Genomic DNA, 144,179 nt, shown 5'->3' on the forward strand with positions numbered 1-144,179 from the left:
TACGGTTACTATTTGCACGGTAATTAAGGAATTTTGGTGAACATGTGATGGTGGGGGTAACAAATGGAAAATGAGTGGCTATAAATTGTCCAACAATGTGAGTGGGTGGAAACTAATATTAAAGTATTGTGAGTGGGTAAGTTATGGTGGGCCAAATAGGAGTAAAAATGGAATAAAGTAGGAGTGTAAAGAACTTTCAGGAACGGACTAAAACGGAAAGCGTAAAGAACTTTTAGGAACGGAGGTAGTATTATTTATATTAAATTTAAAGATAAAAGAATTTTTTTTTAATATAAGCGGTATTAATTCTAAGTAATGGTCATTTACATTATAATCATAGCAGAAAGGTCCACATATATGATATATGTAGGCTATAAGACTAGTATCATCTAAAAATGAGCGGAGTGGGAACTAAAATCATTGTAACAAATGATGCAAGAATCGAGACTACCTCAAACCCAAGTGTACTGTACTACTGTACAATCTTGTTTGCCCTTTCATTTCATGTTTCCTAAACAGCCCACAACTTTTCAACAAAATACCTGTTAATAACTTAATAATATGTCCTTTTTTTCTTTTTTTTCCACTTTCCATCATATTTTCTTCTCGTTTGCTATTCACTCCCCCAAATCCACTCCTTTCTTTTTCAAATTTCCAATCTCTAAACATCATTTCTATCTTTACCCACATCATAATTTCAACCAAAATCAAACTTAACAATTTGATTACCTCACTTTTCATTTCAATGATGGGAATCTGTTGTTAGTTGAGGTCTGTTGTTTGATTGTCAATTTATTTGTACTCCGTATTTTTTTTTTGGATCAATGCATAATATGAACTAATTAAGCATATCTTTTTAGTGAGTTCAATCTTCTTAATCTCTGCATGTTTTATAGTTGTGTATTTGTGTGTGTTTATGTTGTAGAATTCATTTTTCGAGTTATCTGATTATATATTATTTACTCAATCACACTTCTGACTTCTGACTGAAGGATGTAGATTCTTAAATGAAAGTATGATTTTGTATAATATTTGCATAAAATTAATGATGACCACCCTTTTATTATTTTTTTGTTAAGTTTGATTTTAGGTTTAAAGCATTAATTTTATGACGAATTTATAGTTACAAAAAAAATGTTTGTTTTTCTGATAACCCCGTTTCTGCTTGGTCAAGAAGGATGAGGATTACAACAAAGGTTTCAATGAGTTTAAGTTTGTTACTGTTAATTTTTTGTTGATTATAGCTTGGTAGCACAATCTGTAAATGTTAAGAGGACTTATTAGAATTTGTGTCCTGCTCTGTGGTTGAAGACTGAGTTTGAATTCTGCTGATCATGGATTTGACAGCAGGACATGATTCGTTATCGACTTGTCAATTGTGATGTCATTACTTTAGAAGTTGTAATAGGCCATATAAACTTGCTAGTTCTTGTTTGCAGGTTCCTTGATACATTGTGTTGAGGTTTGTTTTATCTGGATTTGTTTATTATGGGTAGAGTTAAAGGAAAAGGCAAGAAGCAGACCGTGTTTACAGCTAAAGATGATGTAGAGAACGCGAAAGGGGAGAACATTGAGGCATCTAAGAGAAGGGGAAGGCCACAGAAATCATTGAAGGAAGAGGTTGGAGATGAAGAGTTTGAGAAAATAGTGAATTTTGATGAAAATGCTAATAGTTCAATAACAAGTAGAAGCTCAAAAGGTGAAATTACTGCTATGAATGGAACAAAAAGGAAGAGGCCGTCACAAGTGAAGGAGAATTCAGATACTGCCGAGGTGGAAAATGGTTCAGAAGCCAATTCTAGTACTGAGGGCTTTGTGAAATCTGTAGGGTTTAGACAAAATGGAAGCAGGAGAAAAAGCAAGCCTCACCGAGCTGCTGAAGTTGGAGTAAAATGCAAATGAAATTGAAGCATCTGCTATGACTTTCACTCTTTCAGTACCCTGGTTTTGTCTTGGCAGATGGTTTGATGTCCTTTGAACTGAGGGTCAGTCTTTTATTGGCTCATTTTTTGTGTTCAGTATTTTAATACTACATGTTTCGGTTTCTTATCAAGTGTTGAAGCTCAATCTTTCCCTCCATTGAGATTGTGGTTTTTCTATGAGGAACATAACTTGCTAATTTAGAATTTTGAACAAGTTATAAGCTATGTATATTTTCTTTAGCTATTTTGCTGATTATCTATATTATGTCTGTTTATTTCCATTCTATGTTTTCTAAACTATTTTACATCTACTTTTTTTTGTCTTTTGGAGTTTATGAGAGTTTTTGGTTGGACTCATGTAGATATTTACAATTGAGTGCTTCCTCTTGTTATGGAACATAGGCAGGAGTTGCTTCAAACAGCTTTAATTGGTTACTTGAACAAGCACAGAATATTGTTTGTTACAAGTTACAAGGTTTGGTTAGAATTTGTCCGACGCCTTTAAGTTGAAGATTTAGCCAAAGGTAACGAGAAAAGGTGTGCTGGAAGTAAGTTACTCCTCCCCCTCCCAAATTCTATATTATCTGATCACTCAAGTTATCTTTAAATTCTGTACCTTATAGTGTAAACCCGTCCCTTGCCGAATAAATTGTCACTTGGCATCTTAATTCTGATCTGTGCTTCTGTTAAGCTCTTAGGTTTCCGACCTTGTTTAGGCAAGTCGAGCACACTGACTCTTGAGTTTTTGAACTTCTGTCTCCTAAGAGTTGCCTCTCTGGATGAATGGTGTACAAAATCATTCATATATAAACCCTGCAAGAAGCTAAACCTTCATTTACATGTTTTGACGATGACATAAGTTCATGGTTCCAGACTTCCTAACAAACATTATCGTCTATTTGCATTTCTAGTTATTCTTAAGGTTTTGAATGTAAACGTGGAATCATTGGAATGGGGTAACGATCCATAGAGGGGCTGTTTTTTTTTTTTCCCTTCTGTGATGAATATTATATTATGCAGCATGTGAAAATAGTGTCTCGTATTTCTTGTTGCTTCACTTTTCAGGTCAAGTCGTCCGGAATTCTAAAATCCTTTTCAAGGAAGTATATTTTCTCAACCAAGAAACTATGCAAGGTATGAAGCCTACGATGTACGATTATATTTTATATTTGATGCCACAACATCCATGGTTCTTTTTCTAAAGCTTACAACCGAGACTTGTGTGTGCGCGGGTGCTGGAACAAAAATCTAAGTAAGCTTTAGAAAAGAAACGTAGATGCTCCCTCACGCATTAATATTCCTGCTATATGATTAAAATGTTATATTAGCACAATGATGATGATTCATGAGCTCCCTTGTTTATCTTCATCTCTCTATTGTCTGTTATCAATGATATGTAGTTTTCAGCAATCCCCTCAACTCAAGCTTCTTGAAGTCATCTAATTAAGGTTATGCTGTTGCCTTACTTATTTCATTTTCTATTTTCTCATCATTCTTGCGGCCAGTACTTCCATCTGTGCACAGATTAAAGTTTTCAGCAGATTTGGCCAGTGCATCTATGCATGAACATTTCATGATTATTGTGGTGTGTTGTTAAATACTCATTTATGCAGCGTAACTGTGTAATTGGTGCTAGGTATACCACAGTTCTACTTGAACCTGTCTGCAGCAAAGGTCGTAACAGAGTGGAGCATTGCTAAATTGTAGAATTTGAACTGCAATCAAAATTGATCGTTGAGGAGCTATGAAGAGTGGAGTGTTAATTATAAGGTATGGTGGCATGTCTCTTAGCTCTGTATTGTCTGATGTCTTCTCAGTTCTCACCCCCGCACCCACAGTACACAACCGGAAAAGGCTACAAAAACATTTTCTTTCTGTAAGCTAGTAATGCCACACTTTCCGTCCCTACTTGTTAATTCTTATCCTCTGTATAAGTTTTATCTTTTTCTTTTCTTCCCATCCATCCTGTCCTCTGCACCCCTATTTCTTTTTAAGCAAACGAACATATGAAAATTTACATTAACAACTGTGTTTTCCTATGAAAGTTGTTTTCATTGAAAATATTCTCCGTTAAAACAAAGAAAGCTTAAAGGTAAGAAAACTTGAAAGGGTCATATATTTGGGAATTGAAGGTAGTTTGTGAGATGCATGATCCATTATGGAGAGCACGTATATATACTAGTTTAGTTTTTTGACCTAGCTTAATTAACCAAAGAGAATCCATTTTTTTGCATGGTGGAAACTCTAAAATCTTGTGGTATTTGATTTCAATGTCAAAGAAGCTTAGTCTTGAAATGCCTACAAAACGCAAGTGCTAAGAACAAAGGAATATAATGGAGGTATATTGACTGCGATTTTCTTTTCCATTCCATTTGCTTTGAAGTATACACTATTTTTGAATCGAAGATTTCCTGTTTTTGCATATATGCTCAGCAAGAATATAAGTAGCTTTTTAACATTTTCATCTATCCAATAAAATAATGTGATGCAATTAGATATCAGAAATAAAATCAGTAGGGGCGGGAGCCAATGTAGTTGCCAGGAGGATCATAGTTGCAGGTAACGAAAACGCCACCATTTCTGCAAGTAACCCTAGCACAACCGAGGCGTGTAGATCTCCTCCAGACGATCTGTGTGTAATGTCCACAATCCATGCCACCGCGACATGAGTTAGAGTATAAGTCATAGTACCTACGCTCTTCCACCCATGTCTGTGTAGCAAAAGCCGCTGAATAACCACCGCTACCCCAGAATATGTTCTCCCCGTAGGGACCATTCGAGTGTACCAAACGGCAATCATAAATACGTTTATTAGCAAATGATTGAGCAAAGGAAGCTAGCCTGTAATCCCAAGTGAATGGGGGGAGTCCCACGGACGCTCTAGCCGTGTTGTGGACTCGCATGAAGGCGTCTTTGTCCGACCCAGAGACATGGGATACGGTGGATGCTAAGGCCGCCACGAGGAGGAGAGAAAATGCTATGCTTTTGCCCATAGAGAAGGCCTTATTTTTATTTGTTTTGTTAAAACAAGGGTGTTTAGGATTGTATTTTTGGTTAGTATGTTTAGTGGAGAAGATTAATTTATATAAATTATATGATATGGTGATTGAAAGGATCTTAGATTGTCAAATGCATGTTCGATAATGGAGGGCACGATTTTTTGTTTTATATTTCTATAAGCTTAAGATTTTGTCAAGATTATGACCTCACTGTATATTAATTACTAATTTCCTGTTAATTGTCAACCGATTGGCCGGAGAGATTTATTAACGTAGTACCAGTTGCTAAAATTGAAATAAAACTCCTATATATACCAACTGCTATTTTTTATATATTAGAGCAGATTAGTTTTTTTATTTTTTAGATTAAAAATTTTTTTAAGATTTTTTTTTTAATTATTAGAATTTTTTTTTTCTTTTAACTATGAGAGTGTTTGATTTTGGATGGAGTTGTATATGGGTAATATTTGTAATTAATTAATAAAAATATCTACGTGGTACCTAATTTTTTATCTACGTGACAATCGACTTTTTTAATTCAAAAATAATTTTGAATTCTTATTTTCCTATTGGTTTCATGAGCTGAAACCATTAGACTTTCTATGTGGCGTTCTAATATTAGATTAGTGTTTGATTTTTGGTTGAATTTTATTTTATAATAGTGTTTGATTTTGGATGAATTTTATTTTATATTTATTTTTAATTATTAGTGTGTTTGATTTTATTTTAGTGTGTTTGATTCGTGGAAAAGCTAGGTGGCAAGTGAAGATATTTGGGTCGGTGATATGGATTTGGATATAGACTCATTATGGACAAGAATGGAGCACACTTTAAAGGGAGTGGCGAAAGAGGTCCTAGGGCAATCTAAAATAATCATGCCACCAAGTAAGGACACATTTTGGTGGAACGAAGTTGTCCAACAAGCTATAAGGAGCAAACGAGAATGCTATAAAGAGTTGGGAAAATGTAGAAGTGATGAGAACTACGAGAAGTACAAGGAGGCTAAAAGAGAAGCAAAGAAGGTCGTAAGAGAAGCTAGAGCAAAGGTAAATCAGGATCTTTACGCAAGATTAGATACAAAAGAAGGGGAAAAGGACATCTATTGACTTGCTCGAATGAGAGATAGAAAGACGCGAGACATCGGGATGATTAAATGTGTGAAAGATGTCGATCAAAAAGTTTTGGTGGGAGATTAGGAAATCAAGGATAGATGGAGGTTCTACTTTGATAAATTGTTCAACGGGGATCAAGGGCGTGATATTGGGGATACAAATATCCCTCGCGATATGGTTAACCTAGACTTTATGCGAAGAATTCAAAAGAGAGAAGTCGAAATGACACTGACAAAGATGGGACGTAAGAGGGCAGTGGGGCCCGATGTATACCTATCGAAGTCTGGAGATGCTTGGGAGAGAGAGAGAGCTTGTATGGTTAACAACACTTTTCAACAAGATTTGGAGAAGTAACAAGATGCCATTAGAGTAGAGGAAAAGTACTATCATCCCCTTGTACAAGAATAAGGGTGATGTCCAGGATTGTGCCAACTATCGAGGAATCAAACTAATGAGTCATACTGTCAAACTTTGGGAGCGGATTATTGAGCAAAGATTGAGGAGAATTGTGAAAATTTCGGAGAACCAGTTCGGATTTATGCCTGGGAGATCGACTATGGAGGCCATTCATCTTATAAGGGAACTAATGGAGAATTATCGGGATAAGAAGAAGGATTTACATATGGTTTTCATTGATTTGGAGAAGGCGTATGATAAGGTACCAGGGGAAATTCTTTGGTGAGAATTAAGTAGAAAAGGAATTCCGAGTAAGTATATTGATATCATCAAGGACATGTATGAGGGAGTTAGCACGAGTGTGAGAACTAGTGTTGGTGAGACCGAAAAATTTCCCATTACGCTTGCAGTGCATCAAGGTTTTGCACTTAGCCCGTTTCTTTTTGCTATAGTCATGGACGAATTGACGAGGTCAATTTAAGATGGTATACCCTGGTGCATGATATTTGCAGATGATATTGTGTTGATTGATGAAACAAAAGAAAGAGTGGAAAGTAAGTTGGAGTTATGGAGACAAACTTTGGAATCTCGGGGTTTTAGGCTGAGTAGAAACAAGACGGAATAATGTGGAGTCCAAGATAGAGAGATAGGGGCGATTACCTTAGATGGGAAAATTGTCCAAGGCTCTGAAATGTTCCGTTATAATTAAAACAAAAACATATGTCGGTCAAAGGCGAACATACTGATGATCCCTCTCTGATCGATAAATTAAGTACGAAGTATATTTTAGGTTTTGTTCAACTTTAGGATGGTAAACCATGCGTGTACCAATTTACATATTAATTAAAAACACGGTCCTCAATGACTTTTTAGTTTTTTTAGTTGATCAACCTTTCCTTTGGTAATATAATTCATTATTATTTTCCAAAAAAAAATATTTTAATTTTAAAAAACTCAATTTGTCAAATAAGATGTCAAACACAAACTAATACGCACAAATTAGGTGTATATTACTAAATAAAAATTGAAATTTAATGCAGTCACATCTTTTCGATTGTACAATATGGTAATGCAAATAGTTATATTGTACTCCCTCCGTCCCGAAATACTCGCTCCGCTTTCCTTAGAAAGTCGTCTCGGAATACTGCACCATTTCTATAAATGACATATTTTTTTAATTTTATATTGTTTCTCTCACTTATCTAAGATCCAACTTATATTCCTAACATCTAAACAAAACATTAAAAAAATCACCCCATCCCCCACCACCTTCAAAAAGTGACACATTTCCCACTAACTATATTAAAAAAAAAAATCCAATATCAACTACCATTAATTAAATAATAAGTGAATATATAATTGCCTTAAACTATGTATCGGTCAAACAGGTGCGAGTATTCCGAGTCGGGGGAAGTACCATATAGTTCATGTATACTAAACGACCATGATGATTAGTTTCGTAATGTACATAGTAATGTAAATTTATGAATTGAAATTTTGTGTGTGATAAGTTGTAAATATTAAAGCTCAAAACTCTCACATCTATATAAATAATTATTTATAATATGTAATTATATAAGTTTAAATGTATATGAGTTTTCTATCATCACTTATTGAAAATATTTATAATTTTAATAGCTTAGTACTTCCTCTGTTCTTGTTTATTAGTCCCCTTTCTGTATTGGGATGGTTTTTTTTATTTGTCCCTTTTATAATCTTTCCTTATTTGTTTAACAATTATTCCTCTTTTACCCTTATGTTGCAATTGTAATTGATTTTTTGTCCCAAATAAATATGCAAGTGGTCCTTTTATTTTCTAATTTAACAACACTAAACACTCCACCTACCCATATTTTCTTATTTTTTTCTCTCTCCTACCCACATGGGTGAGATTCTTTAAAGATTCACATGCAATGTGTCCTTTTAGGCCCTGTTTAGTTCACCTTATTTCTCCTGATCTGATATGGTCTGGTCTGATCTGATCTGGTTTGGTCTGATCTAATCTGATTTGGTCTGATCTGATCTGAACTTATTGATAAAGGGAAAAACTAGGTCGTTGCTAGTCTTACACCTAAGTCAATTTAAATACCTAAATAAAATTAAGTAGATTGGCAAGCAAAGGGTCGATATCCACAGAGAATTGCGAGTTTCGTAGCTAGAAATGCTAATATAAGCTAGTTCGAAAAGGGGTTGGTTGTTGAAAAAGAAAGTTCAAACTAAACGATTAGAACGATAAACAAGGATTAAAAACACTAGGGAATTGAGGTTCACGAAGGGGTACATGCAATAGGGGATTAAGGATTTGGGGATTAACTAGACTTGCAAAGACAAATTGAAAAGGGGAATCGATCTTTAATACTCTCAAACTATGAATCATGCTTCCGCATCAACCCAAAGGCTAAGAATCAATCAAGATATATCCGATCAAAATCATACAACGCAATGACTCACAATCCCTTGCCAAATCAATGCATCGTATTCCATTGACCAAGCAAAGTTGCGTCTAGGGGTGCTTATGAGCTCCCCGAACTCGCGAGCTACTCGAACCCGACTCGGTCAAAGCTCGCTCAAAACTCGACTCGAATCAGCTCGACTCGAGCTCGAGATCGACTCGAAAATTTAACGAGTCGAGTCGAGCAACTTGATACTCGACTCGAAAAGCTCGAGAAGCTCGAATTATATATACATAATAAAAACTGTTATAAAAATATAAATGTTTTATTTTATCATTTTTATTCATCATTTTATTTAATAAAAATATTTTTTTTCTTCCTAAAATGGATTAATAAGTTATTAAGGACAAAAAAAAAAATCTAATTCGTCCATATGGATTACACTATTTGGCAGTCAAAATGTCTTCTACCGTTACTCCAACGTTGGTACATAAATAAGGGAGGAAAGAAGGAAATAAGTATATTCATTTTGTCCCACATGGGTAAATAAGTGAGGGAGGAAAGAAGAAAATGTTATATTAACTTTGTCCCACATTGGTAAATAAGTGAGGGAGGAAAGGGGAAAAGGGTTATAAGTATTACTCTTTGAGTATGAAAGTGTACAAATCACTTCCATTGGGCTTTCATTTGGGCTAATGGATATATTGATTTGGGGTATAAACTTACTTTTTATAAGATTTAAATTTGATTTAAGTCGAATTTAAGCTCAATTTTGGGTTTTCAAGTCGATTACGAGTTGAGTTTTAGCTGAAGTGATTGCGTTTTCGAGCCGAGTTCGAGTCGAGTTCAAGCCGAGTTCGAGCTTGAGTTTAGTTTTTGAGCTCGGCTTTGAGTTTTCGAGCTGATTTCGAGCCGATTTCGAGTCGAGTTCGAGCTTGGGTTTAGTTTTCGAGTTCGAGTCGAGTTTGAAAATTTTAGGCTCGTGAGTTTTCGAGTCGAGTCGAGTTTGACTATGAGTTTTCGAGTTCGAGTCGAACTTAGACTCGAGCTCGACTCGGCTCATTAGCATCCCTAGTTGCGTCTAACCAAGCAAGCAACAAGGAACCCCCCAACTTATGCATTTAATTGCAAAAACTAATAAATCCTACCTTAAAACCCCATACATGGAAACTCTAGGCTACACCCAAACCCCTAGATGAAGACTACTAGTACTCACTCATGGAATTGACCACAAATTTCAACATGATATATTCAATAGGAGTATGCACTTCCGAATAATCAAGGCAAAAATCTCTAACCAAATAGTTTAAGCTAATTTCATCATGTCAATCAAATCTATAAGCAAAATCATCATCAACAATACAATCAAAATCACCAAATCTTAAAAGATTAACAAAGAAGCTAGTAAGTCTAATCATAAATGATTAAGAAAAGCTAAATAATCAAACAAGTAGGAAGGAAAAATGTAAAAGTGTCTATTTTTGAAGGTTTTTTTATTAATGAGAAAATAAGAGACAAAACTAAGAACAATAAAAAATTAATGACAATAAATGGAAATAAGAGTTGAGAATTTTTACAATGAAGCTTCAAATCCAAGATTAGGGAGAATCCCAAGCAATACAATGAGCAATGAATGAAGTTCTCTTCCTTTCTCTCTCTAAAATAAATTTCAGACTACTTTTGTAAAAAACTAGGTATTCTAAAAGTTCCCAAAATGCTTTAAATAGTCCCGAAAAACGGTTCAGCGCTGGCAGCAGGTTCGGCCGAACAACAAAGAAGTTCGGCCGAACTAAGAGGAAGGTTCGGCCGAACCAGCATCAGGTTCGTCCGAACTTTCGGGGAAACAGGAACTGCTCACAGAGAGGTTCGGCCGAACTTTTTGAGGAAGTTCGGCCGCACTTTTTGAGGAAGTTCGGCCGAACACAAGGAGGTACGGCCGAACCTTCAGAATTGTTCGGCCGAACTCTGGGCTTGTTTGCTTCAGACATTTCTGCTTCGGTTCGGCCGAACACCTCTGAAGTTCGGCCGAACATCTTGAGTCCTTGATTCCTTAATTTCCTTTTTCCACTTCGACCTTTCCTTGAGATTCCGTTGACCTAAATTGACTTTTCCGTCCGTTTTACTTGATTTCCTACACATTAACAAACCCGTGAAAAGCAAAAGCTTAACAAAAGAGAAGAAAAACAAGGCGAAGTGACGGTAATTAGGAAAAACCGAGTCAACTAAGCAAGTAAAAGCAAAGGGGACTAAAATAAGCACAAAAGGGGAAGAAAACGAACAAAAACAAGAATAAAAAGAGGCAAAGTACTATCCTAAGAGTGACATAAATGTCACTCATCACTTATTTTTTCTGATCTGATCTGAGCTGCACTTATTTTTTCTGATCTGATCTGATCTGATCTGATTCTTCATAACTAAGTACAAAAATGTACATTTATTAATATTAAGCGACTTACGTATAAAATAAATGTTACACAAATTTATAATATTGTTATTATTTATTTGACTTTGCTTATGATTTAACTATTCCTTATATTAGATAGATCTAGACATGATCTAGATAGATCGGTTATGATCTAGACATATAAGTTCTGATCTAGATAGATCGGTTATGATCTAGACATATAAGTTCTGATCTAGATAGATCTATGCAGATCGGTTCTGATCTGGACATGATTTGTACAGATCATTTCTGATATGGACATGATTTGTACAGATCAGTTCTGATCTGAACATGATTTGTACAAATCAGTTCTGATCTAAACATGATCAGTTCTGATCTAGACATGATCTGTATAGTTCAGTTCTGATCTAAACATGATCTGTATAGTTCAGTTCTGATTTGTACATGATCTGTACATACCAGTTCTGATCTTGACATGATATGTACAGACCAGTTCTGATCTTGCCATGATATTAATATGTACATGATTTGTACAGATCAGTTCTGATCTGAACATGATCAGTTGTGATCTAGACATGATCTGTATAGTTCAGTTCTGATCTGTACAGTTCAGTTCTGATCTGTACATGATCTGTACAGACCAGTTCTGATCTTGACATGATATGTATAGACCAGTTCTGATCTTGACATGATATTAATATGTACTGATGAATTTGAATGTTTTGTTAATGTTTTTTTATGCCTTAAGTAATAGATTTTAATTGCGCCGACAACAACATTCTTTTTTATTAAAGCAATAATAGTAATAAAATATTAAATAATAATAATAATAATAATAATAATATTAATATTAAAGAACTGGGGAGTGATGCCTTCGAGTTCATGTCTAGGGTCTCACGGGTGGCTCAGAGTAACACGGCTGCTGCTAACATTCGTTCTTTTCTTTTTCATCGTTTGTGTTTTGCTTTGAATAAGGGTGTCGGAGCCAAATTAGTGGCTAGGCTCCCATCCAACTTTGTGTAATCGCTTCTTTATTATAATAATAATAATAAATTAAAATAATAATAATAATAATAATAATAATAATAATAATAAATATAATAATAATAATAATAATTGTACCGCTTCTATAAATGAAATTTTATACTAATATTATATTATTTCTCACACTTACTTACTAACCCCACCTACACCCTACAAAAAATCATTTAAAAATTCATACCCCCCACTCCCCAGTCCCAGTCCCCACATTTCCCACTAACTATATTAAAAAAAATACTCCACTATCAACTAACGCCCATTAAATTAATAAGTCAATTCAAATGTCTTAAACTCCGCACCGGTCAAACCGGTGCGAGTATTAAGGGACGGAGGGAGTACAATTAACAATAACAATACTTATATTACCGTTGACAGTATATAACAAGTTAACAACACTTTTACACATTTATTTAAGGGTGGGCCATCTTTCCAATTTTTTTTAGGGTGGGTATGAGTCGTTATTTCGCTGTCCACCAGCGATGTAGTCAGCCTCATTTTTACCCATAAGCATGTTTACAGTGAGGTAGTCTACATCGCTGGTCACCAGCGACAAACTGACCCCATACCCACCCGAAAGATGGTCCACCCTTATATAAATGTGTACAAGTGTTGCTAACTTGTTATATACTGTCAACGGTAATATAAGTATTGTCATTATTGTATATATATTGTCATTGTTGTATTAAAATACGGTCACAATCACCCAAAAAAAAAGGAAATTATGTATACAAATGTAATGAAATAGAAAAAGTAAAGGGACCATTTAAATGAATGGATAAAAGTGTTGCATATTAAATGAATAGGTAAAAGTATGTATACAAGTGTTATATAAGTATTATCATCGTTTGCATAAATATTGTCATTATTGTATTAAAATATTACTGTCATAATGCCAATACTTAGTAATTTGTTTGACTTTTCAACCCACGAAGCGTAAATACAATTTTGCCCTGGGTATGGGGTCAGTTTGTCGCTGGTGACCAGCGATATTACCTGCCTCGATATTTAGTACTCAATACAAAATTAGTTTCATCTTCTTTCTCCCTGAGACCATGACCCTTTCCATATTAGGGGCGGACCTATGGATACCCCATAGGGTCCATAGGGACCCCCATTATTTTTTTAAAAAAATTAGAAAGTATTTAAAATTTGAATTAAAAAAAAAAATTGTACTTGTGGTCCCCCAATAAAGTCAGCCATAATATGGGAAGGAGAAAAAGATGGAACAAAATAGAGTAAATAGATCTGCAGGTCCCTAAACTTTGCCAAAAGGAGCAGTTAGGTCCCTCAAGTTTCAAAATGAGCATTTAGGTCCCTCAAAATGGATGGAAACCGCTGCTTTTTGACTTCTGTTACTAACGGCCGTTAAAATTCAATTAAATTAAAAGGAAACTAAATAAAAGGCACTAAACGACAAAAAAACAGTTACATTTACCATTTACCAATAATTAAATAAAGGGAAATTCATTTCAGTTAGCTTTTTACAAAAATATAGCCGTTGAGGCTCTCAAAAAACAGAGTATTTAACATTCCATGGCAAATAAAACACTTAAAAATTTTGTAGAACGTGAATTATGAATTTTGTTACAATTTACAATTAGACGTTGCACTTACCGATATGTCCAATATTTCATGCTCCTGAATCTAATTTATTTATCAAGTTTAGATGTGTGTTCAAGCCCGTCTAATTAATTAAATAAATGAACATAAACGAGCTTGTTCACGAGCTTGTAACATGAACGAGCATGTTTGTGTTCAGATCATGTCCAAACTGATTTGTTTAATGAGCCTCATTTTGTGTTCTATCTCGTCTTAAAGCTAAGCTCGCTCATCAGAGTATTATTTAACGAAATTCAATTAATGGTCATACTCGTTAGATAAGAGGACGTAAAAGAGCTTCGTCCGAGTAAGGTAATGAACCTTAATACGGAGTATGTGTTCAAACTAGGCACATATACGGAGTATGTATCCACTGTTCTGGAAATTTAAACATTTGTATTAGATACAAGTTGCATTTCAGACGCACTATATTTAATTTGGTCTTCCTTGGTCTACTAACTACTCCTAAGTATTTAATGAGGAGCATTGAGATGTGAGAAACAGCTTATCTTCCATTGGTCTTCCTTGACTATATAAACACAAGGGGGTTGGCTTAAAGCATTACAACAATATTCATCTCTTATATCTTGGTTTGTATTCAATACTCCATATATATTTCTTCTTCTACTCAACAACCCAGTTTTTTTTCCTTTCAATTCATCACAACACAATGAATATCTTCTTAACCATAGAAGATTTCGTATACAAATATCACCCCCCATATCAGAAAATAAAAATTAGTCATAAAAAAAACACGACCGTAGTTTCTCTGTCTAAGTAGCCTTCCAATGTCATGCTTCCATGACCCCTTGTTGAGTCATTCTCAAAGGGGTTGTGAATGTTGGAGAATCCTGAAAAGCAGATCATCGAATGGTGAGGAAATCATTTTTCCATGAAGCGAAGCTTGGGTTCGACAAAGGCGTGTTGTGAAGGGATCCACCTCGTGGGGCCTCACCTCGAGAGTTCTAGATGATGGCCATCAAACCAAGGCTTCAAGCAGTACATGAAACGAATGGATGGCATGTGAACAGAAGGTACGCGAGGCAGTTGGTCTGTATCCCAGAATGTCTGTATCCCGGGCCGAACAAACGTGAGTCGGATCAAATTGTGCATAAATGGTATCCGTTACTCGGTTGGTCTTATGTTATGGTTCAAGTGTATTACCCTTTTGAGGATTGGGTTGGCAACGGGTATTTACTAGCCTTGTACAGTGGGGAAGGACCATTGTCATGTAACTAGATTATCCTTTATTAATATATGTTGTGATTTTGTGTTTAATAAGTTAAGTGTAAGAACTATTTGTAATCACATCGACACTTGATTTTTAACTACTTAGATATCTCATAGGATTTTGCCTTGGGATATTTGATGTATATTAGACTTCTAGTCATATTAATGAATTAGGACTCGATCATATTGTAATCCCTATATCATTGTTCAATGGAATACACTGCCATCTTCCACCAAATGATCAATCTATTTGTTTGGGGGGATTAGATCTCAGTTTTTTCTTTCTCGGAATTAATCAAGATCAAATATTTTAGCATCTCTTTTAATATATTTTGTTACTTTTTATTGTAGATGTATAGGGTTAAATTGCTCTGTTATGATGAAATGTGTAGGGTGAAAAAGCAAATGAAAAGGCTAAGGAACTTGAAAAAGCTAAATCAAAATCAAAAGAAGCTATTTTAAATCATTTATACACATGTAAATTGATTTCCCTTTATTTAAAATCAGTTTTATTATTATTTAATTGAACTTAACGGAAAATGTAACGGTGTTAATAAAAATAGCTTATTCCATCCATTTTGAGGGACCTAAATGCTCCTTTTGAAACTTGAGGGACTTAACTGCTCATTTTGGCAAAGTTAAGGGACCTCCAGACCTATTTACTCGAACAAAATACCAACTTTGAAAAAAAGTCACGTGAAACCTGCAAAAGGAGAGAAAAAGTTAGGCTTTTTCCTAATTCCCAAAATTGTAATACTTCCAAGACTAATTATTATTGAATAAAAAATTAAAAACCCACCTTTTCTTGTTTTTTACCAATACAACGACTCTTTGTTTTCTGACTTCTGCTTTCTTGTTCATTGCTAATGGGTTTCAATTTTCTCACTCTCTTTCTCATGAATCTCTCATAATCAATTAACATTGGATTTTTATTTTTCAAATTAAAAAAAGTAGGAAGCAAATAGCAGTAACAACCGTTAGCCGGACTGCAGACTGCGGCTGCGAGCTGCGGCTGTGCCGCCGTGCCGGAGTGCGAGCTGCGGCTGCGGCGCTGCGCTTCAAGAAACTGCCGTCTCCGACCTCCGTTACTGCCCCAATCGACGCGGCGGCGCCACCATCTACTCACGGCCTCACGCGGACTGGACGACTGGTATTCAGGTATTGCCTTCTTTAATCTTTACTCTTTCATTTTTTAAATAATCAATTTATAAATTTTTATGGTTCAATTTAATTAGCTTGTGTTTAACTATTTTGTAAATTAGATTTTGGGTGATTTCAAATTTCATTCATAAAATTGAATTTATTGGTACTTTGGTAGTGTTTGGTAGCTTGGATGATTTATGATTGAGTGTTGAATTTAAAGATTTAATTAAATAATTGAATACTTGTTTATTTGAATTATTGAATTAATTGAATACTTGATTTCGAATTTCATTCATAAAATTGAATAAATTGGTAGTGTTTGGTTGTTTTTATGATTGAGTGTTGAATTTAAATATTTATTGAATTATTGAATACTTGATTATTTGAATTATTGAATACTTCATTATTAAATATTATTTGAATTATTGAATATTTGATTATTAAATATTTAATTGAATTATTGAATTACTGAATTTATTTAAAATTGATTGAATTTATTTTTAGTGATTGTGAATTTGTGATTCTCTCTATTTAAATTTGTTAATTATTAGTGCATTTGTTTATTGTTGTTGTTGTTTGGTTGATTTATTAGTGACTTAGTGAGATTGTGAGAAGATGACCAATGATAAGGGTAGCCCTTCAACAAAAAGAAAGAAAGCAACCTTGGATTGGTTTGTTCAAAAATCAAGAAAAGGTGAATCAAGTTCTTCAAGATTGCCTACTACGACACCAACTCAACCTCCATGTCCTCCTACATCTCAAGCCGAACAAGAGTTTACTTCCCCGTCAAATGCCACTCCTCAATCTCAAGAGACGGCGACGGAATCGATACCTACTACTTATGGTAGTACGGGTACCACTTGTGCATCCAAGGAGAGACTAAACCAACTTGATGTAAATTCTCTTCCACATGATCCGGCCAAAAGGAAGAGAATTGTAGAATATCATCCCATGGACCATGAAGTGGTGAGAAAAGAATGCATTCAAAGAGGTCCTTGTCAACCAAAGAAGCACAAATTTCCCAAGACGGAATTTGAAGAAGGTAAAATGCGTCGCTTTAATCCTTCTTGGTTTAAGAAGTATGCTTGGCTTGAGTATAGTGTTTCAAAAGATGCCGCATATTGCTTTTATTGCTATTTGTTTAAGAATGAAACTACTAAAGTAGCGGGAGGAGATGCATTTGTCATAAATGGTTTTCAAGTGGAAAAAGCCATGTAGGTTAAGGAGGCATATTGGTGGTGTTAAAAGTGCTCATAATCAAGCTTTTGAAAAGTTTGAAAATTTGAAGAATCCACAAAATTCCATTCAAGCTTCTTTAAACCAACAATGTGAACAAGTTAAAAGTGAATATGAAATTCGTTTGACGGCTTCACTTCATTGTTTGAGATTTCTTTTGCTCCAAGGTTTGACATTTCGTGGTCATGATGAATGTGAAGAATCAAGTAATAAAGGAAATTATTTAGAACTTTATATTTGGTATGCGGATAAGAATGATGAAATTGGAAATGTTGTTTTGAAAAATGCTCCTAAGAATAATAAATTGATTTCACCTAAAATTCAAAAGGAGATTATCAATTGTTGTGCCAAAGAAACTACCAAGGCAATTGTGGAAGATCTTGGTAAGGATTATTTTGGAATACTAGTGGATGAGTCTAGCGATGTATCTTGTAAAGAACAAATGGCTTTGTGTGTTCGTTATGTTGATAAAAAAAGGAAAGGTAATTGAGCGATTTCTTGGTATTGTCCATGTCGCGGATACTACATCTTTGTCTCTTAAAGAAGCCATCATAGCTTTGCTTAATGAGCATTCTTTGAGTTTGTCTAGTGTACGTGGTCAAGGATATGATGGGGCTAGTAACATGAAAGGTGAGATTAATGGTCTTAAAACTTTGATAATGAATGAAACACCATCTGCATATTACGTTCATTGCTTTGCTCACCAACTTCAATTAACACTTGTTGTCGTTTCAAAGAAAAGTAAAGATTGTGGTTGGCTTTTTGACACACTTGGAGACTTGTTAAATGTTGTTGGAGTATCTTGTAAGAGAAAGGATATGCTTAGAGAGAAACAAGCTGAAACAGTTGTAAAAGCTTTAGAAGATGGTGAAATTGAAAGTGGGAAAAGATTGAACCAAGAGCTTGGTTTGGGTCGTCCGGGTGATACACGTTGGGGATCACATTATAAATTGATTTTGAATGTGATTGCTTTGTATCCGGTAATTCGTGTGGTAGTTGATTCGATTGGGAATGATGCTAGAAGTGATGATGATGCTCGAAAAGCCGATCATGTAAGTTTTGCAATTGAGTCATTTAATTTCATTTTCATGATCCATTTGATGAAAAAGATTTTTGGGATTGTGAATGAGCTAAACAAAGCTTTGCAAAAAAAAGACCAAGATATTGTTAATGCTATGTCACTTGTGAGTTTGACTAAAGAAAGATTACAAGACATGAGGGAAAATGGGTGGGAATCTCTCATTGAAACAACCACTTTATTTTGTGACAAGAATGGTATCCCAATTGTTGACATGGATGATGTTTTTGTTCCCCCGGGAAGAAAGAAACGTGGTCGTTTGGATACTACAAATTACCACCATTTTCGAATTGAAGTGTTTTTGGGAATTATTGATCTTCAACTTCAAGAGATCAACAACCGATTCAATGAGGTGAGCATGGAGTTACTTAATTGTATGAGTTCTTTGAGTCCGCTTAATAATTTCTCCTCTTTTGATAAAAATAAAGTGCTTAAACTTGCTGAATTTTATCCCAATGAGTTCTCAATTGTTGAATTACTAAGTCTTGATGATCAACTTGATAATTATATTGCGGATATGCGGAGGAGTAATGGATTTTGTGGATTGAAAGATTTGGGTGAACTCTCGATGAAGCTAGTTGAGACCGAAAAGCATCAAGTGTACCAACAAGTTTATTTGCTCATAAAGTTAGTGTTGATTCTTCCCGTAGCAACGGCCGGTGTGGAAAGAGCATTCTCTTCCATGATGATTGTGAAGAATCGTCTACGAAATAGTATGGGTGATCAATTATTGAATGATTGTTTGGTCACTTTTATAGAACGAGACGTTTTTATCCAAGTTAGTGATGATGCTATTATGAAGCGGTTTCAAGGAATGCAAAATCGTCGAGGGAAAATGTAATTTTTTTTTAATTTTTTTTTTAATTTTTTCATTAGTTTTATTGTATCTTATGAACGAATTTATTATTTTGAGTTTTCAAATTTTTAGTTGACTTTTAATTTTGACTTTTATAGTTGACTTTTAATTTTTTTTTTTGCAATGAAGTATTTAATTTTGGACCCCCATTTTATAATTCCTGGGTCCGCCCCTGATCCATAACCATCACAAACGTGAATAAGCAAAAATGAAACCACATTGCTTGAACAGGGCTTGCTTCAATCTTCAACGACACATACTTCTGACCAATAGAATCACCGCTATGGAAATCCCTACCTGATATGGAGAGTACCAACTGTTTTGGACAAATTCTACCTAGGGTGAAATCGTCAAAGAGTGGTGTACTAACAATCCGAATAAAAAAAATAACTCAAGAGCAATAAGAACACAAAGAGAGCAAGAATGATGATACTATTAATACTGATAGTTTGTGCATAAGAGAGCATGTACTTTACAAGACTGTTTAGTGCATTATTTATATAAAACAACTAGGTTATATTATGGTTTCAAAACGTCGGTTGATGTCTTGAGCAGTGAATGGGTAATCGAATATGGTAAAAGTAGGTTGTTTCAGGGATTGGTAGTGATTATCAGGCTATTCTTGATTGTCAACTCTATAGTAGGCGCTAAATTATTTTGGATAAATTCTACCTAAGGTTGAATTCGTCAAGGAGTAATACTAACGATTCGAATAAGCAAAAGAATCGGTAACTTTTGTGTAAGACCGCCATACCGGAAAGACCACTTTGATTGTTTAACTAATTGGTTCCATTTCTTAACTAATTAGTTTTAGTTCTTAACTTATTAGTTTCATTGTTTAACTAATTGATTTTAGTGCTTAACTAATTAGTTACAGTGCCTTAACTAATTGATTTTATTCTTTAACTTATATGACACTAAGGTGGTCTTTTGTGTAAGACCGCCCTACATAAAAGTTTGTACAAAAGAATTCAAGAGCAATAAGAACACAGGGAGAGCAAGAATGATGATATTATTAATAACTGATAGCTAGAGCATAAGAGAACATGTATTTTACTAGAATGTTGAGCACATTATTATTTATATAAAATTACGCAAAACTTGTAACACCATCGGGCTTTTTTATATGGGTAGGACAACTAGGTTAAAAGACCGTGTTGTTCGACCGTTAATGTTTCGTTGAGGGAGACGCCTCAATCCCGTGAAAATAGACCACATTCGGTTTCCCATCAACTGCTTGAAGACTTGGTCGTATACACGTTGCTTCATCATTTAAGCAGTCTTGCGACGTCATCATCTTGTTGATTGCCACGTATCATGGCATGTGGTTGCACTTTGCCATGTCATTTGAGGGATATTTCCCCCTAACACCAACCACAGTCCCTAAGAACAACCATGTGAAATCTGAAGTAGATACAGCAAGTAAAATGTCAAGTTTCCACCGTGGTAAAATACATAACCATCACAATTTTCCATGCCCTTTGAAAAATCATTTCCCAAACTCATTAACTAATACTCCCTCCGTCCCGGAATACTTGAACCGATTTGACCAACACAGAGTTTAATACAAAATAATTAACTTATTATTAACACAAATTCTTATTTACAATGGGTGTATAATAAATATTGTACACCGGATTAAATGTTAACTCAAACTACTTAAAAGTTAAGCTTATATATATAAAAGTTATATACTTTTAGTGATATAAAAATTTCATTTTAATAAAACTTATTTCTTCAAATCACTAATAATGTATAAAATTAATCATTTAACCCTTTAAAATGTTTATCTATCAACTTTTTTTTACTAATATAAAAGTTAAATAAAAGTAGATTAAAGTTACAAAAAAATGAATAAAAGTTATCTTGGTGTACAATAAATTTATTGTACACCTTGTGCGCGCAATATCTTTCTCTTCTATGTTTGGAGTTGTTGGATAGTTTAATTACTATATTTATTATTAAATAATTTTTTAGGGAGTTATTTTTTTATATATAGTTTATTAGTTTAGGTACTCAGATTTGGGATTCGGGTTCGACTAATCATTTACCAAGTTAGCCAAACCCGAATCTATTCACCAAGTTATCTTGGAATAGGATTTATGGTTGTAGTCTATTCACCAAGTTATCTTGGAATAGGGGCTGAGTAGTTTGAGGTTAGAATGTGATTTCTATGTACTCTTTGATTTACTTTCTTTAACTTGGAGTCATTGTATTTCATCCGAAAAAATAGGTCGCCCGAAAGGGTGAGCTAGGTAGTCAGCGTAGTTTTATTTCCTAATAAAAAAATATATAATATTTACAATTCTCTATGTTAGATATTGATGATATACATGTAACTATAAATGACAGATTATCTGATAGTGTCCAGAGTTGAAGAACCCGTAAGCAGAAAAGCGAGATATACATTATATTTCTGCTACTGTAGATAAATAAACATATAAAGCCCAAGCTTAACATCAACAACAGCCATTGAACAGAATGCAAATGCAGATGAGCAACGCTTCTACATATGAAATTGAAAAACGAAGAAGACAAATGAGTCGATAAACAATTGCATCATAAAGGGAGATGGAAATATCAAAATGGCCCCTTTAATTACAAAGAACAACATAGCAATTTCTAGGGCTGCAAGTTGTTCAAGGTATTCCTCATTTCAGAACTTGTATTCTAGCAAAGTATTCAATTAAGCAAGAGTGTAATTATAAAAAGAGACCAAACTCCATAATCTAAGTAGTGGGGTAGATTGATTGTCATTTGTCATGAAGAATGATAATTCAAAGCAACATATTCAATTATACCAGGATACTCAGCCTGGTTTAACTGATCGTCATGTCGTTTCTTAACTGATGTCAGATTGTCAGGCCCTCCTATTGATAATACTTATGTGGTATTTCCTTTTTGTTGGGGGGAGGGGAGGGGGTAAGGCGTTGACTGTTACGAGTTATATACTCACACAGTGAATGATAGAATTTTACAGCAGAAGCCCCAGAAATGTAAGCAAAAATACTCCTTACTTTTTGAGTTTCACCTTTTTGGACCATTACCCATATTCGCCACTCGCCAGCAACCCATAATTCAGAAAAAAGGGGAAGAAACGACACCTGGCATCATCTTGAGATTATTCACAAACTATATGTAAAATTTAACAAGTGAGCAGATTTTTTAACCTCTTACAAAGATGATAAAGAGGAGGTAGGCTATTTTCATAGAATAGTGGTATGGTCCTTATGTGTCTGGTGAATAGTTCATTATTTATAAATCACAACCCCAACTAAAATAGGAAAGACCGGTAAACTATTGTTATGAAAAGAGAGGATCATTCAGCCAGCCATAATCGTAAAGAATGTACTCATCTAGAATTAAAGCTTCAAGAAATCAAGAAATGGGGTTCAGATTAACCAATTTCATATTACAAAAGAAAGATGTGATAACTTACATAGTTACATGTTGTGCAGACCAAGCAACTTGTGAAAGCCAAAGCATATACACAGCATTACAATATTTTCAAAAGCTGCACCTCATAAATCAAGGGCTCGTTCACATGAGACAGAAGGCTACGTTGAGTCGTTCAGGGCCAAACTGCAAAGAATAATCACAATGAGATATATGACATTGAATTCAAAGGTCAAAAGGAAGAATGAGATAAGTTACATGTCCAAATACATTTAAGCATGTATAGAGAAAAGCAGAAACAGATAACAAGTGTTCCCCATTCAAAAGAAAAGACAACCTCCTCCAGGATGGGTTTCAAACTTTAATTAACATATCCCGTTGAGAGCAGAATCAAAGCTCTTCTCTTCCCTAGAAGTATTTAATAAATCATACTTCAATCATTTGATTGAGAAAGAGTGCCAAAATAAAAAGCGGAATAATATATAAAGGCAGCAAGACAGAACCAAATCGGATGCAATGAAGAAGCAAAGAGGAGGGAGCCTACAACGTGACATCAAGAAAAGAAACTATCAGGTCCTTTGATAAGGGTACAATACGGAGTACATATTAACACAGAGATAGCAAACAACATATATAGACTCGATTATTCAAAATTGAATCCACATACCAAACTACTAATTAAAACAAATGAAAATTCACACACATCAGTAAAAGTAAGTTGCAGAAACATTTTTACAGTTGCACCAAAAACCCTTGGTATTGTTTATCAAAGTTTGACTCCACTTCTTCAATCACAGTTCCAAACACACACTCTATGTATCCCCATTCTCTCCCACACTCAGCTCCCTTAAAAAGAAATACAATTTTATAATGCCAACCTAAAAGAACAATCTATCAACAACATGCCCACATTATGTAGTTCTGCAATAAACGAAAGACTCTTAAGGTTCAGACTTTTAGCATCAAACTACTTTAATTAACTCATAAAACTAACTTAAAAATCAAAATAAACTACCCAACTAATTAGCATAAAAGAAACGCAATTTAGGCTTTAATATTTAGAGGGAAAGAATAAAAATTGTAGTGTAACTGCTTCTTCGTAATCTTTGTTCTCTGTCCAAACTACAATCACTACTATCATCTTTTGTGCCTCGTCATTAGGCACATCGCATATCAATTGTTATTCAAAATCAAATCCAGTTCAATTGCAACAAAATAAGGGAATCAAATAAACCCATTTGAGAAAATCATTAACAAGCTAGAAATATTCTTTGTTCACTTCCGATGAACATAAACACCACATCCTTTCTCAATAAACATCAATTTAACAAAAAAGACAAGCAATCAATCTATACAGGATAATCCCAAAAAAAATAGATTGAAATCAAAATAATTGGTGGAAATCCTAGAATGCGTTTAGTTGGAAACCCTAGAATGCGTTTAGTTTATCATGAATGGTGAAAAGAAACAACGAGAATTGGAGAGAGATCAGAGGAGCACTTTCGTCAACAACAAGAATGACGGGTTGTGGTGTCAAGAATGGCTAGCAGCCGGATCGAGGGAGGGATACAGAGAGCAGCCAGTCATCAAGAAACAATTGAAGGAGAGAGAAAATGGGAGGCTGGAGGGGGATGTCACCGGGAACAAAGGGAGGGGTGAGTTAGGGGTAGCAACGTAATTGCAAGTTCATAAGGGTGATTTCGTCTACACACTATTCTTAAGAGAATTCTGATTTTATTGAAGAAGGATTATAGCGTTATTGTTGCCATTTATTAGAAATATTAAGATGCAACTTTTGGCTTTTTAAAGGGGTAAAGATTGGTATCATAATCATAATCATTACCCCATTGCCTCAAAGAGGCTCCCGCAAGAAGCGGGGTAAGGGAGGGTCGGGTGTACACAACCTTAGTACCTTACCCCTGCAATTGCAGAGAGGTTATTTCCAATTGACCCAAAAGTGATAACGGGACGACCAAGGGACGACCATCTTCTACTTCATGGAAAGGAATCGAAGAGGTTTTAAGAGCCATTTTGATTTAGTCCATTACATCCCCAGCCAAAAGAACAAATGAATCTTTGTCTCCATCGCAAATGGACACGGGGTAAAGATTGGTATGCAAAGGTAAAATAATCTTTAAAATTTTGAGAAAACATTTCAAAGGGTAACAGAGCACGAATCAAATGAACAATATCAGATAACCAGTACATGTCTTGAGTTGTGCTTACATAATTGCATTTGAAATCCCCAAACAGACGCAAACCCACACAAACAGCAGCGCTGCTTGATGCTTTATGGTATATAGTCCATCATACAACCTGAAAACAGAATATTTGCTCTTCGGTTAGTAAATTCTGAAACAATTTCGGCAAAACATAGAGCGGTAGTTAGAGAATAAATTGAAACTACTAGATTAGACTCAATAATTCCACTAGAATTGATGTTGAGTAGAATATTGGACGCAAATGTATGCATGGACAGAGGAGGTGTTTGTGGAATACAACTCATTATCAGTTTGAAACTTCTTTCATCAAAGCTATGGTTGATTGGTTTCTCAAGCATCTCTGGATAAAGTCCCATTCAAGGGTGTGATAAGCCTTTTCCAGGTCAATTTTGATGGCAAACCACCCATTGCCCTTCCTAATTATTGTTCTGGTTCGGGGAAACAAGGGAATTATGGCCTTAGTCTTTAGCACTAGAAACTTTTTAGATGATTGTGTAAGATGTGGTGGATAAACTTAAACACTGCATTTGACCTTTTCAATGCCACCTTGGGGTAATCTTACCTCTTGAGGAACAAGACGAGGTGACCCACTCTCACCACACATAGAAGTTTTTTCCTCTCCCTAAGATAGCTCGGCATAGATAAATCTCACCTTATGGATGGCAATTGCATCTGTTAATGTCCAATTTGAATCAGGTAACTAAAAGTCCGAATCCGAGTCCAGCAGAAAAAGCCCGAACCCGAATTAGAGGTGGATTGGACTCGGATCACCCGAGTCCGACCCATTAGAACACATATGCATTATTTATTTATTTATAATATAAATATGAAAAGAAAACTCTACCCATTTCCTTGCCCCATGTAAGTCGCGCCCACTACCTTTCCTAATCTTTCATGTTCTCTCTTTAACCTTTTGACCTTTTGCTAGTCATTTGAAATATTAGCCTTCTCATCTCCATCTGAGGTTCAAACGTTGCGAGTATTAAAAAACGGAGGAAGTATATAAGTAAACTCTTGAGCACTTTGGTGTCCACGTAAAATATCGATAATACCCTCAATTAAATTTTAAATTTGTTAAAAAACATTAATAAATGTTGGAAATGAGAAGTTTTGAAAACGTTGGCAAATCGCGTGCACCAACAGCTTATTTAAAGATTTTAGCCCCTCTTACATTTTGGCAAGTCAAAATATTCATTTTAATGCAAAATAATTAAGAGTGAAGTAATACCAAAGCAGCAATAAACTTAAACTCACTGGATCTTGGTCCCTCGAGTCTTGACCAATCAGAATGTGGGTTAAAATATTTATGGATTTTGTAAGAGCACAGGGTCTCTTTTCCCTAAAAAATATCAATGTCTTGAATTATATTCTAGACTATTCTGACATTCAAAGATTCAGCTGCAACTCATGTTAAGAACAAAGCAGAAACATAAACAGGACAAATGGACAATTAGAGTTCTCTAAGTGTTTACCTGTTGTACAGCACACTGTATATGTGTATGACTGCTGAATAGAGTCCAATAGCTTTGAGACTTGAGTAACAATAGCCGAGAAACAGAATCAGTTTTTCAGCATGCAGAAATAGTTAAGGACTGTGCATCTGTGCATTGGAGAACCACAAAAGGAGAGCAGGGATATTATTACTTAGAAAATTTCTTCTTCAACTCCTGCCACACAGCAAAGCCTTCAGGATGTTTACTTACATACTTCTCCACAAAAACTGATTCTGTGCATCTAAACAGGGTGCTTAAAGTCAATGTAGGGCGAACAGCGTTTTGATTGACAAGCCACTTGTACATAGAACATCTAAGCTTTACCCTTCCCATTGTATGCGAAAGGTAAACTGGAAATGGCTTCAAATTTGACACTGGATAGCCTAAATCATTTACAAAATATTTTATCTTTGTTTCAAGAACTTCCTTTGATTGATTGAGAATCTGTGGGGCCGCTTTGGCCATCTGTGCAACATCCTCTTCACTGAGTCCTGCTTTGACAAGACAGTCAAATCTTTCACGGAGTTCCTCTCCTCTACCACGGAATTTCTTTAAAGCCTTTTCCATTTCTTTAGAATCTTCTGTGAAGCCAATACTTGACAAGAACTTAATCCTCCCAATACGAGAATGTATTATAGCAACAGGCTTTTTTGCTCCCAAAACCCAATTCTTTACCACCAACGGATTTTCTATTATAGATTCGCGCAAGAATTTCTTAGTTGTCTTCAAATTAGCCATTAAACTGTTTGCTTGCTTAACTGAGCATGAACCCAGCAATATGAAATGTTTACGCATAATAATTCCAATATACAAAGCATCCACATCTAACTCAGATAGTAACTCAAAAGCACGTCCAAGATTCCAAATAAATTTCTCAACTTTGACTTGTGGAAAGTGCAAAAACAGCAAACATATGTTATTCTTTGTGAATCCAAGTTTAATCAGAAACCCAATTAATGAAAAAGTTGATCGACCTGAACAACCAAATAAAATGTCTGGATGTTGCCTTAACGAATACCCTAAGTCCTTATTTTCACAACCCATATCACTGAGAAAATGTAGCAACTTAAAGATTTGCCTCCAATTGTAGGAAGCATTCTCCAATAGATGTTGCTCAACCCAATCGTATTCACAACCAAAATCCTGCAATCTCGCCAACACCTTAAAAAACTCTTTACCCACACTATCAATCAAAAGACAAGGATTGTAGACAATAGCCTTAATTATAACAGATTTACTGAACCCGAACTCCTCAAAATCTCGAAGCTTCGAAATCAAAACCCCACTTTCATATCGAAATACCTCTCTAGCCCCTCTATATATCCTTCCTATATTATCACGACTAACCCCATATCCACACAAAAAATGGAAGTTATCAAGCAAACCATCCTCATCACTCAAAAACATCGTATCACGAGGAAGGAGGGGAACAAACTCAGAAGGCTCCAACCCAATACTTTCAAAAAAAGGTTCGAACTCGTTAATGGTACGAAATTGCAAGAAGCGAGCCACGGCGCGCCTTATATCAGGCTCATTATTGACTTGATCTACCAACTTCCTCAAAAAACGAGGGGAGTTTTCGCTCACATACTGAGCATCCAAAAAGGGTAAATTTCTAGTGAAATGCAAGTAATCTAACAATGCATCTTGAGCCTCCTTCAGAATTGTTCGCGAAATTAAATTAGAATAATGATGTACATTATTATTATAATTACAATGACATGGAAAATTATATCGAAAATTTGGGTAATTTGGTGACGATTTAAAGGGGTTTGGGGAAAAATTAGAAGAAACCCATCTGAGAATAGGGTATAATCTAAGTTTCTGGAAATGGGTCATTGCTAATTCGTCTGTTCTAGAACATGGCAATTACAAATCTGAAGCTGAAATTAGATAGTAGATATGAATAGCGGATGGTGTTACCTGAAATGTTTGCCAAATATGAAGACTCTGCTGTTGAAGTGTTGGTAAAGGAGGGAGGAGGGGAGGAGGGCACGGCGAAGGAGGTGTGGAAGCATAAGCAAGCGGCCGTCGGTAGCTGCGTAGGGTTTATTTTTTACTACGGAGTGGTTTGTCAGTTATAGTTTCTTTTACGGGTTCGATTTTTTACGACATTCCCGAGTTTCTGAAAAAATTCATCAAACTACTCCTCAGTCTATCTATCTATCTATCTATGTAATTGAGAGTGTTTGGTTCAATCTATCTATCTACTCCCTCCGTATTTATTTAAGAGATACACTTGGCCGGGCACGGGTATTAAGAAAAAAAAAATTGAATGAATTAAAGTAATAAAACAAGTGGAGTTGGATAGATATTTTAATAGTAAAACAAATGGGGACCATGTCATTTTAGGGGGTGGGGATGGGGTGTAGATAGATTATTTAATTAGATGGTGGGGTTGATAAGTTACTAAAAATAGCAAGTGTATCTCTTAAATAAATACGGCCGGAAAAGGCAAGTGTATCTCTTAAATAAATACAGATGGAGTATCTAATTGGGAGTGTTTGGTTAGAAGAGGAATGGAAGAGAATTTTGGGGTGAAAAAGCTAATTAGAGGTTTGAGAAAGTGGATGAAAATGACTATTTTGTCCTACTATTGCCTATAATTACAACCACTATTAACCTTGGTACCCTACATATTTTTCTCCTACAAACATTACCTACAAATTATTTTTCATTTTACCCTATTTACTAGATTCGTTTTTTGTTGTAACTAGTTATTGGACCGTGCGCTAGCGCGCCCGATCCCCCAAGGTATAAAAAAATTGTTTCGTAAAAGGACATTTACAAATTTATGGCGAACTCTAGGAAAACAAAGCTAAAGCTCGATTTGCTCGTAATTGATAATATGTATATAAATACGTTTACAAGAGGTTTCATTGATATTTTAACATTCCACGTGCAATATTAAGCTCTCCGAAATTGTTATTGTACACATGAAACATTAGCAACGTGCTTAGGTTGAAAATGGAAGGGAGAGCATCTCATAGAAAAGCAAAGACAAAAAGAAGGGTGAAAATAGACATTACACTATTGATAAGAATAAGACAAAAGAAAAACAAAGAAGGAAATTAGGGGTGTATAGGTAATTGCACTATTGGGTGAATAGTAATAGAAGTTCAAGGCTTTATAAGTGTTAAGATAATTTTTATATTAGTACTTTAAAACAATTGAAGTATATTGCAATCATGCTTAAAATATTATTAGTAATATTTATCTATTTGAAAAATTTATATTATTAAAAAATTTAAATTAAGAATTTTTTTTTATAAAAATAATTTTTATTTATTTTAGTCAATGTTTATTAGAAAAATATAAAGAGAAAAAAAATTAACACAATAAACTATTTGTCTACTATTAATAAGAAACAAAGTATGTCAATGTCCTTAAGGGTCATTTTACATATTAAACAGCTAACAACTATCCGCTAATTTACCAAACACTTTTACACAAACATCTAATGCAACCAGTTAGTCAAATAAGCTAATGCAAACAGCTAACCGCTAACAGCTAGTCAAACCAGCTATCAGCTAACAGCTAACAGCTCCTAACCAAACAGGGCCTAAAAGAGACACCAGGAATGACACGTGTCAATTCCTGGTGCGATTTTTTTCCCGCCAAAAACCACTTCCCCAAAAAGTGTATCTGTTTTATTTTATTTTTATTCTCTACCTTTTTTTTATAAACTACTCCTTATTTATGTATGGAAACAAATTTTAGCTTATAAATTATGACAATAATAGATACGACGTAGTAATACTTATTCTAAATTGGTAATATTTTAGTCAAAGCGCTATATTAATATTGGGAAATATATCACACAATGTTTTGGTCAAATTGTCATATTAGAATTTTAAATATGCATATTAGATGAATAAATTTAAACGAGTATGTTAAAAATGTTATAACTATGCAGTAGTTTGGGAGATATTCAGTTAAATATTTTGTGAAAAAAATATCAAAATTCGTGCGTGCACGGGATCTAATCTAGTTTTCAATAACTAGTTGTTGGACTGTGCGCTAGAGTCCCCCAAGTTATACAAATTTATTTTGTAAAAATATTATATAAAAGTCGGACATTTACAAATAAATAATAAACGCAAGAATATTATTAAAGTTCGATTCGCATGTTGGTGTCGTTGATAGTCGAAGTCATAATAGCAAGCCAAAAGGTATAAGTATTTCCTAAAAACATGAAACTTCACTTCTCCATATTCCTCGAAATATAAAAAATAAAATCAACCACACTACCTAGAGTTATACGGAGTACTACATTAGAAAAATGCTACCCCAATACTCCCTCCGTATTTATTTAAGGGATACATTTGGTCGGGCATGGATATTAAGAAGAAGAATTGAATGAAATAATAATAATAATAATAATAATAATAATAATAATAATAATAATAATAATAATAATAATAATAATAATAATAAAGCAATTGGGGTTGGGTAGATATTTTAATAAGTAAACAAGTGGGGACCATGTCATTTTGGGGGTGGGAGGTGGGATGGGGTTATGGAATTATTTGTTTAATAGGATGGTGGGTCATAGTGTAAATTAAATGTATTATTTAGTTAGATGGTGGAGTTGATAAGTTACTAAAAATGGCAAAGTGTATATCATAAATAAATACGGCCGGAAAAGACAAGTGTATCCCTTAAATAAATACGGAGGGAATACCTTAGAGTTAATGTACAATATTTCTTACGATTCAAGGATGTAAAACGATTAGAGAAAGCAAATTTGTATAACTTGTATGATAAAAGTCCAAAAGACGCTATATGATATAACAAATATTGAAACAAATAGACGCATATGATATAACAAATAGTGAAACAAGTAGACGCAAATACTTAGGTAGTAGATATTAGATGCACTTGGCAACCAGAATTACGAAGTCTTATAAAAGGAGCAAAGGCATAGAGTAATTGACTAAGAACATGGAGCATTGCCTTGCAAAAGCCCTAAGAACACACATTAAACATAGGGTACGTGAATGGATGATGCAACATTATCTGATTTTTGCACATAATGGGCTAAGAGTGCTTAAGAAATTCAAATGCTTACACACAAAAGGACTAAGAGTGCTAGAGATATTCAAAAGTGCATACGAGCCTTACATATTACATAATATTGCTAGCTAGTGTTCAACTAATTTATACCTATAGCAATTGACATTGATTCTTAGTAAAATAGTGCTGGACATCAACCCTTGACTACAATCATTCACCACCTCTGTCCTCCAAAGGTTCAACTGGATGTGAATGGTGGACTATATTTACTATCTTTTTCCTTCCTTCTCTTTTCTTTCTCTTTCTTCTTGATCATTACTACCTCAGAGCTATTACATAAGAAACAAATCACAATTTTAATGAGACAAAATGACAACATATTATATATTTACATTTCACGGTTAATGTAGTTATTAGATAGATAGACGATCATGTAATTAGTCAGACCACTATTGTTAAGAGTTTGCAAAGACACTGAAATGGAGAAGTTAGAATGCAGTTGTACATGTGTCCATCACTCACATTACAACTACTACTATTTACCTCCGGTTAGAGTTACCTACTAATCTACTATTTAACACTAACATCATTAATCTACTAAAGAGAGGATGTGCGCGCCCTTACTCTTGTTGAACTATCATCAGTTCTTTTGCAAGAACCCTTAGTTCCATAATCCATGCTATACATCAAACATGATGGAAAAAAGTCTTAATTTATCTTCATCCAGGAAGGAAAAAAAATGAATATGAAAGGTTACAATAGACTCAAGCGGTAGAATAGTGACTTAATCATCATGTCCTCCACTCGCAATGAAAAGTAAGAGAGAATGTCGACTAAGACCCTCATCCTCCCTGTAATCTCAATAAACCTTAATATAAAGAAGCAAGAGTAAACAAACTTAGGGTCCTTCAATCAAGATCCAGAAACATGAGTGCTTTGTTCAACGTCACATCGGTCATTTTTCTCCTTGGATTACAATCCTTGTCTGGTAGAAGCATGCTTAATTTGCATTTTCACTACTCCACATTATCAGCAAATTCAGCAGACTAAAACTATAGTAAGTTAACTACAATTATCATTTCCACTACTCCACATTATCAACAAATTTAGCAGATTGAAACTATAGTAAGTCAACTACATATTTTTTGACATCGGTAAATAAACAGGGAATGTAACGCCAAACACAAACCAACATCCAAATTAGTTTCAGTTGCTCTTTACTCCGTAGTACTCCGTATTAATTAGATTGGATATCTGACCCACTATATGTTAGGTTATGAATAATACAATAATATAATTCATGCGGAAAAACCATAAATCCAGAATCCAAATTAATTGCCACATAGTCAATTAGCATAATTTAGGTTACATACAATGTGATGCGTGCCTTCCATAGCTGCTCCCAAACCGAACAAGAACAAGTCTTTAGATCCCCAAACGTTGCTCCTCCGTAGAAAGTCCACATCACGTTCGGATCCGCTTTAGGTTCAACCAACTAGGATTTTACTTAAGGTTTTATGTATTAGGGCTAGGCTATTTTATGTTCTCCCTTGAACAAAAAATAAGTAAAGAATATGATTTTCAATCTTTGATGTGTATATAATTATGAGGGCCTAGCCTCATATTTATAAGGTAGGAAATAAGGAGTTTGAGTCTTACTAGGAAAAGAAATATCAACCCTACTAGGATTGAAATTCTTATCCAATTAGAATTGTAATATTAATTAAACTCTTAATCAAACCAATTCTAATAGGACTAGGAATACTTAATCCCAACGTTACTTGGCAACTAAGTAATCGGACTTTTCTTAGAGCCCAAGACGAAGCAACCAACGCAGCCACGATGGGCCACGTTGGTGAGCGTGTCTGCCTAGGCCCAGCCGCAGCTGGCCAAAGGCCCAACGCGCTGGAGCCTTGCCTTGTCGGGCTTTCTTGCTTGGCGAGCTACATAGCTGACGCTTCCTTGCTTGCTTGCCGGGCTGCTATGATGCTGCTGCCTTGCTTGCTTGGCGGGCTGCTATGCTGCTGCTGCCTTGCTTGCTTGGCGCGGCGCACTGTGCTTCCTGGCCCATCGGCTGGGCGCTGGGCTTCGTGCTCAACGCTATTCGCTCGGCCTTTGCTTGTCGAGCGATGGGCCGACTCGCTTGCCGGCTTGTCGCTCGTCGAGCTTTTGATTCGTTTTCTGATTCCGGAATCCATTTCCGTTTCGAACAAATATTTACGTTTCCGTTAATATTTCCGATTTTGGAAATAATGTCATTTTCCGACAATATTTCCGATTCTGGTAATATTTCCGTTTCCGGCAATATTTCCGATTCCGACAATATTTCTATTTCCGATAATATTTTCCGATACGATCCATGTTTCCGGCAACATCTACGACTTGGATAATATTTATATTTCCGTCATGAACCATATTTCCGTTTCCGACAATATCTTCATTTCCGGAATATTCTTTACTTTGCCTTTTGACGATTTCATCTCCCACTGGAACCGAGATCCGTCATTTCCGAATGATCATAAATGGAGTACTTAATGAATAATATATTCACTTAAATACTTGATCCGTTCACGTACTATTTTTGTGACCCTACGGGTTCAGTCAAGAGTAAGTTGTGGATTAATATTATTAGTTCCACTTGAACTAAAGTAGCCTCTAGCTAGGCATTCAGTTCACTTGATCTCACTGAATTATTAACTTGTTAATTAATATTGAACCGCATTTATTAGACTTAGCATTAAATACATACTTGGACCAAGGGCATTATTTCATTCAGTCTCCCACCTGTCCTTAGGGACAAGTGTGCATTTCCTAATTCTTTTGTCGCTTGATGCCTACTCATGAACATAAGGTAAGAGTAGTCATCCTTATTATGTCCACAGGTATTTCTCGGTTTCAGAGTTCAACTGATCAAATAAATAGATAATCATAGCCTATGATTCATCTGAGCACGGCCATGCATTTTTCAGTTTCTAGTTCTTCGAGTGGCCTATGATTCATCTGAGCACGACCATGCATTTTTTCCGGTTCACCATTGAACCGCTATCTCAGATAGCGGTTTCTTTTTAAACCAAACCGCCATCTCAGATGGCAAAACAAAATCACTATCTCAGATAGCGGTTTGGTTTAAAACAAAACTGTTATCTCAGATAGCGGTTTTGTATGTCTCATGCATCAAGCCATACTGTTTTCATTGTTCAGCCAGAAAATGGGTTGAAATCTTCCTGCCAAATAGTAAACCTGCAAACAACTCCAAGATCTCCAACAACCCCTATAAATGAACTCCAACAACCTTCACAAATCATACCAATCAACCAAACCATAACACTTAGGCAACAAAATAGAAGAGTGCAAACAAAACAACAACAACAACAACAACAACAACAACAACAACAACAACAACAACAACAACAACAACAACAACAACAACAACAACAACAACAACAACAACAAAGCCTTAGTCCCAAAATAATTTGGGGTTGGCTAACATGAATCGTCGTAGGAGATCGTCATAGTCACCAATCAAACCAGAAAGGATCAGGAAGTAAAAAGAAAAACAAGGAAGAGAAAGTGGAATTAATAAAAGTAAGATAAGAGAAAAATGTATATATATATATATATATATATATATATATATTCTAGAAGAAATATTGTAAGAGATAATAAAAAATAAATAAAGTTTAAAATAAATGAATAAGTAAAATAGGTGCATTTCAAAATAGCATGTAAAATTTTTAAAAAAAATTAAAAAAATTAAAAAGAATTTTAAAAATAAAATAAAAAATAAAAATAAAAAATAGAAAGAAACAGAAACGTGGAAGCTGTATAAGTCAAATGAAGTCATCAATGTATATTCTCTACCTCCACTCTGTCCTATCCAACGCCATATTTTCCTCAATCCCAAAAAAGCTCATATCATGCTCAATCACCTTCTTCCAAGTTTTCTTAGGTCTTCCCCTACCCCTTGGAATTCTATCACTTTGCCACCCTTCTATTCTCCTAACCGGGGCATCACTTGATCTTCTGCTTACATGTCCAAACCATCTTAAACGATTTCCCATCATCTTAAACTCAATTGGTGCAACCCCTACTTCCTTCCTAATAATCTCATTCCTCAAACTATCCTTTATTGTATGCTCACACATTCAACGTAACATACGCATCTCCGCCACATTCATCTTGTGCACGTGACAATGTTTCACTGCCTAGCATTCCGTGCCGTATAACAAAGCCGGTCGAATTGCCGTGCGATAAAATTTTCCCTTCAATCTTTGGGGCATGTCTGAATCACACAGGAACCCCGTGGCCCCTTTCCACTTCAACCAACCTACTTTGATTCTATGGGCCACATCGCCATCCAATTCTCCATCCTTTTGGATAATAGATCCTAAATAACGGAACATTTCAGAGCCTTGGACAATTTTCCCATCTAAGGAAATCGCCCTTGTCTCTCTATCTTGGATTTCACTAAACTTACACTCCATATATTCCGTCTTGTTTCTACTCAGCCTAAAACCCCGAGATTCCAAAGTTTGTTTCAATAACTCCAACTTACTTTCCACTCCTTTTGTTTCATCAATCAACACAATATCATCTGCAAACATCATGCACCAGGGTATACCATCTTGGATTGACATCGTCAATTCGTCCATGACTATAGCAAACAAAAAATTTCCAAAATAAAATTTTCAATCGTTCCAAAAGTTCAATCGTTCCAACAACCGTTCCAATAATAACACATGAGTTTCTAAAAGTTCCAAAAGTTCCAATACTAGCAAAAAGAACAAAAGATTACACATAAGTTTCTAGTGTAGCTCAAATCTAAATTCTACGTTGTTTCTTTGCATGCTCGGACGATGAAAATGAGGACTCTCCTCCTCGACAATTGGCTCGGGACGATGACTATCAGAGCAATCCTTTTGTCGCCGGTAAGTGAGAAGCTCCAAAGGAGGAGATGAAATAACTTGTGATGCTGGCGGAGATGCAGTACAAACATGAGGAGGAGTAAGAGGTGGAGGGCGTAGAGGAGGAGTAAGTGGTGGAGGGCGTGGAGAAGGTGGCACTACTAGAAAAAGGGTTTATAACGACAAACTTTTTCGTCGTTATAAGTCTAAAAAGTCGTCGTTAAAACCTTTAACGACGAACTTTGTTCGTCGTGAGTTTTGTCGTAATAGCTTCCGACGTTATTAGTATTAACGTCAATGTTCGTCGTGAATTTTGCACGACAGAATCATTGTTTGTCGTTACTTATTAACGACAAGATTGTTCGTCGTTATTTATTAACGACAAAATGATTGTTTGTCGTTATTATGTATTCAATGACGTCGAACAAACAACAAAAAACGACCAACAAAGTTGACGTAAAAAGAAAATCAAATTGATAAATTATTTTAATTATCGTCCAACAACGACAAAATATTTCGACGTTAATGCAACTATAAAAAATAAATCTATTTTTCGTTAATACGAAATATTTTTATAACCTGCATTTCATTCAAAATGATAAAAAGTATATAGAATAATACACTAAATTTATATTAAACATAATCAATCACAAAAGATTTATAATCAACAATATCAATGCGAGTCAAAACAACCAAACTAATAAGATCAAATAGCTTGGTCTATACTAAGAGTTAAATCCCAATAACTCCTTATTCTTAAACCAAAAATAAGAAAATTTGCACCAAATATCTAAAACTAATGTGTAGCAGCTTCGACCCTTTGCATTTATGATCCAGCTTATGAAGTTGGAATAATAACATTAAGTTGCGAGACCAGTGCATCTTGAAACATTTTCATTCTAGACTCAACCAAGGTAACACGTTCCTTCATTTCATTGTTCTCAGCTTGTACTTCCCCCGTGAAATTTGCAAGAACTTCATTCTGTTTATTGACAACATTTAATTTAGTTTGAAGTTCTATTCAACTGGGTTGTGGTCTCCTTACATCGTTAAGCTTTATTCCTCCTTCAAAACCTTCAACCCGATCTCGAGATTTTGATTTAAAACTTGTTGTACTACCTAGCAGAACAAAAAAAAAACATTAGTAACATCAAAAATACATTTGCAAATGGTTGACTGATCTTTCTTCTATGTATGAGTCAATGAATTAGCCTTCCCTATAAATAATAAAAACTTGCATTTCATGTCAAAGCTTAGCTAGTTTCAGAATTCTCTCACTAGTAAAGATCAAAGCCGTCTGAACAGGAAGAATATCAATAACATTAAATGTATGCACAGTCTGCACAAACTACATGAACTGCAACCTGCTATGAATTTATGAAAAATCTGAAACTAAAATAGGCAAAAAAGAAAAACAACCTTAAGGCCTCACTAGTAGCATACTAGTTGCCACAAACCAAAAATACTCGCAAAAGGTCTAAAAAGTGTAGCAGAAAATTTGAGATGCAAAGAATAGATAGCAGACTATGTAAACATGACTTGTTCCTGATATGACTCATAACATGTATAATGTAAAATATACAATGTCAAACCATAATTGATCAAAGTTTGCAGAAATACTTTCATAAGGCGCATTCATCCCTATTTGTATTAAATATTGTCAAACAAGATAACATCATAGAAAATAACAAAGAGGTAATTAAATAACTTTAGAGATAGTAAAAGACCAATGAGTTCTGACCTGCAGCAGTCCAGAAGGCATGTAGAAGCAAAAACTAAGATTACATGAACCTGAACTCAGGCTTTCAACAGTCCAAGTTCCAACAACACCCAATTCCACAAGCAAAAAAAGAACCTTTACGTACCAGAGAAAAGGATTGCACCTGACCATGCCTAGCAATCACGAGCCTAAAAAAGCTCCCTAGCCAAAGTTAACAAGTCAACTTTGGTCTTAAGCACTTCAAAGCTGCGCCTGAAGATAAAAAAATCCATAAAGCGATCTCCATTGGCATCTTTAATGAAATTATTTGAAAGTCCAACAAGTCACATTTAGATCAAAATGGATATTGATAATTGACAAAGAATCGTGAATGATGATTACTTATTCAAGGAGCTTACTCAGTTTAAACATCAATCACAAAAGATCAAACATTCAAAGTAATACTACACATCACAATAACAATAATATTGCATAGGTGCTGGAGTTTTCATCTTCCTCTAGCTCCTCAAAAACAACTACAATTACCAAAGGGCACACATATATAAGATATGCTGGAGTTTTCCCAACTCAGCCAGAACGTTGGAGTTTTCCCAACTCAGCCAGAACAATGCCTATCCCCTCCCCACCCACGGGAAAGGACTATCAATGCAGAATGACGACGGCTTTTTAGAAAGTGGCAAATAATTCAACAACTAACATTGCAATTAAAAAACGGTGCTTCAAAACAAACAAAAAAATCACAACAAACTCCATGCAGACAGAAATTTCATTGAAAGAACCTATCTACATTAGCTCCTAATCTTCAAGGGGAAAATTCAACATCATATTTCTGTGTTGAGGGAAAGAGAATTTCTATTTACAATAGAGGGAAGGAGAATTGCAGATCGTTTTTTTGATGACAAAGGAGAATTGTGAACATATAAGAATCTGCCAATTTATAAGTAAGCTAATAGATTTCCAATACAGAGTAGTTAAAACTAAGAAAATGTACATTCAAAAAATAAAAAGACAATAAAAATACGAAGTATGAGAAATTGTATATTTGTATGTATAGAGAATAAACTGCAAATAGATTTCAATGAATAAAACAACAATTGCAGAGTGGTATAGTATGAAGTTGAAAACTTCCAATACATGTTACGATTATCCACCATACTAGAGTAGTACAACTAATTGAACTTTTCAACAGAATAATTGGTTAATTATATACATAAAATTTGGAACAATAGAAATAGAACAATTAAAATTGTAAATGAATTAAGCGAGATTCGAATAGGAATTGACTTACAGACCATATTAGACTTGAGAGACAATACAATTGAATTTTACCGCTGTGTTAATTGCAGATGCCGAATCACATGCTCGCTCGCCTGGACAACAACGAGCCAACTGAGTCTACCACCATCTTTTCCGATGTCACCACCTAAATTGTCACAAAAACTTTCCAATGCAACCACCAAAACCACCATACCTATTTCGATTCTATGGAGTATGTCAATTACTATCAAAACCTAACAATTCATTACAAAACAAAGACGCACATAAAAAAGCAATTAAAAACCCAATTATTTTCTAAATTAGTCCTTACCAATCAATGGGGATATGGGTTTTCTTAATTAAAAACCCAATTATTTTCCAACTTTTCGACATGGAAGTGCTTCACCTTCTCTGCTTCTTCCGGGAATTCTTCAATTTTAGGGTATCGGTTTTCTTTTTAGGATATGATTTTCTTTCCCATCTTCTAGAATTGAACAAGAGTGGCAATAAGTGGTGCCGGTACCGGTGCTGGTGCCACATCGATGTAGATAGTCGCCCATCGAGTCAATGATAAATGATTGATTAAGAGGGAGCATAGATTTTTAGTTTGGAGAAGATTACTCTGAAAGCATATGCAAATTCAGAGTATATAGTTTCTAAAATTTGTCTACAGCCATCGTATTAGTGGAATTAGAGAAGAAGGAAAACCGAAAGATTTTAGGGGTTTTAGTGTTTTACATTTGACCTAGGTTTTAGAGAGATGTAACTGGAAGTCTGGAACTTCTTGGAATATTAACGACGAAAAAAATTGAAAATATTCGGCTCAGCTTTTTCATTTAAATTATCAAAATGACCCGCGCTCTTTTGGGCCAAATTTTCATTTTAACTCTTCCAACGACAAATTTAATTGGTTGGTCGTTATTTATTTGTCGTTATAGATGTCATTTCTAGTAGTGTGGTGGTGGAGGGCGTAGAGGAGGAGTAAGTGGTGGAGGGCGTGGAGAAGGTGGTGGTGGAGGGCGTAGAGGAGGAGTAAGTGGTGGAGGGTGTAGAGGGTAAGTGGTGTTGGAGGGCGTAGAGGAGGAGTAAGTGGTGGAGGGTGTGCACGCGGTGGTCGAAAACCACGCCCTCGAGAAACATGTGAGGTGGAGGAGGTGTCGGGTGTCCACTGAGACGAGGCTAAATCATATTGTTGAAGGATATGGTCTTGCCCCACTCTTGATAAGGTGTCAATGCACACTAGAGGAAAAAACATCATAAGTTGCCCTTAAATTAGGCGTATAAGTTGCCCTTCATAAGTGCCACCTATGGGGGGGTCACTTTTGTAAAATTATCATAAGCTTATAAGTTTCCCTTGTTTACAACAAGGGAAACTTATGTGAAACTTATAAGTTTCCCTTGTTGCAAACAAGGGCAACTTATAAGCTTCACATAAGTTGCTCTTGTTTGCAACAAGGGCAACTTATAAGCTTCACATAAGTTGCTCTTGTTGCAAACAAGGGCAACTTTTGAGTTTTTTTTTTTTTTTTTTTTTTTTTTTTTTTTTTTTTTTTTTTTTTTTTTTTTTTTAAAAAAAAGCTGCAATATAATTCCTGATATTTTGCAATATAATTTCTGATTTTACAATATAAAATTCTGCATTATAATTTATAGAATACTGTTTCATCAAACATCAGCTTGACATTCCTCAAAAATGATATAAATTTCAAATTTCCAATAATATTGCCGAATTAATTCAAATGTAATTAATTAAATCGATAAATAACAAAATAATGTAAGAGTCACGGATAACTACAAGCCTGCTCTATTTATTACACTGAGGGTAGTTCACAATCGTTGAAGTAAGTAGCCCACTTGTCTCGAACTTCACCCAACTCCTCTTTGGTAAAGGGCCCCTCCCTTGGAGTTTTGAAAACCTTTAAAAGAACAACGTACATGCAAACCAATAAATTAAATTAAGTTTCATATGCGAAAACAAAAATTATATTGGTCGCGAAAATAACTTTCCGAGTGTACTAAGATTCATTTCAAATTCTTTATGCACATCTAAGGCTCATTTGGCTCGATATAGATCATATTTGGCCAAAAATGTCATTTTCGATCCCAAATATCAACAAATGAACCTAAGGCCACTTTCTAAACCTTTTTCATGATTCATATGATTAGTTCACTAGAGGAAAAAACCTCAAATGCGGGGTCATTTTAAGGGGTTTTGTGCGGGCTTTTACATGTGCAGCACATGGACTGCCCGCACTTGATGTTTCTCAAGTGCTGCCAAAATATTGGCAGCACTTGAAACATCAAGTGCTGCCAATTTGGAAAATGAGCCCGCACTTGACATATTTTGTGCTGCCAATTTTAAAATATGAGCCCGCACTTGACATATTTGGTGCTGCCAATATTGAAAATGAGCCCGCACTTGACATAAAAATGGGCAACACAAGCATAAAAATGAGCCGCACTTGATATATAAATGAGCCGCACTTGGCCTATAAATGAGACGCACTTGATAGATTTGTTGTATAACCGATTTCCTTGCTACATATTACAATTGGACCACGCCACTGATTAACCTCCATACGTCATATAAATAGTATCCAATTATATAGATAATTAAATTAAATGGTATATAATTGTAAATATAAAAGTCGATTACATTACAATCATATGAAAAACTAGCTAGCATCCGTAATTTAAGATTCAGTACAAGAAAATATCAAAGACAATCACTGGTAATGAAATTTGCCAACATTTCTCGAACTTCATCTATCTCCTCAAAGGTGAAAGGCCGCTCCCTCGGATTATTGTATACCTTAAAAAGATGGACCATCAAAAAATATATATACACTTTAATTATATTATAAATATTGAATCGTACAATAAATTAAGACTTAATTTGTTCATAACAAAAAAAATAATGAACGGTAATAATAAAATTGGTTAATTTCGGTCTCAACTTTCATCTAATGAACTTAAATGAGTATTTTAAATTCTTTCCATGTTTAATACACTTATTTTTATGTTTCAAATACTCATTCTCACCATTTTGGTGAACTTATGCACATTTAAGCTTCGTTAGTTCATTATCGGTCACGTTTTGACTAAAATGACTAATTTCGGTCCCAACTTTCAACTAATGAACTTAAATGAGTATTTTAAAGTCTTTCCATATTTAATACACTTAGTTTTACGTTCTAAAGACTCATTCTCACCCATTTTGGTGAAGTTATGCACATTTAAACTTCGTTAGTTCATTATCGGTCACGTTTTGACTAAAATGGCTTATTTCGGTCCCAACTTTCATCTAATGAAATTAAATGAGTATTTTAAAGTCTTTCCATGTTTAATACACTTAGTTTTATGTTTCAAATACTTATTCTCACCATTTTGGTGAACTTATGCACATTTAAGCTTCGTTAGTTCATTATCGGTCACGTTTTGACTAAAATGGCTAATACTTTCAACTAATGAACTTAAATGAGTATTTTAAAGTCTTTCCATGTTTAATACACTTATTTTTATGTTTCAAAGACTCATTCTCACCATTTTGGTGAACTTATGCACATTTAAGTTTAGTTAGTTCATTATCGGTCACGTTTTGACTAAAATGGCTAATTTCGGTCCCAACTTTCAACTAATGAACTTAAATGAGTATTTTAAATTCTTTCCATGTTTAATACACTTAGTTTTATGTTCTAAAGACTCATTCTCACCCATTTTGGTGAATTCATGCACATTTAAGCTTCGTTAGTTCATTATCGGTCACGTTTTGACTAAAATGGCTAATTTCGGTCCCAACTTTCATCTAATGAACTTAAATGAGTATTTTAAAGTCTTTCCATGTTTAATACACTTAGTTTTATGTTTCAAATACTCATTCTCACCATTTTGGTGAACTTATGCACATTTAAGCTTCGTTAGTTCATTATTGGTCACGTTTTGACTAAAATGGCTAATTTCGGTCCCAACTTTCAACTAATGATCTTAAATGAGTATTTTAAAGTCTTTCAAGTGCTTTAATTCTTAGAATTATTTGATACAAATATATGATGAAGATAAAACTAACAGATGCTATACCAATTAGCAGAGTCAATCTCATTATTTCGATCAACGAAAGAATCAGGATTTGTTTTCCTGATCCATCTTGCAACGTCAATTGATTATGTCTTACTTAATCATATCATGTAATCTTGCTGTGTAGAATTAGGTGTCACTAATCGATTTAATTTTATATTAGTAAATCCAATCGTAAATCATTATTTTGTAAGAAAGTTGACATATCTTTCCTGATATCTCAAAGTAGTCTTAATGAGTCTGGATCAAGGGAGTCGTATATTAACAGTGCTGGTATCTCTACACATTGATCTCTTAACAACTAGGATAAAAGATGATGTTGTGAAGAACTATGTATAAGCGTATCTCTCATTTTAAAATAATGTGGTCAAAGTTTTACAATAATGATGAATAATTTGGAATTTGTATAATGATGCAGGACATGGAGGATAATATCAAGATAGTAGAAATGGATCGCGGAGATTTTATATCAAATGTTGACAGCAGGGATAGCTATTCGATATCAAGCCAACAACAGATAGATGATCGAATGGACAATAGAATGTCTACATATTATTCTAGACAAAACCATAATGCATACATAAAGCAACAGGACTATCAGCAATACTCACCAGCTCCTTCAGCCATCATAGAGTTGAGCCCAAGAACTTGCAGTGGCCACTTTCCTATCCCACCTAGTTAAGGTGATAGATTGTACTTCATTTCCTATCCCACCTTGCCACCCATACATAGCAGAAGATTGCAAATGGGTGGCACTTAATGGCCGAAGATTCCAAATGGGTGGCACTTTGGAGAAAAAAATTGAATGACCATCTGTAGAGAAGAAATAATACAGAAGCAACATTATGATAATGAGCACCCAAATACAAGTATATAATTATATAAAACAAACAATAATGCAATCTCACATTGCTCCTCTTTGTAAAAAGGGGTCTGCATCGGAGTCAGCATTGTAACTGTAAATTTCTAATTCAGAGAGTTTGACCACCTGCATTAAGTTAAATAAATATGATCCTTAGTCAAACAAATAAACCCGATTCAATGACTTATCCAAAAAAAATTAAAAGAATTGTGACCTTATTTTGATGACTATAATATCTGTAAGGTCTTTACAAAAGACCCCCTAAAAATTTAAGGTCAATATTGACATAATTGGCAATTGCAATAAACTTACTTTATCCAAGGCCTTGTACAAGTCTTCAAGGAGTGAACTACCACCATTAGCCTCAATCCATTCCCAAACACAAAAAAGGTCAAATAAGCATCAAAAAGCCAACACTAGATCATAAACGGAACACTTCAAGTCTTAATTCCTTTAATCCTTTAGACTATTATAAACTGACAAATTTAAGTAACAATCTACACTATGTGAACTCTGAAAACAGAAGAAATACATGACAAACTGATATAGACTTCTCTACAACTGTAGTGTTTCACACTCGCAATACAAGTTTTCCTTATTACCCCAAAAATAATGAGATTTCCTCTATACAACTGTAGTGTTTCACGTTTTGACTAAAATAACTTATTTCGGTTACAACTTTCAATTAATGAACTTAAATAAGTATTTTAAACCCGTTAGATGTTTAATATACTTAGATTTATTTTTCTAAGACTCATACTCACCTATTTTGGTCAAAGTATGCACTTTTGAGGCTTGTTTGATCATATGAAAGAAATTCCTATCTAACAAGTTCATGTTTCTAGAATTCCTCCAATCATGAAATAATTATAATACAAAAACACTAGTTATTGATCGAGTTAAAACGCCGCTTTTAACACTTCGGAGTTGATCAAAGGTTTAAGTTCTATATATGCAGACTATTTAAGAACAATTTACACATAGAATGTTATTAATAGGTATGTTACAATGGTTCATGCACACTGTTAAGTTATACAAAAGTGATGCCACGTCTTCACGTGCAGAAGAAATAAACATAAGGTAAAAACGAGTAAATTCTCAAATAACTAACCTCATAAATATTCTTAAGCTCCATGTAGAGCAAGATAATCTTTATGAATGCCAACACAATATCTTTCAAAGTGAAGAGTTTGCAGCAATCTGCTTCTAAATCGCACTGCAAGATATAAAATTGCAAGGATTTTAAAGGGTAGAAACATAAAACCCTATAAATAGATCAATAAATTGAATAGATGCACCCAGTAGAAAAGCAGATATGTACACCATAGCAGTGCAGTCGTGCAGATCAAACACAACAGACCAAATAGCAGATCAACAAAAGTCAACCGATGTCAACTCTTACCAAACCTGAACAATTAGCAGCTTTGCGGTTGCAACATCTAGCTTTAAAGACCCTTTGTTTTGATAGCATTGCAAACTTGCAACTGAATTTAAGCAACCAGACATAACCAGGATCCAACAACCTTCTACTGTTGACCAGAACAAAGCACACTTCGGCCCTGAACACGCACACTAACCGCTGCAACACTACATCAGCTCTGTAGACCATCATGAGACTTAGTACCTATATTGGTGACACATAAGTGATGCACAACAGAAACAGAAGTTCAGATTAGAGTGCAGAGCACTATGCAGCAGTAGTAAACAACAGGAGTAGTAAGCAGAGCAGTAAATAGCAGCAACAGTCCAACACTAACTTTGATATTCTTGTATTTCCTCTTCACACCACCTTACTCTAGCCTCAATTTACTTGCTCATTGCTATGAGCCTTGAGTTGACGTAATCTATTTGCATTATCATTATGGTTGTATGAACTTCTTCATGCTTGAAAAGTAGATAATCATTTGATGCTTTAATATCTACGAATATTTCCATTACATATGTACACAGGAATGAAACATAAGACAAAAACAAACAAAATACAAAATCTAGAAATAGCACAGATTAATCAAACTATTGTAAGCCTCTTTTAGTTATCAATGTTCTGCTCACAATGCAATTCAGCTGTTGATATTGATGTTCTGCTCACAATGCAATTCTAACGGCCAAAATCCTACATCATTCCAGCTGAACATATTTTAATCTAAACCTATTATTCCAGAGTATTCTTAGATAGATTCTAATGGTTTATTGGTTTGGCAAACTAGTAGGACTAGACTCAAACTGAATATTGAAGAAGTAAATCTTGGGATCAGGACATCCTTAGTTTGTGGTGCTGTGTGAAGACTGAACAGAGATACTGAACAAAGTTTTAAATGCTTACAGAATTAGCTTTAAAAAGGTAGAAGAGATGCCAGTTTATCGAGTTTTCAGTTTGTGCTTTCCTGGTGTACAGACATGCTACTGCTGTCATTGAATTTGAAATACTCTTGCATCTACAACTTATACAGGCTTCCTATTCTATTTTATCTTACCTAATTTTACTACTATATTTGAAAGTTATACGGAGTATAATCACTTCCCTAGAATATCCACAATCCATCATTCAAATTATAAAAAATAAATAAGAAACAATTATGTGTCTCTAACCAATATGATAGAATACAGAAAAATTAGGTTCAAGGAAACTTCAAAATCTAATAATCACAACAACAAAAAAAACCCCAAAACGATTCATTTTGATACACCACACCCTTCAATCGATAAGAACCCTATAATAATACACAAACAAAGAGAGAAAAATTAAAATCACACGGACATTAATTATAATATTACCTTAGCATTACTGGAACCGAATCTATGAAGAGAATCATTAAGTTTCATAGTGGAAGCAGTATTGTTCCTGAGCTCCTAAGATACAAGGAGGAGCGACGCAACGGTGTGGAACAGCAGGGACGCAACAATGGGGGAACAACAACGGTGAGCGGTGGGGGAACATCTGCGGCGATGCGGCGGTGGGGGACCAACAGTGCGGTGTTTGCAGGAAGTTTGAATTTTGCGCCCAAAGAAGAACCAGACAGGTGAAGGAGAGAAACCAGAGAGGGGAAGAGAGAGAACCGGGAAACTGGAGTTAGGTTGAACCAGAGGAGAGGAAGGAGAGAGAAGGGGAAATGAAATTTTTTTGATATATTTTGTGCGGCTCTTTCGTAAAATAGCCCGCTAGTTCAAGTGCTGCCAATTTTCGAAAATGAGCCCGCACTTGTGAATTTTTTTTTTTTTTTTTTGTGCTCTCAAGTGCTGCCAATTTATCAAATGAGCCGCACTTGAAGGGAAGCACATGACAATTTTTCCTCTAGTGGTTATATATGTTTATAAGACTCATTTCAAGTTCGTTATTCACGCCTATGGGTCATTTGGGTCGATATAGGTCATTTATGGCCAAAAATGGCATTTTGAACCCAACTACAAACAAACGAACCTCTTTCCACATTCTAACCCTTTTTCATGATTTATATGATTAGTCAGATGATTATAAGACTCATTTCAAGTTCGTTATGCACGCCTATTGGTCATTTGGGTCGATATAGGTCATTTATGGCCAAATATGGCATTTACGATCCCAACTACCAACAAACGAACTTATATCCATATTCTAAACCTTTTTCATGATTTAGATGATTAGTTATATGATTATAAGACTCATTTCAAGTTCGTTATGCACGCCTATTGGTCATTTGGGTCGATATAGGTCATTTATGGCCAAATATGGCATTTTCGATCCCAACTACCAACAAACGAACCTATTTCCATATTCTAAACGTTTTACATGATTCATATGATTAGTTATATGATTATAAGACTCATTTCAAGTTCGTTATGCACGCCTATGGTTCATTAGGGTCGATATAGGTCATTTATGGCCAAAAATGTCATTTTCGATCCCAACTACCAACAAACGAACTTATATTCAAATTATAAACCTTTTTAATGATTTATATGATTAGTTATATGTTTATGAAACTCATTTCAAGTTCGTTATGCATGCCTAAGGGTCATTTGGGTCAATATAGGTCATTTATGGCCAAAAATGGCATTTTCGATCCCAACTACCAACAAACGAACCTCTTTCCATATTCTAAACGTTTTTCATGATTCATATGATTAGTTATATGTTTATAAGACTCATTTAAAGTTCGTTATGCACGCCTAAGGGTCATTTGGGTCGATATAGGTCATTTATGACCAAAAATGGCATTTTCGATCCCAACTACCAACAAACGAACCTATTTCCACATTCTAACCCTTTTTTCATGATTCATATGATTAGTTATATGTTTATGAAACTCATTTCAAGTTCGTTATGCAAGCCTAAGGGTCATTTGGGTCGATATAGGCCATTTATGGCCAAAAATGGCATTTTCGATACCAACTACCAACAAACGAACCTATTTCCACATTCTAACCCTTTTTCATGATTCATATGATGAGTTATATGTTTATGAAACTCATTTCAAGTTCGTTATGCAAGCCTAAGGGTCATTTGGGTCGATATAGGCCATTTATGGCCAAAAATGGCATTTTCGATCCCAACTGCCAACAAACGAACTTATTTCCATATTCAAAACGTTTTTCATGATTCATATGATTAGTTATATGTTTATAAGACTCATTTTAAGTTCGTTATGCACGCCTATGGGTCATTTGGGCCGATATAGGTCATTTATGGCCAAAAATGAAATTTTTGATCCCAACTACCAACAAACGAACCTCTTTCCACATTCTAACCCTTTTTCATGATTCATATGATAACTATATGTTAATAAGACTCATTTCAAGTTCGTTATGCACGCCTAACGGTCATTTGGGTCGATATAGGTCATTTATGGCCAAAAATGGCATTTTCGATCCCAAGTACCAACAAACGAACTTATTTCCATATTCTAAACATTGTTCATGATTCATATGATTAGTTATATGTTTATAAGACTCATTTTAAGTTCGTTATGCACGCCTTTGGGTAATTTGGGTCGATATAGGTCATTTACGGCCAAAAATGGCATTTTCGAACCCAACTACCAACAAACAAACCTATTTCCATATTCTAAATGTTTTTTCATGATTTATATGATTAGCCATATGATTATAAGACTCATTTCAAGTTCGTTATGCACGCCTATTGGTCATTTGGGTCGATATAGGTCATTTATGGCCAAAAAAGGCATTTTCGATCCCAACTACCAACAAACGAACTTATTTCCATATTCTAAACGTTTTTCATGATTCATATGATTATTTATATGTTTATAAGACTCATTTCAAGTTTGTTATGCACGCTTAAGGGTCATTTGGGTCGATATAGGTCATTTATGGCCAAAATGGCATTTTCGATCCCAAATATCAACAAATGAACCTAAGGACACTTTCTAAACCTTTTTTATGTTTGATATGCTTAGTTAGAGGTTACTAAGATTCATTTCAAGTTCTTTATGCACATCTAAGACTCATTTGGCTCGATATAGGTACGTATGACCTATAATGACCAAAACGAGCCTTAAATGTGCATAAATTTACCAAAGTAGATGAGAATGAGGATTGGAAACCTAATACTAAGTGAATTAAACATGAAAAGCGTTTAGAATTCCTATTTTGGTTCATTAGTTGAGAGTTGGGAGCGAAAACGACTATTTTAGTCAGAATATGACATATAACGATCAAACGAGCCTTAAATGTGCATAAATTGACCAAAGTAGATGAGAATAAGGATTGACAACCTAATACTAAGTATTTTAAACATGTAAAGGGTTAAGAATTCCTATTTTGGTTCATTAGTTGAGAGTTCGGAGCGAAAACAGCTTTTATAGTCAAAATATGACATGTAAGGATCGAAAGAGCCTTAAATGTGCATAAATTGACCAAAGTAGATGAGAATAAGGAAGGAGTATGATACAAATCTACAATATGTTCTATATACTACGATCGTAGCAATGGTAAAATGAAGTTTTTATTTGATTCAATTGTTATGTATTTGTTAGATTCAAATCTTTATGTAGATGGTGTATGATTTTTTTATCTAATGAATTAATTTGAGTATCCAAAATAAAAATGATACCTGACAAGATAGCAATATCTTGAAGAATAGCCTTTCTCCTCTCCCCAAATTCTGGTGCCTTGATGGCAGCAACATTAATAATTCCCCGCAGCTTGTTTACAAAAAGAGTGGCCAGTGCTTCTCCAGTGATATCCTCAGCAATAATAAGCAGAGGTGCTCTCATTTGAGTAGTCTTCTCCAATAATGGAATTATATCTTTTATCGCAGAGATCTTCTGGTCAGTTACCAAGACTCTTGCATTTTCGAATTCAACAATTGATTTTTCAGGATTGGTAACAAATTGTGGAGATATATACCCTCTATGAATCTGCAAGCCAGGAAAAAAATATTAATAAATAAATATTTGATACAAAAAAACATTGCACTAACATTAAAAGTTTGTATATAAGATCAAACCTCCATTCCTTCTTCAACTTCGACAGTTGTTTCAAAGGAAGATGATGACTCAATGGACAAAACACCATCTGGGCCGACTTTGCCAATAGCATCAGCAATCACAGCCCCAATCAACTCATCATTTCCAGCAGAAATGGTAGCAATAGCTGAAAACAGATGCAAAATCAGATGAAATCTAAATATTATTCACATTCAGGTCTTTTGCAAGTTGCAATCAATGTAAGACACCACAACCGGAAAGGAAACACCATACTATTCAACAGTTTCTAGTAGTACCTTTGATGTCCTCACGACCATTGACGGGCCTGGCTCTCTTTTCAAGTTCCTCGATTAATCCTAGAATAGTTTTATCAATTCCTCTTTTCAAAGATACTGGGTTAGCACCAGAGGTAACACTCAACAGACCTTGTCTAATAATCTCACGAGCAAGAACTGAGGCAGTTGTAATTCCATCGCCAGCAGAGTCATTTGTTTTACTGGCGACCTTTATTTCAAAATACGATTAAATGAGAAATTACTGACAATGGCAGAAAACTTTAGTTTCTTACTCAGTACGAGATGTGTACTGCATCTTAGAAGAATACATGGAAAATGCATACCTCTCTAATCAAAGCAGCACCAGCATTCTCCATTGGATCAGCCAGCTCAATAGCTCGAGCAATAGTAACTCCATCATTAACTACTCTTGGGGTCCCAAACTCATCCAAAACAACATTTCTCCCTGAAAAAAGAATAAAATCATCATGCCATTACGAAGAATTAAAATAGTAATTGGGCAAATACGAACCCTGTACAGAGCACACAGTCAATCATATATTGTCAAGCACTCAGGTGTTAACACACACTTAACATGCTTTAAAGAACAAGAAACCGAACAATACCATCAAAAACAACTAAACCAGAATAATCACAGCAACTCTACCTATTCTCCCTCGAGTTCACACAATAAACAAAGACAAAATCAACTAGACTCAGCATTTCTCCAATCTAAAATTCACAGGAAGGGGTAGTACATAGAAGCATGCCAAGAAACAAAAACAAGAATATCTCATTAAAGTTCCAACTAACTATTGAAACTAGGTAACCAACCGAGTTACCAATGAGCCATGTTTAATCACAAGCTTTTTAGCAAATAATGGTATTCCTAGCCAAACAAGTATCAATCTTAAAGTTCTTTTTTTCCACACAATAAAAAGTACCTCTAGGTCCAAGTGTAAGTCCAACAGCATCAACAAGTTTGTCAATTCCATCTTGAAGAGCTGCCCTCGAATCCTGGTCAAAGGCAATTTGCTTCGCAGACGCTCTAACGACGAACCGCCTGCTTGATTGCTTATATTGCACCTTCTGTGCTCGTTGGGGAGTCGCTTTCCTCAAGTTTCCCTAAACCATAGCATAACCCAGACATATATAGTGAACCATATTAAGCAGCATACGAATAAGACAAAAAAAAAATCACTGATCACAGTATCCTTATCCTCAAACTCAAGATTAACCCAGGAACTGCTATCCTATCATTTTCATCTACAATAACGAATTCAAATTGAACGGATAACGAAATCCATGAATGCACAACAAACGGAAAAACAAAACAGCAGCTAGAACCCATGAACAAGCCAAAAAATAGCAACACACATTCACCTATCTAAAACTTCAATCTAACAACATTACATCAAAATTCTATCCTGAAAATCCCAACCAATTCAAACCCTCATACAATTGCAAGCATCAATAACAATTCAAATAGAAATTTAAAAACAGCATTAGAAAAGAAAAAAAACCAATAACAAAACATCAAAACAAATAAGAATGGGCAATTCATTCGACTATAATTACCACATTTCGCACTGAATACAGAAAAGTGCAAAACCTCACGAGTCACGGTTGTTGTCTTGCTGAATCGGGCTTCCTCAATCCTCGGTGCTCGGCTCCTCCTCTTCCTCGGTGCTCGACGCCTCGACGGCTCGCCGGTGCTCAACTGCTGAATCGGGCTTCGGCGGTGCTCGGCTAGAATTTAAATTGATGAAAACGGTGGCTCCTCCTCTTCCTCGGTGCTCGACGCCTCGACGGCTCGGTGACTACTGACTCGGTTCCTCTTCCTCGCGAATCGTCGGTGACTTGTTTCTCTTCCACGAACTCGACTGCTGCGGCGAAGAGAGAGAGGGAGTAGGGAGATGGGTTGCTGCGTGAGAGAGACGGGTTGCTGGGTGAGAGAGGCGTTGAGGGAGGAGAGGCAGTGTTTTTTTTTTAGTTACTAGGTTAAAAGTTGCGTTTGTTTAGAGGGAAATTTCAGATTTTAATTTATTTTAATTTTTTTAATTTTTTTGTTCTTAAAGGTTGCACTTGTTTAATAAGGGCAACCTTTGTTGAGCAACTTATAAGGTTTTTTCCTCTTGTTTAAAGGTTCACTTGTTTAATAAGGGCAACCTTTGTTGAGGAACTCAAATTGCGTAACGTATCAAGAGTGAGAGGAAGGGCCAAACTGGGAGGTAGCTCTAGCGCAGAATCCACAGCTCGAGTGCATGTGCATATTGAGGCAAGATCAACCAATGCATATGACTAAAAAAAAGAATGTGAAACAATAATTAGAATTCAACATTAGTTATGAATATAAACATTATACAGAAAATGGAACAAGGATTAATTTACCAAAATAATAGCAGAGGAAGACGACTGATAATGAGTGGTGGGGGGGGGGGGGGGGTGATCGTGTAACAGGAGTAATGAGGAGTCTGGTGATGCTACAATACAAATCCATATACTCCTTCATCCTCTCACGATGACCGGCAGAAGGAGTGCCTTGAACAATCTGATTCTCACGATCACGCCACTCCTCCACATATTTGCGATGCATCTCTTCAAATTTCTTGTTTTTATGCCGTCGATCCACATTATGAAGATCAACACTCGTGTCACACGCAACAGGAACTGACTGTTCCAATCCAAACTGACGCATCACTTGTAGGATTCAGAGTGCGCGGAAGCAATAAATTCAACCAAAGATTAAGAGAAATTAATAAAGATGATGAAATTATACTAGCGAAAGATGCAATATTAATTCCACAAATATGAAATGGGAATGTTAATAAATAAGGTGAGAATAATATACAATGTTTGTTGTTGTAGTAAATTTAATTCTAAACAAACACTAAGCTATTTATAATAGCATAACAATGATAAAAACAGCATAGCTAATTAAGGAATGGTTAAGCACACATTCCTCACGCAAAAGTAGATAATTCGATCACATAATGTGAATTGTGATAAATAGTAAACTACTTTACTATGTTTAGTAAATGGTGAGACATTATTTTCCCACAAATCTCCACCTTGGCTCGCCATATTACCGGGTGATTCCAGCTAAGTTAAGGCAATGATCAAACTTAGCTGTGGGAAGTGGTTTGGTAAGCATATCAGCAGGATTATCGCTTGTATGAATCTTTTCGACAACTAATTCTCCTGTGGCAACAATATCTTTCATGAAATGGTGCTTGATATCAATATGCTTGGTCTTTGAATGATGTTTACTAGTCTTAGTCAAGTGGACAACACTTTGACTGTCGCAAAACACGACAAGAATATCTTGCTGTAAACCAAGTTCATACACCAAACCTCGGAGCCATATAACCTCTTTCATACCTTCAGTGGCAACAATATATTATGCATCAGTTGTAGACAAAGCCGCAATAGCTTGAAGTGAAGAATACCAACTAATAGCAGAGCCACAAAGTGTAAAAATATAAGATGAGAGTGATCTTCTCCGATCTAAATCACCACCATAGTCAGCATCCACATAACCAACTACACCACCGGGGTCACTTCTTCCTTTATCAAATATCAAACCAATATCACAAGAACCCTTAAGGTATCGAAGTATCCATTTTACAACTTCCCAATGTTGTTTGCCTGGATTGTGCATGAACCGACTAACAACACTTACTGCATAAGCCAAATCTGGTCGAGTACACACCATGGCGTACATTAAACTTCCAACTGCATTAGAATAAGGAACATGAATCATGCGCCTTTTGTCTTCGTCTGTTTGTGGACATTGTTCAGAGGACAATTTGAAATGAGCAGCAATAGGAGTATTAACAGGTTTACTGTCTTTCAAGTTGAACTTGTCAAGCATCTTCACGATATAATTTTTCTGTGATAAAAAGAGTTTTCCAGCTTGACGATCCCTGCTTTTCTCCATTCCAAGAATTTTCTTGGCAGGACCTAAGTCATTCATATCAAATTCACTACTCAATTGAGTCTTTAACTTGCTGACTAAAGATTTGTCTTGGGCAACAATCAACATAGAGTAATAAATATATAAAAGACTCATTTGACGTCTTTTGAAAATAAACACAGTTATCATAACTACTTCTTGAGTAGCCTTGTCCCATCATAAAGGAATCAAACCTTTTGTTCCATTGTCGCGGGGACTGTTTCAAACCATAAAGAGATTTTTTCAAACGACATACATAATTCTCTTTGTCAGGAACTATGAATCCCTCAGTCTGATGGATATAAATTTCTTCTTCAAGATTACCATGAAGAAAAGCAGTTTTAACATCTAACTGCTCCAACTCCAAATTATGCAAAGCGACTAAAGCAAGTAATACACGAATCGAGGTATGACGAACAATGGGAGAAAATACTTCATTGAAGTCAATACCTTCTTGTTGGTCAAAACCTCTAACAACATACCTTGCTTTGTACCTTGCATTCTCAACGTCGGGGATGCCTTCTTTTCTCTTAAAGAGCCATTTGCAACTAATAGCTCGTTTACCTTCGGGTAACTTAACCGGATCCCAAGTTTCATTTTTATGAAGACTTTCAACTTCTTCTTGCAACACTGCAATCCAATTTGCTGAATCTGCACGAGATATAGCCTCATAATAATTTTTAGGCTCATTGGAGTCATCAATTTCTTGTGTAGCAACCAAAGCATAAGCAATATTAGCACTTTGATTTTGTCTTCTTGGTCTTTGATCGGGCAAATTTTGAGCCATAGACCATGGATCTGGTAAACCTCGTCTTTGTGGTAGACGTTGTGGACTCATATTTTCAGTCGTAACAATATTATCATCGCAATCAGGTTGAGCTAAGAAAGTAGGGACATCTTCCTCTGATTTTGAGGATGGGACCTCAAACTCTACCTTATCTCCGATATTTTCAGAATCTGTAATGGTAGGAGAAGCACAATTTTCTTCTCTAGAAGATAACATTCATTTTCATTAAATTTTATGTTCCTACTATAAAAGGTTTTACGAGACTCAGGGTCATGTAAACGATAACCTTTAACCCCTGAACCATAACCTAAGAATATGCACTTTTTAGCACGAGGTTCCAATTTCCCCTCGCTTACGTGTGAATAAGCAGGACAACCAAATATTCTAAGATTAGAATAATCAACAGGATTACCTGACCAAACTTCTTTTGGAATATTACCATCAAGTGATCTATTTGGGGAGCGGTTTATCAAATAGCTTGCAGTGTTTGCCGCTTCAGCCCAAAATCCCTTTTTCAAGCTAGAATGAGAGAGCATACAACGAACTCTCTCCAAAATAGTTCTGTTAATTCGTCTGCAACTCCATTTTGTTGTGGAGTACCTGGAATGGTATGATGTCTTGCAATACCTTCTTTCTTGCAGAACCTATTAAACTCATTTAAACAGAATTCAAGACCATTGTCTGTTCTCAGCCTTTTAATTTTCTTACCAGTTTGATTTTCAATTAAGGTTTTCCAATCCTTGAAAGTTGAAAATACCTCACTTTTATACTTAAGAAAATAGACCCAAAGTTTTCTTGAGAAATCATCAATAATGGTCAACATATAATGACGTCCTCATGTGGAAGGAACTTGTGAGAGGACCCCAAAGGTCCGAATGAATATAATCTAATGTACCTTTAGTTCGGTGAACGCCATTTGAAAAGCTAACTCTTTTGTGCTTGCCAAAAATACAATGCTCGCAGAAACCAACCTTACCAGTACAATGATTGCCAAGGAATCCTCTTTTGCTAAGGACATGCATTCCTTTTTCACTCATGTGGCCTAATCTCAAATGCCACAACTTTGTATTATCATTATTGGATGAGGCAGTAGCTGCAAATCCTGTAATAGTAAATCCCTGTAGCACATATAAACTACCAGATCGATTTGCTTTTAGTATAACAAGAGCACCTTTGGACACTTTAAGCACTCCACCTTCAGCTGAATACCTACACCCAAGTGATTCAAGGGTGCCTAAAGAAATAAGATTTCGTTTCAAATCAGGAACGTGTCTAACATCGGTCAAAGTTCTAGTAATGCCATCATTTGTCTTAATTTTGATCGTACCTTTACCAACAACCTTGCATTGGGCATCATTGCCCATCAAAACAAGACCACCATCAACTGGTTCATAGGTGGTAAACCAGTCTCTATTCGGTGACATGTGAAATGTACAACCAGAATCAAGAATCCATTCATTTCTAAATCTTTGTTCGGAGTCAGCCGCTAATAATAAATCCCCATCTGACCCGGACTCAACAACACTAGCTTCAGCGTGAGTTTACCCTTTTGTTCTTTTACTTGCTTATTTTTCAATTTATAGCAATCAGATATTTCGTGTCCCTTTTTCTTGCAATAACGGCAAAATTTAGATTTGGTATCTCTAGATTTTGATTTAAACCTGTTTTTACTTGTACTACCTTTTTCAAAACTTCTTCCTCTAACAACCAAGCCTTCACCCGAATGTTCTGTATTTATATCAGTATCAAATTTTTCTTTTGATAATAGGTGAGACTTGACATCTTTAAAGAATAATGTAACATAATTTCCGTATAACATTATTTCCTTAAAGTGTCGATATGAGAGTGGTAATGAAATAATAAGTAAAATGGCTTTATCCTCATCATCAATTTTGACATCCAAGTTCTCCAAATCAACAATAATAGAATTAAACTCATCAAGGTGAGTTTGAATAGGAGTACCTTCTGCCATTTTGAGTGTAAAGAGTCTTTCCTTGAGGCGAAGTTTGTTTGCAAGGCTTTTGGTCATGTAAAGAGATTCTAATTTAGCCCAAATATCGGCAACGGACTTTTCACTCATGACCTCGCGTAACACCTCACGGGACAAACATAACTAAATTACAGACAACGCTTTCTCATCCATATCATCCCATTGTTCATCTGTCAAAGTGGATGACTTTTTGGACTTTCCATCCAAAGCCTTCTTTAAACCATTCTGGGTAAGAATGGCTTGCATTTGAATTCGCCATATGGCAAAATTAATTTTACCATCAAACTTCTCAATATCAAATTTTGTAGACATGATAAAAAAAAAATCTCAGTTGAATATATAAAGCTCTGTTACCAATTTGTAGGATTCAGAGTGCGCGGAAGCAATAAAATCAACCAAAGATTAAGAGAAATTAATAAAGATGATAAAATTATACTAGCGAAAGATGCAATATTAATTCCACAAATATGAAATGGGAATGTTAATAAATAAGGTGAGAATAATATACAATGTTTGTTATTGTAGTAAATTTAATTCTAAACAAACACTAAGCTATTTATAATAGCATAACAATGATAAAAACAGCATAGCTAATTATAGGAATGGTTAAGCACACATTCCTCACGCAAAAGTAGATAGTTCACATAATGTGAATTGTGATAAATAATAAACTACTTTACTATGTTTAGTAAATGGTGAGACATTATTTTCCCACATCACTCGATTTGGGTAGTGGTACTCAACCATGTCAAAGCAAATCAACGGTATACCTGAGCGCCATATATCTCTATCACATCTACAAATCTCGGATAGTAAACCAAGTACCGTCTCTGATTATGGTTGCCAAGTCATCTACAATAAGTAAAAAGTGAGTATTTAGGCTATTTTATGTGAAATTAAGCTATTTTAGGCCTTTTTGGACAATTTTTAGGTGAATTTAAGCCTTTTTAAGCTATATTAGGTGAATTTAAGCCTTTTTAAGCTATATTAGGTGAATTTAAACTATTTTAGGTGAATTTAAGCCTTTTTAGGCTATATTAGGTGAATTTAAGCTATTTTAAGCTATTTTAGGTGAACTTAAGCTATTTTAGGCTATTTTAGGTGAACTTAAGCTATATTATGCTATTTTAGGTGAACTTAAGCTATATTAGGCTATTTTAGGTGAACTAAGCTTTTTTAGGCTATATTAGGTGAATTTAAGCTATTTTAGGCTATTTTAGGTGAACATAAGCTATTTTAGGCTATTTTAGGTGAACTTAAGCTATTTTAGGTGAATTTGGGCTATTTTATGCTATTTTAGGTGAATTTAGGCTATTTTATGCTATTTTAGGTAAATTTAGGAAATTTTATGCTATTTTAGGTAAATTTAGGCTATTTTTGGTGAATTTAGGCAATTTATGGTGAATTTAAGCTATTTAAGGCTATTTTAGGTGAATTGAAACTATTTAAGGCTATTTTAGGTGAATTTAGGCCATTATATGCCATTTTAGGTGAATTTAAGCTATTTTAGCCTATTTTAGGTGGATTTAGGCTACTTTAGGTGAATTTAGGAGGATATATGCTATATTAGGTGCATTTAGGCTATTTTAGGTGGATTTAGGCTATATTTGGTGAATTTAGACTAATTAAGGTGAATGTAGGCTATTTAAGGCCATTTTGGGTGGATTTAGGCTATTTAAGGTGAATTTAAGCTATTTTAGGTGAATTTAAGCTATTTAAGGCCATTTTGGGTGGATTTAGGCTATTTAAGGTGAATTTAAGCTATTTTAGGTGAATTTGAGCTATTTAAGGCTATTTTAGGTGAATTTAAGCCATTATATGCCATTTAAGGTGAATGTAGACTATTTAAGGCTATTTTAGGTGAAGTGAATCTATTTGAGGCTATTTTAGGTGAATTTAGGCCATTATATGCCATTTAAGGTGAATGTAGGCTGTTTAAGGCTATTTAAGGGGAATTTAGGCCATTTAAGGTGAATGTAGGCAATTTAAGGTGAACTTAGCCCATTTAAGGTGAATGTAGGCAATTTAAGGTGAATTTAGCCCATTTCATGTTGTTCTAGTTGAATTTAGACGATTTTAGTTTAATTTAGGCAATTTTTGGTGAATTTAGGCAATTTTTTGTGAATTTAGGCAATTTATGGTAAATTTAGGCTATTAAACTTCACCTAAGTTGGCTTAAGTTGACTTAAGTTGACCAACGTTGACAAAAGTTGACCTAACTTCACCTAAATAGACCAAACTTCACCTAAATAGAATCGAGCGAGCCCAAATTGACGTTAGTTGACTTAATTGACCTAAGTTGACCTAGGTTAACCTATATTGACCTTAGTTGACCAAATTGACCTAACTTCACCTGCGTTGACATATTTAGGTGATTGTGGGTGAATTTAGGCCATTTTAGGCTATATTAGGTGAATTTAGGCCATTTTATGCTATTCTAGTTGTAGGCCAATTTAGACCAAAGTTGACCAAGTTGACTTAAATTGACCTACATTGACCAAAAATGCCAAAAGTTGACCTAACTTGAAACGAACGAGGTCAAATTGACTTAAATTTACCTAAGCTGACCAACGTTGACCACAGTTGACCTAACTTCACCTAACTTCACCTAAATAAACCTAACTTCACCTAAATAGAATCGGGCGAGCTCAATTTGATGTTAGTTGACTTAATTGACCTAAGTTGACCTAGGTTAACCTATATTGACCTTAGTTGACCAAATTGACCTAACTTCACCTACGTTGACATATTTAGGTGAATTTAGGCTATTATAGGCTATATTAGGTGAATTTAGGTCATTTTATGCTATTTTAGGTGAATATAGGTCATTTTATGCTATTTTAGTTGAATTTAGGCCAATTTAGACCAAAGTTGACCAAGTTGACTTAAATTGACCTACATTGACAAAAAATGACCAAAGTTGATCTAACTTGAAACGGACGAGGTCAAATTAACTTAAATTGACCTAAGTTGACCAAACTAAATCGACCGGGCTCAAATTGAGGGTGCTTAATTGACCTAAGTTGACCTAAGTTGACCTATATTGACCTTAGTTGACTAAATTGACCTTAGTTGACAAAATACCTTAGTTGACTATGTTGACCTAGAAAACAAATTAGTTACCTGCATGCTAGACTAATAAAAAAAGAAGCATTTGAGTAATTAGTAAGGTGAGATATTTAATACATGTGTCTCTTTTTGATGGTCAAGTGCATCCCTATAGTAAGGGAGTCCACTAGCTGTATGGCCACATGAAAAATGAACCCTAAGCCAACTAACAAAACAAGTAAAGTGTTAATAAAGCAATCAAATGAAAACAAATTACTTGATTTATCGAAGTAGTAATGAATAGTTAAACAAATTAGTTACCTGCATGCTAAGGGGTCCACTCCACGTTGATGCTGAGTACCAAGAATAGATGGATCGTCGTCATACTCAATAGGATGCTCAGGGTCGGGAGGTGGAGGATCGCGAACTCTTGAAATCCTCGGACGACCAATGTGAATATGCTCTCATGACCATAACTGCAGAAGTATAAGTGGACCACCAATGTCACGGGCTCGTTTACGAGCGGCTCGACACATTTATCGATACAAATAAGCAAGAGTCGCACTCCCCCAGCTGTATGTCCTAGCTCTACCCAAGTCACGAATCAATGGCAAGTAGACGAGCTGCACGGCATCACCGCTCTTATCAGCAAACAAAATGGATCCCATAAGTGCAAGAATATATGCTCGGCTAAACCTCTCATAAACAATATCAGCAGCGTCATCAAGGGGGCCTGACTGAAGTGTCGCCTCAACCAAGTCATCTTCAATGATGAGCCCTGGAGAACAGGTTTTGCAGCATCACCAGGCTCTTGTCGTATCCCTAACAACTCCTTGACTAAATATGCCCACACCCCAGTACCATCTCCTGTGACAGGAGCTCCATGAACTCTGAGCCCCAACAAAACAGCTACATCCTGTAGTGTAATAGTAGCCTTACCAACAGCCAAATGAAAAGTGTGCGTCTCCTGTCTCCATCTCTCAATCAATGCAGTGATCAAAGACCTATCTAAGGCTAATCCATCACCAATCAATCTATGTACACCATAGAACCCTGCTAACCTAACAAATTGCAAGAGTCGATCATGTATCACCCACTCTCCTAAACCAAGCACGTGCTCCCTGACACGTCAAAAGTTTGTCCATACCCCCTCCCCAAACATCCTCACTCCTATGCTCCGCCTGCAACGTCAAAACCGAAGTATCACGTGGGTCGGGATGGATTGTCGGCTCCATGAGACCTGAAAAAGAAGTTTATTAGAATTAGTAAAATCACACGTCAAAAGAAATATATGCACAAAAATTAAACTTAGAACATAACTTAGAACATAAACAGAGTTTATTACCCCGATGATCCAACACTACCCCTAGCTGCACAAGTTTTCTTATTATGCCCTTGTTTTCGACAAATGCTACATGATTTTACATTGACACTGCGTCGAGCACTCGAATCCATCTCATTAGGGTATCGAGATGACTTTGGGTGTCCCACACCACGCCGTTTACTAGCATCAGCAACTATTCTCACCCTAGTATAAGGAGACCAATAGGGAACATCAGGAAGTGGATGAAAGCTCCTCAAATATGTTTGCCTATACTCGACAGTGGTAAAGAAAGGATCAACAAAAGCAGCATAAGATAAGCTGCGAGAACGACAAACTGCAAGCACATGGGAGCATGGCAACTTGTAGATTTTTAATTTCTCACAAGTGCAAGTTCTGGCTATAAGGTTAACAGTGTGTACGTTAGCACCTTTACCCGAAGCCCTGCCTCCTCGTCCAGTTGTAACCTCAAATATCCCCATCTCATGATCAAAGGCTTGGACCTCGTGAGCACCAGATTTTGCCATGTTCATTTCAATTGTTGTTGTGGCCTTCTCAACGAAATCATGGCCTTCTTCAATTCTCCTTTTACCCCAACCTCGCCTTGTAACAAAATAGGAGTTCACTCGGTAAAACGTCATCCTAACAAGGGCGGTTATCGGCAAACAACGAGCATCTTTCATCACCCCATTAAAAGCTTCGGACATGTTTGTGATTTTCACGCCATATCTAAAACCACCATCATGGTGGACCGGCCACCGATGAGAAAAAATATCCATCAAGTACTGACGAGCTTCAACATTCAATTCATCAATTCATCAATTCTTCCCAAGTAGTAATCAAACTTCTTTCTTTGACGAGCATCTGCGGCTTTTCCGAAAAGGTTCTACACATAAGCATTCTTGAACTTAGTGTTGACATTATAGGCAAGGTGACGAGTACAAAATCGATGGTGGGCACGCGGCTCCTCCCACCCACTATTGACCTCATTCATTGTTTGCAAAATCCCTGCATGTCTATCAGAAATGACACACAAACCTTCCCTCTGAGTAACTAAATGCCGAATGCATTTCATGTACCATTTCCAACTCTCACCATTTTCACTTTCAACAATAGCAAAAGCAAGAGGGAACAATTGAAAATTCGCATATGTACCCATGGTTATGAGTAACGTGCCCTTATACTTACCATACAAATGAGTTCCATCTATGATGATTAGGGGTCGACAGTGCTTAAAACCATCGATGGAAGGCTTGAATGCCCAAAACACTCTCAAAAAAATGTGAACGGTTAGAAGCCAAGGTACACCATTCCACGACGGTTCCTGGATTAGACTCCTTCAATGCTTGCATGTACCTAGGTAACTCTTCGTAAGATTTCTCCCAATCACCAAAAACGCTTGCAATAGCCTTTTGTTTCGCTGGCCAAGCTCTCTTGTAAGTGATGGTATACTTAAACTTGTTTTTCACCGCTTGCAAAATAACACGGATTTTCAAAGAAGGACCGGCACGAATAAGATCTTTTATCTCATTGCATACAAAATCAGAGGAGAGAAGAGGATGATCGATTAAGTTTATGTCACCCAAACAATTATTTGCATGGGACCATTATACCTCACATTTCTGAATGACGCAAGACAAGGATCCTTGATTGCACGTAACCTCCATGAGCATTTGCATGAACTCTTTCTTTTACACTCAACTACCTATTTTGTGGGCTCACTCTCCAACACCTTAAATGAATGATTTTTAGCTATGGAATAAGCTTTGACTATGTCTTTCAATTGCGCCAACGAATCAAACTCTTTCCCAATAGCAAATTCACCATCAAAAGAGTCGTTGTTGGACCAAGTCCTCCAAGAATCAAGCAAAATCGGATCCAATTCTGCAACATTGTTGAAAATTTGAGATGGAGCGCTTTCTCTTATAGCTTTGTCATTAGCATCTTGTGTATCTTCATCTTCATCAACATCACTATCCACCCCAACCCCTTCATCTCCAAAAAAATCAACACATATTTGATCTAGAGAATCGAAAACTATCATAGATAGATCACCATTTGTAGCTTCTACATGTGGTGTTTGAGTTGGAGAAGTGAGCTCTGAAATGTGTTCACTAGCATATTGTTCATCAGTAAGCATTCTTGTGAATGAACTCGTTAACCCACTTTGATTTGTCAAGGGCAAGTAGGGAAATTGACTCGCCCATGAATCTATTTCATGAAAGGATTCCAGGTGAGATTGAGTTTCGGGTTGCTTTGGAAGTTGCTCGATGAACAATTGCATTGTGGTTGATTGTGTTTGAGACATAGCAATCAACATTGCTTTTAAAGAATTGTCATCATCCAACGGAATGGCTTCATATGAATCGGACATCATTGGATACCTCATTAGTAGCTTCAACTATACATATCTCGAGTCACATCTCATAAAATCATAAACCTTACTCAAAACCTCATCATAACTCATTTGAGAATTGACAAACCCAAATTTTCGCTCTCCTTTACATGTAACATCACCGCTACTTTGCAAAATTTCCCCTCCCCAATGACAATAAATAGGATAGTCTGGCAACTCCATATTCTAAACAAAAAATAATATGATTAATAATACGAACCCCTAATTTGGGGCATAATCTGATTTCAATTCAAGTGAACTGGAGAAATTGAAGACTAAAATTCCAAATTGGAAAACTCAAGAGCTAAAAAGAATCAAAGATCAGACTTTTAAGAGCACCTTTAAGCGATAAACAATTCAAAAAAATAAAAATCAAAGGATAATCATTTTAAAATAATATAATTAGTAACATCTCTATCTCAATTAGCGGTTAGAAATACATTAACAATAAAAAAAAAATTGCAATTCATGGTAATCATGATCATAAACCCATCAAACAAACCTAAGCATGATCTTCATAATAACATCATTAAACAAACCTAAACATAGGAACGATTTTTACTGAATTAATAATTAGCTTCGAATATATTAATTCAAAAAAAAATAATTAGGGCTTACCTGAGGTAGAAGCACCGACCGCCGGTGGTAGGTGAGGAAGAAGCTCGACGGCTGTGGTGGGTGAGGAGGAAGCTCGACGACCGGTGGTGGTGAGGAAGAAGCTCGACGGCCGGCCGAAGGCTGAGGAACAATCCCCGAAATAGAGGAGCGACGGGGGAAGGGTGAGAAAGAGGCTCGATCAATGTTGTGGGTGAGGAAGAAGCTCTACGGCCGGAGGAAGGGTGAGGAAGAAGCTCAGCGGCCGGCAGAACGGGGAGCCGACCGGTGGTTTGCGGGCCGCAGCAAAGCAGGAACGACGGAGAGAGAAACATAGCGGGTTTTTTTTTTTTTTGATTTTGATATTTTGAATTTGCTCCCTGTAAGTGATGTTATGTGTTGTGGGTAAACTGCCATCTGGGATGGCGGTTCAATAAAGGTCAAACCGCTATTTAGCGGTTAACCCACATAAACCGCCATCTGAGATAGCGGTTAACCCACATAAACCGCTATCTGAGATAGCGGTTTTGCACTGATTATTTTAAAAAAAAAAGACCGGTTTACTATACTGACGTGGACGGTATGGTGGGAATTAAGTTAGAAAGTAACGTATTTTGGGAATTATTGGATCTTTAAGCAATATTGAAGGAAATCGCTCAAAGAAAAAGGGGAGGGTTGGAATAAATTTAAAATTAAATGGAGATAATCCAATTGAAGTGTGACACGTGTCATAATAACATGTCAATCCGGTTACCAACATGCCACATACTGTTTTGGAAAAAAAAAAAACCTAAATTTGGATTATTCTTTAAAAATCTGAAATACTCAAAGATTGATACTTTTTTTAGAATACCGGACAAGGGTGAGGCTTTGTTCTCTTCAACTTTTTCTTATTGGTTATTACTTATTCTTCTTAAAATCATACTATAAAATAAAATTTCAGACAAGACCAGACCACATCAGGAAAAGCAAAAATCACTCACAGAAAACATTCATACAAAATCAGACCGTAAACTAGAAAAATTAGACCAGACCATACCATAAACATAAAAATTAGACCGGACCACATGAAGAGAACAAAGCCTAAGCAATGGTTTTTACAAGTCTGATCTTTTACAAGAACCATAAACTTGCGTCACTGTCAAAACAGGTAAATAAAGCTTCGTGCAAGACTTTATCAACCTACATTTGATTGTTTACACCACGCATCCAGAGAGACAACTCTTAGGAGATAGATTTTCAACAATATAGGTGTTATAACGGATGCAAAGAAAAAAATAAATAACGTAATAAAGAACGCAGAGAATTTAGCGTGGTTCACTAACAATGTGTTAGCTACGTCCACAGGCAGAGGGGAGAAAAGTTTTATTGATCTTGAGGTGTACCGATTACAGAATACAACTAGGTTGCGTCCCCGAACCCCTAAACCAGGGGCCGCCCCTGGACCCCGACTGGCTGACCGGGCAGCGAGATCCCCGTGCTGGGGCGTTGCAGTAAGGGGTTTGACCGATTCAAGGCATTATCTAACATTAGGAGTCATATGCTTGACTTGCCCAAGGAAGGTCGGAAACCTTAGAGCCAAACTAAAGTAATGATCAAAAAAGATGTGAGCTGACAATTTATTCAGCGGGGAAAGCATTTGGCTAGAGGAAGCCCCTATGGAGATTGAGGAAGGATAATTTTACTCCCTCCATTCCCTTATACCAACTACAAGGATAATTTTACTCCCTCCATTCCCTATACTACGTTAGTATTATGCACTATTAACTAACTAGTAATATTTCATTGGTCATTGAGCTGAAAAATTAAAATACATTACTGTTTTAAAACTTCATGAAAATGCTCAACCCTGGTTATATTTACACACTGAAAACTTTTTTTGTAATTGACCAAACAGAAACAGGGTTATCAGAAAAATTTATTGTTATTCTGTATTTGAGATTAGGACCACTTTTTCCCTAAAAAAAATCAGTCTTTTGATCTATTTTCTAGACCGTACTACGGAATATAAAAGAACAAAATTACAAGGTAAACATTCAAAGATTCAGCTGTTGTAAGTTAATAGTGATTACCTGTTGTGCTGCACCTTTGGATCTTTATGATTATGCTGAATAGGGTCCTAGAGTTTGAGACTTGAAACGAATCAGTTTTTCAGCATGCACAAGTAGTTGAAGACTTTGTCTGTGAATAGGAGAACCACAAAAATAGGGAGCCGGGAAACTTATTTGACAGAAAATGTCTTTTTAACCTCCTGCCACACAACAAGGCCTTTAGGATGTTTACTTACATACTTCTCCTCAAAATATGATTCTGTGCATCCAATTATGGTGCTCAAACGCAATGTAGGGCGAACAGCGTTTTGATTGACAAGCCACTTGTACATAGAACATCTAAGCTTTACCCTATCCATCGTATATGCAATGTACCCTGGGAAAGACATCAAACTTGACACTGGATAGCCTAGATCATTAACAAGATATCTTATCTTTGTCTCAATAACTTCCTTTGTTTGATTGAGAATCTTCGGGCACGCTTTGATCATCTGTTCGACATCCTCTTCACCGAGTCCTGCTTTGACAAGACAGTCAAATCTTTCACGGAGTTCTTCTCCTTTTCCACGGAATACCTTTAAAGCCTTCTCCATTTCTTTTGAATCTTCTGTGAAGCCAATACTTGACAAGAACCTAATCCTACCCATGCGAGAATGCAATGTAGTCGTCAGTCTAGTCACATGCAATTGTTCGGATTTTTCTCTCAAAACCCAATTCTTTAGCACCAACGGATTTTTTATTAAGGTTTCGCACAAGCGTTTCTTTCCTATGTTTAAATTTAGCAAAGTTTTTGCTTTCTTCACTGACCGTGAACCCAGTAACATAAAATTTTTGCGAATAATAATTCCAACATTCAAAGCATCCATATGTATCACAAAAAGTAACTCAAAAGCACGTCCAAGATTCCAAACAAATTTCTCAACTTTGACTTGTGGAAAGTGCAAAAACAGCCAACATATATCATTCTTAGTGAATCCAAATTTAATCAGAAACCCAATTAATGAAAAAGTTGATCTACCAGAAGTATTAAATAGAATTTCTGGATGCCGTCTCAACAAATACCCCAATTCCTTATTTTCACAACCTATATCATTAAGCAATTGTAGCAACTCAAAGATTTGTATCCAATTGTAGGAAGCATTCTCCAATAGATGTTGCTCAACCCAATCATATTCGCAACCAATAAACTGCAACCTTGACACCACCTTAAAAAACTCTTTACCCACACCATCAATCAAAAGACTAGGATGGTAGATAATAGCTTTAGCTATAACGGATTTACTTAGCCCGAGCTCCTCAAAATCTCGAAGCTTAGAAACCAAAACCCCACTACCATATCGAAACACCTCTCTGGCCCCCATATATACCCTTCCTATACTACCACGACTAACCCCATAATCATACAAAACATGGCAGTTATCAAGCAAACCATCCTCATCACTCAAAAACATCAAATCACCTGGAAGGAGGGGAACAAACTCACAAGGCTCCAACCCTATACTTTCAAAAAAAGGTTCAAACTCGTTTATGGTACGAAATTGCAAGAAGCGAGCCACGCCGCGCCTTATATCAGGCTCATTATTGACATTATCTACCAACTTCCTCAAAAAACAAGGGGAGTTTTCACTCACATACTGAGCATCCAGAAAGGGTATATTTCTTGTGGAATGCAAGTAGTCTAACAATGCACCTTGAGCCTCCTTCTGAGTGCTCCGAGAAATTCTGGGCATTGCCTCACCATTATTGCAGCTTGAATTATCAATATCTTCAATTTGATTAAAGTTAACATCCATTGGGCTAATTAAATTGGAATAATGCTGCACATTATAATTACAATACAATGGAAAATTATATCGAAAAATTGGGTAATTTGGTGACGATTTAAGGGGGCTTGGGGAAAAATTAGAAGAAACCCATCTGATAATAAGGTGTAATTTAAGTTTATGGAAATGGCCCATTGCTAATTTGTCATGCAGTGTTGTAGAAAATGGTAATTATAAATTTGAAGAAGTGGAGTAGTAGACATCAATTGCGGATGCTGTTACCTGAAGAGGAAGAGTGACGAGCAAAGAATGAACGAGCGGCGCACCAGTGGAGAAGGAATGGACAACGACGGTGATGGAAGAGGAACAAGTGAAGACGACATCGGAGGAGAGATATATGACTATATAAGAGGGTGTTTTTTCCTTTTTTGACAGGAGATATGACAGGTTAACTAGTGTTATTGGCTCGGGCGATTCCCCGGATATAAAGCATCGTATGTAATACATTGTTTAACAACTATTAACGGACTTTTGAGAGTTTTATTTGATTTGTATAAAATTCGTTTTTTGTTCTTTTACTTATACGTAGTAACTTATAAGAAATTTCTTAAATTATAAATTTTACATTGGGTTACAAATTTTGTAGAGGGAATATATTGTTCCAGCTAAAAATTAAGTACAACGTTTTTTTTTTCCTGTTAAATTTTTTAACGTACAATTAATCCATGTAAGGTTTGAATAACTTTGAAAAAAATATACTTATATATAATTTGAGTAGAAAAATTAAATAACTTTTTGTTATCATAAATGGTTACTCAAATATTCGGCATTAACTTATTAACATTTACAACACATATTTTTTTTATTGATTTAAAGTCATAAGTTGATGAATGGAGAGGTGGTTAAAACCTTGTATCAATGAAAGCAAAGATCATAAGTTCCAGCTTTGATACCAACATTTTTTTTGTGAGGTAACAATATGTATAATATGTGCGCATGACTCTTAATCTTTCTCCTACGCCATCTAAGCACTAACTCCAAAAATTATGGAAATGCATTAACTCTTAACACTAGCCCTTATCCTCTCTCACCCTCCTTTTTATTTATTTTATTTTCATGCAAAAATGATGATGCATGTGACACTAAGGCCCTGCTCTTTTGAGTTGAACCGAATTGAACTGCATTGCACTGAATTCTCCTGAACTGAAAATAAGTGAAGTGAACTTAACTGACTGATATTAAATAATAAAATTTATCTTGCCAAAAATAAAAATAAAAAAACTGAGAGTAAACAAAAAGTTTACACTTGTAGAAAAATAGATTCAAGAATTTAAATTGCTTGAGCGAGGGTTTGAAGAGTTCTTCACTGCCATTTAGGGAGGGGAAGCCATGGAGGTGAGCAACAACAGGGGCTTGCCATGGGTGTTGTGGAAGAAAGAAAGGGAATAAATGAAAAACATGAGAAACCCCTAAATTCTACCGTCAATTAAACGACAATATCATGTTGTGAAAAAAAAAATGTTAACATCACAGGTATATAATGAATTATTGAAAACACAGTAGTATATAGTAATTAACGTAAACCTCAAGGATATATAAACCGTCATGTAAAAGATTATAATGGTCATAGTTACTTTTCAAAAGATGACAAACAATAAGATTATAATTGTCTTAGAATTACTTTCAATTTCTGTTAAACTTGGGTGACAACTGAAAAGTAATTTGATTCAATTGTGAATTTGTAACACATACTTCCTCTGTCCCTAAAACATTGCCCCGATTTCTTTTTCAGTTCGCCCCTTAAATTTGCCCCATTCCATTTATAATATGTGGTACTCACATACCTTCTCTCACTTTTTATTATTTAAATTAGCAAAAGACAAAACTATAACCGACTCGCTTTTCTTTCTTTATAAAGTGAAACATATGATTTTGAGCCAATCTTGAGGAAATGCCTCATTTTTTTTATGAAATGGAAATGCCTCATTGAAATGCTCTTTTTACACTCTTTAATATGACCACCACAAATCCACAATCAATATGAAGCATCTTCAAAACTACTCTAAATTGCAAAATCATAAATAAAAAAAAAAATGCTTTAACTCATCTCCTAAAACACCTAACTAGTACAAGATACATTAAGATCTAGGATTCTAGTCTAAAAGGAATGCCACTATAATATCTAATTCGCCATTATTACCAATGCTTCAATTAGCAAAGGCATTTCTACTCGTGATAGAAAAAAAATCGTAACTTACAGTAGAGAACCGACCATACTGCATAAGCCTATAAGAGCAGATGATGGATGAAGAAGTCCTTAAACTGGCTCAAGCATATACCATATGAGCAAAGACAGAGAAGCTGAAAGCTTGGTAACTGTATTTTTATCAGGGTTTCCCCATGTAACTGTAATATGGGTAACCTGACATTCCAACGGGCATAGAATGTGGCATTCCAAATGTGTCTTTCATGGGTGGCGGTGCATAGGAAACCTGGGATGGTTGTGGTCCTTGTGGATATTGTCCTGGTGTCATTGCAGGTAGAGGTGCAGCTGCTGCTGGAGGATTAGTGTAAGTAGATACCGGTGGATATGATGGCATGTGTTGTGGGTAACTGTAGCCAAGCGGTGCCTGTGCTTTCCCAGGCTGTTGGTATCCACTTGCATTAGGAGGAATCATAGGAACTGGTGTTGAGGAAAATTGACTTGGAGTTGTTTTGTTCTTCGTATCAGCAAACTTCACTGTAATGTTTCGGCCCTATAAATAGTAAAACATATTTGATGAGTACCTTGTTATTCTTTTATTAATAAAGAATACAACATTGAATAAACTACAACAGAGGGTTCACTGATGCTCAAGTCAACTACAATACAACTCAAGTCACATACTAGTGTTCTAGAACTCTAATCAACAAAGGTCAATAGTGATCCAATGACAATAATGACAGAATACTCATTTGGAAAGCTAATGCAAGCAATTACAACTTCAAAAGTAAAACCATATTCATGATGAACTGCAATTGTCTAACTCGCCTTTTGAACTTGTTTTAAACGATATTCATAATGGAGAATATTGGCACTATGCTCAAACTAAAACCATACATTATTAAAAAAAAAAAAAAAAGGCTCAATAAAAGAATATCTCAATAGACTTTACTGTAACCCACTAATTCAACTGATTAGCAGCCGAGTTTCAGGAAGGGCTTTCACGGAGATTAGCAGAATCCAGACAGATTTTCGGATGAATTGTACGAGAGAGATTCCATGGAAAGTAAGCACCAAGAATTTGACTGGTTTTCAGCAAGAGCATTTTAGATATTTTACTTGCAATCACACAGAAATATACTGAACTACTGTTAAGCAGTTGCTTAGAGAAGGAAATCTTTTTGCCTAATTTGCATCTTCACACGTGTGTTATTTTTCTTTTCTGACCCTATTAAGCAATCATGTGCTCTTCCATGAGGCTATAAATAAAGATCTTAGGACATCAAGACTAAGTTACAAACAGAAAATAGTGTCACTTGTTTCAATCTGACCTTTTTGAGAGGCAGGATTAGTGTACTTTCTAAGGGAGTGGATAGCACTTAATCTAGCAGGTAGTTTTGTACTGGAGTGATATCAGTAAGGTGCCTCTAGTTCTTAACATAGCTTATTGAGACATATGCTAGTTAACTCCATATCCTTCTTTTCCATTGAGCAATTTAGCAACAAAAAAGAAGTTCCATTTCTGTAAGAAGTTCAGGTTTCATGCAACATGGCTGCACCAATGCACGAAATTAAGGCACTAACGGGATGAGTGGGTCTTGGTTTTCCAACATATATTGGGCTGAAAGCTAAGAAGTAAACCTAACTTGACCATTTCATCCCTGTAAGCTGTAACCTCTCTGATCCCTGTAACCTCACTAGACCAGAAAATCCGCAAGATAAAGGGAATGCCCAAGTAGTTACCAATATTTATCTACAGCTTTCTCCTCTCTACTTGTAAAGGGTGTTAAAGATATCCTTATCAGCAACCGTAATAGGAAGAACATGTCTGGATGTAGAGCAGGTTATTATTTCCCGGCTGCATCACTACATCGTATCCACATTCTAAAGGTTTCTGATCTTACCAAGAGCGTGATATTGGGAAGCAACAAACCATAAACATTGCCTGTGAATGTGGTTCTGCAACTGTTACTGTGATCACGGCCTTGTCCGAGATCTAAAACCCCGGGGGAGAGTCATACACTTCTAAACGCATAAGCTCAGCTCTGAGACTTCAAGAACAGTACTTTATTGATTCACAGGCTATATTAAAAGTTGGTACACCCACAATAATACAATATTAAATATACCACTGGTCACTCTAAACAGCAAGAAAAGGGACCACAAAAAGTCCAAAGACTGAGGAGTTAAAAGAAATGGTCCACATTAGATCCCTCTCCCAAGAATGAAAACTAATATAGAGAAATGAAGCTTCACACTAAGAGAAAAACTTCAGGACACAAGAGATGGTGGGCTTAGCAGTAACCATCTCTCATCAATGATAAAAAACGTTCTCTTTCTTTTTGCAATTTCCGACCGAATAAAAGCCCTAGAATCTCTATTTAGTTGATTTCTTCCTCAATGGGGAAATCTTGGGTTTAACCATTCAAACCCTAAATCTGGTATATGGTTCTTCTCATAGCATGGTCAGAATGATGAGTCAGTACAGGTTCCTGAGTTAGACGAGTTAAGCAGCATTCTGACCCAATTTGATCCAGCATTGATCCCAATCGTCCCACGCTTAGGGACCCCAACCCATTACTCTGTAAGCTGAATAGTCAGCTGACCCGTGACCTCACCGAGCTTGAGAGGTAAGGAAGAAAAGAGAATCAAGTGCGTGCTAGACAGACGACAACCCGGAATGTTGAATCCCAGAAGCTCTCTTACTACACGGTTCACGACAGTTAACCCAAGGATATAACTCAAAGATGACACACAATAGGGTGATGGAAAAATATAATGCTAATGTAAGGAAGCGAAAGCTTTATTAGCCAAACACCAATGGCATATAACAAGTCTAACCCATACACCACTCAACCAGCAAAAAGCAAATATGTGAAATCCGCATCAAGCCATCAATATACACAGTGTAAATTATCTGTTGAATCAAACATGGTTTGGCCCAAACAAGAGAAATTAGTATCTCTAGTTAGTACACTACCTACCCCCCCGGGGTTACAAGGACCTGTTATCACCTACTACCAAGTGCGAACTGATCATGACTCTATTAGTTAACACACTTTTCACTGGAAACAGGTCCTGGTTTACCATATCTTGTCAGTATACTACCTACCTCTCAGGGGGGTTCATGGATCTACAATTTGCTAATTGGTTTATATGTTAAATATGAAGTGTGTATTACACTAGGAGTTTGAGGAGGATTAGTATAATGTTTATACTTGAGTTGGTTCAAAGCAAATAAGTTAAAGGGACAAGATTAAGGAAGTTAAAATGGTGTGTGGTTTGCCAGGACCTCTCAGGCGGAATTGGCCTGGTCGGGCCTTCACACATGGTTTGAAATAAAACTCAATTTATTGAGTTTCGTATGCGCGCCCGATCGGGCAAAAATCGCCCGACAAGGCGAGTCAGCGAGTGGTCCTTTTCGGATATAATCTTGTACCTTGTACTCGCACTCGATTGGGCGAACTCCACCTATCGGGCAGATTTATGAGATTGATAGCTGGTACGCGCGCCCAATCGAGCCGAGTCAAAAACGTCCTTTTAGGACAGTTTTATGACGGTTGCTTTGGACATAACCGTTGGATATTATTTCCAACGATGACTCTTCATAATGGACTCTATATATAGAGATTTCATGACACATTTGATAGATGGTGAATACATCATTCATACTTGCATACTTTGAGAAAACTTCTTGCAAATCTTTCTTCTAAAGTGAGACATTTAAGTCAAAAACACAAACCCTTGTTGTATTGATTCTTGTGAGAACACACAAAATCAATTTCATCTTCATTGCATCTAAATAGTGTTATCGTGAACCCGATTGTTCCTTTGTGGGTCGATAAACTACTATTAGGAAAGTGTGATATCTCGTGCCTTGAAGATTTTATCCGGTCACCCAAATATCAGTGCGAACTGATCATGACTATTAGTTAGCACACTTGTCACGAAAGAGATCCTGGTTTACCATATCTAGTTAGTATACTACCTACCTCTCATGGACCTGCAATCAGCTACTACCAAGTGCAAACTGGTCATGAATGTATCAGTTAGCTCAATTTCCACCGGAAAAGAAGTCCTAGCTTACCTCTTTCAACCTGACTACATTAATTTATAGATCAACTGCCACCCCGATCAAACTAAGATGCGCGACAGTCATGGATACCTTAATGTGTGTGAAACAGATTGACTATCTATGCTCAAAAGAGCTTTTCCAACATAAAATCCTATATCTAAGATTGAAAAGGTAATAAGGGGGCAACCACAGAATAGAGTAAAAGCGCATTAAGCAAAGAAAACAAGTAAATGCTTATGATATGATGCTACTACAGCCCTACATGCTTCAGCCATTACCAAAACGCATCCGGAATCTCGTGCTTTTAGAGCATAAAAGCAAACATAAAAATGACATGAGACTTTCAGAAATCAATTACCCCTAGGGTTCTCTCTGGGTCATCAAGGGCCTTCTTCGCAGAGTCAACTGTCTTGTATGTAACAAACCCAAAACCACTACAGAAAGACAAAAACTGGTTTAAGTATGTAGGAAACTGGAGCCTACAGTATAGTAACTGCTCTGTAAGAAAAAGATATATAAATGAAGAATACCGAGACTTGTTTGTATCTTTGTCATATGCAACAGAACCTTCATCTATCTCACCATGCCTGCTGAAAAAACTAAGCAACATCTCAGTAGTGATTTCTGGTGACAAGCCTCCTATGTAAAGTTTCCGCTGTGCTTGATCAGGTGCAGTGCTTGCACTGCTTAAGCCTTCACATGCTAGGTTGCAGACAGTCAAGCGACCCTAGAGTAATGGCAAGCAGGAGAGAAAAAAGAGAGGTTGAAAAATGTACAACATAAATCCTCTACATGTGTAATAAATTCAAAACTGCAAGCAATAAGTAACAAATTTGTACTATTTGGCAAGTTCATGTTACAAACCAAGTAACACCCTACCCTTGAGGGCCTTCAAAGATTTCTTAATACAGAGTAGCTAATACTCTTTACATGCCAATGGATGATGCATCTGGTAATATCTGAAGTTATGAAGTTTCATTAAAATTTATCAAGGTAAAAGACCCTTGTGGCCCAGGACCTCTATCAGGAAGACTGCTTTGCACGTTAGGCCCTAGCAAATGGAGGGGAAAGGATAAGGGAAATCCAATCTCCAAGAACTGCATCAGGTTGAACTTCTACCACTACCAAGTACCAACTACACTAAGTACTACTAGTATTAGGTAATTTCTTATATCAAGATACGTAAAAACAGCTTGGTAAAACCACTTCCAAGTACCAACTTGAAAATGATGCCCTATATTGTTGGGTCTTCTAGTTCATGTTTTTGTATAAATATTTAAGCCCTCGTTCGGTATCACTAGCAGTTTCCAGTTTTAGGTTTTGGAAGTCATTAGATTTAGATTGAATCATGTACTAAAAATTACTCATACCGATAGTGTTCATGTTGATTTTAGAAACTGACAACAAAAAATGGAAACAACTTTTGTGGTTTTCCTATTTTGGTTTTTATATTATAAAAAACAGAAAAATAGAAACAAAAAAGATACCGAACGAGCCCTAAGCAAATAAATTCCCATCAAAACCATCATATTCAAGTTTGCCAAACCACAACACCAAATAGTTTTGTTCGGAGTGCGGTCTAAACCGCAAACCAAGCTTTTTTTTCGCAGCTTCTTGTGGTTGCAATTTGAAAACTGCGGTAAGGTTTGGAGTTTTGACGATACCGTAGTATGCGGTTTTAGGAAAATTATGAAACAAACTACAGCACAAACCGCAACTTAACGTCGTTTTTATGGTTCAAACCAGAAAGGATATTAAACCATAAGCCATTTTTTTATCATTTTGTTTTATTAAAGAATAATAAAAAAGAACCAACAATAGATCTAGGGTTACAAGTTACTCAAACATCCATTATAAATTTATAATGGCCACCAAATGAAAAGAAATTCTCAAAGACGTTATTTTTTTGCGATTTTTTTCTTCAATGTGGTTAAACCGCAAACACATTGCACAAAACAATATTTTACGGTTTGGTATGGGTTTTTTTTGGTGGTGCAGTTTGGTTTTATATGGATGGATCAAATTCAAATTTCGCGGTTAGTTTGGGTGCCAAATGGCACCAAACCGGGTAGCGAACAGCCCTCCTAGTTCCAAAATAAAAAGTTATCAACCAAAAATAGGAAACCAGAAATGGCATACTCACATCGATTAATTTGCTAGATGCTTTAAGAGCATCCTGAGCCGAATCCATATTTTTATAAGTAATAAAGCCATAACCGCGGGACTTGCCAGTTGCTTTGTCAGTGATCACAGCACCTTCCTCAATTTCTCCATGCCCTATGAAAGCCTGAAAGAGAGAATTTTGAGTTTAGCTAAACTACATGCAGCAGAACTAAATGAAACATGATACCTAAAAGCATGTCATCCAAATGTTTTAATCCACTTCAAACAAATACACAATCACCCAATATGACACACAAAACTGATCAGCAATCAGACAATGCACTCACAGCACACAAGGTTTCTGATGTAGTATTCCATGCCAAGCCACGAACAAATAGCTTTCTGTGAACAGGATCAGCACTTGCAAGACTCATAATTTCTCCTGCAACTGGAGAATATGTGGACCCTCTTCACGCCACACATGCAGGCAAACACACATGCACAGAGTCAATTTATTACACTCAACTATAAGTATAGACGTAAGACTGCCTTTTACTGGCACAGGAAATTAGTCCTGGATTGGCTTGATCAATATTTCTTACCATACACAGGTTACACACCAAAAGAACTGAAGGCATTTAATAAGCATCAATCTACGGTATAATATGATAGTAAAGTGATGCATTGAACAAGGAACCTGTAGGCTATAGCTACCTCAAATTGTACACACACAAAATCTTGTTCCATGCTAGAAAATGAATCTAGGAGGACAAGGTGGAGATTGGCATAGATAGAGTCAATTTTCAAGCAATAAGATCAATACAAACAATTCGAGTTATCAATTATGATAGCACCTAGTAAAGGAATTGAACATTCGAGGTCTGCAAACTTTAACTTCCTTCAGATGTATTTCAATTACTTGATCACACACATTCCATAATAAGTACCAGGTAAAACCAATTTAACTTTCCTTTATTTATCGAATTTAAAGTAGCTTTGCAATACACTTATCTTGTGTCAACCCTTGCATTTAGCTCTCTCCATCTCAATACGCGTCCATTTCTAGTATTTTCATTGTTCATATAAAATATCTATACCAAGTATCGGGACCATTAAACATGACATCCAACTATTAAATCATTTCTGTCCTTAAATCAGCTATCTTCAAGTATCATAACCATTAAAATATAGGAGAATCTGTAGAATTTTCAAGTGAGCTTAATTCATCAGTGTTATTCTGCATACAACCAGGATTGACTATGTACGAAACAAACATCTTGTACCATTTCCTCGAGGTCTGTTTCAATCCCAACAAACTTCCCTGCAATCTACATATAAGAATTTTGTTGCCTCAATCTACTCCATGTAGATCTATTCTTTAAAAACCCATGAAAGTATTGCCTTTAAGTCAAGCTAATGAATATGCAAATTCAAGGTAGCAGCTTAACTAAAGATAACTCAAAGTCAAGATATATTCACCACTGAGTAACGATATTTCCTGCAAAAAGCAATTGCCCTCTCTTTGATTAAAACCTCTATAGCTAACATAAGTATAGATTTATAACAAAGTTAAGGATTACTCCCCTCAATCTTCATCCTATATGAACATAAATTCTTCAAAGCTTTCTAACCATGTGGTAAATCTATTGTTTTGCTTGGCTATGATGGCTTCATACAACTACTTGTGATGCACATCTAACATAACTTCGAAGCCACCTTTGGCTCACACCCTCATGAATAATTTAGCCGTACTACATTATGCTAGCAATGTAATCTTAATTTTACAAATTAATTCCTATTTCCTCTTCTGAAGTCTAGAAAGATCGGATAACGCGAGCAGAAAAAGAACCAAATTATTACCAATTTCGCAGCAAAGATCTAGAAAAGAAAATGACAAAATGGCTTAACCTAAAATTTGGCTCTTGACAGGTAGCCTACTATCCAATATACATCCCACAACTATAGATAACTGACTGAGTTCTAAAATTTGGCTTGCACTTAAAATCTTTAGATAAGGTTAAGATGAGCGCTCAAAATATTCCACAGCATCCAAACACGAAACCGCTCATTAATTTCAGAAAAGAATCCACCATTTTATTACATTAATTCATCATATGACATAATAAGCGTTGTTCCAACTCCAAAGAAGTACCAGAGATTAAACCACTGCCCTATTACCCTAATATGCTATAAGCCTATAACTTAAACGTATTTAATCTTTTCACAACCAAATAAAACCCTGTACATTTGCATACTTAAACTATGGTATTATGTTCCGGATTTCAAATAGCTTAGTCGGTAGTGGCTCAGGGGTGATATCCCAATAAGTGGAATCACATCATTATTCATCAAGCTTAACAAGAACAAGAACAAGAACAAGACGAAACAAAACCCCAAGTAATAAAAATGGAAAGAAAATTAAAATGAGTAAAAAGAGCCATACAGCTTAACAAGGAGATCAACCAACTGGGGTTTAGCAAGCGGTTCAAGCAAAGAACGCAGCCTTTCACCTGAAGCCGGAGAAATTAGACCATTTTCAACTTCATCAAGCTTTCTTTTCTTCATATCCTCCATCTTTTTCGCTAGAGTGTTGGGGGGGGGGGGGTGGCACTGCAGTCGGCGGCAGAGTATGACGTTTGAGGATAGAGAACAATTCAATTCAGTGTTGTTGCTTCCACAGTTTTGGCAGACCGCACTTTTAGAAGGATTCCTGTGACTTGTGTTGTTTTAACCAAATTTATGGGCTTTGTTTAAAACACAACATCCTTTTGGGCTAGGGACGCTATTTACGGCTCGGCTAAACCTGAGCGGCCGAGCCTGACATTTCTGGGCACGAAGCCACGAAGACGTGACTTATTTATGCCTAGGCCAATGGCATGATACAATACGAAGTACAATACTGAGGTTGGCGTAGCGGCATGCTATGATGTACTGTATTTCACAAATGTACACGCATCACAAATAACACGGTTATATATATACTAAATTTCTTATTTATATACTATTTTTCTTTTGTATATACCATGTGGTTTTTTTTTTATACCAATTGTTCTTTATACCATTGTTATTTTTTTATAGTATCATTTCTTTTTAAAAAAAGTACCATTTTTATTTAAAAAAAATACCATCGATTCGGCTTTTTGTACCACAACAAAAAGTTTTTTCTGTTTTCTCTATTTTGTCTTCTCGTTGAGTTATGTTTTTGCACATACATCACAACATGTGACTTTTACTTCCTCTGGCCAGACACGGTTTGTGGTCTTTTATGGTATAAGAAAGAAGGGTTGTCTTAAACAATCTTCAGACCTTGTGCTAATTATGAAGCTAGACCTCTAAAATAAAATAAAATATCATATAACGCTAAGAATTTTTTTAATTGTTATTATGATATGGAAATAAAACTACAGTTAGTCCCTACTATAAGACCAACCTAACTCATGATTTTGGATGATAGAAGCGAATAAATCATACAAGCTATTAACTTATAAAGCATTGAAGGACAATTATGATTAAATCCACTATTTGATTTGCCTCTCAGTTGCAACGGTGGAAGGAAATTGTCTCAAAAAGAAGGAGATCTCTCCCGGCATCCATAATAATGTTGTAAATCGACCAAGGAATCTTTTATTGACGTTTTCTTACATTGATGACGCAAAGGTTATCTCCCTCCCCTATTAAGTGCTTAACACCAATTCCGCTCAAAATACGATTTTCCTCGAAAATTTTGTATATTTGGATAAGAGTATCAATATCAGTGATTTCTAAATTTCAATTTTTTGTAGTACTTTGAAGATTTGATTGATTTTAGAATGCCTTATTGAGGAGATTTGAATTTTTTGAATGTTAAGGTGGTCGGGGTTCGGAATGAGGTTGCCTACGTATCCCGTTAAGGAATCAGGTTGTACGTAGCTCTAGGATACAAAGCTTTTCAATATTAGAAGATGCGCTTTGAATTAGATGTAGAACTTCTTGAGTTGGCCTAAGTTTTTCACAGTGTGAATTGGTCGGGTAAAGATAGACGTACGAAGAGTTAGAAGTTCGTTGAAATCAAACTGCAAGCGCTAAAATATTCTAGCGCCTACCTGGCTAGCGCTTGGAAATAAGTGGCGCTAGCCACGTGGCGCCAAATCTGTTACTTTCTACGTCATACCTGGAATATTCTTGAACTTCTGCGAATGTTGAAACACAAATTGCGGCGTAAGAAAAGACTAGCGATGGGATGCAGCGCGAGAATTTATTGGTGCTAGCCTTCCAGCGCTAACACGCGTTCTAGATTCTTCCCGTTTATTTCGAATTCTATCTATTTCTTATGGTTTTAACTCTTCTAAAAGACTAATTGGAGTGTAATTCTATCTTTTAGTCAATATCTATCTTGTTCGAGTTCTTTATTTAGTAGCTACTTGGTAGGGCGATTTTCGGTCGTTGAACGAATACCACCTACCAAACAAAAAATTTATAGAAACACCTCCAACACACTATATTGATTATAGCGGCACGTTAAGGGATCGTCCCAAGAGAACGAAGCGAATTGAGTTTAAACAACCAAGCTAGTTTAGAAGAGAGATTGAATTGATTTGGATAGAACTAATGAATCTAGACTAATTTGGCAAGCAATTAATGTGAATAAGCTAAGGGAATTGGGGATCAACTTGGCTTCAATGGGGAAAACGAATTGAATTACAAACATGATAATGCAAGGACATGCTTTCAAGGGAGAAACCAACAATTATAGCAATTCACCCCTCTCGGTTAGAATGCAATGCTAATCTAGTTCCAATAGCACGCTCTCACGCCACCTTAGAACTAGAATGGTTCATGAAATCAACTAGATACTCTTATGCAACCACAAACTCTCAATCTCTGGACAAGTTGGTGATAAGCACTCCAATTACAATAACAATAATAGCATTTGCAACTACTAATCAAGTCATACATGGAAATCCTATTCAACACATCAAATTTAATCACATAACCATCAACAATTCAATTCTACATCCCCAAATACTTCCCAAGGATCACCCCTAACCCTAGCATGAAACTACTCACAAGACATGGAAAGAGAAATTAGGCTAAGGATTGGAATTATGCATTTGAACATGATGATTGAATTGAAAACGAAATTGAGAATCAAACAAGCAATTAAACTTGAAATTCTAAGATTCAATGGAAATCACAATTGATAACAAGTGCAAAAATCAAGAATCAAAGCAATATAGGAAAGCAACTAAAGAGTAGAAGAGATTAAGGAGAAGAGAAATTACTAAGAAGCTTGAGAAATCTTGAACAATCTTGAATTTAATTTGGAAGCAAAACTATGAATTAACTTGAGTTTCTCTCTCTAGAATTTGAGAATTACAAAGTGTTTAGAAACTAAACTCTAAAAACTAACTTCCTCAGTTAGGAAAAAGAATCCTATTTATATGCTTCCCCAAAATGGAAATTAAATTACAAAAAAGAGTCATCCCGCGTCGCTGTGCGGGCGCGCAGATTGAAACGTGTGGGCGTACAGAATTTTCATGCGTCCACACAGAGCGAAGAATCAGAAGTTACGCATCGTGCTGGCGCACGAAATTTCTGTACGGGCGCACAGTGGAGTTTCAGGCTTGGCTTTGTTCAGCTCTTGTGTAGGCGCACAAAGTACTCGTGTGGGCGCATGACTAGGCTTGTGCGGGCGCACCTTTGAAAGGTGTGTGGGGCACGAAATTGGCAGAAAATCCTGAAATCCATCACAACAGCTTTGTACCGGCGCACCGTTGATTTGTGTGTGTGCGCACAGATTTGGCAGAATGTTCTGAAATCAGCACTTGGAACTTGTGCGGACGCACAACAATCTTATGCACCCGCACAGACTATGAAAACCTGCATTGTCAACTTTTCTTCATCGTGCGCGCGCACAGCTGGATTGTGCGTGCGCACACCCCTGTTTTCTGCACTTCTTCCTTGAAATTCCCCGTTTATTCCACTTTTACCTATAAAAGAGCAAAGTGGATAGAAGCATATAAATGAACATAAAACTATTCAAAATCATACAAAAAATAAGGAAAAATAACAAGAATTCCTAATCTAAGAGCGACATAAATGCCGCTCATCAAACTCCCCCAAGCTAAGCGTTTGCTAGTCCCTAGCAAACTAAGCACAAAATAGGAAGAGAACTAGCTCATTATTGAGAATTTAAATTTACGAAAACAAGAACTACAAGAATATACAAACTAACTCACTGTCGTAGGAATCACGGTTGCATTTAAGCACATGCAACAAGCTCTTTGAACCCCACAATCGCTCATGAGGGGGAGTGAGATCTCGCAAGGGTTTCCTAAGAGTTTGACCCATAACTCTCCAAAAAGAATCAAGTCAAGACCTAAAAAGGAAAATAGACCAAGAACAAGCAAAGAAAAGAGAAGAAAGGAAAAGAAAAAGAAAACAACAAAAATTCTAGAACCGGGTTTTTATTATGGAACGAGCACAAGAGGATGCAAATATTTCTAGTCGACAAACGAGTGCACGCTAAAAAATGTCCAAAGGTCGAGTGAAAGGTTCAAACGTAAAGCATAGAGAACTAAGGAGTTTACACTCCTCTATCCCCCTACAACCAATCGTACCGCGTCCACTCTCTAGATCAAACACACCCTCAAAGATAGCTTCTCGTGACGCCGCGAAGGCGCCGGAAAAGAAAAGAATTTCAAGAGGGGAAAGAATTCTACTCGACAATATCGGCATGACAATCCCGCTCTATAAGCTTGACAATTTACTCCCTCCACCGACAATGACTCAACTCTCTAGGGTCAAGAGGTCTTTTATGGTGTAATATTAGGCTAGGGTGAAGGGCGTGGATAAATTTGGGATTTGGAGCTCAATCCTAAAGTGAAGCATAAAATTAACTCAACTCAAGAAACAAGATCAAAACCAAATCATACCACTTATTTGGGGCTCCCCCAAGCTTATTCAACAAATAAAATCAAACTAAACTTCTTTTTGAATTTTTCTTGCTTTAATTTTTCTCATTTTTTTGTTGTGTTTCAAGTGAAACTTTTCTATTTGCCTTATTTTGCTATATTTTTGGATTTTTCTATATTTATGCTTTACCTCTTATTCAACATATGCAAAGAACTTTTTCCAAACTTTCAATTCAAATCAACATCCATCATTTCTCACCATTTTTCATATTCAATCACAATCATAGAGCACAATAACACTAAGCTTCACTATCACTTCTAAGGGTGAAAATAAAACAAAGGCTAATGGCTTGTAATGAGCTAATACGAAATGAAGGGATAAGGCTCAAATGGCTAGCAAGGGGAAAAATGCAAACAAAACAAGAAAATAAGAAAAAATGATGTCCTAACTATAAAAAGTAAATAGTCACCGAAAGAAATGCCTCTATCGTCCCCTAAAGTAGCTCGGTAGCGGTCTCGGGAAGGAGAATTGTCAAGTTCTAGATATAAGAGAGTCAATGCCAAGGATCCATGCCACTCATTCAATGTGTTTGAGAAATAGGCTAGAAAGAACAAAATCCTCACACATAGGTAGCAAATACTATCCTCTCTTGTTTCATATCACTAGAGAGAGAGACACCGTCTTACCACAACCAAGAGTTCAAGAATTGTGCTCTCCAAAGTTCTACCGACTACCTTTGCACTCAAATCCTAGACTGTAACAAAGACATTCAAAATCGTGCACACCTCTACCAACTAGGAATAAAAGCATTCTAACCTACAAGTTCCAATTTTATTATGCCCGAATCAAGAACTAAACCTAAAAAGCTAGAAAAACTTGCCTTGACTAAGATCAAAAAGGAAAAAGAAAGAAAAAGGAAAAAGAAAGAAAAAGAAATGAAAAAGAAAATAAGGAAAAGAAAATAAAATAAAAAGAAAAAGAAATAAAGAAAACATTAACGAAAATAAAAGAAAATAAAGAAAATCAATGATACTAATCAAGAAATATGCACAAAATCACGCAATCTATCACATGGAGATCATAGTAGCAACCATACAATAAAATCTTCCCCAAGCTTTAATTAGGCTATGTCCTCAAGGCCTAAAACGAAACAAGGGGAGGCACAACTACCCATCCAACCAATGCCCCAACATAAGGTATGCTCGATCCCAAAGAATGCAAGAGAGTTAGAAGGATATTACCGGAAATGTCGTGGGAGCAAGTCCCGCAAAGAACCGAAATAACGAACAAAATCACCCTAAATATAGCCGGGCATGGAAAAGGTGGATGAAATTATTCCACACCAAGAAAGCTGTAATCCCCCGTAATTTTATTATATTTTATTTATATACTTTAACGTATATTTAATATATTTAAATGTAAATTTACGAATTTTAGAAATGAATATGTAATTAAAATATAATTATGTTATTACATTTTGAATATTTTAAATAATTTATGAAATCAAAATTGATTTTTGAATTTTACGTTGAAACGAATTCGGATTTTGAAATCACGTTCTATTGAAATTAGAAAGCAAATCCTAAATTCTAAATTCTACTCCTAGCCCAATTGGGCAAAGCCCAACCAACAAAACCCCAAAACCATACTCCCTTCTCTTTTCTAATTCATGTAAAACAAAATAAAACCCTCCTTCTCTTCTCCTTCCTCATTCACGTGAAACAACAACAAAAAAAGAAAAAAGAAATGGAGCTTCTTCATCCTCTCGACACAGCAGCCTCAGCAACCACCACCGCGCCGCCGTTCCAACCACCGACCACCGTTCGGTATCTCTCCTCCTCCCCTTGTTCTTTCTTTCTTCTTCGTTCCTTTTCCCCCTCTGTTTTCGTTAGCTTAGCCTTGTCGTTTTCGCAGCATCACCGCGCCCAGCCACCGTCGCCGGTGAACCTCTGCCGCGCCCAGCCACCGTCGCCGGTGAACCTCTGCCGCGAGCCACCGCCGTCCCGCCGTCCAGCCCTTCTCTCTCCTTAATCCTTGGTTATTTCTTAAACCCTAAGTAACTAATTATTTTAAATTAAAGCTTGTTAATTTAGATTATGTTCTTAAATTAAATTTGTAATTTTTATGGTAAATACGATTTTCAGATTTGATGTTGAGATTAAAAACGAATTAATTTTCAGTTTTGATTAATTAAAATTAAGTTAGGGCTTAATCATGATTTATTAACTTGAATTATGTTTTCTTGAATTAAAGTTATGGGTTTTGTGATTTAAATTATAAATTTGAAATTATATGAATTTTATAATAAAGCTATTAATTTTCAGATTATCTAATTACATTGAAATATTGGTTTTTGATTGTTTAAAGTATGAAATTCAAAGTTTTTATGATTATTAATCACGATAGGTTGAGTATGGATCATTGAATTGGTTGTGTTGAGATACTAGGAACGTAGATTGACCATGGTGAAGATTTTAAATGAAATTATATTGCTGAAAATTTAAAGTACGATGTTTGCAAAAAGTTTCCAACGAATTTCAGTCACTAGTTCAATAATTATGATGCTAGGAAATCAAATGTTTAAGTTTTGATATTGGGGAGAGCTCTAAATATGTTTAGGATGCATTTAGAATGCTTTATTATGGTTACCAATGATTAGAAATTGATTGGTATTACTTGTTGGTTGTTTTAGGCGGAGAATTCTCTTTAGGTGACTTTTGAAAGTATTAAGGTGGCCTATCAGTTTGTTTACACAAGGTACGTACATACCTGTGTGCTTGGAATGTGTGCTAATTGTTGAAACCATGTTGAATCTTGTTGTTGAACTTGGTTATGTTGATATTATTGTTGAACTTGGTGGTGTTGATATTATGGACGAACTGGGTTATATTGAATGTGCATGTTTAATACTGTTGGACAAACTTATTGAACTTATTTTGCACTATAAGAACTGTAACATGTTAGTATGGATGTTTGATACAAACATGTTGGTTGGGAACACTAGATTATTCTATATGATTGGGTTGGATCAATTGGTTGTTGTTCCCTTTCTATCTTTTCACTACTTTATAAGGGCGGAGGACCTTGTTTAGTAAGTTGAAACTTTATGCCCATATACAGGGTTGCTCATGGTTAAAGGAAAGGTTGGTTAAGTTGGAATGAGTCTTTATTGATGCTTTTATGATCACTTACTTAATTCCAAGATAAAAACAGTTGTGAACAAATGTGAATTGTCTGTCTTATGTAATGGTTGAGTCATAACGGAATCTCAATTTGTAAATCATGTAAAGTGAAACTGAATAGCAATAGCTTTAGACTGTGCACGTCTGAAGTGACGGACAAACAGGAGTTGGGGTTCATGGTGGTAGCCCATGGCCTTTTCTGGGACCGGATTGATCACCGTGTCCTATTTTTATTTAAACGTTCCTCGATATCGCAGGTCACTGAGGTTACGGAGTCGCGCCCGTACCTCGTCTTCCTTAGTGAAGACTTCTGGATGGTCAACTCGGTCCATTGTCTATTTCAACTAAAATAATATTATGGTTATTAAGCCTAGCTTAGTCTAGTCAAGTATAATCGTCAAATTATTATGTTTTGTCTGTCCTTACTTATATTTATTAGTATCATGTTAGGGTTGTTGGTTTGATAGTATCATGCTAGGATTGTTGTTGTTTTAGTATGTAGTACTCAGCTTTGCTGATTACGTGCTTTGTTTGTGTGTGTTGATCATGGCTATGCCTTATTGATCCTGTGATGACCCATCTTTGGTGAGCAGTCTCTAAGGATCAATAAGCGTTGCCCATCTACAGGTTTGAAGATGATGCATCATTGGGATCGGGATTAGAGAGCTTGTAGTTCTATTCGTTTAATTAAGTGATTTAATTTGTTAACTTGGATTTGAAATTTGTCGTACTATTCGTATTTCCTTAATTCAGTTAATTGGTTTGGACCTAATATGTAATAGATTATTTATGAACCTAAAAGTTAGTTTTATGTTTTCCGCTGCAAAATTCTGAATAAGCCGTAACGTTTTCACACGGGCGATAATACTTTGATAATTCCCTACAGTTATATTTAAAAAGAGGTTATTTTAGAAAATGGGAATTGTTGGGGTGTTACAAAGTGGTATCTAGAAGCTAAGGTTTTACTTTAATAAATTTTTAGGCGCCTAACTATCTAGTTATTTAAAATAAATTTCTTAAAAATCGAGATTCTACGTATTATAGTGTTCAAAAATTGGTACCTTTTTTTTGGGGGGCCGATTTCATTTTACCTTGTTTGAAAGTATACGATATTCCTTATTTACGTTCGAAATCAAATTATTTTTCCAAGTTAAAGTGATACTTTGGACATTTTTATTTTTTTTATTATTTATTATTCAAACAAATAAATAAAAATAATATGAATACATTTTTTTTTAAAAAGGAGTTCAATTTTTTTTTTTAAAGTTGTTTCAAGAGTTAGTATTCGTTAATTAGGAAATATAAATCTTTTCGAATTAATAACTTTATTCTCGAATTTATTCGCTACGCATTTTCTTAACTTATTTCATTTTATTTATGTTATATTTTTATTTATGTTATTACTCTACGTTATAATTTTATTATATTTTCGTTCTTTTATTTCGTTATATAAATGATTCTAATGCTTTAGTTTATGAGAGATGGGTAGTATAAGAAGGGCATATAAGATAGAATTATATGTGCATTAGTAGCTAGTCAATGATAAGAAATTGATTGTTATGTATGTGCATGTGCTAATTGTTTAAGTGTTACATTTACAAGTGCATAAAGAATTGTTTGATTCCACCAAACTTATCGATTACTGAACCTTGTTTATGTTTTGGCTGGAAAATCGTTAGTGAGACCTTGAATTGTTTATTTCAGGGATAAAATGTTTCTTTCCAAGTATACCAATATAGGATCCTTCGAGAAACTTGATATAGAAACCCCAGATATTTATGTGAAGAAAATTGTGTTTGGATGTGAATATTATGCTAAGGTTCAAGGGCAACCTATCTTAATGAGAAAGGATATCATAGCAGCCACTATCATTAATTGCTTACCTAACAAATTTCCATACCTAGAACTCAAGGAAAAGTTTAAAGACATGCATTCTGATAATGGAACTCCAAACTTGGCTAAGTATGGAACTTGGGATGGTAGATGGAAATATGATTCAGAAATTCTGACCACCGTTATTGAAGCGGCAGAAAGTGGGTTTAGAGACGGTAAAATCGTAGGGAGTCATGTTGGGGATTCAGTTACAGAAGAACCTATGGGAATTAGTGTAAATAATGACCTAGAGGAAAATGATGTAGCTGTGGAGAATGAGAATGTAGGTGTTGAGGCAGAGAATCCTAACCCAGCGGCTCATGAGCCAACCATTGAGATCTCTAGTGATTCGGATGCAGAGCTCGAAAGTGAACAGGAGATGGCAAGTGAGCCTAACCAAGATGAAGACATGGGTGAAGATGCAAACCCTGAGGAAGACCCCGATGAAGACCCTGAAGAGGAGTTTGATGATCTTGAGATCTAAATTTCACTCCGCAAGTTTCAGGAGCAATGGATAGGCAAGAGGCCACAAATATTTTGAAGTCATAAATAGTTAATTAGCTCTTTTATGTTTTAAAGAATAAGTAGCAAAGCTACAACAGTTTAAGGTTAAAGTTTATTGAAGTTTGAAATGTTCTTTATTATTTTCAAGGATATAATAAACCTTTATAGAGTCAGCAATAGAAGTTAAAGTATTTTTTCCAATTTGGGAATTCCATAATTCGCCAACAGTAGTTTAAATTTATGTCATAGAACCTTTACTTTATTTTAGGACAAACTCGATGTTACGATTTAGGAAGTGTTATCAACATTTTGTTTCGAGGAATAAAGCTAGATTATAGATAATCCAAATGATCATGAGTTTATTTTGGGCACCCGAATGGGAATATTATTACTTATTTGTTGTGATTGAACTTCCATTCATTGGTTTTCAAATTGTATGTCCTTGATGGGGATATTTTCTTGAATGAGTGACGATGATTGCTCTATTATTGGTGTACATTCTTGAATAAGTGTTTGTTGATGCGATCTCTATGATCAAATCTAAATTTCTTTCGTAGAGGGGAAATATGAGTTATGGATCGTAGAGTAATTAATTTTAGGTCGCACACTAGAATGTCAAGCAATAATGACTTAGTTGTTGCTATTCGCCTCTTGACGGAAAAGATGATCCAAGAGAGAATTGAGCGTCCCGATTCTGCTGGGGACATGTTTAAAAAGACTAGCCAAAGTTAAGTCACCATACTTTAAGGGGGAAACTGATCTTACTTTTTAGAGAACTAGGTTAGAGAGTTCGAGAAACTGTTTGGGGATTTGAACTGTCTTGAGAACATGAGAGTGGGTCAAGTTGTACTGTACTTGGAAGATGAAGCTGATTTATGGTGGAGAGAAAATGGGGTTAGACTTAGCGCTGTTGAGAGATTCAATTGGGATTCGTTTTTTTACTGCCTTAAGGAAACCCCTTTTATGAGAAAGCAAAAGGCACAAGAATTCATAAACCTTAGGATGGAATTGACTAAGTTTGTACAAGTCTAAGATAGACGTACTGTGAAATTCAGAAAGTAAATGTAAGGAACCATATTGGAAGATTGACCTCGTATAGATGTTTTGGGTAGTCCAAGAACCTTTGGTTATTTCTGTAATGCGAGTGAGGAAATTGATGAATAGGGAGCGTGAACTATTTTTCTGTAGGGTGCTAGATGGGAGTAAAGAAGTTGGAGTGAAGATCGAGGATGTTCCCATGGTGAATGAATTCTTTGATGTGTTTCCGAGTGAAATTGCGAGTACGTCACCAGCTAGAGCCCTTGAGTTCACAATAGAGTCGAATCCCGGACCGACACCTATATCCAGAGCACTTGATAGACACCTCTTGGAATGAGTGAATTGAAGACATAGTTTCAAGAATTGTTCGATGAGGGTTATATTAGGCCTAATGCATCACCACGGGGAGCTCTAGTGTTGTTTATTAAGAACAAAGATGAGAGTGTGAGATTGTGTATCGATTTTAGGGAGCTAAGCAATGTAACCATCAAGAACAAGTATCCTTTGCCTGGGATAGATGACATATTGGATCAATTGAATTGGGCGAGTGTTCTCGAAGACTAATTTGTGTTTGAAGTACCACCAATTGAGAATAGCTGATAAGGGCCTAAGACCTCATTAGGATTCGTCATTGTCATTAGGGTTTAGAGTAACGTCCTTCGGGTTAACCAATGCACCTGCATTAATTATGGATTTGATGAATGAGATTTTCTAAGAATTTCGAATTAAGTTCGTTATGATGTTATTGATGATATCCCTATTTATTCAAGGAATGAGAAAGAGCATGACAAACACTTGAGGATTACTTGGAGACGCTTAGGAAGAATCTAGTTTTATTAAATGAAGTATACAAATCTTGAAGTCATATGTGTATAAGTGACACCGACAGAAAAGTGAAGGGCTAAATTGATTGAGAACTATGTTACGTAAGGGAATAAATTTAAGAGAAGATTTGAGTGGTCCAGGATCGTTAGAAATCATTGTTGTCTGGAAAGGATGAAAAGAAATACATGAATTGATGCAAGAGCTAAGAGTTAAGCCCAAAAGTTATACACCCATGAAAAGTGTAATGAGGTTCGGTAACAAGGAAAATTTGAACAGAAGCAGTTTCTGTAGAACATGCTAAGATTCAAGGTGTGAATGAGTGACCTACTCAAATGAACGTGTCCGATACTTGAAGTTTTCTAAGCCTAGATGACCATTATAGGAGGTTGTGAAAGACTTTTCGAAGTAAGCAAAACCAATGACCAACTTGATGAAAAAGGAATCGAATTTCAAGTGAAGTGAGAAATGTGAGGAAGCTTTCTAGATTTAGCTGTTGTCGCGTCAATTGAAACCTTATAAGGCTAATTACCAAACCCATGACCTAGAGTTAACTGATATGGTGTTATCTATGAATATTTGGAGACATTACCTTTATAGGGCAACTTGTAAGATCCTTACCGAGAACAAAAGTCCGAAATTTTGGCAATAAGGTCCAGTTGAATCTTGGGGACAACATTGAAAATGAGTATTTCTTTCCACCCTGCAAACGATAGACAGACTAAGATTACTAACGGAATATATGTTGAGAACGTGTGTTATGGATTTTAAGGGTAATTGGGAAGGCCACCTAGGTTCGATTGAATTTTCGTGCGTCAATAGTCACCATGCAAGCATTACGATGACACATGTTGAGGCATTGTATGGAAAGAATTGTAGAAGTCTTACTTGTTGGAATGAGTTTAGTGAGAATATTGTATTGAGGACATAATTCGTTGAGGAGAAATATCCAAAGTTATTCCCTGAGATGAGTTACGAGGGCGTAACTCGTTTTCTTTAAGAGGGGTAGAATGCGATATAAATTCGCGCTTTTTACCTATTTTTATGGTGTTTTTATGCATTTTTATGCTTATTTTAACAAATTATACGTGTTGATGCAAGTAAATAGATCCTCCGCATAAGAAAATGTGTTCTTGAGTATTGCAAGTAACGCTTAGTTGGCAAAAGAGTGCACAAGAGTGGCACAAAGTACTTCTACAATAAGAATAAGTTGAAAAGTTTGGAAAGATATGTGAATTTCCGTGTCAAGTTTCGGGACGAAACTTCTTTTAAGAGGGGTAGATTGTAATCCCCCGTAATTTTATTATATTTTATTTATATACTTTAACGTATATTTAATATATTTAAATGTAAATTTACGAATTTTAGAAATGAATATGTAATTAAAATATAATTATGTTATTACATTTTGAATATTTTAAATAATTTATGAAATCAAAATTGATTTTTGAATTTTACGTTGAAACGAATTCGGATTTTGAAATCACGTTCTATTGAAATTAGAAAGCAATCCTAAATTCTAAATTCTACTCCTAGCCCAATTGGGCAAAGCCCAAACCAACAAAACCCCAAAAGCATACTCCCTTCTCTTTTCTAATTCATGTAAAACAAAATAAAATCCTCCTTCTCTTCTCCTTCCTCATTCACGTGAAACAACAACAAAAAAAAGAAAAAGAAATAGAGCTTCTTCATCCTCTCGACACAGCAGCCTCAGCAACCACCACCGCGCCGCCGTTCCGACCACCGTTCGGTATCTCTCCTCCTCCCCTTGTTCTTTCTTTCTTCTTCGTTCCTTTTCCCCCTCTGTTTTCGTTAGCTTAGCCTTGTCGTTTTCGCAGCATCACCGCGCCCAGCCACCGTCGCCGGTGAACCTCTGCCGCGCCCAGCCACCGTCGCCGGTGAACCTCTGCCGCGAGCCACCGCCGTCCCGCCGTCCAGCCCTTCTCTCTCCTTAATCCTTGGTTATTTCTTAAACCCTAAGTAACTAATTATTTTAAATTAAAGCTTGTTAATTTAGATTATGTTCTTAAATTAAATTTGTAATTTTTATGGTAAATACGATTTTCAGATTTGATGTTGAGATTAAAAACGAATTAATTTTCAGTTTTGATTAATTAAAATTAAGTTAGGGCTTAATCATGATTTATTAACTTGAATTATGTTTTCTTGAATTAAAGTTATGGGTTTTGTGATAAATTATAAATTTGAGATTATATGAATTTTATAATAAAGCTATTAATTTTCAGATTATCTAATTACATTGAAATATTGGTTTTTGATTGTTTAAAGTATGAAATTCAAAGTTTTTATGATTATTAATCACGATAGGTTGAGTATGGATCATTGAATTGGTTGTGTTGAGATACTAGGAACGTAGATTGACCATGGTGAAGCTTTTAAATGAAATTATATTGCTGAAAATTTAAAGTACGATGTTTGCAAAAAGTTTCCAACGAATTTCAGTCACTAGTTCAATAATTATGATGCTAGGAAATCAAATGTTTAAGTTTTGATATTGGGGAGAGCTCTAAATATGTTTAGGATGCATTTAGAATGCTTTATTATGGTTACCAATGATTAGAAATTGATTGGTATTACTTGTTGGTTGTTTTAGGCGGAGAATTCTCTTTAGGCGACTTTTGAAAGTATTAAGGTGGCCTATCAGTTTGTTTACACAAGGTACGTACATACCTGTGTGCTTGGAATGTGTGCTAATTGTTGAAACCATGTTGAATCTTGTTGTTGAACTTGGTTATGTTGATATTATTGTTGAACTTGGTGGTGTTGATATTATGGACGAACTGGGTTATTTTGAATGTGCATGTTTAATACTGTTGGACAAACTTATTGAACTTATTTTGCACTATAAGAACTGTAACATGTTAGTATGGATGTTTGATACAAACATGTTGGTTGGGAACACTAGATTATTCTATATGATTGGGTTGGATCAATTGGTTGTTGTTCCCTTTCTATCTTTTCACTACTTTATAAGGGCGGAGGACCTTGTTTAGTAAGTTGAAACTTTATGCCCATATACAGGGTTGCTCATGGTTAAAGGAAAGGTTGGTTAAGTTGGAATGAGTCTTTATTGATGCTTTTATGATCACTTACTTAATTCCAAGATAAAAACAGTTGTGAACAAATGTGAATTGTCTGTCTTATGTAATGGTTGAGTCATAACGGAATCTCAATTTGTAAATCATGTAAAGTGAAACTGAATAGCAATAGCTTTAGACTGTGCACGTCTGAAGTGACGGACAAACAGGAGTTGGGGTTCATGGTGGTAGCCCATGGCCTTTTCTGGGACCGGATTGATCACCGTGTCCTATTTTTATTTAAACGTTCCTCGATATCGCAGGTCACTGAGGTTACGGAGTCGCGCCCGTACCTCGTCTTCCTTAGTGAAGACTTCTGGATGGTCAACTCGGTCCATTGTCTATTTCAACTAAAATAATATTATGGTTATTAAGCCTAGCTTAGTCTAGTCAAGTATAATCGTCAAATTATTATGTTTTGTCTGTCCTTACTTATATTTATTAGTATCATGTTAGGGTTGTTGGTTTGATAGTATCATGCTAGGATTGTTGTTGTTTTAGTATGTAGTACTCAGCTTTGCTGATTACGTGCTTTGTTTGTGTGTGTTGATCATGGCTATGCCTTATTGATCCTGTGATGACCCATCTTTGGTGAGCAGTCTCTAAGGATCAATAAGCGTTGCCCATCTACAGGTTTGAAGATGATGCATCATTGGGATCGGGATTAGAGAGCTTGTAGTTCTATTCGTTTAATTAAGTGATTTAATTTGTTAACTTGGATTTGAAATTTGTCGTACTATTCGTATTTCCTTAATTCAGTTAATTGGTTTGGACCTAATATGTAATAGATTATTTATGAACCTAAAAGTTAGTTTTATGTTATCCGCTGCAAAATTCTGAATAAGCCGTAACGTTTTCACACGGGCGATAATACTTTGATAATTCCCTACAGTTATATTTAAAAAGAGGTTATTTTAGAAAATGGGAATTGTTGGGGTGTTACAAAAGCGCACAACTCAAAAAGCAAAATAAAAACAATGGAAAGCAACAAAAAATCATCATGTATATACAAATCCACACAAAGTGGGCAAGAACCAACAACCAACAGAAAAAATGGTACATCGAATAACCAACTCCCCCAAGCTAGGCATGAACAATAAGCAATCAAAACAAGCCTAGCCCCATGGATCACTTCTCCCCCAAGCTGATGAAAAGCATACCATCACAACAAAATGATGGGGGAGAAGTGGAGTGGCTCCTAAGAACCACTCGGGCCGGTGTCCTTCCCTTTCCGAGCATACTCCCTCCACGTTACATCCCGTTCATGGCGGTAGACAATCGCTTGCTCGTCGGGAAAAGGAGTGAAGTTGAAGTTGGGGTCCACATCGAGACCCGAGGCATCGGTGTAGGGGGGCCAAGAATAATTGGGCTCAAGGGGGTAAAAGCCTTGGGGAGGCTCTCCTCAAAGACCATCCCAAACCCCGGTGTAATTATCGGGCCACCCACCGGTGTAACCCACAGGCCAATCACTAGGCCACGCATCCGGCATAACCGTGGGGTACATGGGTCACCACAATAGTCACTGCCCCCCCCCCCCCCCCATTTGGGTATAATCATAAGGAGGGAACGTAGGGGGAGTGATGTCGAGTTGGGAGGGTCCGGTCCAATAAGGAAAGGTGGGTGTATGCTCCTCATTCCAACTAGGGACGGGCCCTTGTTGGGGTGGATGGTAGGGGTTGTAGGGGAATACAGTTAAACATAATAACATGTGCGGAACAATCCCCAAAGCCAGGAAACATGTATAAAGCACAGATTAAGCAAACTTACATTCGAAGCGTGTTTTCCACAATAATCTGTCAACGAACACGAACAAAGAACTCCACTTGTCGTTCCTCTACTTGGTTCACCGACACGATCAAATCCGTCTTGATTATCGTAGCTTAGACAATCGATCAAGAGATTTTCTTTTTGGGATGAACACACTATGGAGGCACAGAGAGAATTAGGGTTTTCTGTTTTCTCCTAGGGTTGTGTGTAATCTGAATTGTGATTGCAGTAGTTGGAAATTAGGTCATAAGGTTATTTACATAACCTTACTAACCGACCAAGCCATAAGGCAAGGCCGGCTAGCAAGCCCGCGCAGCATCACACGGACACGCACAGCGAGCTGGGCCGTGGGCCGCGCTGCTGCTGCTGTGTCGTGGTCTTGGCCCGCGCGCGCACACATCTGCTCGGCCATGGGCCAGCGCTGTTGTGTCGCCTTGCTTGCTTGCCTAGCGCGCGCGCCCATGGGCCTTGAGTGCTTCGTGCACTCGGCTCGTGGGCCGCTCCTCGTATCCGCGTTTAATATATTTCCGATATATTATTTATCGTTTCGTATACGACGAATCACCGTCGTACGATACTATTTATTCGTTTCGCCTAGCTTACGAATATTCGCGATACGATATACGATTCCGATGCAAGGTCGTATCGTATAATACGTTTCCAACTTAAATCCCGAAAAGCTATTAAATGAATTTCCGATTCATTTAATCCGGTGATCTGTTACGTGTCATTGGTGTGACCTGGTAGGTTCAGTCAAGAGTAAGTTGTGAGTTCAATATCCATTAGAACTCACTGATAGGAAGCATTGCTCCAGCTAGCTGTTCCGATCACTTGATCTCACTGAATTAATTGTTCGCAATTAATCTGAACCTTGGTATTAGACTTAATGCACCTTGGGTGAAGGACATATTTCCTTCGATCTCCCACTTGTCATTCAGACAAGTGTGCATCCACATTCCTTTGTCGCTTAGTGTTACTTACTGAACATAAGGTAAGATCCAAGCCATCCTTATTAGGTCCAGAAGTGTTTCTCGGATTACAGAGTTCAACTGTCAAACTTTTGCAGAAGGTTAAGCCTAACCATTCTGAGCACGACCATGCATTTTACAGTATCTAACTCTCCGAGAGGCCTTGTTACACAACAACACCATATCCGATCAAAGATAGGAGGAAAATCCATTCTTGCAATCTATGAACACTCACTTTGATTCATAGTACGCCCAATAACTGCTTTTATAGCCTCCTTTTACGGTGCGATGTTTAGCTAGTATCAAAGCGAACTAATTCTCAAACGAGCAGTCATAATCGCTCATGTTCTGAGGAACGGTTTCTAATCACCATTAATGAGAACTACCTATGACATGACTTTAATCTCTTAAAGTGTTCTCATGGTCAATCCGATACAAGATCCAATAAGTATCTATGCAAAAGATTCTGACATCCAGTCACTCTAGTTCAAGAAACAGAACAAATTATTCTACTTGCAATCTAATCTTCATTAGTCATTGGTTGTCCACCTTTCAATGACCTGGATTAGGGATCCTTTGTGACTTCAATATTCAAGTTCACCTATGGGTGTTTCTTTGTCGAAGAATCCATCTTGACATCCCATTTGAATGATTTGAATCACATGGACTTATCATTTAATACTAAACCAAGATTAAATGAACTATGAAATATAATTTCATAAATGATAGATGTTTAAACCAAATGCTTACCAATTTGTGGGCCTCTAACCCAAAATCAAGCATTTAATGTTTTACAGATATAGGCCTTTCACCCAATACTTAAAACATTCATGGAACTCAAACTTGATTCCATTTCTGCATATGAATGTTGTGTCTCATTCAATGCAGAGGTTTAGTTTATCATACTTTGCTATCCTTAGCATCTTTTCTATCGAAAGCCTTTCGATGTAAGATGAAAAGATCTTTGAATATGTTTCTAGAATGATCTAGTCTTTCGTTGCTGTTCAGAATGATAATCATATCTAAAATAGAAAATCATCCAGGTAGCAGACTTGTGATCAACCTGAGTTCATTGAAGAACTCCCACTAAAAACAATTCCCTTTTATTGCTTCTTAGGCAATAATGAATTCATTTCAATTATGTAGAATTTCAATTGATGCTTCCTTTTGGAATGCTCCAACCAGTTCACATAGATGTGGGAGATACATCTTTCAACTGAGAACTTGGAAACTAATCATTGATTCAGTTTACCATGCATCACATATGGTTTAGAACCTATGTTACCACCTTTTAATCACGACGCCCAATTGCCCGTGTATGTTTGTGGTTTGCCTAACAACAAGATTCAACTTTTGCTTAGGCAAATGCATGTAGCATCAAAACTTTAGTTATCTTCACTTCCTCTTATCAAGTGCTCATCCTACATCTCCAAATGTATTGGATGTTCTTGATACTGTTCCAATGATCTTTGATCTAGATCAATAGAGATTGGTATAAACTCGTCACAATCCAATGTTCACGAGTTATCTTGGCGATCTATATATCACATTATACATGATTGATTGTAATGCAAAAACCATTCGCATTTTAAAATCCATCCATGTAACTATTAGCTTCATTCTGTTTCAAGAGACACCGAATCTTGCTAAAATCTTGGCATTGCCATGTGATATAAGGTGAAGGCACCTCTTCAAGGTCCTTCATGCTTAACTCTAGTGATAACAGCCTAGCTTTATACTTAGTTAAAGCATTCATAACTTAGACTTACTCATATGGGTTGAGAGTCTCTTTTGAGTCTCTCCATTGTGTTTGATTTAGTAATTACTTTTACAGAATCCAAACAACGCTTTAGATCCTATCCAATAGATTTTTAACCCAGTATGTTCTAAGTTTCGCCATGGTTCTAATATTGACAAATACTTTCAAATCTAACCATTTGAATGTCATTTTCAATAGAGAGATATGTATCTCATATATAGAACCAATAAACATGACTTAGCTCCCACTAAACTCCTCATCTATAAGATGATCCATATTTTCATAAAGCTATGATTGCTCAATAGCCTTTTAGACAAATATGGTCCAATCCCCACTTGCATGCTTTATTCTACGAATAGATTTCTTAAGCTTGCTCCTTTATCTAGCATCCAAAACTTTTACATTGTGTGATGTACACAATTCCTTTCTACAAGTCCAATTGAGGAAGGTGTTTTGTTTTTCAATTGCCATATTGCCATATGCAATGATTGCTAGATTTATCCAAAATAGTTCAAGCATTCCGACTTGGTGAAAGAGATTTCAACATTATCAACGCCGTGAAGTTGTTTACAATCTTTTAACCACAAATCTAGCTTCTCTTTTGTATGTGAATACAATATCATCTTTGTATGTTTTGAAAACATGTTTGCAACCAATGGGAGTAAACCCTTTATGCAAATCAACGTTGTATGTTTAGAAAACATGTTTGCAACCAATGGGAGTGAACCCTTTATGCAAATCAACGTTCTATGTTTAGAAAACATGTTTGCAACTAATGGGAGTGAACCCTTTATGCAAATCAACCAAATCATAGATTTGATTTTTCAAGATGAAGGTACTTTGGATGAAATGGCCTCAAACCATTTTGTATGGCCTCGAACCATACTTATGTTTCTGATGGCCTCAAACCCTACGTGGGAATTTTTAATTCGTCGTAGCTAACCGAAGTCGTATGTTTTTGAAGCACTTTCCAAAGTCTTCATAGTTTTCATTCCTCAAGATATCAATGTATCTATCTTGGTTGAATTCTATTCTTTATACGATTTACCTAGGTATTGAACATCAAACGTTAGTGTCTATAAAGACATTACTCAAGTCCTTTGAGTATTAGGATCTCTTGAAGCACTTCTAAAGTCTTCATGAAGCTCTTCCAAAGGCTTCTAAATATGGAGCTTTTCCAAAGACTCCTAAGTATCCTACATTTGTTTGTTGGTTGACTCGAAATCCATTCGAGGTCATTTTTCTCCCACTTGCCTTTTTGGAAATATGATGGTTTCCTAAAAGACATTATCTTAAGCAACAACCATATGTTCTCAGATTTGTGGTAGAATCAATACCTTTTGTTTCTATGAGTCGCTCATAAAGAAACATATATCTATCCTTGAGTTTGTTTGATGAAACACTAACTCCCACTGGGTTCGACAACCCTAGATATATATGTACTGAAAAGATGTACTGAACCGAAGTTCAATCCTTATGACATCTTATCCTTAGCTTTGACAACCTTGTTTAGTGTGATAGTCACTTGAGAGTGTAATTAGAAACTATATAGGAAAATAGTCGTGATTATCGTTAATCAAAATAGATTCCGATTTCTCCATTTGGACATACCATATTCTTATGGAGCTTCGATTGTTATAATGCCATATAAACAATCTAGATAATCTTTCTTGGCTCATGCAAACATCACCTTGTACCAGCCTAGATGTTCCAAAATTCTTGCCAAGTTGATTTTATACCCTTTTGTGAATTACATTGAAGCATTTCACACATTTCACTTTGAGTAAATATAGCCATATTTTCTCAAATTCTTGTGAAATAGGTAAGTCATAAAATCCATCTTTGGCCCATGAACTTCATTGTCTAGAAACTTCTAACAATAGTCCATTTCTATGTCATGTTCAACAAGCAAGACCCACGTGTCTTAAATTAACCAACTTTCAGAAATCCATGCCATGGAATCTTTGAATGTTGACTTGTTGATATGGTCGTATGACATTTCCAAAGATATGGGGAACACAAATCAAAATGTTTGATTTGAACCTTCTGAAGTTTGAGTGTGAAGAGATTCGTTTGTTTATTAATCAATCATATGACTCAACCCTTAAGTGACCATTTCATTCAAATAAACACCCAACGAATGTTTTTGTTTACTTTGAATGTGAGTCTTTCTGTTGTCCAAACAGAAATTGATTATGATGATTAATGGAACATAATACCATTAAGTTTATGTTCCAGCTTTTAGAAGGACTTTAAAACAAACATGATGACCCTACAATCAATGTAGCACAACTTTGCTTCATTTCCCACTTGCAGGTCAATAACCAGACTTAGCTCCCGGAATTTGAGTTCTTAACAAGAGTTAGAACCTCAAGCGGTAATCTAATACCATGGGAGTTTACTTGCTAAGTCGTTTCTCTTTAACATGAACTTCAAGGTAGAAATTGAATCTTGAATTCATTTCTTTTGTTCCCCTTTCCTATCCTTTCTAACACATTTTCTTATAGTCCTAAAGATTTTACTCTTTACTTGATCTTCTTACTTTGTTACGCTTACAAAGTCCCTTCCTTTTGTTCACTTTGAATGACAACATCCAATGAGTCTAATTCATTATCGAATCAAAAGAAAGTTGATTGTTAACCATTGGTTATACATGAGTCTTTGACTCATTATTTCAAAATTACCCAGTATTCTGAATATATGAGGTCCAATTGGTGTACCATTCAAATTCTAGTTTGAAAACAACCATGAAGATCACTATAAGAAAATAGCATTCAAGATACGCTCTCATTCTCCTTTTCTTTGAGAATCGCTCTCAAAATAGTTACCAATCGATCGAGGAAATATCGCAGTTCTATTTTCCGAACGCAATAAGCTTGAAGATTTACTATTCTACAAAATGAACTAGCAAAGAAAAACATTTATCATACTTTAATAACTTGGAATAAAAGCATTCACGCAATCATCAAAGCTATTAAACATTTCATTCATGCAAAAATCAAAAACATGGTCCAAAATGAATGAAACGATTCCAAGACCCCAAAAGTCCTAAATCCTTAAGCAGCTTTAGCATGTCTTAAGTAGTTTAAGATTTAAGGTAAGCAAAACCTATTGCTAGTAATCTCCAAATTACTCTTGGTTAATAAATTAATGCCATAATTTATCCCATTGCCACAACTTAATGCCATTGTTGTTTGAGTTGTAACCACAATCAACGTGCTCCTTTAGGACGCCTTACCACCTAAGTCAACTAAAATAGCACCTCGCTTTAGCGTAAACCTACTATCTTAGATCCCTAGATTTTTGTAAGTGTTGATTTGGAAGGCAATTTTTTTAAACTCAATATTACTTGGACCTAGTTGTTTCTATGTTGGTTCGATTATTAAGTGAACTTAAAACTAATCGATTCATAGGAAACAACCTACATTCACGCTACATATATATATATATATATACATATATATATATATATATATACATATATATATATATATATATATATACATATATATATATATATATATTAAATTGCATAAATAAATGGTGATCTAGTATGGCCCAAAACATCTTGTCTTGAAGCATCCAATCTTCATCACCTCCTTGTTAGCTTGGCACGTCTTGAATCTTCGTTCAAATGCTAACTTAAAGTTCTAAACTTAGAAATAATTGAAAATAATAAAATTACATCAAAATTTCCATGGTACGCAGACCATATTTAAAACTTTACATTCAAAGATAGAACAGTGCGCAGACCGTATTTAACTATCCTAAATTGGCCATACTAGTCACTTGGAGTACCTGCATTGCATAAAATATATATTCTACGCATTCACCCATTCGTATGCTAAAACGAATGGCCCATGTTAATATGCAAGTATTTACGTGAATTAATTAAAATTTACGTTCACATAAACGCGTCCTAAAAGATTAATCAATTTCCAAATTATTAATCCTTAGACTTTATTCTAATTAAAATTGAATTTAATTAAAATAATGCGACCTACGAAATAATTAAAATAATTATTTCATTTTAATTTCATTTAGTGGCTCCCACTCAAACCAATAATTATTCCGGATAATTAATTATGAAATATTAAATTAAAACTCGCGGCCCGGCCCAAGCAAATAAAATATTAAATTAAAAATCCCGTTAGCCCAAATTAATGCAAATACACGAAGCACAACTAATTAAACGATTAAAAAAAAAAGTTCAATCAAACGGCCTAGGCTTGCGCCCAGCCCGTCGTGCGAGAGGCCCAAGATCACACGAGCATTGCCCGCGCGCCCAGCCCATCGCATCGCATAGCATGCCATCGCTCGCCCATCGCTCGCGCGCCATGCCTCGCCCACATGCGTCGCGCGCGCATGCGCATCGCGTACCCGCAGCATAGCTGCCCTGCGTTGCGTGTGTGTTGTGCATCGTGGGCGCTCGACGTCGCAAGCATCGCGCTTCGCTTCGTCGCAGCCCCGCAGGCATCGCCTGCCCCTGCCTTGCCTAGCGCGCACGAGGCACGCAGCTCGTGTTGCTGCCCGTGTCGCATGGCACGACTCGCATAACGACCTCGTATGGCTCGACGAGCCATACTTCCATCATGCCCATGTTCGTGTTTTTGGTTCGTAAAACGGACCAACCTAATTAAAATTAAATTTTAATTCACGAACTTGCATTAATTTTATTTTTCAAAAAAAAAGTTACGATTTAATTTTTCGAAAAACAACGATGTTTAACGATTTAATAAACTTTAACGACAATCCAATTTCGTAAAATTAATAAATCAAGGGCTAAAAATATTCAAACTTTTAAGAACGATCGAATCAACTTTAAAATTTGAACCTTTAATTAACAAAATCCGAAATTTTACATCGTTCATAAACAATTAAATTTCAGATTATTAATAAATTGGTTTAAGTGTGATTAAAATTAACGAAACCATTCAAAATTTTAATCCAATAATTTTTAAAATTAGCCATTGACCCATGAAATTATACCCCCTTTCCCAATTAACCGAATTATTAATCCATAATTAATTAAAAATCAATTAGGGTTGTACATTTTACGAATTGGGGAAAGACAAAATTAGGGTTTATACTTATCGGAAAAATCTGAAATTTTTACCAAAGATCAAGTATGTACCCAGAACCATTGTTTCAAAATTTTAAGCAATTCCAAGTAGTTTAGGTTGACCTTTTAATTGAATTACTGTCCGACACATTTAATTTTTAATAAAAAATTAACAAAAACGCCCAAAAACTGATGCTTCGAGGCCTGTTTTCGCAATTCTATTCTCATGCGTTGATATTAGAAAATCGTTTTCCATCAGATTAAGGTTTTAAAAATCGAAAAAGCGAATATTTTTGATTTCGGAACTGCCAATTTCGCAATTAATCCCATAATTCGAAAAAATTCCGAAAAATCAACAAAAATTCCAAAAATTTCGACAATGCAAAAACAATAATAATCATGCTAATTCATGCTTTGAATATATAAGGCTCATGATACCACTGTAGGGGAATACAGTTAAACATAATAACATGTGCGGAACAATCCCCAAAGCCAGGAAACATGTACAACGCACAGATTAAGCAAACTTACATTCGAAGCGTGTTTTCCACAGTAATCTGTCAACGAACACGAACAAAGAACTCCACTTGTCGTTCCTCTACTTGGTTCACCGGCACGATCAGATCCGTCTTGATTATCGTAGCTTAGACAATCGATCAAGAGATTTGCTTTTAGGGATGAACACACTATGGAGGCACAAAGAGAATTAGGGTTCTCTGTTTTCTCCTAGGGTTGTGTGTAATCTGAATTGTGATTGCAATAGTTGGAAATTAGGTCATAAGGTTATTTACATAACCTTACTAACCGACCAACCCATAAGGCAAGGCCGACTAGCAAGCCCGCGCAGCATCACACGGACACGCACAGCGAGCTGGGCCGTGGGCCGCGCTGCTGCTGCTGTGTCGTGGTCTTGGCCCGCGCGCGCACACAGCTTCTCGGCCATGGGCCAGCGCTGTTGTGTCGCCTTGCTTGCTTGCCTAGCGCGCGCGCCCATGGGCCTTGAGTGCTTCGTGCACTCGGCTCGTGGGCCGCTCCTCGTATCCGTGTTTAATATATTTCCGATATATTATTTATCGTTTCGTATACGACGAATCACCGTCGTACGATACGATTTATTCGTTTCGCCTAGCTTACGAATATTCGCGATACGATATACGATTCCGATGCAAGGTCGTATCGTATAATGCGTTTCCAACTTAAATCCCGAAAAGCTATTAAATGAATTTCCGATTCATTTAATCCGGTGATCTGTTACGTGTCATTGGTGTGACCTTGTAGGTTCAGTCAAGAGTAAGTTGTGAGTTCAATATCCATTAGAACTCACTGATCGGAAGCATTGCTCCAGCTAGCTGTTCCGATCACTTGATCTCACTGAATTAATTGTTCGCAATTAATCTGAACCTTGGTATTAGACTTAATGCACCTTGGGTGAAGGACATATTTCCTTCAGGGGTAATTAACATAGGGCTAAAATTTCCCTTTGTCCACATGGAAGTCATACACTCACCTATCATAATAGGACGAATCAAAAGAATCATAGGAAGCCACCTCACGGCTCCCTTGAGGGGCAAGAGAAGTTATGGCACGAGCTTGCTCGGTTTGCCCTTGCAAGATAGCCGCGAGAGTGGCATGCAAACCATTGAAATCAAAGAGAGGGGAGGAAGAAGACGTACCACCCTCTTGGAGGGGTGTATCCATGACCGTAAAATGAGGTGGGGATGAATGAGGGGAACCACCACGAGCGGGAGCAAAATGGGGATCACGTGTAATGAAGTAGCGGCGGTTGGGGTCCCATGAGGTGAGGAAGGGGTTGGGTAGAAAGCACCAATCGGAGCCGTTGACACACAAAATGAAAACACCATCCCGAGATGTGTACTTGAGCCACCTAGAATTATATATGGCTTGAAGATCCAAGAAAGCACCACCGGGCACGGGGGTCAAAGCATTGAGAGAATTCACATATGGATCCCCCGGAAGACCCCGCAAAAGGAGGGTAAGCATGCCCCCAAGTTGGATCTCCCTTCTAACCGGAAACCCGTTCCAATATCAATGATCCTTGCTATCAAGAGGGATCCAAAATCCAACTTTCCCCAATTCGAGTCATTTGCCAACCAAAGGGCAGAAAGCTCCTTACTCGATAAGGCACCGGTAGAAGCCTTTGAGAAAAGAGCATAAAGGATGAGCCGGGCAACATACCGGATGGCCGGGTGTTGGAAGGAGGAAGACTTTTCCAATGCGGAAGCAAATTTTCCCGGTTCGCCCGTGAGAGTACGCCACCATTGATTCTCATTATAGCTTTCGGCACACTCAACAACCGGGTTGGTGATAAGCCCTACCGCCGAGGGGATGGAGAAGAAGTCATTAATATCCTTGACCGTCAAAGTATGGCGGTTGTTGAAGACTTGGAAGCTCAATTCAATTGTCTCATTGCCTTGGTCGACAACAATATTCTTTCTAGCCGAAGCTAGAAATTCCAATGTGACTTGATGGTAGGTCTTTGCACTCATTTGAATGAACCGATCCCACTCAGGGCCCGAAATCATCCGCTTGACCTCATCTTCAATGCCCAAATCCCTCACCGTCTTCTTATGGTAGAACTTGGTGGGCCAGATAGCCCTCTTGGACAAGTCGGCAAAGTAGTCCCAAGACTTTTGGTCATTGAACTCAATACCGTAAGTTTGAAGGTCCGGTGGGGTGGGATCTTTCCTCTTGGGAGCGGAGGAGGAACCCTTCTTAGTTCTCTTTGACATGATGATTTATTGATGAAGAACCTACAAAAAAAAAAACAACCAAAAACAACAAACTACGATCCACAAGAAAAACAAACGGTTTTTTCATGAAATACCCCCGAGGTTTCACGAAATTCACCAAATACCCCTGCGTCTTTCAAAATACATAGTATACCCCTATTTTTTTCGTACTGTTCACCAAATACCCCTATTATGACTTTTCTTTAGTCCTCCGTTAAGTCATGTTTATAATTCACCAAATGCACCTATTTATAAACATTTTGCATAATATACACCTATTTGTAAACTTGTTTGCACCAAAAACCCAAACTGCTTTTAAACTGCAAAATTTGAATCTAACGGCTAGTTTACATTTCTAATTTTCCTAGGAATAAAGTAGAGCCATTTGTAATAAATTTCCAGCAATAAACAAGGATTATATTGCATCAATAAACAGGGACTGCTATCGAATGCGTAAATCATCATACCTCTGGTTGGTCAAAGTAGCATTTCTTAGAAGATTGGGTTAAGCCGTACAACTAGAGATACTTATCCATCTTTCCCTTCCTCCAGATTACCATTCAACCAGTGACATTCAAAACATGAAATACATTAGCCTGAAACAGAATGGTAATCTGGAGGAAGGGAAAGATGGATAAGTATCAGGTCTGTTTGCATTTATGCTATACCTACAACTTCCATTGGACAGTCAACTTATTACAGGGCTAGAGAAAACTCAGGCCCTAGGGCCACCTTCAGACATGGAGTTCACCAAAGACAATAAAAGAAAAAGGAGCAACACAGAAATAGGAGGGAAGAGGAAGAGGGGACTGTATATCCAACACTATAACAAACTGAAAATAAATTGTACAAGTACATGAGCCATTGAGCCCCATCAAAAAAATTTCTCTCATAATTATAGGCAAACATAACATCAGCCTTTTTATCCTGTGCCAACACAGAAATGAATCTGATCAAACCGTTGGCAGGAAGGAATGACGGGATTAAGAAAAACTCTGGCCAACTTCTATGTCCACCCTCGACTTGAGAAACAAATACCGACAACATATTCATCCTGCAGACTATATGATTTCTTGGATCACTAATAAGTGAAATACAACAATCAACTTTCTCTTTCGTCCCAGGTTAGATAGTGCAAGAAAACTTCTGCCCTTGTGTCACACAACCTCAGAATACCAATTCGATACACCTGAATAAGCTGGAAATGAATAAAGTTGTGCAGCATCATCTCCAATAATCATCCCAATGAAGCTCGAGAGCCCTTTTCTTTAATAGTAATAAGAAACATAATAATAAGAAACCAAGGGGGCATCAGTGTATCAGCTTCATATCATAGGAGCCTAGGAGGGACATGGAAATTTTACCATCCCTAAGAGTCTCAGACAGTGATGAAGCTTCAGACATCTCTCAGATTATCACCAGTAATACCTATCTGATCTTAAATCACTTTGGAAACATAATTTTCATTTATTTCAAAGCAATAACAAGAAGGTGATCACATATACAAATCTTTATTATGCATTAGCTCATTGGTTCATGTACATAGATTTTCACATGAATGTGAAAAATCCATCACTATGTGTTATCCTCACGTCACCCAAACATCATTACAGAGGATTCCTGTTTACATCTTTGTACAACAAATAATGTGTCCTGGATTTCCCAAGGGCGGCATACCTGAAAAGGATTGAGAAGGATCAGTTTCTTACACTTATCATTGATCAATATCAGAAAATCTGTTAAAAGAAGATTTCTAGCTCACCATTGCGGCACAAATGGAGCCATCCATATAGCATCGCCTACTTGAACATGATACCTTTTGAACATGATAAACAATATTATATCTCACACTTTCAAGGTTACAAACAGGTTGAGAAAATAATAAATTCATCAAGAGCTATGTGGGGTCAATTCAAACATCAAAAATTTGCATAATTCAGCCAATTACAATAAACAATAAAAATTAAAAATAAATAAAAATTAACCACCGAAAATTGAAAATTATGATATATCAAATAGGAAGTAAGGTACAAGAAACAAATCACGAAATTAAATCAAAGAATGACATAAAATCCGATTAATTCTAATAAACGATAATAGAAAAAAAACCAAAATTTTCTGCAACCAAGATAAGAAACAGAGGAATCAAATTACAAATATTGTTAATCAAACATGCGACAATAAATCAGAAGAAAAAGAAGAGAAATTACCGAACTAAACTACTAGTACGATGAAGAGTTAATCACTAATCAAATTTTTTCTCTTGGAATACTGACCGCCATCAGATTTGTTCTTGGCGGAATAGTGATTTGTTCTTCAGATATTCCAAGAAATACTGACCATCAGAAATACCTCTGCCAACCCGATTTGTTCTACTTCTCTCTCCTCCGCTCCGGGCTCGACTGCTTCCGTCGTCTTCTCCTCCCCTTAATCAACGTCTCTCGCCTTAATGAAATCTCACTCATCGACAACGCCAATGGAGGAGATAGAGAGTTGAACTGGTCACCGATGCCATCGACGGTGCAACCGAGGAAGTCGAACCCTGGGCCGAGGTTGGCGACGATAGCAAGGGCGAAGATGGTGACGGCGGTGAGGAGTGGTGTTGGTTCAGTGAGAGGAGAGAGAAAGTTTGGGTTGGCCGAGGACTCGAGGGGGAGGAGAAAGAAAGATGGCAGATGAGATGAAAGGGGACTTAAGCCACAATAAGGGCAAAAACGTAAACTATTGCTAACGGAGAACTAACGACGTTAAGTTCAAGTGCATTTTATGAACAATGTGGAAAATATGGGTATATTATGTATTTTGAAACACGCAGGGGTATTTTATGAATTTCGTGAAACCTCAGGGGCATTTCATGAAAAAACCGAAAAACAAAATTAGTCTACAATCATCACAATCAAACACCAAAACACAACACGAGTACTCCAAAAACACCAATTCTTCCAATATCACCCAAATACTAATCTACTCCAAGAACAACAAGAAAGCTAAAAATTTACCAAAAATCTAGAAAGTAACAAGGATAAGCAATTAAGCATATATAATACTTCTAGATAATCAAGAACTTCATAAATAATCAAACATGCATCACCAAATATCCAAAAATCGCAAATTAAGAAATTCTCAAAAATGTCATGAACATGAAGAACAAGAGCAAGAGAATAAAGAAAAAAAAGGGACAGAAATCGTCACCAATGGTAAAAGAGGCGACAAAGATCAATTCCAAATAGTTCTCCAAGCTTAAAGTGCACCAAAAATATCAAATTTGAATTTTTAGAGCAAATCCTAACTTTTGGGGATTTCTGAAAATTTGAGAAAGTGTGGTATTTGGATGTGAAGATGATGAATTAGTGTTTGGAAGTTGAAGAGAGTGAAATTTTGGTGGAGATTTGAGCAAAAATGATGGAGAGGAGAGGTAGAAGGTGTGAAAATGGAGAGTAAAAGAGTGGATTTTCTGGTTTGAGAGTGTATTATGTTCGAATGAAATGAAGGAAAGAGGAAGAAATCGTGGTTAATGAAGAAAAATACAGCAGGCCCCGATTTTCTGATCCTGTGCGGGCTCACAGAAAATCTATGCAGGCGCACAACCTGAGTTGTGCGGTCGCACAAAGAAATCGTGTGTGCGCACAGACCTGGGCGAAATCCTTAGAGTATAATTCCATGCGAGAGCCGTGCGGGCGCACAACCTTATTTTGTGCGTCCGCACAGAATTTCCAGAGACACTGCTTTCCTGTTCTCATTTTTTGCGCCCACACATCATATTTGTGTGCGCGCGCACAAGACTTGAAAAGGCTCAATTTCACGATTTTTCCACCTAAAACAAAACAACACTACAAAAAGGAAACGTTAGTAGACAAAATCAATAAGAATCCAAAAGTTAGACATCCGGGTTGCCTCCCGGGTAGCGCTCGTTTAACGTCATTAGCTTGACAACTCCCCCCAAATGCATGGGGGGAAGGAGAGAGATAAGACCAATACACTGGTTGCCTCCAGAGTAGCGCTTCTTTAACGCCACTAGCTTGACGGTGCCCCCAAAATTCATGGGGGGTCATATGCAACCTGCTTTGGATCATCATTACTCAATAAACTTTCCTTAGCCCCTTTGGGCACAAACACCTTATTGATGCCAACACTCATACCCACGCAGCCCACCCAACCTCCATTAGGATTTTCCTTGCCCTTATTGAACTTCTTGAACCTATTGGCCGGTTCATGCTTAATCTTGGGAGGTGTGGCACTTGCGCCATTGTCATCCGAATGCATCCCAAAACTCTTGGGAATGTTCACCCAACACTTTGGGCATTGCAAGAACCCTTCTCACTTGAAGTAGACCTAGAAAACTTAATGTCACACTTTAAAGTACAAAAGTCATTAGAAGCGTTAGCACGTACGCAATGGTTCTCAATGCAAGCAATAGTATCAACCTTCATACAACTTTTCATTTTTGCAAAACACCCTTCACCAAGGGGAAGCTTAAAGCTAGCTTTTGAATCTCCCACTTTCAAGGTGATTAGCCCCCCGTGCACATCAATAAGGGCGCCCGCGGTGGCCAAAAATGGCCTCCCTAAAATAATAGGGGTATAGTAATCCTCATCGATGTCCAAGACTACGAAATCGACAAGAAAAGTAAGCTTGCCAACAACGAGGGGAACATCCTCAATCCTACCCAATGGAAACATAACCGAACGATCGGCTAGTTGCAATGACATGGTGGTAGGAGAGATATCACCTAGATTGAGCTTCTCATAGATCTTATATGGCAAGATACTCACGCTTGCCCCCAAATCACAAAGAGCATTATCAAATTTGAGCTTTTGAATGCTACAAGGGATTGAAATACTCCCGTGATCTTTGAGTTTTGGGGGAAATGAGCTTTGGATTAGAGCGCTACAACTCTCTGTGAGTTGCACGGTCTCCTTGGGCCCACAATATCTTTTGCCACTAAGAACATCTCTCATAAATCTAGAATAGTGGGGCGTTTGTTTGAGCCTTGGTGAGGGATAACGAGACATGCAACTTACTAATCACATCAAGGAACTTGGAAAACTGAATATCCAACTTGTTCCCTAAAGACTTTTGAGGGAACGGGAGTTTGGGAGTAAGGAGAGGTAGAAGAGTAGCCTTTGTTGGCTTTGAACCATCACTCGCATCATCAACGTGAGGCTCCTCCTCGACCTTATTATTGTCATTAGACTCAAATCCCTTTGACACTTCCCCTCTAGAACTTGAGGCTTCACTTAGCCTAGCACTATCAACAAGAGTCTTCCCACTCCTAGTCACTACGACATACATTTTCTTTGGTGGTGCTTGACCTTGGGGTGGGAGACTTGTGTGCACTTGATGCTCTTTGATTGTGCTAGCTAGTTGAGTTTCAATCATTTTTAGATGAGTATTGGACTTCTTAAATCCATTCTCACATTCCACGTTCTTTTTTGCTCGCGCCCCCACAAACGACTCCATGAGAGCCTCAAGATTAGACTTAGGAGACGGGAGTGGTGGGGGAGCATTGCCAAATCCGGAAGGATTAGGTGGAAAGTGAGAGCCATAAGTCCTAGGTACATTGTATCCGGGAGGAGGATATTGGGAATTTCCATATTGGTTTCCCGAATTCAATGGATAGCCCCCACTAGAAACTCCTCTACTTTGCCCATATTGGTAGTTATAGCCCACTCCACCTTAGTGATTTGGGTTATAACTAGCTTGGTGGTAAGGAGCTTGACTACTTAGGCCATGGGGCTGGCCATAGAGAGTTTGGCCTTGATAGCCTTTCCCCCTATAGTTTCCCCGACCTTGGTGATCAAACCCCCCATTCTTGGCCTTGGCCTTGGTAGGAACCACCTTGGTAGGCATGCATAGAAGGGCCTCTAGGTGCTTGTTGTCTACTGAAATTTAGGTTTGGGGGCCCATCGTACCTAGGTCTTTCATTAAGAGAATTTGCATACTCAATATCAAAGTCTTGCTCATAAGATGAGTCATGTTTAACAAAGGAAACATTTTGTAATAGATGTCACATGTTAGGAAAATTATCGTGTCCACCACAAATATCACAAAATGATGTATTAGGAGGCATGGTGTTGTAGGAACTAACCTTGCCCTTCCCTTTGACAAGAAGGGTGGTCGACGGTGGAGGAATTGTTGATGGAGATGGTGGTTAAGTAGGAGCACTCTCAAGCTTTTCAAGGCGGGAGCTAAGCTTTTCGATGATGTTGGCTTGATCCAATGCGAAAGCCGATCCTTTCCCATCTTCACACCAACTTTTAACCTCATAATTCCTCGTTTCCACGTGCCATGCTTGATAATTCTGCACAACATCTTCAATGATTTCTTCAATTTGGTCCTCTGTTTTGTTCATGATTGGACCACTTGCTCCCGCATCAAGGCTAGTCTTTGAAGCCGGGCTAAGTCCCAAGTAGAAGGTTTAGAGGAGGAGCCACTTTGGAATCCAATGGTGCGGACATTCACTTTGATACTCCTTGAATCTATCCCAAGATTTGAACAAGGACTCATCTCTTTTTTGCTCAAACGATTGTATCTTGTGTCGGTATTCGGCGGTTTTCCCATGTGAATAGAATTTGCTAAGGAAAGCACTAGTGACCTCATTCCAAGTTCGTAGTGATTTTGGCTTGACCTCCTTGTCAAGCCAATCACTAGCTCTCCCTAGAAGCAAAAACTGAAACAACTTTAGCCTCACATACTCGCAAGTGACCCCATTATGCGTGATCGTGTCGCAATAATGCTCGAATTGCTTCAAATGATCATGTGGAGACTTACTAGCCTTCCCACAAAATGGGTGGCTTTGGACTAGTGTGATCAAAGCGGGCCTAATCTCGAAGTTATTGGCTTTTGTAGTTGGTGCTTGAATTCCACGTGTGGCCTCAAAAGCGCCGGAATTCCCAGGTTCTTCACCGGCAAAGCAATACTCTCAAGTGTAGGACTTAAAGGCTCTTGGTTCGGTGGAGTCAAGATTAAGGTAGCAAATCTGTTTTAGCTTGAAGGCCGGGTTCGTATTCTCCTTAGAACCCGCAATGTCCTCTCTAACTCCAAGTCGAGAGAATAGAGAGGTCGATGACGACTTCGCCCTCGATCTTGCATACAACTCAAAGAAAACGTGAGAAATGACTATTACACTAAAAGCAAGAAGTAAACTAATTAAACTAGACTTGATTCTAAGCTAAACTAAAATACGACTACCGCTCCCCGACAACGGCGCCATTTTGATAGGGCGATTTCCGGTCGTTGAACGAATACCACCTACCAAACAAAATTTATAGAAACACCTAATCCAACACACTATATTGATTATAACGGCCAGTTTAGGGATAGTCCCAAGAGAACGAAGCGAATTGAGTTTAAACAACCAAGATAGTTTAGAAGAGAGATTGAATTGATTTGGATAGAACTAATGAATCTAGACTAATTTGGAAAGAAATCAATATGAATAAGCTAGGGGAATTGGGGATCAACTTGGTTTCCATGGGGAAAACGAATTGAATTACAAACATGATAATGCAAGGACATGCTTTCAAGGGAGCAACAAACAATTATAGAAATTCACCCCTCTCGGTTAGAATGCAATGCTAATCTAGTTCCAATAGCACGCTCTCGTGTCACCGTAGAACTAGAATGGTTCATGAAATCAACTAGCTACTCTTATGAATCAACAAACTCTCAATCTCTTGACAAGTTGGTGATAAACACTCCAATTACAATAACAAACATAGCATTTGCAACTACTCATCAAGTCATACATGGAAATCCTATTCAACACATCAAATTTATTCATATAACCATCAACAATTCAATTCTATTTGAATCACATATCCATTGAGATCTACCTTCGCAGGGGAGGAACCTCTCGTCGTCGCGAGCCAACTTACCACATTCAGCAAGGACTGTAAAACATTACCTTGCGACACATGAATACCCCATTTTGTGAAGCCATAATGAACACCCCAAAGGAGCCTAAGGTTAAAACACCCACCATTGAAGCATATGATAGCACCAAGAATCCTGATATGCACCTAGTAGCATGCCTCCACCACATGTACATACAAGGAACGAATGAGGCAACATGGTGCAAGTACTTCCCGGTCACATTGAAAGAAGCAACGTCCAAATGGTTTGAGAGGTTTCCAGCTGGGTCTATCTCTTTGTTTGCCAAGCTAGAAATTTTATTTCGACTCAGTTTATGGCTTACAAGGAAGAAAAGAAAACAAGTATGCATCTTGGACGAATCCAACAAGGGAAGGACGAGTCACTCAGAAGCTATGTAAAACGCTTTAACTTAGAGGCCGACCAGATACCTGACTTACTGGATGGTGTATCCTTTGACAATTTCATAAGAGGGTTAAAGAAAGGATCCTTCAAGTTTGACTTAGTGAAGAAGAGCGTCCGAACTATGGCCGAGGTGCTAGATGAAGCCGAAGCATTTATACATGCAACAAAGATCTGCAGTGTGTCAAAGGATGCAAAGCCAGGGGATACCACTGATTCATTGGAGAAGAAGGATAAAATGAACAAAAAAAACTCCTAGAATCAACGACACATAGGCCATATCAAAAGAGAACAACCATGCATCCGCCAGGAAAAAAAGGGGACGTCCACAGATAACGAACACTTTGAATACAACAATGACCTGTAAACGATCCTAAATCGAGCAACCTATATTTATTATAAGAAATCTGCAAAGTACTACAACCAACAACCCAAGTGAATATTTGTAGGGGTTTTTTTTCGTGCTCTTGATTTCCCCTACGGAAAATGGACTTGAAGCTTTGTATGTTTTTGGATTTCGAAGGAGTCGCCACCAAACAATTTTAAGGGTCCCGTTTGAAAAGACCAAAGTTGACTCTTTAGTGGATAAGGCATTGAATCTTAGAAACGGATGGGTGAGATGCGAGCAAGGGAACGAGATGCTTATTCCGCGAGCCATAAAAATTGTATCCGAATGCATGGCATAGAACATTTTCGAATAACCCTAGTCATGACACTATGTGGGTTTGAACTTAGAATCTTAGCACATAGAATTTCTACTTGTATGGTGACCACTTTGCTTTAAAGTTAATTTAAGGGAACCTAAGGCCGGTTTGTCCAAGAAATTATCTTTATTAAGCGTGGTGTAACTTTGCATTTTATTGTATTTAGCATTTGAGGTGATGAAAGCAATAAACAAGTAAAGCAACATCACAATAGAAAATAAATACGTAATTAGTAAAGATAAATCACCACCTAGAAAAGGACTAGGTGGAAACCACATTGCCTAGAAGGACTAGGAAAGTAAAGTTGCATAAATAGTAAGTGCGGAATTGAAAGGTGCAATATTTAAAGGCGTTATTAAAATTGCGATATTGAAGTGCATAATTGAAAGGCATTGTTGAAATTGCGGTATTGAAGTGCATAATTGAAAAGATGCGATATTGAAATTGAACTATTGTATTTGAGATCCGAACGCCAAACGACTTCTTAATAGTAAGTGCGTCCGACACGGATTCAAGTCTAAAAATCTCAACTTTAGGACAAGTTGCTCATCCAAAAGTGTCTTAGATTTTGGACATAAAAATTGAACTTGAAATATTGAATCTTGAATATTGAACTTGAATATTGAACTTAGGAGTCTTGAATCTCAAAGATTAGACCTTTTAATGTTGAAAAGGTTTCATCTTTGATATGCTCCATATCTTGAAATGATTCTAGTTTAAGGAAGTGATTACAAACAACCTTAAACATCATAGAATCTTGAAAATGAAATTTGTACTTGAATATTGAAATGAGGAGTCTTGAATCTCAAAGATTAGACCTTTTAATGTTGAAAAGGTTTCACCTTTGATGTGCTCCATAAATTGAAATGACTCTAGTTTAACGAAGTGATTACAAAAACCTTTAACATCATAGAATCTTGAAGATGAAACTTGGACTTGAATATTGAAAAGAGGAGTCTTGAATCTCAAAGATTAGACCTTTAAATATTAAAAAGGCCTCACCTTTGATTACTCCATATTTTGAAAATGATTACAAACAACCTTAAACATCATGGAATCCATAACTTTGTATTTGAATCATAGAAAGTGTTGATTTTGTAAAAATATGTGATTGTTGTAAGTGACACTTTTAAGAGTAAAAGTGCCAACTTTACTAATCATTTTGAAAGAGAGATTATAGAAACATAGTAGATTAGGATTGGGATTTGGAATTACCTAGTTAGGTTTAGGTTAGAATTCCTCTTGGAGCTCCCAATTGCTTGAAACCTTGAGATTTGTATGAGATTTTTGAAGTTTTTGTATTTGACTTTTGAGGGGAAATTTCAGAATTACGACGTTCTGATTGTAATTTGCTGCCCTAAATTCCTTGGAAATCAGGGTTTAAATAGAAAAATGGATGGCTAAACTCCAGATGACAGCTGCGCCCAACGCAGGCAAAGACGGCTGGCGCCGCTGCCGTGGCACAGAAGACGCCAAGCAAGGACGATGACACCGTCCTTGCGTTTGGCTTTTAGTGAGCGTACCTTTGTATGAAATTTATGAGCTTTAGCACGTAGCACTTGCTTAATGGTTAAGGCTTTGAATTTGCGACTAAAAACTAGCCGTTTTTGGGTTTTTGAATTCGATTTTACGGGCCGAGGCCCGACTTGCTCGGTTTTGTGGGTCGGCGCCCGAATTTGGATTGCTTAGTGTCATTTTGACTGGAAAAGGTCTTGTAAAACCAATGGAGAGGTCCATTGGGTGAGATTGTACTTGGATTTTGAAATTGATTTTCGGAAATTGAATTTTGTACCGAGTTCCGGAATGGGAACGGGCTCAGGAATTGGACTTTGGATTTTGGATTTTGGAACATGTTTTAGCAATTGGGACTTCCACACGGAGTTGTTCCAACCACCTGGCAAGGATAATGGTATCGTCATCATCCCAATGGGGAGACACGATTTAGGTGTCTACAATCTTCCATAATAAATAAATAAATAAATAAAAGATGGTTTGACCTTAGACATATCGAACCATGCGACCTCCTTGAACATTATTGAATATGCTTTTAAATAAGGACCCTACTTCTTCCTTTCTGTTTGCAAAATAATTCCAAAACTTAGTTGGATATTTCCTCTATCTTAGTCAGTTCGTTCATTTCCTTGTTAAGCGATAAAGTCTGGATGCACCTTCCCATGTCTAATTCTAAAGAGGCAAAACCTTTTCTCTTATTTATACTGGGGGCTAGCTAAAGCCAACACGTCAATTGTTCTACTTAACAACCGACTGAACATACCAGACTTTTCCATTTTGAGTAATTTGGAACTAAATCTGCACCTTTTAACTGATATCTTCTACAGACTTAAATCCAATAAATATGCAAAAAAGACGTTGTTGACCCTAAACTTAAAATGCACATGCTTTTATTTTATGTCTGTTTCTATGAGTACAGGTTGGGATGCCTCACTCTGACCAAAGAGTCACCCGAGCCTTGGTCAAGGGAGATTTCAACTTGTTGACCACCTTGACCATAGCTATGTCGCCTCCCTCGACACCTATAAAGAAAAAACGACAATTAGCAATTACTACTCGTTCCTCAAACATACCTTGCACTAAACAAGTATGCTCCAAAATATTCATGAACTGTTCATAGCTAGATGATTCTTGTGCATCCCAGACATCATGAATATTACAAAACATATGCCAAGCATTACAGCACAAAGATAATCCCTAGCTATGCTTGGGGGCTTGAGGAAAGCACTTCAAAGCTGCTCCAAACGTCGATTTTATCGTAAATTCTCGATGCTAATGCTATACATATGTCATAAGGAGCAAATCCTAGTGTTCAATTGCGTGAAAAGTATCTTGATTTGCTAAAACCCTTATTCCATTCTAAGCATGGCGTAGTAGAACTTGAAAGTTGCTCCAACCTAACGGGGCAATAACATCGCGAGTTCAGGACAACTCCGATCATCCTACTGCAGCGAACATGCATGACAATCACTCTGCACATATTTGTTCGTATAGTTCGACCGATTTCTTCAAAGGACGATGAAAAGTAATAACAAAATCTCCGATCATCCTACTACATCGGACATGTATGACAATCACTTTGCACATATCCGTTCGTACAGTTCGACTGATTGCTTCAAGGACTATGAAAAATAATAGAAAAATCTTCATCGCAAGAAGAAGAGAAGAAAAAATAAACACTCAGGGGATGAAACCCCGAGTTCTTCTACAAGAGCGGGGCACGCGCAACAAGTCCTTTTCTGCAAACCCCGAGTACCCATGAGGCATACCCATCATGACGCCACATCTTATAGACACTCTTCGCAACGGCAACGTTGAACAAAATAAGCAAGAATGACCAAAAAAAGTACAGAAGCAAAGCAAAAACATCGATAGAAATGGCATATCCGCCAAGAATTCAAATACATAGACAACAGGCGCCAGAAAAATCAAGCGCATGCTTGTCTAGCGCTAGTTCTTTCTAGCACTAGCCTAGTCAGAAGTGGCGGATCTAAGAATTTGGGAATGGGGGTACGAAATCAGACTGAAAAAAATTCTACGTTACGGCGCAATTTTTCGTTTGCCAACTAAAGATTGAGTTGTTAATTCATTCCACTATCTTAATTTTAACTTTATACTCTGTAGTGTGTACTCATTCTCTAACAACGATGTGCATAATAAAATAAATAAACAATAATAATAATAATAATAATAATAATAATAATAATAATAATAATAATAATAATAATAATAATAATAATAATAATAATAATAAATTAGGGTTTTGCTATAATTTAGGGTTCGTAATATGGGCGTTTAGGGTGTTCCACGTCCATTTTCCGGCGGAATACAGGGCTTTTCCGGCGGCTGTTCGTTAGGTCAGGGTTTCGCGGCGGTTCAGACAGTTACAGGGCGGTTCCAAGGTGTTTTTGGTTGAGGTTTTGGTGCAGTTTCGGGTCCGTTATTGGTTGAGGTTTTGGCACAGTTTTGGCCTGTTTTGCAGGCGGTTTCCGGCGGCTTTTAGGCGGTTTACAGTGCGGTTCTCAGGTGTTTTAAAGGGGGTTCAAAAGGGTACTCAGGCCAGCTGATATTGGGTGCGTTTTCCGATCAGGTGCACCATATTTCGATCAAGTTCTGTTGTGTTTTGACGGGTTTTCCGGTGGTGCTGTGTTTCCGGTCAGGTGCAGCGTCATTCAGGCAGGTATTAGGGCGGTGTTGTTCGGTGGTGGTATTGTGTTGTGGTGTTTCGACAGGCGTTATTCAATCAGGCTGTTTTCGGCGGTGGTCTTGACATTTCTAATTTGTCTTCTTGTTGTTTTGCTATTGCTATTCGTCCAATCAGGTTCTTACTATTGCTATTGCTGATTTGTTGTTGCCACTTTTGTGATCAAATTTGTGGTTGCAAATTGGTTACCTTATCTTTTTCGCTCTCAAATGTCTTCTAATGCTGCGCGTTTTCATTGCCCGTTTGTGGGTCTTAATGGGTGTCAAGATGGCGGGGGAAATGGGCTTACTAGAAGCTCTTTGATCACTCATCTTCGTGATCGCCATTGTGGTAATGCTGCCGCACAATCAGTCACACGTCACTCTCTAACCACTAACTTGGCTATTTTCTCTGAGGCTGAGTCGACCTTCTGTCGTATGGGGATTTGGCTTTGTGGGGATTGTTTTAAGACGCATGCTATCCGTTCTAAATGTCGTCATGGTGCAGGTTCTAATTTTGTGGCCCCACCTGATAATGGGGATGGTGTTATTCGGTTTGTGCTCTATGGTCTTTCTAAACTACAGCTCGATTCTGATGTACCTAGTCATGTGGATACTACGGTGCAAGAACTTGACTATGGTTTTTCCGTCACTCTTCTTTACAGATTTCTATCTACACGTCTTTGCACTGTGAAATCCATCCCTCCTAAATGTCGTTTGGGTTTTTCCCGGGTATTGAAAGGCGCGCTTGATACGGTGATTTCCAAGCCTGGTGACATCTCTTGTTGGGTTAGTCTTCTCGTGTTGCCTCTGTGTATCCTTAGGACCTTTATTCCGAGGAGTAATCGCGAGTTTTCTTCTTCCGTTAGGCGGCAACGACAGGAAGAGAGCATTGCTAATGCTATTCGTACTTGGAGTGAGCCAGGTGGTAGTATGCTGCTTTTGCGGGATGCTTTTGCAGCTGGATCCCCTACTTTGATGGATGTTGATGAGGATCTTGATTTGACAGAGCGTAATATCAAGCAGTGTCGTAGGAAGATTTGTGATGGTCATTACACTGCTGCAGTCCGTGTTCTTTCCTCTTCTGGTGTTGCGCCTTATAATGAGGCCACTCTTGCGGATTTATAGTCCAAACACCCTTCTTCCCCAGCTCCGTCCTTGCCTGATATTCATGTTGATCACCATCATCTCATGGCTACTTCTGCTGTTGTTTTGGACCGAATTAGGAGTTTTCCTCGTGGCACATCTTGTGGGAGGGACGGTTTGCAAGCTCAGCACCTTATGGATTATTTGAGTGGTGCTGCTGTGGCTATTTCAGATGAGTTAGTTGACTCCATTTCTGGGGTGGTTAACCTCTTTTTAGCAGGGAATTGTCCCATGGGTTTGGGTGAGTATGTTGCTAGTGCTCCCCTCACACCTCTTGTCAAGCCCGGTGGTGGTATTCGTCCTATTGCTGTGGGTACTGTTTGGCGATGTCTGGTTTTGAAGGTTGGTGCTGTTATGGTTGGTCCGTCTTTGGCAAATTATTTTGATGGTCTTCAATTTGGTGTCGGGGTATATGCGGGTGGTGAGGCAATTCTTCATGATGTGAATCGATTGATTGAGGATCGGGGTTCTGATGTGGGTCTTTCGATGTTATTGGTGGATTTTCAAAATGCCTTCAATTTAGTTGATCGAACGGCCATGTTACGTGAAGTTTGTCTTCGTTGTCCGGGCATTTCGCGTTGGGTTGAATTCTGCTACTCTACTCCAGCCAGATTGTATTATGGGGAGCATACCTTATGGTCGTCTCAGGGGGGGCAACAGGGTGATCCCCTTGGTCCTTTGCTTTTTGCTTTGGTTTCACAACCCCTGGTTTGTAAAATCAGGGATGCTTTTGATGTATGTCTTCAGGCATGGTATTTGGATGACGGCACTATTATTGGTGACACCTTGGTGGTTGGGAAGGTTCTGCAGTTGATTATGGAGGAAGGGCCTTGTCTCGGGTTATATATTAACGTGGAGAAGACTGAGGTTTTCTGGCCTATAGAGGACCCTCGAAGCAGGCTTGTGGGGGTCTTTCCCGCTGATATTACTCGTCCTTTGCATGGTGTTAAGTTGCTTGGGGGTCCCGCTAGTTCCGATCCAGTTTTTAGTGGTGAGCTCGTGATGTAGTGGGTAACCAAGACCATTGGGCTTATGGATAAGGTTGCTTAGCTTGATGATCCTCAGTGTGAGTTGTTGTTACTTAGGGCATGTACTGGAGTTTCTAAACTCTACTTTGCTTTGCGTACTTGTCCTCCTGATATCTTTGAGGCGGCTCAGCGCACTTTCGATGAGGCTCTTCGTTCTTCCTTGGAGCGTATTGTTACTGCTTCGGGGCCTGGCTTTGGTGATTGGCAGTGGCGTCTTGCCACCTTACCTTTTTCCTTTGGCGGACTTGGTGTCTATTCCGCAGGTGATGTTCGTCATTATGCTTTTCTTGCTTCTCGTCTGCAGTCTTCTGGTTTGCAGACAAAGCTTCTACGGTATGCTGGTATTGTTGGTCCTGGTCGAGCATTTGAGGATGCGTTGAGTCCATATAATAGAACGGTGGAGTATGACATCCTGAGTAACCCTAGTGAGGTCGCTGCCCCTAAACTCATGAAGAAACTGGCAGATATATACTTCACAAAGGTTACTGCATCTGCAGAATCCACCTTCTCTTTATCTTCTCGACAGTTGGCGTTGCGGAAATCGCAGCAGGGAGATCACACCTCTGCTTGGCTTCGTGCGGTCCCCATATCGATCAGGTTTGGGACAGACGATGAATACTAAGGCTTACCGACGTGTGTTGTGTTACCGGCTGGGGGTTCCTTTGTTCTCTGTTACGGCGCCATGTTCTGCTTGTTCCAGGGTCTTTGCGGGAGACATCTTTGGTGATCATGCGGTGTCATGTGCTGGCATCGTGGGTATTAAACATCGGCATAATGCGGTTCGGGATACCCTTGTTGATGTTTGTTATCGCTATGGGATTTCGGCGCGGAAAGAGGTTGATGTTGGTCTATCTGGAGGGAACGATGGGGCACTCCGACCAGCAGACGTGTTGCTCTACTCTTGGGATCGGGGATGTGAAGTTTGTGTTGACTTGACGGGATCATCCCCTTTGACACAGTCTGGATTGGCTGGATTTGTCCCGGGCCGAGTTGTGGCTGATGCGGCTATTCGGAAACGGGTCAAGTACGAATCACGTTGCAGGGCCATTGGTTATGGCTTTCTTCCGTTCTCTTTCTCTTCTTTGGGGGAGCTGGATAAGGATGATGTAGCGTTGCTGAAGCGGATTCAGAAGTTCTCTAGGACTCAGGACGTTGGGGCTCGTGCTGCTGCTCATACTTTCACCAGGATAGGTTTTGCTATAGTTAGAGGAGTGGGGTCCAGATTGTATCTCGGCTTCCCACTAATTATTTGTAAATTATTTGACTTTGTTAGCATTTGATTTATAATAATAATAATAATAATAATAATAATAATAATAATTTAATTAACTGTAACGCTTTTTATAAACTTATTATCTAATCCTTAAGTTTTTTTATTTTAAGTTACGACTATATATAGGAGTATATGCTAAAACATGCATACACTTATCAATTTAACTAGTTCAAATGATAAATTGTATTAGTTTATTATACATGGGGACGAATTTTTTTTAATTAAATAATTAATATTAATTTCAAGTGCTGGAATGAATTACTCATGTTAAGATACCATACGTTTCAAATAACTGTTCTCGTATTGTTTGAATAGAATATTAAAGATATGGTTGGTCTCTTATCCATGAATATAAGAGACCAGTTATTTCAAATTGATGGTCTCTTTGTATTAATAGGAACATTACCCCACTTGTTATGTGTTGTCTTATGTTATTTAGTGTAACCTAAGAGATCTGTTTTTTGACATGACATTTTTTTCTTTTTTGGGAATAGGGGTACAAGTTACCCCGAATGTACCCCCTAGATCCGCCCCTGCTAGTCAGCGTTATACATTTCTAGTGTTGCCAGACTCCTTGAGCAAAAAAGAGGGCCACTTCATCCCTTCGTACTCTGTAAATAACCGTTAATTGTTACCCAAATTCCTTCCCACAGAAAAGTAATGGCTTTTCATAATTATTTTCTCAAAAAAAATTAATAATAAGTCTCATTAGCCCACTTACAGGCAACGACCTTTCGGGAAAATAACCATGATACATTAAGGTCACGGTTTTCAAATAAAAAATTATCTTTTTGTGTTTTGTTTTAAGTTAAAAAAAAATCTCATTACCCATCAGCCTCACCATAACGGGCAGGTAGCGGATTTTCAGAAAAGTAGCCAAAGTGACCCATCTATCCCAACCTAGCGGGAGGGTAACCTTTTTCAGGAAATATTGTTTTTTTGCTTAAAAAAAAAAAAAAAAAAAAAAAAAAAAAGAATCAAAAGTAGTTTTTTATTTCGAAAAGTCGTCGATTGGAATTTTTTTCGTCTACAAAAATCGTCTTAAGAAAAATGAGGATTTATAGTTTATAGTTTCCAATTTTTCTAAAAAACGAAAGTTCGTGAGTTTTTCCCATTTTCTCTAAAAAATAAGGTAGTAGATTTTTCCGAATTTCTCCTCAAAAAAAAGATATTCGTTTTGAGGCTCTTCGATCCTCGTTAAAAAAATATTCGTTTTGAGGTTATTCGATCCTTGTTAAAAAAGTATTTGTTTAGAGAATATTCGATCCTGGTTAAAAATTTCATTTTGAGGTTATTCGATCCTCGTTAAAATCTATTCATATTGAGGTTAATCGATTCTCGTAAAATAAAATATATTCGTTTTGAGGTTATTCGATCCTCATTAAAAAAATATTCGTTTTGAGGTTATTCGATCTCGTTAAACAAAATATTCGTTTGAGGTTATTCTACCCTCATTAAAAAAAATTCAAGTTTTATTCGTTCCTCATTAATAATCTGTTCCGTCCGAGGTTTATTCGCTCCTTATTAATAAAACACCATTACTCCAATTTCCGTTCTCGTTCGAGGTTTATTCGTTCCTCGTTAATAAAACGTCATTACTCCGACTTTCATTCCCATTTCGAGGTTTATTCATTCCTCCTTAATAAAATAAAAAATCATTACTCCGGTCCCGTTTGGAGGTTTATTCGTTCCTCATCAATAAAACATCATTACTCCGGTCCCGTTTCGAGGTTTATTCATTCCTCTTTAACAAAATGACATTACTCCATTTCCGTTTCCATTCTCGTTACGAGGTTTGTTCATTCCTCTTTAGTAGAATGTCATTACCCCATTTAAATTTAAATCAAATTTCAATTTTCAAAAAATTCCATTCACCATGTGAACATTTTCAATGACTCTGTGAGAAGGTTTAAATTCAGGTTAACAAATCTACAATGATTCGTGAGGAGGACTGTTGACATTCCTAATGATGACCCTTAAGTCAAAAGTTATCACCCGGGGCTCATGAGACCCTCGCATAAGTTCGGTCCACTAAAGACCGAATTTCTAAGACGCACCTCGTCAATACTTTGATCATCGTCTTAATCAGACTCAATCAAAGTGGGGGCTAACTGTAGACGCCTATATTTGACCCCTATCCCGAAGCGGTGAGTTCGATGATGAAATCGAACACTACTTGTCAACACTTTCCTAAGTACACAACGAACATCCTACGACTGACCGTAGTGATCCCGAAATCCATATTTCTATTTTTAGGAACTGTCATTTATAGTAACTGCTATGCTTAACAACTACTAGATATAACAACCGAACAAGATGGATATTCAAAGATATTACATTGCACTACAATTAATCCTTGGAAAAGATAAGAGTTTCCTACAACTAATATCATAGAAGAAATAAAACCGTGAAAGAGATAGAATCCGGAACAAAACGGAAGGATCTAGAAAAATGCGTGGATATGATTTACTAGCGCTAGTTATTTCTAGTGCGTGGCACATACGCGTAGTTTATTTCTAGCGCAGTCAACCCAGCGCCACTACAGTCTGGCGCTACAATTTGGTTCTCACCCAATCACGACACGGATAAATTCCAGAATGAGCTGTCACTGACTCAACAACTGATAAATCTGACGCGTCCTTACCAGTGCTATTTATTTCCAACGCTGGTCAGGTTAGCGCTAGAAATATCTAGCGTTGTTGTTTCAGTTTTATTAAAATTCAATCTCTTCAAACGTCTATCTTAATCAACCGGTTACACTATAAATACAACCCTCTAAACTCTGAAAAAGGGATACCCATTATGTACCAGATATTCACCAAATCCCTTAAGCTTAAGTATTAACCGAAGCTTTAAACTCGTCCCATATTCATAATAGCTTTGACGTACTAACTCTGGTTAAGCAGAACTATGTCCGTATAAACACTCAAATCATCCCAATTACTGTGAAAGTTATAGTCAATCCTTTAGCCTAAACTGTAGAATCTACGGAGAAACTCTAAAGGAATTGTACTAGGAATCGGGAACAATCAGTCAGTTGCCAGGAAGTTCGAAGCAGAAAAGGAAATCCAGTAAAGACAAGTGGTTAGTGTTCCTGAGAACCGCAATATAGCCTAAGCTATACTGTAAATTGCAAATATATATTTTTTAATGCTTTGATCACCATTATAAATCTGTTCAGACAACCTGCTATATTGATCACGCCTAACAAGATATTTTGTGGACAAATCTGTTATATTTAAGCACCTATAATCAATCTAAATCACTATTTTGACGTCGTTAGTTAATATGTATATGCATTAAAATCAATTCATTAATAATGTAGCTAACGCGCGCATGTCCTTTTCGTCGTTGTGTTGAATAGTAAGGATCGTCGCATGGGCTAATGTTGGGCACTCCATGTATTAGTAAATGTCCCCCGAACCTCAATCCATACTCTACGGTTTTCTCAACATTGTAATTTCGTCAGAGAGCTTTAATGGTTCTAGCTTCTAAGCATAGCGATTTCTCTTTGATCTTTTTATTTTTGCGCTTTTAAGGTGTGACAAAGATTAACTTTTTTAATCAAATATTTCCTTAAAAGAAAATGCTAACTCAGCTCAGCTCACTTTACTTTATATCCCTAACTAGATTTAAGCCCGTGCTATGCATGGGTTTACAATGCTAATCGAACCATAGATCTCATAAATATTTTTAGTTATTATAGGAATTAATATTGTACCTATTTTACAACTAAATTTTATTATTTTATCAACCTTTGCCTACATTATTAATTGTTGATATTTTGAACAATATACTTGAATTTTTATTAATCTAGTTCTATCCTATCTTTAATCTTATCTTTTAAATTTTCTGCTTTATTAATTATCTTATTATACCTAATCTTTATCTTAAAATATTTTTTTTGAGATAAATCTTTATCTTAAAATACTATCGTATATTGTTAATTTGTATATCTTATTAAATTCTTGTATAAGATTGAACAATTGACGGTTTAGCTTTTAATAACTTAAAATTTAGGTATTAAAAGAAAGTAAATTGTGAGAACCTTTAATCTTTGTACTCCCTCCATTTCTTTTTGATGTATCCATTTCAAAAAGTGGGGAGTTTTTAAGAAAATTGGAATCTTGGTTTGTATTGGTATAAGTGTAATGATTGGGTGTAAGAAAAATGATTGTATGTAAGAGATTATAATAAAAAAAAGAAGAGAGAAAATAATAAAGAAATAAGGTAAGAGAGAGGAGTGATAATGATGGGTGATAAAGGAGGTGAGAGAGTGGGTATACGGGGAAGGGAAAAGAATTAAATAATAGGGGTGGGGAAATTTAGGTGGGAATATGGGTAGAATCTTTAGGTATTTTGGTAATTAGATAGAAATGTAAGGGTATTTTAGGATAAAACGTATGTCCAAAAATAGAAACGGATACAACAAAAAGAAACGCTTAAAATGGAAACAGATACAACAAAAAGAACTGGAGGGAGTATAAAACTTTTTGATATTGTATAAAACTAAAAGTATAACTAATGGATGTGAACAAAGCAGAATTCAACACTGTTGGAAGGAAAGACCAGGCCAGGTCCTGACATTTTGAGGGCCCTAGGAGAAATAATAGACTAGGGCCCTTTTCCAAAATCTATTTTTATATTTTAAAAAATATTTATAAAAATTTACCTCGTCATCTTTAGTTGAATAACATTATTTCACAAATGAAAAAATAATATCCGTCCAAATTGTTGTTTAGTCCATAAATTGTCAAGATCAAAGCAACAATAAATTAATGATCTTATTCTAAATTCCAGAAGCAAGTTCCAAATTATCTTGCAATACATTAATAAAAGGAACTAAAATTTATTTTTTGATAAAAAAATAATTCATTTCATTACTTGTATAAGATAATCAATAATTACACGTAGATTTGTACATATAGGTTTGTTATACGGAGGAGGAAGAAATATTCAGCAATATTCATATATATGCTTGGAATTTAAATTTTAGACTATATAACATATTCGTAATCTTATAGTTTCAAAAAATTAAAAGTTACGGAGTACTATAATCTCCCTTCGTTTCTTTTTGTTCTTTACGTTTGACCTTTTACACGTTTATTAACGACTAACTAATGTGCATTGAGATTTCTCTATTTTTTTATTTAAACAAGGAAAAATTACGTTGATTTATAATGTTTTCACTATTATCAAAATTATGATATTGGGAAAATGAGAAAATTTAATGTCCCAATAGAAAAGTGTGAGAGATTAAATGACCCAATGAATTTAATTGGTTAAAATAATCATTTGACTCAAATTTTGATAGAATATTAAAGCATTTATGTGATACTATAAAAGCAAATGTAAAGAACATTTCAAGACACTCAAAAAGGAAAACATAAAGAATAAAAAGAAACGGAGGGAGTACTTGCTAACAAGAAATAACAAGTCTGAAAGTTGTCTAACATAGGAAGAATAAAAAAAGTAAAGAAATCAGCAGAAAAAAAAAAAAGAACTTGCTAACAAGAAATAACAAGTCTGAAAGTTGACTAACATAGGAAGAATAAAAAAGTAAACAAATCAGCAAAAAAAAAAGGGGGTAGCTGCGGAATCAAACTTCTGTGCTATGCATTTTCCTAGACAGGTTTTACCACTGGGCCATAGAATTTCATGTTATCATTATTGCACTAATAATTACTTATACATAAATACTGCAGACTAAATCTGGTCCCCTTTCCGCCCTGGGCTCTAGGCGGTCGCACCTCCCACCTATGCTTAGTGCCGGGGCTAATAAAGACTTTTACACAAATTCAAAATTAATAAACAAAGTAGATGATGAAAAACATATCAAGCAAGCAATGTTGAAGAAGACGATCATCACATAATACATCAGATTAAGTAATGTAAACTAAATCATATATCAATCCAATCCCAAAAAAAAAAAAAAAACTCCAAACTACTTGATTGTACAACTGTATAATTTATGACGATCAAATGCTCAAAATTTCACCATTATTTTTTGTTACAACTTAACCTGAGCGGCTGAGCCCTCTTGTATACGTTCAATATATATTAGATAGACAATATCTCATACTAAAATTCTTAAAATTTTATCTCATTATCCTCGATACTTATCTTATATATCATGATTAATACTACATATATTTTATATATCCTAAATTTACTTTTATCTTATGTATGAAGTTAACATAAAATTAATTTTGATTATGTGACTGTACAATCCTACGTGGACGCTCTAAATGCTATTTAAAAAACTCCCCTTAATATATACTAGTTTAGGGCCCGTGCAACGCACAGTTACTATTAAAATAATTTTATTATTTCAATAGTAACTACATAAAAAGACTTGTGATATTAGGAACACGTGGAAAAATAAAAAGGATATACGGAAAAGTATAAATTCAAAGTTGTGTTGAAAAATATTCAAATGAAATAAATTTGCATATTACAATACAGAGTAAATGGTTATAGTTGTTTACTTGTATGCAGATCGATCTAACAAAGTTAACCAAATCCGGATGACTGACCGAAGACTAATTTCAGAAAAGACCCAAGCATAACCGAGTCAATCAAATGCAACATAGTTTGAATTGAGTACAATTAATTTTGATAATGGACTTCTAATGTTAGTCTATTTACCATGCATAATTATTTTGATTAACATTTGTACTTACCATGTATTATATTATTAACAGTACATATCACTAGAATTTCATTCATCAATATTATTTAAATTTGTTACGGAGTATCAAATTAAAAATTTATAATAATACATAAATAAAATCATATCATAAAGGAAAATAATATTGATTCGGATTTCCTCCAATAATATATTACGTAATTAACATTTATGGTGATTGAATTATATTTTTTTCGTTTTTATCTTAGTTTCCTAAAAAAGCTAATGTAACTTTTTTAAAAGTAAAATAAATAAAATATATTTTGGCGGAAAAAAAATTACACCAAGAAATGACACATGTCGTTTATAATGTCTGTTTTAATATAATGTAATAGATAGATACTAGATTTAAACCAACTTGACAAAAATTTGGCATGTAGCCCACAATAGTGCATGCAACAAGTATTGCCACTATGAATTAACATGTTTCTTAATTAGGCTCTATCTTATTTCTTATACTCCGTAATAAAATCGACTAGTAATGAAACCCGTGCGATACCCGGGTTTGTAAATTTCCGTACATTATTGTGTTATTATTTCATCGTATATAAATAGTTGTTTTATAAATTATACCTACAATAGAAAGTTAAAATAGGTCCCTTTTTAAGTTGGAGTATAAATATGTTTTTAATATTTTAAATGTTTGTGCATAAGACACTTGTAGAAAAACCAAGTTATGAAATGGTTAGTTCAATAATGGTAAAACTCGAGTTAGTTATTCCTATGATCCCAACAAAATCATTACATATACTTTGTATAAGTATCTCCCGTCCTTATTTTTTCCCCATATTCTATTTATTTGACGGGTTGCCCCATATTCTATATAGTCCAACCCATATTGCTTCATTATCTTACTCCGTATATTGTATTAAATTTTCAATTTCCTTCAATATAAAATGAATGATTAATGTGATAATTCATTAATTCTATTGTTGCAGAGGAACAAACCGATCGATCAAGTTATTTAATCTCTTCCATTTACTATTCACATTAGCTTTTTTTTATATTTATTTTTAGCAATTATTGCCTATGTAAACTATATTAATCCCTACGACTCTCTCGTTCAGTTTCCTCAAATATACAGAGCCCTTGTTTTCTTTTTTAGAATAAAAATCTTTAAGATAACTCTCTATTGTATTTTGCATTTGAGATAACTCCTTATTTGTTATTCTATCTTATATTTTTTGAGGGGATTTTTTTAAGGGGATAATTTTCTTTTTTCTTTGTTATCTTGTTCAACTCCACTTCAGAAAGATTTACCCCCATGTAACTCTTTTTGTTTCCATATCTATCTTATCTTTTTTTATAAAACTAATTGTACGTTTTGCTCATATGCTTATGTTATACATGAAGTATCGAACCATGTTATATCATGCCTTGAATTGCATTTTGTAGAGTGAGAAAAAGGGTATGCTTGTTAAGTTGGCTCAAAGTGGTAAATAAATTGAAAAACAATCTAGACAAGATTCATGTTGAAGAAGTATTTGAAAGTCGTAAAGATGTTAACCGATTCGTATGGTATTGTCGATCATAGTATGTGATGCAAGAACCCAAGACTTCTTGTATGTTTAATCAGCTTGCTCATCAGTTACTACTTGATCAGTTGTACGTCTGTAGTTATCAGATTTAGTCCTTACACAAGGCTATTGTACCAAATATGCATTAAGAGGGTGTTTGTACTACTTCTTGGCTTCGCCATATGTTAATGTTTCACCCTTCGTCTTGATTAATCCCACATTGGTTCCCTTTGAACCATGTAGTTTGCCGTTTCTTGACAAAAAGTCTAAGTTTTTCTCAAACATATTGGCATATTGGTTATAACTTATAAGCTACCAAACTGCATGAACGATCAACATTATTATTATCGTAGCTTTTGAACAACTCAGGAAAGCACACAATCTCTGTTAACAAAACTATTGGGAGATCCGTATAACTTTTTTGTTTATCAACCTTTTATATCGAAATTCATCCCAAAAAAATTCATCCCAAAAAAAGTGGCTACGTAATTGAAAAGGAACCTAAAGCTTATAGGTATATATATACAAAAATGTAGAAGAGAAATGGGATAAATTTTTGTTGGAATCTATCTTTACCGTATTATCTACAATTTTAAGCATGGCAAGACTCTAATATTATTTTATTTATTTTTAATATTAGTTAATTATATGTAATGACGTGAAAACCCTACGTGGACGTTCTAAATGCTCTCCAAAAAACTCCCCTTTATTTATATATACTAGAATAGAAGCCCGTGCGATGCACGGATTAATATTATTAAACTATCAATAATTGTAAATCTTTTTAGAGGGAAAGATAGAGTAGGTTATCAATAATTTTACTTAACAAACATGCACCGCATAGGATATAAATGTATCATAGTTTTTATTATTATAGAAGTCTATATTTTAAGTTAATTTATTAAGCAACTCCGTTATCTTAATGAAAAATGACGATGATAGTTTATCACCTTCAAAGTTAGGTCCTACGTACTGGGCTCCATTTAATCATTTTTGTTGATCTCCATTTAATCTTATTTTGTTGTAATTTGGTGTTTGCTTCCTATAACGTGTTTGGCTTTAGTTTGACAATAGTCCAATCAAGATTACCCCTTCTAATAAGGTAAAGTAATGCTAATAATTACAGAGTACTCCGTATTAATTAGATGTTTACGATTAGCTAGAGTTTTTTCTAAAAATATTTGTTAGAAAAATAGAATATGGTCATATGCTAAGATCTTCACCTGTATGGCTGTATTAATATTGACGCCCTTAATTCATACGATGGTAGGTCACATATTCAAATTCCCCTAATTCATTCGAACCTTAAAAAAAGTACGCACCAAAAAAATAATCTACATTCCTATGATAAAGAATATTACTACAAACCAACTAAGATAATTTCAAAAGTTCAAGAACAATAGTTAATAGCGTAGGGGAAATTCTTCTTAAAACTCTATTGCAATACATTTTCTACATCCCACAGTCACACACTAATATCAACATGAGTTAACATAATTAGAAATTTATAATACACAATTAAATAGTATTAAAAAAATGTACATAATTATGAAAAAAATGTACATCATTATGAATAGAAATTAAATATAGGGATATTTTTATTATGACACAACATATTGTCATATACTCCGTATGAATTACGTGTTACAAGCAAAACAATTCGCTGCACAAGGCAGACAAATTCGTAGGAACTATTATACCCCTTGAAGCACCACGAACCATTGCATTTACACGCGCAACATAATCAAGCAAGAGTATACAATTGTCCACCTTCAAGTATACCTTTGATTTACATGCCATGACACCACACATGGATGCAAATCCACAAAAACCCACATCAAATTTGATGTTCAATCAAGTATTAAGGAAGGGGATTGTTTGTTGACTGCCATCTTTTAAGAAAGCATTACCTCGGAACCCACTTGTAACTGTGCAGCAAGCTCAGCCACGGCAATCTGACTGCATTCATGAAGTCTTTCATTGATTTCTTCAGCCATAGCATCCCAATAAGAATTTGATATAATTTCCCCTTGAATTAACATAAGGGCGGGATCATCGGAAACTCAAACTTGTGTTTGTCTCTCTACATACCCATAGTTGATTATAGCCTGATGAATTTATAAGAGAATTAGATACGTTTAATCACAATCCTTAACTTATCCGAGCATCGTTTGATAACATTTGAAATTCTATCTTATTTTTAAAACCGGATAATTAAATCTTTTTTCTCTTATTATCTTTTACTTAACACTAATTTATCTTTTTAATTACTTCTAACAAAATTTATCTCTTATTATTTATTTTATTTTATTTTAAAAATCTGAAATATATTATTCTTTGATGACGTGGAAATCCTACATGGCGCTCCAAATGCTCTCCAAAAAACTCCCCTTTATATATATATACTAGTGTTGAAGCTCGTGCGATGCACGAGTTTTTCAATGTGTTCTTAATATTTAAAATGTTTATGTAGAGCAACATCAGCACCAAGTCTTAAGACTTAAAATCTTGAAAAACTAAGACTCAACTTAAGACTCAACGTGTGAGTTAAATAATTAAAAACTTAAGATATTGTTTATTTTAGATGTTTTAAATGAGTTTGAGGGGTGAAGATCTAAATTTGGATGAGTTTGGAGAAGTCTTTACAAAATTTAATTAATTAAATATTAGTGGAAAGCTGACATGGCATATGAGAAAAGTCTTAAGATAACATTCCATTGATGTTGCTCTTAGCCATTCATAGGAAAACCGAGTTATGAAATTGTTAGTTCAATAATGGTAAAACTCGAGTTAGTTATTCATGTATTCTGTTTAATGCAAGTAGAATTCTAATGTAAATAAAATTCTATTACAAATTTCTTTCGTGGTTGCAAATTCAAGCTAATTATATAAATCCTATTCGTAAACTAATTAGACTCGTAATCACTTTTCAATTCCTTTACGCCCTAAGGTAGAAATTGGGAAGTTATGGTCCTTAACTACTTATGGACTTGGCCTATATACTTGGCCCACGTGAGAAACCTAATGCTACCCAAAGTCAACAAACCCACACCCACGTGGCCCAATGCTTGGTGTCTTTGGGTTTTGGTTTTGGGGTTTAAGTTTATTCTATCACGAATATGCATATCTATGTAATTGTATAGAATGATTACGAATATGCGTATGTTGTTCTATCTATTCTTCTTCTTTGATTATTCTATTCACTCCCTATGATATTTTGCATTTGAGAAAACTCACTATTGTAATTCTATCTTATTTATTTATTATTTAAAAGGGGATAATTGTATCTTTTTCCGTGTTCTATCTAATTTTCTTCTTTGACTATTATATCCACTCCATATGGTATTTATCTATTTATCTTTTTTGATTATTCTATCCACTCCATTTATGGTATTTTGCATTTCAGAAAACTCAATCTTGTAATCCTATCTTATTTTTTAAAAGGGGATAATTGTATTTTTTTTCTGTGTTTATTCTATTTTTCTTCTTTGACTATTCTATCCACTCCATATGTTAATGGTATCTATTTTTATTGTAATTTGAACCTTTAGAATACTCGCTATTGTAACTTGTACTCTTACGTAATTTGAACTTTTTGTAATTGGTTAAACCTTATGGATATACATGCACACAAAAGTGAAAAAAAATAAACAATTAAAACTATGTGTTTTGGTATCATGTTAAAAAGAAAATTAAAGAACACACCTAGCTATGGAGTATTGGAGTACGTATCTCATTCCTACAAATAAAACCTGCAAAAATCAATACAATATATAATCGACCGAGTATAGTTAGTGAACATATTATAGTTAGTAATATAAAAGAAATGAAGGATTAGATGGAAGTCTCAAAGGACTATATAAACCAACATACATAATTAAATTATATAAACAAACAAAAGAGATGATGTTGTTAATCAACTATACATTTATATATCATCTTGTTAATTTCATACAAAGTACAATCCCGTTAAATAGCCTTTTGTAAAATTATGTTGGAGCTTTGGAGGTGTAGGTTGATACACACCACTGCTTTTAAGCAATACGTGATAAACCAGTACTATATTTCTCTCAAAACTCTATCTATCGATTTTTTTATCTTAAAATATTATGAAATAAATTTTATCTTTTTACCATATTTATCTATTTACTATTTTTTGAAAAAATAATTGATATTCGATTTTATGACTGGACTTTCTTACGTGGCGCTCCGAAATCTCTTTAAAAAACTCCCCTTTATATATATATACTAGTACTGAAGCCCGTGCGATGCACGGGTTTGTAAATTTTCGTACATTTTTGTGTTATTATACCATCGTATATAAATAGCCAAATAGGTATTTTATGAATTATACCTATAATAGAAAGTTAAAATAGGTCCCTTTTCAAATTGGAGTATAAATATATTCTTAATATTTAAAATGTTTATACATAAGTTATTCTTGTGATCTCAACAAAATCATTACATATACTTTGTATAAGTATAGAAATCGTATATTATGCATTTGTTATCGCGGTTTTAATATGTATTATTTGGAATCTAGTTTAAGTATGACTTTATTTACTTAATTACTAATATAATATTTAGTACTCTTTCTACGGTTGTAGGAGATTGGTGTGATAATATTAAATTGTATTGGTTGGATAGGTTAAGTTCACCATAATTTTTAATTTTAAAAAAAATGTTATTTAGTTTAAGTACGACTTTATTTACTGAATTACTACTACTTAATATAATATTTTAGAATACGGTTTTATTATTTGGTTATTTAGTTAAATAGGACTTACCAGCTTTGAAACCTCTTATGCATATGTTATGCGTTTAAGTAGGATATATTAATGGTATATTACGCGTATGTTGTTCTTCAACTCAAAGTTGTAATATGGTCACCCTCTCCATATATATTAATTAGCTTGAATTTGCCTATGTATTTTAAAGGCTCATACTTAATTAACCTGCTCGTATAACTTCTTAACCATAATTTTAGCCTCCCTAATTCCTTATTGTCCATGTCTGTCGGTGGTTCCGGTGATGAACCGCAATCAAAATCTACTATTAAGCAAACTTATAAAAGTTAAGGACCATTAAATTTGAAACGTAACCAAATTACAAACAACCCAATTATAATTCAATTTGCAATACCTTAATGCATTTGGAGATTGTCTGTGGCACATATTACGAAAGAGGTTTGTTGTGCTTAACTTTTAAGCTAAAACTAAAATCAAATGTTGCAAATGTGTTAGTTCTGTTTATCCATGAAATTCTTGCTTTCAAAACATAGATTGTTGAAATTGAAAGATTACACGTGGTAGATAAGGTTTAGCATAACGAAACCTTGATTATATGGAGATATATCTGCACAAAATTTATTCATTCAGGAGCAACAAACAAACGATTAGGGAAAAAATCATGAAATCATACATCGATTATTCCCTACACGATACACGTAAATTATTAAGTATGAAAAAATGAACAAAATATTCTAATACTTCGTACAACTTATTACTAATAATTAGAGAAGTCAAAACAACAAAACATATCTAATACTATAAGAACAAATAATTAATACAGCACAAAGAAAAGAAACAGCATTAGACGTATTTAAGGGGAGGGGGGATTGGAATGTGGTTTTTTTTTTTAAAAAAAATTATAGATTTCATGGCATTATCTTTTTTTTTTTAAAGCACAAAAAAAAAAAGTAGCAGTAAACGTATTTAAGGGGGAGGGGGTGATTGGGATGTGTTTTTTTTTTTTTACAGATTTCATGGCCTTATCTTTTTTTTTCTTTTTTTTTTAATCTTCATGGCATTATCTTTAAAATATTTTATCTTTTACCAAGAAATTTAATTTTGATTTTTTATTTTAAAGATTAATGTCAATTATAACTACCGGATATTTTCTTTACAGGAATTTTAATATTTATCTTTTTTTTTACTTTTTTTTATTACCTTAAAATTGCATTATAATTTATTTTGTGATATGAAAATCCTACTTAGACGCTCTCATTGCTCTCCAAAAAACTCGCTTTTATTTATATATAAAAGTATGAAGCTCGTGCGATGCACGGCAAAAAACAATTGTTACTTTATAGGGGAGTATAAGTTTATAAAAAGTACAAATTCTTATTTATAATGGGTGTACAATAAATATTGTACACCGGAGTAAAAGTTATCTATTTTGTAATGATAAATTTTTTCATTTGAATAAAAATTATTTTGTCAAATCACTAATTATGAGTAAATTAATCATTTAATCCTTTAAAATGTTTATCTATCAACTTTTTAATTTTATAATATAAAAGTTACAGAAAAATAGATTAAAGTTACAAAAAACTGCATAAAAATTATCTTGGTGTACAATAAATTGTGCGCGCAAGACTTTTTGTATAAAAAGCTCTTATACTCCGTCTATGATATCACTCATTGGCCTAATTGTAATACCAAAGATAAATAAAAAATTTACTCTAATATTCTTTGAATTTCATCTACGAATGCTCGATTAGTGATCTAGTAACAGCGTAACAGTACATAAAGCAAACATTATACTTCATAGTACATCCAAAATTAGATCTAAAGTGGAGTTTTATTTTTAGATAAGAGTTACTATCTAAACGCACCTTATTAAATGTCAAAAATGTGTTTAAAAAAAAAATCCCACCTTCACTTATGGTATTTTCATTTTTCAAAACTCTTATGAAATAAAATCTTATCTTTTCTATTGTCAAATTTGGTAGAAGAGTCTTGGCAGGGCCTGTTATAATATCCGAATTTATGTAAAGAAAATAAGGAATAAAAAAAACTTTTAATATCATTAATATTAATTTTATGAAGGGTAAATTAAGAAAAAAAAATATTAATTTACAATGTAAAATAAATTGCAAATATTAACTTGTATACTACATTGAAACGTATTTAATTAATTAAAATGAACAAATTCACCTGGAAAGAATGAAGTATATTAATTGCAATCAAAGTCTTGTCTCATTAAACTACAAATGAACACAATATTATACAATTCACATTTTATTAGGCCAGATAAAAAATGACAGATACAAACAAATTATACTAAATACTCTATTATATACTTCCTCCGTTTCTGAAAGTTCTTTACACTTAGGAATATGTGTCCAAAATATGAAAACTTTGACCGTAAATTCTCACTATTATATACATCAAAACGTTACATGTAAGATCTTGTTAGATTGGTCTCGGTATGTATTTTTATAATATCAACTTTTTTTAATTTTTCCATATACGAAATTGGATATATTAGGAGTTAAATATTGCATTGGAGTCCGTGCAAATAGTAACTGTAAAGAACTTTCTGAAACGGAGGTAGTATGATTTTTCCAATAGCAAAATAAAACATAATAATCATATGGTAAACGGATATAGATGCATGCAGGATGGTTCATACTATAAATCTCTAACTTGAAGTATTGAATAGGATCACCAATTGAAAATTCAACAAAACTAAGACAAAGATGAATACTCCTAGTCTGAAACAATCAAATTAAGCCTGGGACTCCACATTGGAAGAAATCAACCCTCTTAAAAAATGCAAGCAGGAATTACCTTCAGGGCCGGGGGCAGATATGGAAGACTTCATATTCCAGAACCTTGAGAGTTACAGGCAACGAAGCTCCTTTGGGTAACCGAACTACCTCTCCTGCCATTCAAATATGAATTAAAATATACTGTAACTTTCAAGATCACTCACTATATGCAGTTTTAAAAGAAATCTCTTTTGAATGGGAATGTTCTAGCTTCATGTATTCGGGTTGTTATGCCGACTTCATCCATACACATCCCCGTCCAAGGAAAAGAAAGCGATAGGATAACAATCTCATAGATTAAGGTTATGCCCCAAATCTTTTATCAGCACCAAAGGTATGTTCATGCTTTACGGTAAGACAACATATATATTTACCCGGCTTCGCAGCAGCAACATCCTCGATAGTAAACCTCATGGTGTAACTCCATGCTGGACTCGTGCCCCCGTCTTGATGCACTGGAGTCTTTTGCTAGCTTGTTTTTGGGTTCTATCTCATAAGTGAACAACCACATACGGATCCATCTTGCCTATTAGATTGGCATTCTTAAAAATAAAAAATTAGGATAAAATATATTAAATGATAAGATAAATATTGATTATAATGTGATAAACTTTAAGTACTTGAGCTTAGGTGAATTGATAACTATACACGGCAGTTTATCTTCAACATAATCATGAATACTTAATTCCTGAAGAAGCGGGAAATTGGCAATGAATCTTTCAAAGCCGTCATCGCTTGGGTACGTATATGGAGGAGGAAAGCAGGGGAGGGTTGAACGTACTTTCTATACCGTATAATCATATATATAATCATATATGTTGAACGTAAGTTTTCCTAATGAATAGGACAATATATTTGGATATGGACTCTACCAAATTCACCTTGGTTTTATCTTTTTTATTTGGATTAAATTACTTCGACTTATCATTTTCTTAATCTTTTTAATCTTTATAATTTAATTTAGATTAAATTCACCTTGATTTTATCTTTAAATTACTTCGACTTATCATTTTCTTAATCTTTTTAATCTTTATAATTTAATTTGGTGACGTGGAAATCCTACGTGGCGCTCCGAATGATCTCCAAAAAACTCCCCTTTATATATATATATTAGATTAGATTAGATTAGATTAGATTAGATTATTTAGGGAAATTGAAAAAGAAAAGGCAAAAGCAAAAAGGAGACATATAATTGGTTGCGCTACCAATTCGCCGCTTTCTTTAATGTCACTACTCATCATCATATGGATTACTCCCATGAAACATAATCTAATATTTATCATTTATTAATTATTATAAATAATAAGCATTAATTAATTAATTGGTTTTATGGAACTTTAAATTTGAACGTTTTTTTTGGTATTTTTAAAATAAAATAATAGTGACGATTTGGAAGTACATTTAACTCTTGTCATGTATAACGTCGACATCCCAACTTGTGTTCATATTTTTGTGATGGTGACTTTAGTTTAGTTGATCACTTCTTTGTATAACATTTACGAGTAATATTAATAAAATAAATAAATTATTTAATATTTATAAACTAATAATTACCATTATAAATTATTAACAATGAAGAGATCAATGATTTTTTTTATTACTCATATTAGTCGTATATAACCGCAAATTTATTAAACATAAATGATTATGGACCACATAAAGTTTAATATTATCATGATTTTGGATAGTTGTAGGATTTATGTGATGATTTTGGACCGAATCAATATTTTTTTGTGTGAATGTTAGGACCAGATCGAGATCCAGTTTAGGACGGAACTATATATAGTTTTGAATGTATCTTGGGGTTGTGTATAATAACTACTCCGTAAAAGAAAAGAAAAGAAATACTCTTGTGGTGTAATGTATACGAAGTACTTCCTCCATCGGCAATTTTTGTATAAGACCGCCTTATCAGAAAGACCACTTTGATTGGTTAACTAATTGGTTCCACTACTTGACTAATTCGTTGCATTGCTTAACTAACTAGTTTTAGTGCTTAACTAATTAGTTGCATAGCTTAACTATTTGGTTTCAGTATTTAACTAATTAGTTTCAGTGATTAACTTATATGACACCAATGTGATATTTGTGTAAGACCGCCTTATATAAAAGTTTGTATTCTTCCGTTCCACAATAGATGCATCATTTCTCATTGCACGTATGCCAACGCGCTTATTTGAACATTAATATCTCTAAATGCGTATAAGTAAAAGTTATAAAAAGTTGATATTTGGAATCCTTGCATTAATACGAATTTAACAAGATCTCACTTGAATATATTTTTTCTTACACAACAGTGAAAGAAAGGTTATCAAAGTTGATTGATGAATAGTGCGCAAATGAGAAATGATGAATCTACTGTGGAACGAAGGAAGTATAATTATAATCATAATGATAGGAAAATCATATACTCCCTCTGTCCCGGAATACTCGACCCGGTTTGACCGGCACAGAGTTTAAGGGACTTGAATTGACTTATTTAATTTAATAGGTAGTAATTGATAGTGGGGTATTATTTTAATGTAGTTAGTGGGAAATGTGTGAAGGGGTGGGGTTGGGGGAGAGTAGGGGTTGAATTTTTAATTATTTTTTGTATGGAGTAGGGGGTAGGTGGGTTAATAGGGGTGGAGTGAGAAATGATATAATATTGTTAGAATATTTCCATTTTTAGAAACAGGTCAAGTATTAAGGGACGGCCCGATAAAGAAAACAGGTCAAGTATTCCGGGACGGAGGGAGTACGCGTCACAGGAAAGAATGGAGTAAAAGTAGGAATACTCCGTATTGGGCATCTGCTAACCAGATGACACATTAGCATTGCGCTGTTATTAAATACACTTGAATAATATGACTGCTTTTTTTTAATTGATTTCATAACTTATTTTGTCATGTAATTGTGGAAGGACAAACATTGGTTTGTCACATTTTAGTGATTGGCATCAGGACAAAGCACATATTCTTAATTTGTTAGGATCAAGTTGATGAGAAAAATATGTATCCGCTCACTAACTCCTAATTTAGATTTGGTTGCTGTTTTAGGCATTTGGCAAGTATCTGCAGTTTGTGACATGACCAACACAGTAACTTCCCCTATCGTAAAAGGCAAATTTGATGTAATCCGAAAGGTTATTAGGAATAACAAGTTTAAAAGAAAGAAATACTAAACATAAATTGTAATTTGTTCTGAATGTACGTGTTTGCTATTGGGTGGCCTCTACATAGCCTCGCCACTGCTTACGCCCTTACATGTCAAGAAATTCTTTGCAGAAGATATTTGATCATAATGTAACAAATAAAAGAAGTTGGCTGTCCAAAAAGAAGTTAAATCTACTTATTATGTCACGCTTAAAGTTTATGTGCAAAAAATGAAAGGTACCTTACTATGAAGCAAAAAGTAAGGAAAGGCCGGGAAATCTAAAGACGGAAAAAATAAGTTGGCTTGACAATGTGAGCACTAAGCTACACTCAGCAGCATAGAACTGAAGCATAGGAAGCGCGGTTCAATCTATTTCTTCACCTCCAACAATGGCATTTGATCGAATTGACTCGATTTGAGTAATCGTGATTCCAATCGACCTTTAGCAGTTTATGCATGGCTTTCAATCCTCTCATAAGGAGTGAGATGTCGGCGAAGAAGTGGAACAATGAGCCTAGCTGCTGTATTAGGTTGGTTAATTAGAAGCTATCTAATCTTGGTTTGGAAGTTGTTACATCCAGAACCTTCTTCACTTGAAACTTGAACTTCGTCGAGGCTAAACGTGGGGCCATTTGGAGACATATTATCTGAATTTTGATCTGCAAATAGAGTATGCCTCGTCTTCTGTTGCTCATCAAACATCATTTTCAGCTGTCTTCCTTGCTCTTCGATCCTCAACTGCAGATTCCGCTGTATCTGATGTACATTTCATACTCAAAAGGATTAGTCTTAAGTCTTAACAATTTCCTCTTTTTGCTCATTTTTCAATCCTAGTCAACCATTTTTGGATAAGAGGTAACAGGTCATTCAGGAATACCGAAAAATGAAAGACAAAGATTATCTGTTAATCATCATATTCAGGAACTACACCTCTAATTGTTCATGGAGACGCCTTTGGACATCAAGTTGAAGTTGTAACGCTTCTTTGAGTTGCACACCACTACATGATGAATAAGACGGAATAGGTAAGCATTGTTTGCAAGTAATTAATAATAACAAGTAGTAAATAATTTCTAAGGTCAGTTGATGGATTACTCTTTAATTTCAATTTGTGTAACATCATTCAAGCTACTTCTCCTTTCTGATTTTCCTGCAACAGAATTGAAAAGACGAACTAATTATTAGGACAATCACAGCAAAGTGAAACTCTTATTATGTTAATCCAACTCAAAAAGAAGATTATGCCATAGGAGTAAAATTTAAAATGAGACGACTTCACAATAACTTATTGTGAAAAGAAAAGTCACCCCCTAATACAGAATGGCCAGTTAATCTCACAATAACTTATTATGAGACAGTCACTGTCTCATACAAGATTTCGCCTGCGAAAGATAGAGCTTGATGAACGTTCACGTAAAGTAATCAACCAATCAACAGCGATCACGTACATTCAGAACAAATCATAAACATATATATTTTATGAAATGGTCCCAAAATGTAAATATATTCTCTTGTTAATTACCAACTCCAATTAGTAATAAACAATGTGATGTGGGAAGCACTAGTTGCCTAAGTAGGCACATAATTAACAATCCATTCTTTCTGACAAAT

General features: G+C 35.9%; 10 protein-coding genes across 27 annotated transcripts in view; 4 read left to right on the plus strand and 6 right to left on the minus strand.

Annotated features, from left to right (window-relative positions):
- Nucleotides 1-536: 536 nt before the first annotated feature.
- LOC110804026 (uncharacterized) lies at nucleotides 537-2,203 on the plus strand. Its single transcript, XM_022009580.2, has 2 exons — nucleotides 537-771; nucleotides 1,440-2,203. The coding sequence occupies exon 2, from the start codon at nucleotides 1,489-1,491 to the stop codon at nucleotides 1,900-1,902; it is 414 nt and encodes a 137-aa protein (XP_021865272.1). The 5' UTR covers nucleotides 537-771; nucleotides 1,440-1,488; the 3' UTR covers nucleotides 1,903-2,203.
- Nucleotides 2,204-2,404: 201 nt separating this feature from the next.
- LOC130470297 (pathogenesis-related protein 1C-like) lies at nucleotides 2,405-5,020 on the minus strand. Its single transcript, XM_056840185.1, has one exon. It carries the CDS (start codon nucleotides 4,913-4,915, stop codon nucleotides 4,433-4,435), a length of 483 nt encoding a protein of 160 aa, XP_056696163.1. The 5' UTR covers nucleotides 4,916-5,020; the 3' UTR covers nucleotides 2,405-4,432.
- A 719-nt stretch (nucleotides 5,021-5,739) lies between these two features.
- On the plus strand, nucleotides 5,740-6,715 carry LOC130469644 (uncharacterized). The gene is made up of 3 exons (XM_056839039.1): nucleotides 5,740-5,967; nucleotides 6,118-6,351; nucleotides 6,455-6,715. Exons 1-3 carry the CDS (start codon nucleotides 5,740-5,742, stop codon nucleotides 6,713-6,715), a joined length of 723 nt encoding a protein of 240 aa, XP_056695017.1.
- A 9,103-nt stretch (nucleotides 6,716-15,818) lies between these two features.
- On the plus strand, nucleotides 15,819-17,702 carry LOC130470298 (uncharacterized). The gene is made up of 2 exons (XM_056840188.1): nucleotides 15,819-16,254; nucleotides 16,832-17,702. The coding sequence occupies exon 2, from the start codon at nucleotides 16,855-16,857 to the stop codon at nucleotides 17,455-17,457; it is 603 nt and encodes a 200-aa protein (XP_056696166.1). The 5' UTR covers nucleotides 15,819-16,254; nucleotides 16,832-16,854; the 3' UTR covers nucleotides 17,458-17,702.
- Nucleotides 17,703-17,897: 195 nt separating this feature from the next.
- Nucleotides 17,898-19,394, plus strand: LOC130469645 (uncharacterized). Its single transcript, XM_056839040.1, has one exon. It carries the CDS (start codon nucleotides 17,898-17,900, stop codon nucleotides 19,392-19,394), a length of 1,497 nt encoding a protein of 498 aa, XP_056695018.1.
- A 1,008-nt stretch (nucleotides 19,395-20,402) lies between these two features.
- On the minus strand, nucleotides 20,403-28,698 carry LOC110804027 (transcription termination factor MTEF18, mitochondrial-like). Of its 3 annotated transcripts, none has more exons than XM_056840186.1 (4): nucleotides 26,500-28,698; nucleotides 25,032-25,121; nucleotides 22,849-22,991; nucleotides 20,403-20,813 (listed from the first exon to the last, which is right to left on the minus strand). In XM_056840186.1, the coding sequence occupies exon 1, from the start codon at nucleotides 28,357-28,359 to the stop codon at nucleotides 26,668-26,670; it is 1,692 nt and encodes a 563-aa protein (XP_056696164.1). In that variant the 5' UTR covers nucleotides 28,360-28,698; the 3' UTR covers nucleotides 20,403-20,813; nucleotides 22,849-22,991; nucleotides 25,032-25,121; nucleotides 26,500-26,667. The 3 variants fall into 3 exon arrangements, with proteins under 3 accessions (XP_056696164.1, XP_021865275.2, XP_056696165.1); XM_022009583.2 differs by lacking the exon at nucleotides 20,403-20,813 and adding an exon at nucleotides 20,820-22,513 and having other exon boundaries at nucleotides 26,500-28,657; XM_056840187.1 differs by lacking the exons at nucleotides 20,403-20,813; nucleotides 22,849-22,991; nucleotides 25,032-25,121 and adding an exon at nucleotides 25,188-25,986 and having other exon boundaries at nucleotides 26,500-28,657.
- A 15,571-nt stretch (nucleotides 28,699-44,269) lies between these two features.
- Nucleotides 44,270-69,430, minus strand: LOC110804019 (ruBisCO large subunit-binding protein subunit alpha, chloroplastic). 15 transcript variants are annotated; one of them, XM_056840196.1, is made up of 13 exons: nucleotides 67,216-67,367; nucleotides 61,155-62,073; nucleotides 51,998-52,178; nucleotides 51,398-51,519; nucleotides 51,075-51,282; nucleotides 50,799-50,944; nucleotides 50,403-50,709; nucleotides 47,129-47,291; nucleotides 45,761-45,977; nucleotides 45,465-45,569; nucleotides 44,666-44,688; nucleotides 44,400-44,479; nucleotides 44,270-44,304 (listed from the first exon to the last, which is right to left on the minus strand). In XM_056840196.1, exons 2-8 carry the CDS (start codon nucleotides 61,158-61,160, stop codon nucleotides 47,173-47,175), a joined length of 1,089 nt encoding a protein of 362 aa, XP_056696174.1. In that variant the 5' UTR covers nucleotides 61,161-62,073; nucleotides 67,216-67,367; the 3' UTR covers nucleotides 44,270-44,304; nucleotides 44,400-44,479; nucleotides 44,666-44,688; nucleotides 45,465-45,569; nucleotides 45,761-45,977; nucleotides 47,129-47,172. The 15 variants fall into 15 exon arrangements, with proteins under 15 accessions (XP_056696174.1, XP_056696176.1, XP_056696177.1 ...); XM_056840198.1 differs by having other exon boundaries at nucleotides 46,111-47,291; XM_056840199.1 differs by lacking the exon at nucleotides 47,129-47,291.
- A 1,506-nt stretch (nucleotides 69,431-70,936) lies between these two features.
- Nucleotides 70,937-80,048, minus strand: LOC110804029 (UBP1-associated protein 2A). The gene is made up of 6 exons (XM_022009587.2): nucleotides 79,782-80,048; nucleotides 77,686-77,806; nucleotides 77,379-77,522; nucleotides 75,766-75,962; nucleotides 75,594-75,669; nucleotides 70,937-71,713 (listed from the first exon to the last, which is right to left on the minus strand). Exons 1-6 carry the CDS (start codon nucleotides 79,910-79,912, stop codon nucleotides 71,345-71,347), a joined length of 1,038 nt encoding a protein of 345 aa, XP_021865279.1. The 5' UTR covers nucleotides 79,913-80,048; the 3' UTR covers nucleotides 70,937-71,344.
- Nucleotides 80,049-111,337: 31,289 nt separating this feature from the next.
- Nucleotides 111,338-112,012, minus strand: LOC110804021 (uncharacterized). Its single transcript, XM_022009567.2, has one exon. The coding sequence runs from the start codon at nucleotides 112,010-112,012 to the stop codon at nucleotides 111,338-111,340; it is 675 nt and encodes a 224-aa protein (XP_021865259.1).
- Nucleotides 112,013-142,679: 30,667 nt separating this feature from the next.
- The window catches only part of LOC110804034 (myb family transcription factor PHL5), a 9,477-nt gene continuing 7,977 nt past the window's right edge, over nucleotides 142,680-144,179 (minus strand). For both annotated transcript variants that reach the window (XM_056840202.1, XM_056840203.1), the window contains 3 exons: nucleotides 143,664-143,718; nucleotides 143,499-143,568; nucleotides 142,680-143,324 (listed from right to left, as the gene is read on the minus strand). In XM_056840202.1, coding sequence (XP_056696180.1) covers nucleotides 143,115-143,324; nucleotides 143,499-143,568; nucleotides 143,664-143,718 — 335 coding nt within the window. In that variant the 3' untranslated portion in view covers nucleotides 142,680-143,114. The remainder of the gene's footprint in view (nucleotides 143,325-143,498; nucleotides 143,569-143,663; nucleotides 143,719-144,179) is intronic.

This window comes from Spinacia oleracea, chromosome 3 (assembly GCF_020520425.1).
Source record: "Spinacia oleracea cultivar Varoflay chromosome 3, BTI_SOV_V1, whole genome shotgun sequence".
NCBI lineage: Eukaryota > Viridiplantae > Streptophyta > Magnoliopsida > Caryophyllales > Amaranthaceae > Spinacia > Spinacia oleracea.

What these genes read in the sequence shown, in the direction of transcription:
- LOC110804026 (XM_022009580.2), top strand. Translation starts at nt 1,489, where the DNA reads ATGGGTAGAGTTAAAGGAAAAGGCAAGAAGCAGACCGTGTTTACAGCT.
- LOC130470297 (XM_056840185.1), bottom strand. Translation starts at nt 4,915, where the DNA reads ATGGGCAAAAGCATAGCATTTTCTCTCCTCCTCGTGGCGGCCTTAGCA.
- LOC130469644 (XM_056839039.1), top strand. Translation starts at nt 5,740, where the DNA reads ATGGAGCACACTTTAAAGGGAGTGGCGAAAGAGGTCCTAGGGCAATCT. An exon ending in TAAGAGAAGCTAGAGCAAAG is followed by an intron (nt 5,968 to 6,117) that starts GTAAATCAGGAT and finishes GTGGGAGATTAG; the next exon opens with GAAATCAAGGATAGATGGAG. An exon ending in AGAGAGAGAGAGCTTGTATG is followed by an intron (nt 6,352 to 6,454) that starts GTTAACAACACT and finishes GGTGATGTCCAG; the next exon opens with GATTGTGCCAACTATCGAGG.
- LOC130470298 (XM_056840188.1), top strand. Translation starts at nt 16,855, where the DNA reads ATGACCAATGATAAGGGTAGCCCTTCAACAAAAAGAAAGAAAGCAACC.
- LOC130469645 (XM_056839040.1), top strand. Translation starts at nt 17,898, where the DNA reads ATGTATCTTGTAAAGAACAAATGGCTTTGTGTGTTCGTTATGTTGATA.
- LOC110804027 (XM_056840186.1), bottom strand. Translation starts at nt 28,359, where the DNA reads ATGACCCATTTCCAGAAACTTAGATTATACCCTATTCTCAGATGGGTT.
- LOC110804019 (XM_056840191.1), bottom strand. Translation starts at nt 69,152, where the DNA reads ATGGGCCATTTCCATAAACTTAAATTACACCTTATTATCAGATGGGTT.
- LOC110804029 (XM_022009587.2), bottom strand. Translation starts at nt 79,912, where the DNA reads ATGGAGGATATGAAGAAAAGAAAGCTTGATGAAGTTGAAAATGGTCTA. An exon ending in CATCTAGCAAATTAATCGAT is followed by an intron (nt 75,963 to 77,378) that starts GTGAGTATGCCA and finishes CCATTACTCTAG; the next exon opens with GGTCGCTTGACTGTCTGCAA. An exon ending in ACCCAGAGAGAACCCTAGGG is followed by an intron (nt 71,714 to 75,593) that starts GTAATTGATTTC and finishes TACTATTTATAG; the next exon opens with GGCCGAAACATTACAGTGAA.
- LOC110804021 (XM_022009567.2), bottom strand. Translation starts at nt 112,012, where the DNA reads ATGAGAGATGTTCTTAGTGGCAAAAGATATTGTGGGCCCAAGGAGACC.